Consider the following 109,410-nt stretch of genomic DNA (forward strand, 5'->3'; position numbering starts at 1 on the left):
TATGTTAATCTGTGAATACTAAAAGCGTTACAAGACTGCTAAGTGCTAAACTTTGCTTGTTTAGATCGCCTGTTTAAATTGCCGTTACATGTAAATTTTGCACCTAAAATCTTCAAGAGAATCTGTCTTTACACCACCAGCTGTCTATTTCCCATTCCTCTCACTTCCCTGATCTCCCCTCCCCCTTCAATCCTCCTCTCATCTCCTTCGCTCTTTCCGTACCTTTGCTTTCCTATACCCACTTTGTAGAAACAATATAAGCAGACGGTTTCTGTTACTTTGTTGTTTCCAGAAGAATCCCTGAATCACATCCTCAACATAACGTTTATGGCAAGCCATGTGGGACAAACACCGCATAATATATCCGCGTATTAATTCGAATATATACGCGTATTAATTCGAATATACACGTGTTGTAGCCTACATGTGTAAAGTTTCGCTTTTTGAAGCGATCTCGCGAGCCCGCCAAAACATTTATCGTTGGTATATGTACACAGCAAGAGCGGAAATGTTTTTTCATGTATATTCTAATTAATCCGTGCATATATTGGATTTAATCCCCATATGTATTTTATTTAATACATGTATATATTCGAATTAATACGTGCATATACTCGAATTAATACGTGTAAATATTCGAATAAATACGTGTATATATTCGAATTAATACGTGTATATATATTAGAATTAATACGCGGATATATTTAAGCCATATGATTGGCTAATAATATATACGCGTATATTTTCCAATTAATACGCGTATAAATTCCAATTAATACGCGGATATATTATGCAGTGTTTGTCCCACATGGCTTGCCATAAACGTTGCTCGAAGCATGTATGGTATTGTGACTATCTGGCGTGTCAAGAGGTCAGCCTGCTAAGCTGGTATAATTCGCTTCTCGTTATTATCCCAATGTCGTTTCTATGAGTACAATTGAGGTTTGCCGTGTAGTACAGTAACAACCGGTTCAGCTAGCAAAACCCGTGACTTGTAAATGGTTACGATAGTATGATACTCGACATTTTCCTCACGTTTAACATGCATTACAGACAAGAATAATATAACAGAGTATAGACAACAATATTTCATCATGCTAGACCTTTTCACAATTTTTAGCAAGGGTGGAATTGTTCTGTGGTATTTCCAGGGAACATATGAAGCCTTCGGACCACCCGTCAACTCACTTATTAAAAGTATTATCTTACAGGTAACCAAAAACCAAACAAAAGCCTTCATTTCATTATCATGATCAGTAACACTACGCAAAACTAGACCTAAGGCTAACACATAACACGTTAGGATAACGTCAGACGTGTACGGTCTTATTTATGCAATCACGTTCGCAATTCCCATATGGTAGTCTAGACCTGTACTTTTTGGGCTGTATACGCTGTACTGAGTGGAGGAGCTGGCCAAGGCAGATGTAGACGTTCTGTTATTCTTTTTAACCTGCACGTAGGCCTTAGTTTTATTTTAAATGTAAGGTAAAAAGGTTAAATTTGTGTTCAGGAGGAATTGACACAAAATGACTGGTGGGGCCTGACCCAAAAGTAGGTTAACAAAAAATGTCGGTAGGTTGCATCATTCCTTTCATATATTATACATTTTCCGCAGTTTTAATATTAGACCATGGTTTACTTTATTAAAGTTATTTCCTTGGTAAAAGCAATCACTAAAAAGAACTAAGTTAGAAGTAGGCCTAGTCTGTTGTTGACTTTATTTTAGCGCACATTTTAGGACTTTAATGTAACTTGAAGGTTTAGGGTATCATGCTAAGTAGCCAAGCACAGCTGGTTCAATTTCATTACGAAAATTACAGAATGATTATGCAATTCCCACTTGATTGTCTTTACTTACTATGTGATATTACTTGCTATGTGCTTGAATTCTATATTATAGGGAAGTTGCATTTGTTTTTTCTTTATTAGGAGAGAGGTGGAGACAACTCTTTTAACCATGGAGCTCTTACCTTGAAGTATAAATTAGATAATGAATTTGAACTGGTGTTTGTGGTAAGTGGTTTTTGTGGTAATTGTCTTGAGCAGAACCATCCTTATAACTTCCTTATTTTCAACATGAAACAATTTTTTATTAGCAAGACACTCTATTAGCAGTAACCATCTGTGAATGACTTTTTGTACAATTTTAGTTTCTAATAAAACCAGAAAGCACAATTAATATTCCAAGCAAAGCTCATTATTAGGAATTAAGACCTTGAATAATTTTACAATGCTCTTTGGAAGATAACTTATTGATATTTTTTAATTATTTTTTTGCTTTGAAAACTTACAGACAATCTATTAAATGTCTTCTTCTTTGTTATATCTGTAAACGCAAATTTCGACAAAACTAATGGAAAAGAGAAAAATTCAATTTGTTTCAGAGATGGCACTTAATCAAGTTTATCACAAGTTGCTTTACAAGTTGGTGCAATACCAGCACACTATCTGCATTTATTATATGAGCAAACAACTTTTTACACTAACTTACTATGTTCTTGTTTTGTTCTCATTTTTACATTTTAATTTTAGGTTGCTTACCAAAACATCATACGTTTGTCGTACATTGACAAATTTTTAGATGATATCCAGAGGGCATTCCGAGCTAAATACGAAGATGCCTTAAGGACCAGGAGTTACGGAGGAAACTTTGAGTTTACGAGTGAATTTCGTACCACTCTAAAAGATGCAGTGGCAAGCAGCGATGCACAGAAGAAAGTGGAGGTGAGCGTTAAAACAAGCGAACAAATTAAGGGAGAAAAAATGATCAAATGTTACCTCGTACTAGTGTTACAGGCCCCTAAGTAATCTCAATAATTTGTATGATTTTTGCAACAATTAGTTGTATTATAAATCAATATTACAGAATATTATAAATTAATCTAAGAATCATAGTATAGAACTGCCTGGTGTGTGTGCATATCTGGTGTGTGCAGAATATTTGGAAAAGTTGAGAAGCTTCTAGAAGAGTTAGAACATTTGAGAACAATTTAGAACATCTCAACACAGTACACATTGGAACATGCTAGAACATTGGAGTGCTGCCAAGGGGACATCCCCTGTGCTATTTTTAGAACACTAGGTGAGGATTTCCTGGAAAGGTGAAGTGACCTTTTGGATTGGTTGAACTGAGCTGGAGCTACTGTAAGATGCTTCTAGAATGGATGGACATTGCAAGATCTTTCTGGACTTGTGAAAATGCTATATAAGCACCTGATAATTTGAGATCAAGAGTTTTTAACCATCTTGGCTCCAGGAGTTTAATAACATCTCGCTCAAGTGAATCCTACAATTCCAGTGTGAGTAAATACTCACTTAGTTTGACAGTAGAGTTATAGCTGTCTTTTTATTAGTGGATTTGCTACAAGTTTACCAGCTTCGAAGTCGCCCATCGTTGTGTAGCCGTCTTCGTTTCTGTGCCAGTCAGCACTACTTATTGTGGCCTCTGAGTTACCCAAGGACAGGAATCCAAGGATAAACAAGCTGCAAGCACAACTTGGACATTCAATAGTAGTCGACCTCCGAAGTGGAAGTCATCAAGTTGGGAGCTGGATTTCTTCAATATTGGACATTCGTCCGTCTACAAGTTTCGCCGGAATATTCGCCAGGACTTTTTGTCACTGGACTTATGCTGCAGCTCGCGTCGCGGCACACACCAGGTCGTGAGTAAATTATAGTATAACTTATTAAATCTGTTTTAGTGTAAACTGCTTAGATATTGATAAATGATCTTTGTTTGATTTTAATTAACTTGAACACACAATTAAATAAATACTTATTGTTATATTTAAAGTTAAATTTTACAGTGTGCTGTTTAGTCATTTGAGTTGTGAACCCAAGGGGAGGTGTATTCTGGCCTTGATCGAGTTGATCGTAACACTAGTTTATTGGATTGGACCAAAAATCGCAACCTGGTAGCTATATTGATAAATTGTCTGCAAGTGAAGATGGTAAAACCATGACAGTGTGCAGTATTGTACAGTACAGTATTGAGTACATGTTGTCCAGAAAATCGTGCTGCAAACTTTTATGAACAAGATTTCTTTAAATAAGTATGTACGTGTTGTATACTTGTGGGTATTTAGGTGAGGCTTTATATTTCATGGCAATTTGACAAGTTTACAAAGATTTTTGTATGCCATTTTAGTCTAGTCATCATCCCAGAGAAGAACCTTGTCAAACAACTAACTGTACTGTAGAAGTGTCAAGAAATATTATATGAGGTTTGTAGGTTGTGATGTTACAAGTTTAGTTGCAATTTATGAAATGTAGCATGTGCTTATGCCAGCATATTTTGACCTTCAGTTGTCACCCCAAACAAAAGTATTATATATCCCAGGCTGTTTTATATTTTCATAATGTTCAAACTGCATGAAGTGTGTGGTCCATTGCTGTTTGGATTCTCAAACCTTATAGTTGCTGGTAGTTTGGTCAGGGCTTTGAACTGTGACATTAAGACTGATTATGACATAGTCACGAGAATGAGAGATCATCTACACAATTTGAATAAGAAGAATTTGTCGTGTTTGTTCTTTACAACATTTTGATGGATGCTTGATTGTGTTTTTGCGTTTCCTTTTCTTTACTTATTCTGCAGATGAAATCGTTTGAAGAATCTTCAAAGTCCAAGAAAACTATTAATTCCATGATAATGAATGCGGGTGATGATGAGAAGAAAAAGGGAGCAGGTATTTATCTCTTCTCACTACTTGTAATATATAGGGAGATGACATACTGTACTTTACCCCACATCAGAATTGTGAGGAAGTGTGTGAGTGGGCTTGTGGGTGAGTGTGAGTCAGCGAGGGAAAAAAGGTCCAGAACTTATCCTAGACCCTAGTTCCAATCAAGTTCAAACTTGGAGGGTAGGTACTGTACCTGACCATGTTAACTCATGCTTGCCATCAATAACATCATATGTCAAAGGTCAAGAAATCTAAAATTCATGTAGGTAAAGTCAGTAACCACATGATATTTAGAGACTGATTATGCAAATATTAAAATAAGACAGATTGAGGTTTTAGGGTCGGGGTCAATTGAGGTCAAAGGTCAAATTCACAACTCCTACCAGACCGTAAGTACGATCAAGTTCAAACTTGGTGGGGGCTTGTAAGCCAGGAGGTTACTGGTTCGAATTCCATGAAATTAATAGCCTAAAAAAACGTTTGTTTCTTTCAAATTCATGTATCACATTTTACAGTATTGAAAAGCTGCTTGCTGTGATGCTTCTAGGTGTTATTTCCTTCATGGTGTTACTTTAATCAGGTGCTGATGGGACTCCAAAGAAGAAGAAAAAGAAGAACAAAGGGGCAAGCAACAAAGGAACTACCAATGGTGTCCCTGCGCACGACACCACTAATGGTGTCAGTAATGGCACCATGGAAGACTACCAACCAAAAGTCACCAACGATGACGGAGGTCTGGACGAGGAAACCAGACAACAGAACTTAATGAAATTGATGAAGAAGGGATCAAAACCAAAGGAAAAGAAAGAAGTCAAGTAAATGAAACAATGCAGACAAATTAATTCATCCCTTATGTATGTAACGAATTGGAAGCCATGTTGACCCTTTTGCAAATCATGCTGGTATTAAACATGATTTGTTTTTAAATATATAAGCTTTGATGGTTAACCATCAAGGCCTTGTTTTTCCCCTCAGTTTAGTTTTGTTGGGTATCATGAGCTGGAGCTTTGGATAGGTTCTACTGTGACTTTTATACGCAGATGTACAGTGGAGAATGAACTTTTTTGACTATTGGAGATACGGAATTGTGAGCATTATCCTATCTTCCTTTTCTTTTCTTTTTCTTTTTTTGTAAATAATTAGCATGCTGAAAGTGTACATGATTTTATATGTTGGGTTTAATTTCTTTGCACGTTTTCCAACAGAAAGCCACCGACAAAGAAAGGGAAACAGAACCAAGACTGGGGACTGAATGGGAAACCCAGAGATTTTGCTGATCTGGACTTTTCTAAAAGTAAACAGCCAGTAGAGGCGACTGATCCAGATCTAGAAAACGAGGTATGAAGGAAAACTTGATATTTTGGAAATGTTAACTTCATGTTCATCTCACACTGATTCTGTGATTTATTGTTAGCTTTTAATCTGTGTCTCTTACATGTTCGTTGTATGACAGTTCGACCAAATGTATTATTTTCTTGTTGTTTTGTTTGGCTTTATTTTTATGTTGATTTTTTTACCTGTTTGAGATAACCTTCAAATCACATGTGTCCAGGAAGAAGGGGTGTACTTGATAAATCTTAAGATGAGAGAGTAGAGAGAATGGAGACTGGAAGTTTCAAAGAGAATTGATCATCAGTGTTGTAGAGTAAAATTTAACCTTTAAACCAAAGAAATATAACACAGAAAGTTTAGTTATAACGAGACAAAGGTCCTAATTTTGAATATATGTATGAAATATGACTGACATGACTTTGTACCTGTTTCACAACAGAGGAAGAATGTCGGCGAGAGTGCTACCATTCAGGATTTAGCAGAAGAGTCCAGTGATGGAGAAGAGGAAGAAGAAGATATTCGTCAGGATGCAGCTAAGTAAGATCATTTGGTTCTTAGATACAATTCAAGGCAACTGTATGCAGCATGATATCTAAATGAGCACAAAACTATGACGGTTATGTTCGTCCTAAAAGAGTCACGTCGTTGATGGATTTGGGTCGTATCTTCTGCGACCTGACGAAAAAAACCTTTGGCAAAGTCGACCTGTGATCATCTGTGAAACACAAAAGAAAGAACAAATATATATATATAGACATGTGTGGTAAGCCTGTGTCTTTGGGACAAATTGCACATATAAAACCACTTGCTTTGCTGTGTTTCATGTATGTCTAAAACATGTGTGAAAATGTGTGGAAACCCTGTGGATTCTGACACATGTTACAAAGTGTGATATTAATGTGTGTCTCTATTAACCTGTGGCAAACACAAGAACAGAGAAACATATATATATGTCTATGAAACTTCTGTGTCATACAAAATCATGTGTTTCTTAGGTCTAGTTCACACATTTTCATACATTGGATTTTTTGCCACAAGTTGTCACCGATTCCTGCGTTCTGCGGTTTTTCCACTCAATTTCCCATGAAAAAGCCTTTGGCAATGTGTGACAAAGGGTGAAAACGTACTAACGTGTGTTACAATCACAAATTTTCAGTGTAAAATCTGTTGGTTTCCAGAGATAAAATCACAAGTTTCCATCTGTGTTACAGATCCTTTTGCAATTGCTACCTAAAGTAACAGTCACTCCTGCTCTTTAAATGCTGTCTGAAATTTAGAGCATTCTGATTCGAAAGTGTCGATATGTATGCCTTGTCTCAACCTCACTTTTCAGTGATTTCTTTCTTTCTTTGTACTGATTTTTTTGTACCTTCTCTTATTTCAAGGACTAAGAAATCCAGTTACGGCCTATTTAGCATGTTCAGTGGCCTCGTCGGGTCAAAGAAACTGAGCAAGGAGGACATGGGCCCAGTCATGGCCAAAATGAGAGATCATCTCATTGGTGAGCAATTTAGGTTTCAATCATTACTGTGATAAAGATGTCATTCCCATTATGGACACAAATGTGGTTGTGTCTCATGGCCTTCGGGCAACAGCTCCTTCATTGTGAGACATCTTACAGTGTGCTGTTGGTTCTGCTATATGTCACCATGTATCTGTTAGTTAACATTGTTTCATCAAGCATTACTGTTACACACATCATGAAGTAATATACATGTAAGCTGTAAGATGCTTCAGTGTATCATAAGTTTTCCTTGCCGAATAGACAATGTTTTTTAACCCTAATCTGTAAAATGGCACACGATATGAAGAAACGTTTCAACTGAACTTGTGTCAGGATTTCTTATATTTATCAGTATGAGTAGGTATCCTTTGTGAAAATGTAGCTGTAATTATGTATGTACTCTAATTATCTAAATAATGATGGAAAGAAATTCAAAAACATTACTCTCAGAAGGATTTAGTCAATTACAGTTATTCTTATTGTAACAGCATTCGTCTGTTTCTGTCTCGTGTCGGTATAACGGACCGGTCATGATGTGTCTCTCAATGTCTCATTTAAATGGATTGTCCCATCCCCAGACTTTTAATTCAACCACTGTAGTTTTTACTCTACAGCCAAGAACGTTGCACAAGAAATTGCTGAAAAAGTCTGCGATTCAGTTGCCAAGAAACTGGAAGGAAAAGTAATGGGAACTTTTGACCGTAAGTTTTTCACTTGGAAAGTTTTGTCTACATCACTATTATTACAGACTAAAGAATTTTATTGCAACTGGGGGAAATGTTATACATTAACATCTAGACCATAAATGTTTCAGTTAATACCGACTTGTCAGCTGCAGTTTGCCTTTAATAAAGATGTCTAAGTGCATACATATATCTCCACACTAAGATAGCTTTCAGCACGTTTCCAAATATAAATCTTTGGCAGGTGTGGCCAATGTGGTACGAGCCGGGATGGAGGAGTCGTTGGTACAGATCCTGACACCTCAGCGCCGTGTTGACATCCTCCGGGATGCCGTGGAGGCAAGGTCCCAGGGGCGTCCCTATTCCGTCACCTTCTGTGGAGTTAATGGAGTTGGGAAATCAACCAACTTGGCCAAGGTAAATGAAGAAAAATCTTTGTCATAGGAAGACCATCCAATTGTGAATTTTGCGAGAACCGCATAATTAACAATAAATTCTCTTGGCAGTGGATTCAGCAATGCGGTCAGAGCTCCTACTCTATATTAAGAGGGCACTTGATATTCACAGGGTTACTTTGTCTCCCGTATCTTTGGGGTAGAAAAAACCCAAGTGTCAGGTTGTAGTTTTATTTGTCAGTGGGCTTGCGGCTGCCAAACTTTATGTTAACTTGTGTTTATTCACCCATTAAGTATTATTGTAGCTAAACAGAGATTTATTTCTCTTCAGTTGATTGCCAATTTTCCTCTCACTTTCAGATTTGTTTCTGGCTCGTAGAGAACAAGTTTCGCGTCTTGATCGCTGCCTGCGATACCTTTCGTTCTGGCGCCGTGGAACAGCTGAGGACCCACCATCGAAGGTTGAATGCACTCCACCCAGTCAAAGGGGGTTCTCCTAATGTGTTCTTGTTTGAAAAGGGGTATGGGAAGGACTCGGCTGGAGTCGCTATGGAAGCCATCAAATACGGTAAAAAAAATGAGATTGTTGTTTGTTGGGCATTGAATACATTTGACATACAGAAAAAGATAGTCCAGATTTTCTTGTTTAGACTCAGGGTTACATGTAAGATACAGAGGTGTCTGAACCTGCTATCATGACTAGTTTAACGCAAGGAGTGTAATGCCCACTTAAAAATTGACTTGTGTATCGGCCTGGCCTTTATCAATGTTAAGCCGGCAATTAGTAGTCTTCCAGGGTGACATTTCATGAAGGGGATCTTTCAACAGTAATGACTTTACTGAACATGACCATCATTCTTGCTACTGACAGTAATGACATAATACAATTTCAAGATGATGTAAATCTACGCCTAATGCCTCCCCCTAAAAATACTTATGGTTCATTTTAAATACACTTGAATGCTTACCATTTCACAACAAAAATGAAATGCTTTGAAAAAGTATCCACAAATCACACTCAAGAAATACTTTTGTTTTCACCATTCCATTGCACTGTGATATGGTTAGTCTGCTTTAGATGCCAGTGACAGTCACAAAGAAACAATGTTGGTTAGATTCTGCTGGCTAAGTTATTATTGTATGTTGTCTCTACATTCTTTTCAATGTAACCATCACATCACTAACATCAGGTCAACTTTATTGCTCCTTTAGCTAATGACTTTAATTACGACATCGTGCTGATTGACACGGCTGGGAGAATGCAGGATAACGAACCTCTCATGAGAGCCTTGACCAAGGTAAGTATTAAAGCAGCTTTTTGCGTCTTTTTCTATGATATTTCTCAACCTCACTGACTCCACTATGCCATAACGACATACGTAACTTGCATATCTAATTAAATCTTACTTCAAATGGTGGCATAAAAGTCTAAAAATTTGCAACTTTCAACTTTGTTTTTCTCCAAGATATTTTCCGTTGGAATCCCAATTAACCTCGCCCATAATATGAATATTTAAACACTACGAACGTCATTGACCAATGTGTAATCCAACACCAAGCTTGATTTGTGTACAGTCTATTTGGCAGTTGTACCAGGGAGTTCCATAACAACTCTCTGGTTGTGCCAACGCAAAGTCTTGAATCTATTTTTAGCAACGGCTCATAACTAAACCTGCATCTCTGATTGGTTGAATTCAAACTAGTGGGTTTGGCGTACTGTAAGAAATTAATTTTAAATGTGGAATTTTGTCGTGGATACTTTTCTCATTCTCTGCAAATATCCTTAATTACTCGCCAATTAACGATGTTGGCAGGGAAAAACTTGGCTGATATCTTAGTTTGCTGTTTTGTGATTGATATATGTAAAAAACTCGATGGACATGTCAAAAAAATAGAAAACGGCGACCAAACGCAAAATGCTGCTTTAAGAGATATCAAGCATTAAAAAATGGACCATAATAGACTACAGATGTAACCAGTTGGTCAACAGCTTATATTACTTGGTGAAGCAGTCTTTTCCTCTGGCATGCTTGTATTATTATGACTGCCAATCATCTGTGATAAAAGAGACAATCTTTGAGCAATTTGACAAAGAGGAGGGGAAGAGAAGGGATGAAGTGTTGTATAATTCAAGTGGTCCAACATATTTCGATATCTGGATTGCCACCTCCTGCAACTAAGGATCTTGTATAAGTGTATGTCCATCTACAGACATATATCTACGTTGTTTCATCTCAGTAAGTCTGCAACAATTTTCACGCCATCTTCCTTTCTTCATGAGGGAGGGTTACAGAGGCTTGGAGAGGAAAGAGAATTTTTGAGGGAGAGGGATAGTAGGTATTAAGATAGAATGTGTTGGTGGATGAGGGTTTTACTGTAGGAGTGGAATGTGGTTGATGGATGAGGGTTTGGGGTGGATTGTGTTTGGATGAGGGTTTTAGGTGTGGAATGTGTTTGATGGATGAGGGTTTGGGGTGGTTCGTGTTTGGATGAGAGTTTTGGGAGTGGAGTGTGTTTGATGGATGAGGGTTTGGCGTGGATCATGTTTGGTAGATGAGTGTTTTGGTGGTGGAATGTGTTTGATGGATGAGGGTTTTAGGGGGGTGGGACAACTGGGTAGAAAGTGTGTTGCTAGAGCTAGATAAACCATGGTATGGTGTTGTGAAATGAAATCTGGTTGAGGTAATTTGTGATTGTATTGGACTATCAGTTTGAAATAAATAACAGTCTCACTCAGTGTGCTGATGCCAGATAGTACACTTCTGTCCATTTGTTTGACCAACTTGGCATTCCATAGTGATTTTCTTAGTCGTTGCTCTCCCTGAAACTGGTATATTACCAGTGCTGTATTGTTGCTCTTTATTCTTTTTAAAGTTGATCAAAGTAAATCAACCGGACCTGGTTCTTTTCGTGGGGGAGGCTCTTGTGGGTAATGAAGCTGTGGACCAACTGACCAAGTTCAACCGAGCCCTGGCAGACTTCTCAGAATCCCAGCAACCTCGCCTCATCGATGGCATTGTGCTCACAAAGTTTGACACCATCGATGATAAGGTAAGTTCTACGAAATGACATGTTTCAGTTCTACGAACTGACATGTTTTTTTTATCTGAAAGTTAACTGTTGTTGAGAGTTTTAGAAAAAGAGCAAAGAAATTTTTGGCTAGAACGAGATTCAAACCAGTGAGCTTTCAGTCTTACTGGCACCCCTAGCAAAGAAAAGGCTATATAGGGATCACCACAATCTAAGGCTGGATACTTCATTCGGGAGAGGCTGGAGAGGGCTGTAACCCAGAGGTCACTGATTTTAAATCCCCTTCTAGCCATTAAAATTCCATTGTTTAAACATTTCCCAGTCACTTTTTTTTGTTTTTCATAGATTTACTTATATAATGATATTTAATAGAAATCACTGGTAGAAATATCCCGGACTCATTTTTTCAAACACTTTCAAAATGATAAAGTTTTATGAAAAATATGCAAGTAGATTGAGTATTGATGATATTTTGCTTTAGTTTAGAAACCTTTTTTTGTTAACCATTATTGTTATTGCTCTATTGGTCTAACTTTTTGAACCTCTGGACAGGGTTTTATTTCAATTAAAAATTGTGTAAACAGACAGTAGTTGATTGTCACTTTATACTTGTGGCCACATCCATGCCTGAAATGTACATCTTGTTGTAAGTTTAGCTTTGTAAGCAATAAAGAAATTCCTAGTTTTCCTGAAAATAGCCTGTAGAGGATATGACATACAGTGTACTCCTCTTGCTGTTTTTCATTCTGGGTATTCCTCGTCCTACCCACCCATCACTAAAGGCATTGAAGACTCGCCCCAAACCGCGTGCCGCGCTCTGAAAATGTTAACTTTCCGTTGCTTGCAAGTGAAGTTTCTGCTTGTCGCTACAAAATGCAGACAGTAATGAAACGTGATACCTTGTTATCTTTAGCTGGACCTGAGATGTCCATCGCTGTATCATTTGTACAGTGCTGTGGGTATTGACCGCAGCTGTATGTACTGACTGTACGCATAGTGTCTAATTACCAAAGGTAGCAAGCTGCATGCGTATTTTCTGGGATCGATGGTGGTGTGTAACACTTTCGTTACACCACATTCGAAACTAGGTCAGATAACCGGCATTAGACGTTTCCTTTTGCGCGAGTCTTCACACCCTTTAAGTCGGTGTTTAATGCTGACAGACAGTTCAATTCCTACCTGCTCCTTTCTTTATCCATGCACTCTCTCCCATCTCTTCATAGGTCGGAGCAGCCATTTCCATGACGTACACTACTGGTCAGCCAATTGTCTTTGTGGGAACCGGACAGACCTACAGCGATCTCCGAAACCTGAACGCCAAGGCTGTCATAAATACTCTCCTCAAAGCCTAAGGTGAGATAGTGTGATTAATGTTGAGGGTTGTGTAATTTGTTGGTGATGTGTTGTGTTAAGCATTTGCTGTGTTGCTATTCGTTGCCATGGTGTGGTAGATGTACTGTACTCAAGCATAAAGGGAGAGAAATTATTTGACAACTAGCCAAACATGTTGCCTGCAAGAAGGTTCTCAATATTCTATTAATGGGAGCCGGAACCTTACAGCAAAGAAAAAACATTGAAATAAGTATAGAATGGGGGAAGTTTGTGACCTAGTTGTGATAGGTTATTTCAACTTAACAGATGGACAATGGACATGATCACATATTTCAACAGAATTGTAATATTCTCACTTTTACCCGGGAGTAGGTACACCCTTTAATGATGCAAATTGGGTTCAGAAGTTCACTGTGGGACATAAGATTAGTTTCCTACCCTCTCCCACCTGTGTTACATGGACATGTGATGTGGAAATGTAGGTGTGAAGTAAGTGTGATATTAGTAGGAGTAAAATGGTCATATCCACATAGATCTCATAGTATATCTAATGGGTATCCAACAAATGTGGGAACAGAGTGGGGGGGGGGGGGGGGATCAAGTCTCTGATTGGTACCTTGAACAAAAAAAATTGTTTATTATTCAGCCATATTTTTTTCGTGGATCTTGGAAGTTCAAAACTCAAAACGCGTATCGCAGTACTTCTCCAGAGATCTGAATTGTATCTGGGACTCCCGATGGTATTTGATAGTTGTTCTGTGAAAAGCATATTGCTCACAGAGTAAAAACGTACAGCAAAATTGCACTTTGATGCCTAAAGAGCTGAACGTCTGTGACAACAAGACTGCCTGGAGATAAGTCCTGTGTCTTAAGCCAGTAAAAATGCTAGAAATAAAAGTCAAGCGAGTGAGGTTTTTGAAGTGTGAATACCGCCTGAACCATCAAGCTCAACTATCATTATCATGTTTTTTTGTTTTTATTCCCCAGGGTCAGATTGAAGATGTGTAAATGGCGGTTTATCCTGTTACCTATCATCAACTTTAAATCAGACACAAGTATAATGTTACAGCAGTTTCACTTGACCAACGGGGAGTGACCCTAGATTATTCAACAAAGATAACAAACAAAAGCATCATCAATGGAATGGGATCGTTGAGAGCGTTCCTGAGCGGTTACTTTTAATAATGCCAATATCTTAAGCCATTACATGTTTATTAAATTGAGTTCTTTCATATAGCTTATTGTGTGTGGAAGCTAACTTTTAAGGGGTGATAGAGAGGGGAAGGATGGTTTAACTTTGGAATAGCCTAGTTCTGTATTATGCACAGCATGAGAGGAAGGTTGCATATTATTTTTCCTCATGGACTGTTCATCTACTGGTAAAATTCATCCTCTAGTATTCTGTGAATTTGTAAGAATACCAACCATTTTTAGAGCTATTTTCCAACTCTCCTTTTATTGCTAGGTAAGAAGAAGAGTTGAAACCCTTTGTCCTTAACCAGCAGTGTGTACAGTGCAAATTATTTAAACCTTGAATTTTGAAATTTGAATACAAAATAGGGGGGAAAAAAGCACCAAAAGCATAAATGTATTGTTTCCACGATCCTCATGTATGATGTTACAGCAAATTAAAGTTGAATGTATTCAGGGAGTTTTGTCTTAATGGACAGGACAAGTTGGAGAGAGGTTACATAGTACTATTAAGACGTCTGCCATCTAAAGATAATTGTTTGAATTAATACATTTTCAAAGACCTCTCATAGAGATTGTCTTAACGTTCGGGGCAAATTTTTTTAATGGTCGTCCAGTCATCTGAGACGTCCAAATATCTGTTCAGGCAACCAAAACCAGCTTTGGAGGTCGTCCAGTGGACGCCTAGTTGTCTGCATCAAATTGCATTGTAACTATAAACCACCAAATAGTTAAAATGATACATTTGGTATCACCCTCCATCACTTGGAAATACTTAAATAAAATATAAATGGTGGGCCTATGATCCACCTAATGGGAAGTTATACTGGCTCAAAACTGCTGTTCTATTCACTAAACCTACACATTTCTCTTACAGTGTGGTATAATGGTCATTCTGTTAATTTACATTTTTTCAGACAACCAAACTTGCTGTCAGGACAAACAAAACCGACCTTGTTATCCGAGGGAAACCCAGAAAAGGTCCTTAAAAATCTGATTGCCTATTGGGGAGGGGAAGGGGGGTTCGGTGGGGTGAGAGTAATGGGAACATAGGGCTTAGATGTGATCTTGTTATATGAGTTTATAATTCTTTACAGTTGAAATCAGGAATTTTTGTCATTTTACATTCATCCATCGGATAAAGATGTGAGTGGTTCTCGATGTTTTATTATACATCGGTCACATTTATTCTTTTTCAGAGTTTTTCTTTTTTGTCTGGTATTAAGCTTAAGAAGTAATTGATGGTTCTAGTTTTTCTCATGTTTAGGACCAAGCACAACATGAACTTAAACATATATATATAACAGTGATAGGGCTTACATTCCTAAATAGTCATCAAACCATGTGCAATATTATGAATTAGCGAGATGGGGTAACTACCATAACAGAAAGGAGGATGTTTTGAAACTATCTGTTTGAAGCAGTAATTTTGTGGTGGCAGATTGCATTATAAAATACTTACATTCTTACTGTATGAATTTATTTGTGGGAGTAAGGAAGAAGCAGTGAAAAGAAACCTTACTGGTTCATCAAATAAAAACAAAATTGTTACCTTAATGCATGTGTTTTTGGATTGTGGCATTCGTGTAAGAAATGAAACTTTTCATAAGATTTCATAAGAGCTTTTGTAGCTCCTGAAATCTATAAAGGCCAAATATTCCACTTATTTAATAAATGTGGGAACTACAAGTTGTAGCACTTTGTCAGATTGCATTATAATTATACAGTATATTATATGAGAGAAATTAACAGTGTAGAGGAAAGTTGTTTCGAGGGTGTCAGTCTGATCCTGTGCGAGTGTACGCGCGTGTTTTTCTCTCCAATACATCTGGGGACAACATTGACAAAGTTTAAAGGAAGGCTATGGAGTTTGGGTATATCGTATTGCACTTATGACAAACAATTTATAATAATTAGTAACATACTTTTGTAGACGATTGACTAGAGTGTTCATTATCTTCATATACCTTGTGTGTTTACAGTTGTTTCAAAGTTCAAAAGTCACAGCGATTCATGTAGTCAGTTGTAATCTCTCATGACATGTCACTGGTTTACCAGAGCTCCTGTGATTGAAGTTTTAACTTGAGATCCCTAGTCGAAGTGGTGCTAGCAATAATAAAAAATAATAAAAAAAAGTTGTGGACAGTGAGATTAATATGCAAATTGTAAGGACAGTCTTTGTTTATTAACTGTCATTTTGTTGTGTAAAGAGTGGGAAATTGCACCCCAAAACCAATGTCCTCTTTATAAAATGTCCTATTAAGGACACGCTGAAATGAAGCCCATTAAGAAATATCACTCCACCAGGAGTTAGCAATCATACAACTCCAGTGTGATAAGGTTACCATTGTTCTTTGCGCAACTAGTTTAAGACAAAATTTGTAAAAGTCACTTATAAGGTCACTAGAATACTGACCATTTATAATATTAAAAGTCTTTTCAAATTCCCCCCATATTATCCCTCCTTCCCTTCTACAGACATGTATCTGCACATATGCTTTCTGTGGTACTAATTGTTACAGGTATATTATAGGTCATGAAAGCTATGTTTGCATTCTAATTGGAAAAGATTTAAAGTTGACTCTAGGTTTAATTAATCACTGTACCAATAACAGGAACCTTTTTTTTTTTGGTTATCAATACTAGATTCGTATCAATTGATAGCATGCCATGATTTTTAAAGCATTAACATTTATGAGAATTATCCTAAGTCATTATAAAAATAATTTAAAAAAAAAAAGTGTATGTATGGTTAATACTAGGTCAAGTGGAAAACAGGAGAGAAGAAATAAAAGATACATTTGTAAAACAAAAAATGGAATGGCTGTCTTTTCTCATAGTTTTGTTGTAATGAAAGCACTGACGAGTCTGCATGGCGAGCTAAATACTAATATGTTCAATAACTGGCAGTTCATCGGATTGCTCTAGTCTTAGTAGAAGTTATTAAAGATGGCATTCTTGAGCGGGGGCAGGGGGGGGGGGATTTTTTGTCTGTTTACTTGACTTTCAGCTCCTCTCACATGCATTTTCTTTCTGTGCTGTATCAGAGTGTATCACTTATGAGGAAACCTAAAAGACCTTTCTCCATATTTTCTGTTATGAATATCTCTTTCACATAGCCTGCTGACGATGGTTGGGCTTTCTTCCTCTTTCACTGGCCACAGGAAACATTCAAAGGCAATGTGCTGAGTAAATTTGTTCGTCAGCAGTTTAACGTACCAGTGTGGTATGAGGACCTCAGTTGACATGTTCCATTCACAGAACATGAGACAAATGCTAAGAGATGTGAAAGTGGAATCCACATTTTCCTATTAAAGACAATGAACAGTCTTAACTTCTTAGGTACAGTGGCGTGTACAAAAGTAGGGTAAGAGGGGAACCATGGCCACCATCTCCAGTTGGGGGAAAGCTGTTCAGTCAAGAAAAATTTCTTGACTATCAAATGTATTTATTAGCACAACCTTGCATTTAGACCCTAATTTTATGGTCTTAATATACCTCAGAAAAGATGTCTAAACATCCACTTGTTTTATGAGGAAGGTACAAGGGAGCCGAACACAAGAGTGACAAGACAAGTATTTCATCCACCTACAGCTCGTCCAAGGAAGGTTCAGTCTGGGAAATTGAAATCCTGTGCATGGCACTGATAGGGTACATATCTTGGTTACCGGAAAGGGGTCACGTCAGTATTGAGAAAGTTGTTAATTAATTTAAACACCAGAACACACAACACAAAGAGTTACTACCAAATGAGTTGATGTTATCTTGACTTTCCTTAAAATCTAAATACATAATAATACGTACAACAGTAAAAGGTGAACTTCTGAAACTGCAAATAAGTAAATAATTTAACCAAACATTCTCAGATGCACAAAAATACAGCAAATTGCCAATTATCATTACGACAAGCCTTCTTCCCCAAACTCATTCCTGTACAAGGAAACCGCTTAAATTTTCTGGATTTTGTTTTAACAATTGGCCAAAAAAGGTGAGAGGAGTCAGGAAGGGGGAAGGCCTGGGCAACTTAAAAACAGCACAACCCCTGCCAGTGAATACTGTAGTCCATATCATGGAATTATTAATGTCTGATTATGATATCTCCTAATATGAAATCAATCTTCAAGGTATAATTGTTGGGTCCTAGTCAGACACTTTGCAGTGTGTGTGTGATTATGAATGTCAACTGCTCTTCTCTGATAGGATGCCATGCAAATTTCCAAATAATCACTACAGTATATCAGTTTAAGACTTGTCAGGAAATAACACTGACAGTAGGATTTTCTAATCATTACAGAAAAATAATTTTAATCTTCACTGGTTATTTGGAGGAAACTTCTTTCCAGATTATAAACACAAAAAATTCAGATCAGAATGCAGCTGATTCATTTCCAGTGTTTTCATTCTTTGTCCGTATTAACCTTTATCAGTTCTTGTATCCAGCAAACAATACTAAAGCACAAAAACAAATATGTATTTATAAACGTCCCCAAAAGATGTGACGCAGCCCTCCCTCTCCCGACTAAATTTCAAACTTTTTAAATATTCGTTCATTCACAATATACATATGACATACACATGGTTTAAGGGACATTAAAGGTCCATCATCAAAGTTTACTTCTGGATCTTTCAATGGTAGTCAGAAATATGCACTAATAACATGATAGCACACGATACCAAACTTTGTAATCAGTCATCAATAATTATTTAATCAACAAAGCACAAAAACTTCAGTCTGCAAACCTCCTGAGAGTGATCAACCCCTCCCCCCCCCCCCCAAACAAAATAACTTTTGCCCATAACTTTGTCAAACTTGGAGAGTTATAACATTCCTCTTCCAAGTCACCACAGCTGGATGTTCACTGGATTTGCAGAAATCAAATCCAATCACCTTAGGCTGTGGTGTCCAGTTTCTACGTAAATATATATTAACTTTTTTGCTCTTTGCATAATAATGTTATTCCATAAAGTGGCTTACATGCATACATACTTATGAAAAGATTACTGAGTTGTAAGTTTGGGTTGTTGAGAGAAGAAGTTTAGGAGGTGAATTCTATTTAATGCTGCACTGCATATCAAGGTTTGAAGGAGACAAATCTGTTGAATCCAGTATGTTAAAGCGATTTATTCTCGCTGCAGATGTTGATAGTAGTGCAATGTAAACATTTTATCCTGGTATGAATTTTTAATATGTGTGATAGTGTATGATGACACCTGGCAACAGGGAATTGAGTGACAACACCCTTTGCAATGGAGATGAAATGTCTATTGGAAAATCCATTGACACATCGCTGGAATCACAGGGTCTACTTGTGAATGTCCCATTTAAAACATATTAGTACAGTAATCTAACACCAACCTGTGGAGATGCTACATAACAGTCACAATCATTAGGTCTCTAGCTGAGTTGGTTAAGTTGACTTTGTGAAAATGAGAGGGACAAGTATTGAGATCCAGTGACTAGCTATAGTTTCATTGTTTGATTGCACATTATCTCTTAACCACGACCGATGACCATCCAGCCTGTAAAACAGCACTACTAAGTCACTAATTGCAGGTTTTGCCAAACTTTGAACTATAAACAGAATGAGCAAGTTTTCTAAGACCAATTCTCCTTCATGGTTATTATTAGTCTTAGTTGTACAACAGGGTGCCATTTTGCCATCTGTTATCTGCCCCAAGTTGAATTTGCAAAAAGTACTGTAAAGTACTGTAAAATTTAGTTGCCTCAACTTGACGAGTAAATTTACCAATAAAGTGGGTAGACGAGCATAGTTTCCATACAAGGAGATATATGAAAAGACTATTGTACATGTACTATGCGAGCCAATTATTCTCACTTTATTTAGTTATTTTATTGAATAAAAGTACACAACAGTACAAAGTTGTCCATATAACAGAGATCACACACCATGATTTAATAACTGTTCCTCTCTCTTGAGATAAACAACTCTGTTTCTCATACTAATGACGATACTTGACATGTTCTTGCCAGGTACAGTATTTACACAGTACTAAGATTTTTTCGACAGTGGCAAAGCACACAATGAAGTCTTTGAAAGCTCAGACTTAAAAGCCGTCATTCTGTCTGTCGGTTTCCAATATTACTTTTTAGGTTTTTACGGGAAACAACACGCTCCATACTGGTCACGAGGGGTCTTGTCCTTGAAGATCTGTCCCTCATGTTAAAGCAGCCTGCGTGCCTAAGCGTTAATCTCCCGAGGTGTTACCGTGGTGATCATGTGAACAACCATCAGTGCCGTCTGGTTTTTTTTTCTGGTATCCCTTTCTCTGTTGCTTTCGACACATCTTGCAGTCATCGTCAGAATCTGACTCACTCGAGGACGAACTCTCCCCAAAGATCTTGGGTTTCTCGTAAATACAACAGCCTGAATGAGTGAGAAAGACCAAATAAATTTAAAACCTTAAACAAATCATCTTGTAAATAAAGGAAGTGTATCACAAAATCATACAGAATCTACATTAGGTTACGTTTGAGTCCAATACCCCATCCAGATTCTGGCCCAGTGTGGGTGGGTTTGTCTTTCCACAAGTAATGTGTCCACCTTGTTTGTCCTTGTTACACACAGTATCTATAGTACTGTACAATCTTTGTCTTTCATAAAAAGTAATTGAGATATTCAGCAGGGAGTTGATACTGTACTCTAAAATGATGTCAGTACTTGAAGTCTGTTGTGATGAAGTATTTACTGTGCCCTTAGATCTAAAATTTACTGCCGGTCTTACTGTCAGAAAACATCTTAAAACTAACAATTAAACAAAAAAATACTCAATATTGTGTGTCGGCAGCTTCTTACATTACGCAGATTCCCATTCATGTAATACATGCTGACACAGAGGTGATGGGGTCCTCTGAAAAGTCTCATTATATTAAAAAGAAACAAAATGGGGTTTGGAAATACCAGGAAGTTGCTCAATGGAAATTGATCTCATTTTAATTAATTCAGATTACTTGCCATCAGCAAATTGTGTTTCTCATATAATTCCCCAAGGTATGCTCAGGCGTAGAAGTTCAAAATTTTAAGCCCCTTAGTTTAAAAATTCATTGCTTAACAAAATCTACCATAGGTGAAAATATTGTTCTAGGTGTCATTTTCCTGAACTGAAGCACATTGAGCCCAATGATATTTGTAGGATGTTAATAAGCCTATCAAAGTGCACAGCAAACCATATCGCAAAAGAATCACTGCTCCACAGGAATGCTCTGCAAATTACCATACCACTCAGATTTGATTAAATACCATCAACTAACTATATGGAGGATTCAATTTGTTGAGCCCTCAATGTTTTCACTTTCCTTTCACTCTTAAAGTATAATTTGTACTTTTTATACTCTTAAAATCTTCAAACTCTACAAGGGATGAAACAAACAAATGAACAAACCAACCAACCAACCAACTACTTACATTTAGATTTCTTTTTATTCATGTGTTCATTATCTACAACTCCCTGCTTCCAGTTGACTTTTTTCTTCGGTTTTGGTTTCTTCAGTTTTAATTTCAATGATGGCTGCAAAAGAGTAAAAGAGAAAGGAAAAATAATTTCAGATGTGAACTTATATAGCTCTGTTGGTTCTCTATGGTTCACATTTTTTTTGTCAGAACTACAGTACAGGACATTACTCAATGAATGCAGCTTAAAGGGATAATGAAGTCTAAGATTAACAACAAAAATTTAACAAAAAAGTTTTTTCCACACGTTGCAAACTTGAAAGTTATTTTATTTTTATTTATTTTATGTGGAGAAAACTACAGTTGCAATTTGTGAAGTCACAACATTTAATTCTCAAAAAAGGCAGAAAGCTGGACAAATTTATGTTTCATAAGCACTGTAGTATATACTGTTTAAAATCTCAGACTTTGTTATTATTTATTTTGCAAGTATGTAATAAATTGGATTCCGAATTTGATTACATCCTTCACATTATGTGGCAAAGATACTATTCTATTAAATTTATAAGTGGAAACAAAATTTCAACATTTACTTCATGCTGTTTGAGAATACACTTAACTGGTCAACGGAACGACCTAAATTTCTATGGTATTTAGGGCCTAACAGCATCAGACCTATTACTAAAATTGACTTAAAATGCATTTAAAATGTTTATTGTCAGTGTCATGTTGCCCAAGTACATAGGCAATGAGACACAAAGAGTCTATTGTGTTAAGAAGTTATGCAGGCATATTGTTAAGCTTGAGGTCGATTTAAGATCGTGGCAGGTAGTTTACATAATCAAAAAACTTTTCTTGCTCTAGCATGCTATAATTGGAGCCAATAAAGCAGATCTTTAAGTGAAATTCCTATAGCCATTACCAATACCAGTGGAGCATATTTGTAACGATCAGCTACAATTTAACTTAAGGTTTAGTCAATTCGTTACCAGTGATTTTACTGACTTGACTTCAGTGTTGGAGTCATATCACTTTGAAATTTATTGAGTCATGTGTTATAATAACATTGCAGTTTAGAGTAACTAGGCCTAGCGTAACGCTAAAGTAAAGGTTATAGTATTGCCTATTGGCTCAATTCGAGTCACTCAGACAACTATTAAAAGTAGAATGCTACCTACACAACATTCTGCAACTTAGGGCCTGGCGTAGCCTACTAACAATAACACTAACAGAAAAATATATAAACTTAGGCTAGGTCTTAGTAACAGACGCCTAACGTTAACGTTGCATACCGATGTATTTTGTTCCGTAACTGTGGTAGTGGATATTGCGTAAGCTGTTGCCATTTAGACTTTAACTTGGATCACTAATGGACGGTACTGAAACTGTTACAATTTGCTAGACCTAGTTCCAGATTGCTATAGAATAAGCCCTTTCCTTTCATTGAGTTCCGTGTTAAGTAGTGGTCAGAGTTCGTGAAGTTTCAGAAATTAACGTTGAAAACTCCGCTGTTAACCAATATCGTAAGGGTAGCCTAAGTTACTGTGTAGTTGGTAATGCATGCTAGTGTCACAAGTACAACATTGCACTAGACCGTCGCACAGAAATTGTGGAGTATCTGTCAACAAGCCACAGCGACTGGAAGCTAGCAGTGATTACAACATAAACATTGTGTAAAAGTAAGTTGGCCTGACGATTCGATCCTAGCAGGATCTTCTTCAAAGGCTAAATCAAATGACATAAATACTGATTAGATGTCTTCACGTGTACAACTTCAAGACACGAATTTTGAACATGGCTGGCTTAATACGCCATTAAGGCCTTATGAAATCATTTTTACGATGATATAATTAATAAGATTCAATTTTCCGTTTCGAGAAATATTCCTGAAAATGGCCGGATTTGCTGAAAACATTTCCAAAGTGGCCAGGTACAAACGGAAAGAAACTTAGAGGATAGGCGAAACGGAAAGGGATTGCCGCAGCGGGTGTAGTTGGGGGGGGGGGGGGGGGGGGTATGAAATAAAGTGCACGGGCAAGGTATTGGAAGGGCGATAGAGCACGATAAATGGATTGAAGTGGAATAGAATATTGTAACTGATCTGTCCATCTATAAAATACTACGAAACGCTGCATTTGTTTATCGAATATAGATACCACGAACGTAAGTTAAAAGATAGCCTACGTTTTGTAATGACTCGGGAGATATAGACTGTTGTACCACTATACGTCAGAGCAGTGATTTAACAACTCCCTTGTCTACTGCGTTGTACTTCTTGTCTTTGCCTAGACGAAATAAATCTGTGATTTCATGTTAATATTGTGAACACACATGAACATAACCAGCTGCCGCAATCTAAGGCCACTACTGAGCATAAAGTTAGGTCGAACGTACGAATAGTAGGCAAATTGATTCACCGATAGCCTAGACTATAGCATTGTTAATTACTAAATTAAGCCAACATTTAGTTTATATACGGGCCGCGGTCTTGAACTAGCAACACTGAGGCCTAGGCAATGTAACATATTTCTGGTTTTGCCATCCTTATTTGTCTCCATGTGTATAGTCACTGCCGCCTACAGTGCGGTGCAGGAAATAGGAGGTTTGTAACGGGACAAACTAAAACGAATGACAGCGAATGACCGATTGACAATTGACTTTGTACAGGGTTAATTATCATTTGCGAATGACAGCGAATGAAGGCGAAGGACAGTATTGAGAAGAGATAGAATGATTAACGGAGTGGAGTAAATGCGGTTATTGGTTTTCTGCGCAAAAATGATTTGCGGAAAATCGCATATAACGTGGTTGCAGGGTTTTGGTGTAATTTACGGATAGAAACCACAGGGAAAGTTTTTGTGTGAGGATGCGCTTGAGTGCTGTGCTTTTTACCTCTGTAGATTTATATAGAAAGATAACTGCAGCCGTTTCAAGATTATAGTATTGTTAGTTTCTAACAATTAATATCGGAAAAATGACGTTAAAGTTACTTTTCAAAATCAGACTTACAATTTCGCGTACTATAAGGTGCGTTTTTATCTTGTCCGTACTTTTCTAGATCTAGATACCCACGAAGTCTGAACTGTGATATCCGGTTGAAGCAACTTGTCTAGCTGTGCTGTCATTACTGTCATTCGTTTTAGTCAACACATTTTTTTAGTGTGTACAACATATTGTCATTCGTTATGTGTAACGCAATTGTCATTCGTTTTAGTAACACCCGTTTGTAACTACTGTACGTTGTAAATAATTGATCGGACCTTTTCGAAATAGCGCCATTATTTTGCTCAGCGCGTAATTACGTCAACATAAGTTGGTTGAGAAGCGGGAGCTGCAGTATAAGTGAAAGATTAGAGGAACCGGAAGAAGAGGTGGAGAAGGGGGGAGGGGTTCAAGGTATATTTTTTGTGAGTTCATTAGGAGAGGTTCATGGTATATATCTCTAACTGTCTCCCCTTCTGGTGATTGTGGTAATTCTATCAGTATCTCATTTCCACAAGGTTTGACATGAGGATATATTTATATCGCTATTGAAATGAGAATTAAGATGAGTCGAGGGCGGGTGGGGGAGGGGGTGAGGGAGGTTGTTTCAAAAAGGTGTCCAAATGTCTTTGTGAATCGGGAGCCGTCTGGTTAAGTTGTATTAATACGGTACGTGTGGTATACTCATTAGACTTAAAGTACTTAAGAACACGTTTGTTGAGAACTATTATTCATGCATATTTTCTGGTCCCAAAAATTCTCTTCTGGTTTCTTCATCAGGCACAAAAGCAATACAAACTAAACTCGTTATCAGTTTTCTTAGAACTATGGGCAGCTCTAAAATTACAACTAAAGAGAAAATGTTACCAACGTTTCTTTAAAAAAAAAATTCCCTCTATATCCACAAATCGCAGAGTCAGAGTACCGTTTGTTCCATGCGAGAAAAGGCCTATATTATATATTTTTTTAAAGCTTAAAATAGTTATCATTTTTGAAACCACCTTCCTCAAACGATTTCATCAGTACTTTACGCTTTACGTCGTCGTTTACCCCAATCCCATTGAAAGTTAAATACCATATATCTCAGTGGTTCCCAAACTTTTCAAGGCGGGGACCCCATTTCATGTAGCGCCATCCGAGCGCGACCCCAAGTTTGTGTCTCCGGAATAATGAAGTTGTGCAGGCCCACATGTACCTGTAGTACAGTACTGTAGTTGTATGTGAAAACAATATAGTGAATATACAGAAGCAGGGTGGCCAGCGACAATTGAGCAAAAAACGCCAGATTCACTCAGGAAAACGCTAGAACGGCAGCTAATAAAACCCTAAATATGAGTTTTCAGGGTGAATTTTGTAGGATTTTGACTGCGAACGTTCAAATTCGGGTAAATTTTGGGTACCCTCAGATTTTTTTATATATTCTGAAACAAGCCTGCGACCCCACAAGAATTGCTTCGCGACCCCAGTTGGGGTCGCGACTCCAGGTTTGGGAAACCATGATATATACTGTTACGCTCTTTAAATGCATATACACCAGGAGGGTTAGGGAGAACCGAAAATCCGCGAAAAAAGAGTTAAACTTTCTCAATGGTAACTCAGCCATAAAGCATCGGGTAAGGGAAAAGACTATACACGAAGAACACGCTTCAAATTTCCATATGTTTTTCTCATCGTTTTTATTCAATTAATTATATGCAAATGGTAAGTAGTTCAATCCATAAACATCAATTAATAACGTGCATGAAATGTAAAAAAAACAGCAACAAAAAAAAACAATCGAAAAAAATATACGTATGCTTTTTTTTCATATCTAATGCAAAAGGAATCAATTATTTGTAAAGAAATATGACTTTTACTTATATATTGTTTCGCACGCAAGATTTTCGACTTTTGATAGAAATTACTACACGAACTCATCGATCGCTTAAAACTTTTTTTTGCTTCGAATTGAACTTGAAGTAATAATTGCATAACGGCCGTCCTTGTGACATTTTACTTCAACAATGTCATTAGAGAGAGGGTTTCATAAAATAAATACACATTTACTATACACCATTCATAACACCAAAACGTTTCGTCACCTGGGGTACTATGGCTTTCTTCTCCAAAAGTTGGTTATAAAAAGTAGGCCTAAGTGCATGTAAACACCTGTCTAGGTTTTGAAGCCCAACCCCTATAGCAATCTTTAGTTGATCTGAAGATGAAAATTGTTGGAAGCCATGAATAGCTTCACATGAAAGATCTAGACGGGCCGTAATGGACTAGCTATGGGATAGAAGTAACCAGCAGATTCACTATGCGAATGTGAAAATTATTTATCAGACTTGGAAATAATAGATCAAAAGCATATTCAAATTAAACTTGCATATATGCGGTACGTCTTAGTTGTATACTACATGTATGGTAATAGTCATAGTATTGTTACAATTACGAATAATTAGATAAGAAATATAATTAAATCAATTAACCAATCAACAAATATAAATGAATGAATAAATAAACAAGAATATAAGAATGTACACTGGCATGACTTACTCAATTGCCTCACCGCTATAAAAGAGTGGCATTAATGACAGCGAACATAATGAGCACTTAAAACGATGAGATTAATTAAGTGAAATCAGAGTGTGCACGTTATCACGAAAAACAATGCATGGATGGCATCTTTCACATTTGAATGTACGTGTTTGTGTATGAAGAAAATTATATGCGTATATATGTATATGTGTGTAAGAAAACGTGCACAAAAAGTCTGAAAAAGTTATCATTACAGTTAGAGTCAAGGTTTGAGAAGTGAAATAATTATTTGTATTGTAGTTTTACCATCCCCTCCCCCCCCCCCCCTCTTTGTTTTGTGTGTTTATGGTTTTGTTTTGTATTAAGTGACCAATGAGACTTCTCCAGCGTGGAAGCTATAGGAAATTGTAAAATTAATGGCATCAGTGAACTGCTTCATTAGTGCTATACTAATTTGTTAGACTGATGGGAGATCAGACCATAAATGTCACAAAGAAGTCTTAAATTTGCTTGCAAAGCCATAGGCATCTCATTATTTGTGAATTAATCATACATGAATGCAAATTTGAGCATTCAAAACAGATAAAGGTTATAATGAAATTCTCAATCATACGGCCTGAGCGGCCAAACAAGAAAAAAAAAACATAATAATAATTAGGTCTACAGATATTAGCCTATACGAAACAGATGGTTAATTAACGAAACAAGATGTCGTTCAAGAAAAAAATGTACAATTAAGGAAAGTTTGTGGCGGGCGATAATCTACACTGCATGCTTAAAACATAAATTCATGAGAAATTAATTATAAACACATTGACAATGAAAACTCACCAATTCCGTTCACGACACACAGCGAAAAATATTGATTTGACAGTTCCCTGAGAACTATATTGAAACAATCACAAACACGTGATTAAGTTAATTAAACATTAAACAATTTAATCACAAGACCAATTTATATAACCTCCACTTGGCGAGTATATATGGGTTATCTACACAGTATGAATTTGAACACGGGTAGAGAGAGAAAACACTTCGGTTGCCGTAGTGATATCCTTTGCACTATACATGCTTTCGGCATCCCATATTAGAGTGCAGGTTTCAACAGCATCGTTCCTCTCCTTTAGTATATAGAGACTATCGATTTTCTTGAAACAGATTTGGAGAGATTGAAAAGTCATCTTTCAGAAAACATTACAATGCTTTTAATTGGTTGAGATTGCCACCGGACAAGAAATTGGTAAATCAGGATTTCTTTTAGGTTTGCTTGAAGACAATCACTCCAATTCACATCAATGTAGCGGATTTATAACGATGCAGTATGTTATTCCACGGGTTTTACATGATGGACAGCAGCGAGTCATAGATCAACCACCGATAACTGTAACAAAGTTGTATTATTTAACTCTGCGAATCTGTGCCACAAGGAATAATTGGTGGGTAGGGCGGTACCAGTAGTTTCAAGGCCCTGGACTCGATGTGCCGCCGGTTGAATTACTCAGCCGGTATAGAAATTCACGCCCCAGTCCGCTCCTGATTCAGCAGCACCGGTCCATCCAAGGTATTACTGTATACCTGCTATTATTTCACGTGCGTAAAAAAAAACACAGAATAGAATGATTCAGCGATATAGCTAATTTCGAGATTTTGAACGCAACTGCATGCCATCTTGCCCTCACCACAAGTTGATATTAAACACCGTCACTTCTCTCCACTTCTTAATTCAGTTCACTTCAATTTAATTCACCGGGAACTGTGTAGTCTGATTCCTGTGCATCATGAACTTGATGGTGTTAGATCATGTTATCAGCTTTTTTATAAGCAGTGGTCTTAGAGCAATAGCTTTCAAGGTTTTCCCATGTGCATCTTCGAAAACAACATTCTTCGACTATCCCACGAGTTCTCCTGCGAGGAAAGGGACTCCATGCTTTCAAACATTCGAGAATCGATGTTCTTTCTGCACCCACCACCAAGGCGGTCATTTCTTCGTCGAGGCTTTCATCTTGAACTGTTTTAGGAAGAAGATCAAATAAGCACGATAGAAAAGTTCGATATATAGACTAAATAAATAAATATGTAAATAAAAAACACCAAATAAATTTAAACCGCAGAAGAGAGACAATTAATTAATGGATGCAAGTTTCAGTTGTGACTCGATGGATTTAGTCAGGTGTAATGTTATTAATTATTATTTCCTGGTCAGATACGCTATCCAATCGCGTCACCTCCGCAGTAAACCAGTTACCGACGCCACCTTACCCTTTTTAGTCAGCAATTATAAGTTAAAACCGAACACCACTAATATGACGAGCACGTCAGAGTAAGGCTTTTCGTTCACCGTGTATAAGTTTGCCATTTTGTAAAAGTTAGGTTTTGAAACCAGGCTCTCTAATTCTATACCCAGCCATTTGATTCCGACTCTCACAAAACGTTTCTTTTATCTCAGAGTGAGTCTGGTGATGAACATAATAATTTGACTTAAATCTATCGGTCACAATTGCCACATTGCACACATAAGTAAAGCTTAAAATATTGAACGACAGAAAATGCATCGCACTGTTTGGCAGCATGATGCATTCTGTGCAAATTGTTCGAATTTGTTCTCTATTTATGCAATCAATATTATGATGTAAATAACATACCAAAGAAGCCAAATACCCCAAATAATATTATGATGGAAGGGTTACGGTTCAAGAATAAAATACATGGAATAGAAACTTTGTCTGGGATTGTAATGAAAACAAAACATCTAAATGATAAATATTATTCATAGTTCAATTAAATCAAAACAAACTCCTTCAGTGTTTTTGTTGCCACTTTCAACCCGCCACGTAGACTGCTGTAACAACACAGCGTGTTTGAACTATATCAATCCGCCCAAGTATTTTTCAGGAAAAAGTACCGAAAACATCAAGATATAACCTTTCCCGATATGTTTTAAACAGGATCTTGAGCGTGTTTGTGTATTGTTTGGATGTTAAAGAGTGTAAATGAGAGTACATGTGGTGTAAATATTCGGGAAATGGAGACAATTTTCGATCACTTATGGCCTTCAGCAGCTTACGAAAATTGTTTCAAGATGAGTCAAGAGGCTTTTTTAGAAGTGACGTAAAAGCTTTGAGCTCTCATAGCTAAAAGTTTACATGGTCGTGATACGATATTAAACTGCCATAAGTGCCAACTTGACAGCTATCCAGGGGGGGGTGTATGGCTTAGCTAATGAGAACTAAGTACTATACAGACTTAGATACCAACCTACTTTGAGGGTATAGTGCGTAAGTCAATGGGGTACTTTATTAATCAATTATGCTACCTGACGGCAAAGGCATTACAATCCCTTTTGGCGTTCCAAAAACCGTCCGCAAACCCCGGCATTTTGCCACAGTAAATGACGTCACTAAATATTGCAGCCAATCAGAAACAACCTTTGGTCTGTCATTACGTATCTACCTGTCACCGTAGTTGCCACGGCACTCAGCGACGCTTTTGTACGTGACCTCCGCATACCTCAAACTGAGGTAGTATACATGATGTGCATGTACATATAATTAGTGTTACACACATTCAATATCCGATATGTATACTACTCTACGCATGTAATGATGTATGGTGCGTTCAGGTACGGTATCATTGCAATGAGTGACAAAGGTCTCAACTCCGTATAGTATACCAGATAGATATTACATTTATACCTGACTTAGTTTGAACTGTTGCTTGAGAGTTTCATTTTTAACAAGTTAAATTAGAGTCGATAATCTTCGCCTTACAAGTCGGTCGTTTTGGTTTCACAAACGTATGTGAGCATCGTGACTACTTGATATCTATTTTCATTTGTTGAGACCATGAAATAAGCCACTGTTATAGACAAGGGTAAGCAAATTGATTGAATTGTGTAACATAAATAGCCTTTTAGTATTACTGTTAGGCTAGTTAACAATTGTACGTTAGCCTAACCCAGCTGTTGTAGGCCTATGTCTAATCCATAGAGCAGAATATAAGTTCATATATCCTGCTCTGTGGTCAAATCTAACGCTGTATTTGTGTCTAGCTAGTTACAGTAACCTAGGCTAAGAGAAGGCCTATGCACGAGTCTTAGTCACAAGAGTATGATAAGTAGAGTAAGAATAAGAGGATGGATAGCCTGTGGGTTTTGTGGAGGCCGACCGGGACAAACTAAAACGAATGACAGCGAATGACAATTGACTTAGTACAGGGTTAATTATCATTCCCGAAGGACAACGAATGACAACGAAGGACAGTGTTGAGTGGAGATAGAATGATTAACGGAGTGGAGTAAATGCGGTTATTGGTTTTGTGGAAAATCGCATGTTACGTGGTTGCAGGGTTTTGGTGTAATTTACGGATAGAAACCACAGGGCCGCCCCATAACTGGCGCAAATTTTCTCCTTTTCAGTGCTTTTTGCACCCCCCTAAGATTTTTTTTTTTCATAGAAATGTCCAAAATAAGGACTCTTCCTGAAATTTTTAGCCATTTCAAGATGATAGTATTGTTAGTTTCTAACAATTAATATCGGAAAAATGATGTTAAATTTACTTTTTAAAATCAGACTTACAATTTCGCTTACTATAAGGTGCGTTTGTATCTTGTCCGTACTTTACTTGATCTGTAAGCCAAGCACTTCGCGTCCACTCAGTTTGCATGGCTTTAATGTTGACCCACAAAGTCTGAACTGTCATATCCGGTTGAAGCATATGTCTGTGCTGTGATTCACTGTCATTTGTTTTAGTCGACACAAATTTTTAGTGTGTACAACATATTGTCATTCGTTATGTTTAACGCAATTTTCATTCGTTTAAGTAACACCCAGGCCCACCTCTGTAAAGACATTGGTAACTGTTAGTATTATTAGTTTAATGTCTCATCAAACAGTACAGATGAATCAATATTGGCTGTATAAATATATTGGCTATTGCAAACAAGTGTTTTATTGTATATTTTACATTTTCACATTTGTTAATGTTATGCATCAATTGTCAAATCTGAAGCAAAAAACTGATTTCTACATTAATTAATAACCTTCTTTCTTAGACTTAGAGTAGGCCCATTTATGGATAGTTAGTCTTGAGCAAAGGACAATAAATGGACAGTTTTTAAATGGTGCGAAAAGGTACAAACATGGATGGTCTTCTTAGCTTTTGGTTTTAATTGCATACTGTACAGTAGCTTAAGATAGTATGGTGTTAGATGTGGTAAAGGTTTTATACATCGTCAGCTTAGTGAATCTGAATGTAGTTCAAATTGTTCATTCTTTACATTAATGGGATGGGAATTTTCAATGTGTCAAAGTTTTTCAGGAACTTTTCAGATAGAGTGTCACAGAGTCCCTGAGTTCCGAATCACTACCCAGTTCTGTTCAAAATTTCAAACCATAGACCACCTACTTTGTGACTGTCTAAAATTCTGAATGAAACAAGTTAAGAGTAGACACTATAGCATGTTGTGATGAGACTATAAAGAATAAATAAAATAAATTCATCTCATTTGTGCCTGTTTTCTGTGTCTTGATTCAACACCATCATTTAATTGGTTTTCCAAAGATAAGAAAAAGTTTTCGTGGGAAACTTAGTGGAAAAAAAAGAACTAAAAAGAACCAAAGCCTAAAAAGCGTTCGTATTTGTACCAGACGTATCACAATATAACTGCTGTCTGAGCTTGGCTTTTCTTGCTTTATCAGCACACAGTTATGCCTATCCAGATTGAAATAGACAGTTATTGAAGTGAACTTGAAGCAAGTCCAAATCACATTTTTGTTCAATGACCATTGTCGACAGGAGTTAACTGTGTGAAATGGCTCACTACTTTTTTGTACATTATTTGTGGCAATTTTTTAGATGCCATGATTGTTTGACGAAGTGTAGTGTTATGAACTGAACTATCAAGGGAACTCAAATAATAATTTTGTCAAAATAACATTACATATCACAAAATGAACTACAGGAACCTTTAGTCATGATTTCCCAATGAAAGCAGTAAGTTTGACAGTTTGTTATTGATTGATAATAACAATAATTGTCATGTACTTTGTCAGCACCAAGCACTATCTTAACTTTTTAACGATACTTACACATAGTCTGATGTCATGTCAAGTGAAAGTTATTTCGAAGTTTGAACATGATTGTGTACAGTAGTACGCAGGTGGTCAGCCAAGTCATTGTTGTTTTGTGGTCACATTTTACAGGTCAAGTTGTAAACATTTCTTACAATTTTATTTTTGTATAATTGTTGATGTTTTAAACACTTTTGACGAATTAACCCCAATTAAATAGATTGTTTTGCTGTAACCAACAAACAGTAAACACGGTGGTAGCGTAATGGATGCTACTTACACTTGCGATAAAAACTGGCGATTAAATTTAACGTTTTGGCGATTAGAATTTAAGCCTCAGTTGCCAGTTGGTGAGTTGTTTGAAAAAAAAAATCCAGGCCTGATAGGTAGTTACAGTATGATAAACTGGGGGCTAGTATCACCTACTATTTGCTACATGAAACTTGTCTATCATTAGGCTAATCATATTTTATGGCAGTATAGGATTTTGTCTTCTTCCCCCCAAAATATTTTAGCTGTAAATGCTATTAAAAAAAAGAGGACTTGCTGTTGGCTCTTGAATATTGTGCTGGAGATACAGGTATATCTTAGCAGCCTAATATAATTTTTTTTTTGTAACACTGGTACTCAGGCAGTCAGGGCAGGGTTCAAATGTTAATACTGTGCAGCTTCCACGTAGAGGGGTACGTGACTCAACAGGTAATGCATGTCGGGTACCCTGGTCCAAAATTTGTACCCAGTGTCGACACTAGTTTCAGAACAAGAAAACTTCTCTCATTTAAAAACTCAATGAAACCATTTGCAATTATGCTAGAAAGTCAAATAATGGCCACTCATGTTCCCAACTTTAACTCACATTTTCCAGGCTTAAAAGTTGTCACTGAGACATTGATTTAATGAGAGTTTCAATGTCAGAACCACTAGGAAAGTACTCTTTCAAACTTTTGGCATTTTTTTTTGTGTGCTAAAATTTAGAGAGCTCTGCTGTGATACTGGTGACATTTAAGGCTGTCCTATTATTACTGTTGTAATTTTGGCTTGAGGACTCTATAATACTGTAGGATTGAAGATTATTTGTTAACATGTGATGCTTGTTAAATTGATTTCATATCCATTTAAAACAAATATTGAACTTCAGTTTCTCATGATGAACTTGGCCTATGCTTTACAACTTGACATCAATGTTTGCAGAGGCCAAACAATCTTTGTAGTCATGACAATTGTATCTTTGTGAGGTGTGTCAAGTATTAAAATGATAACTATCGTAAAGTAAGAAAATTATGTGGAATAGCTTTGATCAGGCTGTAGGTAAGTGCCAGTTGCATAAACATGGAAAATGAAACTTACATACTGTACATGCAGGCAATTATATATATTGCATATATTGCAAAGCAAATTGCTATTTGATATGGTCAACATGTTACACTTGTGCAAAGATGCTCAGTTTCTTTTACACAGGAACCACAGTAACTTTATATAAGAGACAAAAATTCAGTGCCTTCCAAACTGTACAATGAATCTGGACACTAAATTGAAAGATTTCCCTGTATGTGTACTATACTGTTATATAAATATACTGTACTGTATACCGTACAAACAGTATTTACAGCTGCTGTATGGACCTAAAGTCACAGATAACTCCTCACCTGATGAAGTGCAAGCTTCTGGATGCAGAAATGCCGAGTGTATGGCATCCATTTTGCCCATTTTTCTACAATTGACTGTTCAAAGGAAACTTATTATTTGGTTAATTTTTCTCAGTTCTAGCTTAGGATGACCTCTCCCCACTTGTACCTTAAACTTTATATTCCTGAACAAGATTTCGATAAAAAAAGAAAGTGTGGATTTTGTCGCAAGCGCAAATGAAGAAAAGTAGAATCGAAGATATGAAAAATAAAAGTAAAGTTTCAACAACAAAAATTGAGAATACAGTCCTGTACAAAGTCTGTAATATTTAATAGTAGTAACATGTGAAGAAGAATCTATAAGCAAATATTGTATTATAAAATCTATTGTTGTGTTTGTCCTCGTTGGAAATATTGATTCTAACTTTATCTGATCCAGTTCCACGTAAGTGCAATCTGCTTCACAGCTATACTTATTGTATTTGATCAAGTCTGGCTTTCTATTTTTTAGTGACTACTGTAGACAAATACAGTATACAATTAAGGAAACTGTATAGTACATACATACTGTATGTACCATTGTGATAGAGAACTGTCAACTGTACATCACTGGTAAATTGGTTATTGGGATGTTTGCACTTGATTTATTTTATTTGGAAGAATATGTGAAGACACAAGAGATGTAATTATATGTCTGACGAGTACTTTACTATAGGGACAGTCTAGCTTTGACTGGACATTATTCTGGTATATATGCCAAGTTGCTATTTTTCATAGGAACAACAAAATCTCAGATGTACTGTACCTTACTGTTTACCAATTTATTTTCTCTCTTAATGTTTTAGAGTGAGAAGAGCCATGTTCTCAAGATGTCAGTTCACCAGCCAGTCCCGCCTCCTCGTTCTGTGTCCAGAGCATCTCAGCGAAGTGCTCACTCCTCGCGGACAATGTCCACCAACGTACGCCGTTTGCACGAGGCGTTAGGAAGCATTCTCACGGAGACGGAGAGAGGATTCTTCGTGAAGGCGCTCAATGATTACCATTCCAGGAGGAATGTACAGCAACTGGTGCAAAACTTAGCTCCGATCTTAGACACGGCGGAGAAAAGGCAACTCTACGTTCTGTTGAGGAAAGTCATTCCTAGTACGGACCAAGCGCTGTTCTGGCAGTGCGCGCAACATGGCAAACAGAGAGCTGACAGATCTTTTCAACAAGAACATGGTCCCAGACACCCTACAGAGACCATTCCCACTAGAACACAAATTTATGCCCCTGAAGCACATGCCAACCACCGTAACACATTCGATCAAAGGATAACTTCTAACAGAAGGACACCAGAACCTTTCAGTAAGACAGTCAAGGTTACCTCTGGCTACCAACAAACGCCCTCAGAGCAGAGGCAGGATGTCCATAAAGTAGTTTTGCAAAAGGACAGGGGGCTCAGTCTGGGGTTCAGCATCCGAGGGGGAGTGGAACATTCAGTGGGTATATTTGTCACCCAAGTGGAGCAAGGCGGATACGCAGAGAGTCAAGGATTATTAGCCGGGGATCAGATCGTGGCATGCAATGATATACCTTTTGAAGACATGAGTCACGCTGAGGCCGCCATGGTAAGTATACAGTAGGCATTTTCTGATCTTGTGTTCTTTGATCATGCTGATCATACGTAATATGTCACAGATTCAAAAACCAGTCGGCCAATCCTTATTTTAATGCCTGGGGTCTTACGGAACCAAGAGAAAAGAAATCCTTTAAAACATGTAGAAGAAAAATCTATTTTTACGTCTCAGGCTTACAGGCTACAGCACACAATGCAAAGTTGGTTAACAAAGTCCTGTAGATCTACTGTACTTAAAAACAAAATTTGTGATGAATTTGAGCTGAATAAAAAGTTTTTTTCTTCTAACAACCTACAATATAGTACTTAATTTGTATACAGTGTAGTGCAATGAGTGTATTTGATGACTGTAATTCTAAGGTCAAAATGAAAGAAAATTTTACTTTAAATTTTATGCAGGTGACTAAAATTTGGTTTGAGAATGGACTAATTATTTCCTTTTTTACTAAAAATTACAGTCAGTGTACCTTGTACAGCAAATCCTACCATACTTTACACGCCTGACGTTTTTAATCTAATAATTCTTTGAGTACACAGTATTAAGTACAATTGTACAATGAGGTTGGATAATTAACATATCTAGCAAAGATTCAATTTAATAGTTCTCTGGAGCTTACATGACTCAAAATCCAATCAAGTTCTTGTGCTTTCAACCGTTAATGATGACGCTGTGCCATTGATCAATTGATGCAGTTCTCTTTACAATAACTGTCACAACAAACATACAAAATTTAAGACACAGTCAAATTGAAGGATCTCAAGTGTACTATAGCTGTGGATGGTTAAAAGATCATAAAAAGGTGAAGTTTTGTAGGAACCACTGTACTGTAAGCTGTGTGCAGTGTAATATGGTATACAGTACTACCGAACATGCAGTGTTTACTGCTGTCATTTTACCTTGTTTATCTTACAGTGTTGGGCACTTGGGCATGATATAAATTTATATGAGTGTCAATGACTTGTGCTTGTGTGCGTGTGTGGGTACAGTAAGCATGTTTTAATGTCTGCATCATGTGATACCTTGGCTTGTGTAAAATATACACTAATTCAGCAATATATATTAATTTGTACAGTGTATGTACAACAGATGCCTATTGTTCTGTTCTGTTGTTATTGGAGAAGCTCACAGGTCATTGGGTTTCACAAGTGGCCAAAATGTGAAAGCCAATTTTAGGAGTAGGCCTACTGTACTCAAAGAATGCACTTCTTGGTAAACCTCATACAGTATTTGGTTGGTTAAATGCCCCTTAGTGAGTTATTCTGTACATGGATAGATGTTTGATAGCTTTGGTGGAGGTCACTTGAGGTCAAAAGTAGTGAAATTCTAGAGAACTTATTTACATAGACAACTACTGTACCTTATCTTCATCTGTGGTGAATTTCACATCAAATTACTGTATACGTCTACTGTACACTCCAGTACAGATGCCTCCCAATACGTTGTTGGTAAATGGCAATGACGAATGAAAGAGCATTATGTACTGTAACGATGGAAAGGTTCAGATAAAGGTTCACAAGTTATAGTGAGGGCTTTGTTCTGTATGCATTGTCAAACCGCTAACTTGTGATGTTCAGTATAGTAATCTACATAGAATGGAGCATCTATAGCAATGCTTCACGGCTGTTCTACAGTATCTCAATAGAGAGGTGAGTAGCCAATGCCCTATGGATGAAAAATGTTCAGTGAATTTAGAACAATAGGGACATTATTTGGAGTGGGGAGATCAATATAAGTTTATAAAGCAAATGATGATGTATTCATAGCAAAGTTTTCTGACATGTGTATCTTCAGAAAGATTATACTGACCTTTGACCCATTATATCTTCCCATACAGTATTTGGACTGATAAGAGTAGCTACTGTAACTCACATTATTTATAAATAATAATGTAAAACATTGAAGTTTATACCAATAAACTGCAGATGTCCTTTTGTCAAAATTCAGCAGGTGTGTGAGCTGCAGATTGCATGTCAACTTTGAGGAGTTTGTGTTGAAGGTTTTACTCAACACCCTTCCATGTCCTCCTTGGTCTGTGTTCTGTCATTAGACTCAGGGGGGGGGTCTGTGTTCCGTCATTAGACTCACGGAGGGGGGTCTGTGTTTATGCAGAAACGACAAGATCAAGTTAACAGAGATCTTGTGTTGTTTGATCCTCTGAACATCCACACTACAGTATCTAGATCACCCTTGTGAGGTCAGAGGTCAGATCCTCCTTGCATTCTAAACTGAAGAAGGCTTTCAGGTCTCCATGGATATTGGTGTATGTATAGGTCAAATGTATTTTGAATTTATTGTCAAATTGCCAAATTTACTGCCAAATGATCCATTCTTCCTCTCCATTAGATAAGTTTACTTTGTGTAGTGGCATAGCATACAGTAAAACTAAAATTTTGGAGATGTAATTTTTGCAAAACATGTATACATATACAGTATATGTATTTTAAATCACTGTGTTTAGATAAATTTGGCTTAAACCTGTTTAATGCTTCAAGTAGCTATTTATTTTCAAAGAGCCTACTGTATATAGTCATAGGTTTAAACCTGATGAATACATATTGCAAGTTGATACAGTAGTAATTAATTTAATGACCCTACATTATTGTACCATACATCATTCATTCATCATAATCATCATCTTTCTTAGTTTCACCGACTGTCAAATAAGTCATTACTATTTCATGGCCCTAATTTAACTTCCAAATGGTAATCCAGATTACTAATCATAATACCGAGCTTTACAGTAAAAATACTCAGTACAGTTACACAAGATGTAGAATAAAACCCACACAGTAAACAGTATATACTGCATACTCAACCATTGACAGAGAGCATTGTTCAACATCAGCTTGCGTATACATGTGAGGTGTATTTATTGATTTGATTTTGCTAGATTCTATACTTACAGTATTGTATATATGCTTAATAAGTACTGTACAGTAGCTGCCTTCAATTGCAGTAGGGGAATATATATTTACATGTATGTAGCATTTTGAATGTACAGTATTTATACAGTAATTTCACAATATAATAATAAAATATACTGAAAATGAATGCTTTTCTAAAATCTTCAGTACTTGCAATAATTACTGTGCATCTTTGCAACACCAATGGTACCAATTTGCATTCTATTTTCGATCATCTATAAATTCCCTGTTTGTGAATGCATACAGTGTAATGTTCAGTACATAAGCTGTGAAACTGGAAGAAATAAAGACTTACCATTCAAATCAATTTTAGTTTAAATTTGGCAGTACAGTAGGCCATACTGCACAATGCAAATATACTCTGTACAGCAAATTTGTCATATTGCAAAACAGCTGGTCTGAAAAATTTATTGCAAATGTTCAGTTTGTAAAATACAATACATTACAGTAAAATATTCACCAAATAGTGTACCAGGTCTCACTGATGTTACATATGGCTTTAATTACAGTATAAATTCAAATACAGAATATATAAATAAATATACAGTACATATGTGTCCGCATATAAAGCAGGAGGCCCCGGTACATGTGAATCCCAGTGGAGGTTGGAAATTTTTTCACTGTTATGGATTTTCCAACTCACTATGATTCCACGATATATATATCGTAGTGAGTTTGAAAATCTAGAACAGTGAAAAAAACCCAGCTCCCACCGGGATTGGAACCCCTGCCTCCCGCCCCACTGGTGGACACCCTTACCACCATGTATGACAACATACTGTACAACTCAATTGTCTGTGTCATTATTGCAAATCTGTTGCTACAATCTTCTTTGTCTGTCTTAAGCAAGATCAAATATGTCACAGAACTAAGAAGGATGTGTTCTTAATTTTCAACAACGTTAACCAACTCAAAATGTCAATTTTTATGTTGAAAGTTAGATAAGCAGAGGGTCTCTGAGAGAGAATGTTGGACTCTTTATTTGGAGCAAATATTTAGAATTAACATAGTACTGTATTGTACTGCATCATGCAATTTAACATATTCAGTATATACTGTAATATCTAGATTGACCAAACCCACCACCCTCTGCAGCACTCCCCATCCATCCCCTTCCTTCCCCCTCTTCTTTGGTGGTTCTATAGAAATTAGTTTGTACTGTATAGAAATAGCACGCTGCAGTAAATATGACAATTTTTTTTTTTAAATTGCATGCAGCAGCATAGTGCAGTATACTATTGTACTATGGTGATTATTTGATGTATAGGAGGTCCACCATACAATGTGTGTAAGAGTACTGTACTGTACATCCATACAGTACATGCATGTATTTTGTAAATTTAAATTTGCTAATGTGTAAATCTGTTGTCATTGTCAGTGTTTGTAGATTTAGCATATATTGACAATGATGATCTGCTCATTTTATTATGTACAATAAATTACTCTTCTTGAAACTTGAATTTGTCAAATTTATTTCAATTGTTTCTAAAGAACATTAATTAGGTGGAATGAATATACTCCTTCCTTTCCTCCAATTCAGGTACTTAAGGCAGCGAGGAGTCTGGTTCTCTATGTGCAGTCCGTCGGCAGAGTTCCAGGGTCGTTTCAAAGCCATCAGACATACACCTGGGTTGATCCCCAGGGTAGAAGTGTATCACCACCACCAGATGTGGACCCCATGAGACAGGTGCACCTGCAAAACGGACGCAAGAGTAACGCCACCTTACTGAGAAATGGCAACGAAAAAAGGGTAACTTTTTTACACTTTTGTCATTGTGCGAAGGATGCACAGTTTGCATGGAGGTGGGGCTTGGTGGGGGGGGTTGTTGGGTGAATCATTTTCACAGCAATGATTTCCATATATGGCTGGTGCTTCCACATACATATTCCACTTTCATCGCCACTGAACATTGGTCTGACATCTGCCCCATCACCCTTCCTCCATCTGTCCATCCGTCCCTCCCCTCTCTCCCCCACCCCCCACAGCAAAGCTGTGTGTAGTTCCCATATTAATTAAGACACTGACCCATAGCTTCTGTACTGTATTGCTATTCTTCATCAAATATTTTCTATAATGGTGAACCGTTGCAGTAGAAATTCCAACATGTTGCCCACACTGGAAAATTTCTCAGTTTTCAGTGAATCTACAATACAGTTGTATATTATTTACACACTTCACTGTACACACAATATTGATTCTGTGTGATGAGTCATTGCACGCGATTCCACAACAGTTTCTTTCTTGCCAAAGATTTTAAGTATTTGACAGAGATATTGATTGCATTGAGCAAATTTACTTGATTCTCTCCCCAAATCTGGTTATCTTGTCGAAGAAGCGTTAGCATTTCACGTATAATTTGTATCCCCCATTTTTCTAACATCTACAGGGAAATGTTATCTTTTGACAATAATTGACAGAGATTCCATTAGGGGGAAAAAGTTTAAAAAATTGCTGTACTGTAGAAGATGGCAGATTCTTATCAACTATCTCTCGTCATCCCTGCGGAATACCACAAAACAGCATATAGGTATGCTGTATGGAAAACAAAAATATAAATTGAGGTTGGCTTTGATTGCCTGACTGTTTGTTGTACAGATACAATAAGATACATACATGTTTACAACATTATTAAAATCTTTTCATGATTTTGTCTTTAACATCATAATTGTTGATATCATAAATGATGATACTACAGTAGCATCATGGTAGAAGATCTGCAATACACTGCACACATGATACCTTGTGAGTTCTGCATTTAAAATACAATAATTTCTCTGTGATTTAGTTCATATGAATTCACCATAAGTCACATAACTTGTGAAGATGATTGTACATGTAAAATTTAAATGCACTTCTTGAAGGAAGGAGATGTGCAAAAAGTACATTAGACCATTTGAAACTGTTCAAAGCAGTATGCAGTTTGCCATTCTCAAATAGGCCCCAAAAAAAAAAAAATTCTCAGGTTCCAGCTCAACTTTCTAGTTTTGGTGTTGTCAGAATAATACTGTATTCCTTTCAGTTAAATAGAAAGATGTGAAGTACAGTAAGTACTGTCAAATCCTTTAAATATTGCACAAAAATGTTCAATTTAATGAAAATAAAACCAAAACAGTAAAAACCATGAGAATTGCTTCAATTCATCCTTGTTTCTATGTTAAAAATAAAATAAAACTTTAAGCAAACTGCTTATCCACTAGAGAGCCTGTGTAAGAGAATGTTGTGTAAAAGTAAGTTGGCCTGATGTTTCGATTCTAGCAGGATCTTCTTCAAAGGCTAAATGACAAGTAACAGTAACAGAAGGGACAAAAACACACACAGAATACAGACAGGTAAATGAGCATGATGAACACAAAGAGATAGATGTAAGGGGATTAGTAGACAAGGGATGGAGAGAAGAAAGAAAGAAACCAACAGGGAAAGAGGAGAGGTGGGAATAAACAGTGGAGGGACAAAGATAGTATTAAGAGGGTAGGGAATAAACTGGAGAAGGACAAAGACAGAAAGGTGTGGATAACAAGATGTTTCTATGTTGTTATCTGTCAGGTAAATTTAGTCGTTGAGGATGGAGAGAGCCTTGGACTGATGATAAGAGGCGGCAGGGAATTTGGTCTCGGTATATATATCACAGGAGTTGATCCATATTCAGTGGCAGAGCATTGTGGATTAAAGGTTTGTGTAGCAGATCGTCATTTTGTCTTGAATTTTGTTTTCTTGAGGAATTGAAGTGAACCTTAAAAGAAATTTTTTAAATGAATGCATGAAACCCAAAATTACTACTGAAACAAGTCAGGCATATTTAAAGAGAATATCATCATTTGAACTTGAAACAACAAGCTTCATAATTTATTTCACTAAAGTAGGGAGCAGTCTTACCCCAAAATTGAAATGCTTGCCATATGTTAATATTTTTAAACGCAATATGAAACTTATATTTTTTTTTTAGATGTCTGATATTTGTTTGTCTATCTTTTTGCTGTCCTTTTTGTGCTTTTGGATGTTTACCATTTTCTACTGCATGATATTGTATTATTGTATTGAGGGCTCCTCTGGAAAACAGTGCTTCTGCACTGAGCAGGACTACCCTCATTAAAGATGACAATCATAAAAATTATATATAAAAAAATATTATCGTGTTGAAATTTTGTCATGTAGTTTACAGTTATCATCACCAAATGTCCAAGAAAAATATCAGGAGGAATATATTGTCTAAGTCATGAGAAATCAATGTCTAATGGGATATTCTTATATCTTGAACCCTTCCGATAGGTTGGAGATCAAATTATCGATGTCAACAGACGAACATTCCTGAGCATAGAGCACCAGGAAGCTGTGGCTATATTGAAATCTTCCAAAGAGATGACGATGACAATAAGAGATGTTAAGAAACTTCCATACGCTCGCACAACAGTGGACAGGACACAGTGGTTGACAGGTATGTTCCAAGAAAAGCTCTGAGAAGATTGTTATTACACAGTAGTATGTATCTGTGTATCACTGGGATTAAGGATAGGTATATGTTGCTATGGGAATCTCTGAAAGTTTGGTAACATTACTGATTTTCCAGGACCTGAGCCTGTGTGCTACTGCACATAGGAATAGTTATTTTCAATGGGAAAGCTCTCAAAATGTTGTACCACTTAAGCTAGTAATTATAGTTGGAATAAACAGCAGTTATCTGCAGTTATGGGCATAAAATACATACATGTTTAGCTTTAATGTGATGGACAGACACTACTATATATAAAAGCTCTGTAAAGCTTGTTTCAGGGTGGAGGGGTTGGTAGAGGGTGTAATGGGCCAGTGGCTGAGTGGTATGTCAACAGAGTGCCTAGAAAAAGTTTCAGAGTCATCCCATTGAGAAGTCGCAGATGTTACAGTAATTACATATTCAGCTTGAGGACAACGTAATTCTCATATCGATCAAAGAATTTTGAATATTTGTGCAATGTTGGCTATCAGTTTTCATGAAGTATCATTAAAAATTCTAGAAATGTTATTTTCCTCTGCACATGGATGTAACATTTAAATATTATTTACAGAAAAACACCCCAAAAATTTCAGTTCAATTGCCTTGATATTGCATTGACAAAACATTGATCACCAAAATTTGAGAAATTCATATGCTCACAGTACAAAATGCTATGAGGATGGGTTTGAGACCTAAACTCACTGTCAAAAACAAAACAACAAAAAATTACAAGAATTTTGTTTAAAGGCAATCAACTCTAGGCACTGGAATATCCCTTTAAAACTGCAGTGTTCAAGGTAGCTTACAGTACTATACAGTGTATAAACTCCAATTAATTAAAATACACAAAAGCATACATGTAGGTTCTTTCTTTGTTTTAGCAAGATTATTTAAGGCCACAGTGACAGACAACTGTAGCTAAGATATGCCACAGTACAATTTTGGGGGGGGGCTAATGGCTTCTGCTTTAATTATTACACTACGGTATGTTACAAGATCCTTTATTGTGCGACATGCTTGTCAGGGTCATAATACCGTTATTGATTATTATTGTAAATAAAGTTTTCTGCAATCATCCATGGCTATTGGTATTTAACCTCAATCTCATATAATGTTTGAACAGAGAAATAGAGATTTGTTTCTATGGTGATAAATGCGCAGATGTGGTCAAAAATGTATTGCAAAATTCAGTTAAAGATACAGTGCTCTGGCCATGGCTATATCATTTCAAGCAATGATTGATGACGAAAAAACCACCATCGGATAAAAGCAAACATTTTGCTTATTTTGAAAGAAACCTTTCTGTTATATGTAGAACTATTTCAAACATTTGCATCACTCATCTCTTTGTTAAGGCCTCTTAGTTGGGCTTTTCTAATGGCAAAATGCCAGTAGATTTTGTCATTTGCTTGATGAAAAACAAAAGACACTTGCATTTCTCTGCCAGTAGACATTTAGAGCGTGAATACAGGATACGTCTGTTTAAACGTAAGTCAGTCAAATAGCCTACAAGATTTCTGTATTATCAACTTAATCCCTGGATTATTGCTGATTTCCAGCAAGTATTGGGCTGCTCTTACAATCCTGTACAGAGCTGTCCATGGATGTTGTAATTTAGGAAAATGCCAGTTGGTGAGAGGACATGATTTTTGCCTGTGAATTTTATTTTGCAAAAGTTTGTATTTATTAGGAATTGGCTAAAATTGTGAGCAATGCTAGGCCTGTTACTTTGCTTATCTGTAGACCTGTCTACGTACTCGAATTTATCTAACTTACAAAACATGGGTTACTTTTCGTGAGTGCCCTCCTCCCCCTCCCCCTCCCAGTTCTGGGTCATCACCCCACTTACTGTACAGGGAATAAATTGATGTTAAAAGTAATTAAAGTTATTAACTATTGACCTCTAGGTCAAACCCCCAGTCAGTTTTTTCGTTGTTCATTTATTTGTATAAAGTTTTAACTGTCAGTTAATATCAGCCAACTCAATTGTATAGTGTGGATGTTGTGATAGACATGTTTCTATCTTTCTCATGTGGTTCTAGTGTAAACAAAAAATGATTTTTATATTTGATAATAATATAGGTGATGACGTTTGGAAAGGACAAGATGTTACACAAAGAAAACCTGACCCCCCTCGTGATCCTGATGAAGAGGATAGTGATGAGGAAAACGAAAGCCTGGATGAAAAGGTGACATTTTTTTGTGCTCATATTGAATGAACTTCATATGTCATATGTAGATCCACCTGGGGGAGTAAAAGAAACCTATTTGTTTGTTTATGGAGGTTAAAAGGTTATTTAAGGTCAAAGTCTGACAACAGGTAAACAAAGTAAGTTCAAAAATCAACCCTTGGAAGAAAAACTTCATACTGTACTTGATGTACTCTAGTAGAATACTGTAAGGTCCACAATTGAGCTATCCATTTGCTGCTTGTTACTGTATGCCAGTAGTCAATACTTGAAAATCATGTGTAAGGTCTAAAAATGTTCTCATAATGAAAGTGAAGGAAAGAACCACTTATAGTCAGTTGGTCTTCCTCTGTTTTATGACATTTTATCCTGGCAAGAAAAAATCCTATCCATACCAGACTCTCTTGGATGTTGAGAATTCCATTTCATAAATTTGTTAATAATAAATTGATAGAAGAATAATTATATCCCTCCCCAATGATTTCTGCTTTGTAATGAGAACATATCTGGCATTCCTTAGTTGAAGGGTTTCAAGGGTGACTACAAATGACTACAAGTTAATTAAGAAATAAACTGCTTAAATGTTGAAAAAAATTAGAGTACTTGGAGTGCAGAAATACAAGTTTTTTGGTCATTTAGCAAAATCTTTACTGACACATATCATTGACCCACAATATTTCAGGAATTTATGAAAAGCAGTAAACATTTTCAACTTTGAACATTCCTGTTTGCATAGAAGGAAAAACATAATTTCCTTATTGTAATGATAAAATGTGAAAAAGTCAATCATATGAAGTCAACAATATAGAGTATGATTACTTTATTTCCCCCCTCCCCCCCCCAAAAAAAAACACTTAAGAATGTGAAGTGATACAACAATCCCTTTCTTGTTTGTGTTACTCTTCTTCTCTTTTCCTTTTTTAAGTTTAATTTTGATATTTATTCAGCCCATTTTACAAGCACCGTTGCCAAGCATGTGTTATGGTATGTGCAGTTGAGGCAACATTTGTCACATCTCCTAAATATCTAACTTACTTTGACCTCAGTTTATCAAACATTTTGGGTGCTTTGTTGATTCCTGTGTTCCAGACACATCATTGGTTATTGTATGCTTCAATCATCATTTCCTCTCCTACTCTCTTACTATGTTGTTTTGATAGAGGTATTGAATAATATGTACTGTGGGTTCCTCTTAAAAGTAGTTGAATTACAGTAGCCAAGGCTGCTTGTTTTGATCGACAAATATTTTTGTCAGTAGATATGTTATAACTGTAGGAAGAAAACCCATGCATAAAAGAATTTAAATCAATTTAAACCCAAACGATGCACTTTGAGAGTTAGTATAGCTGAATATATGTTTAATACTTCTACTGTATGTACTTTCTGATAGATTTACAATTATTTTTACAAGATTTGTTCTGAAAAGATGTGTCCAAGGTAGGTAGGATGGAGGTAGAATAGAGGCTTAACAAGGAGAGAAGAACATGTACTCTGAAGTCTGGAAAATATTAAAAAATTTAAAGAAATTGCCAAAAATGTACTTATCAGGGAATATTTGAACTATTTTTTTTATATGGTTGAGGGGGGGGGGACAGGTTTAAGAATTTCTGTCATCTATAAATAATGAAACTGCTAAGACTTTATGAAAAACCACTTTTGACCCATCTTTGCATTTATGCAACCAGTTTTCCATTCAGCATCTTTAGTTTGTTATTTACACCTGTTACATTACATCTCAACAATGTACACATGGTACTGGTAGGATGACAGTGTAAGCATATATGCACAAGCTATCGGTAGCAGTCTTGTACTCTTACTGCCCCTACTAGAGGGGTGGGGGGGGAGCATCACTACCCTATTCCTTCTGGATCTACCATTTGGAAGCTTGAATCATGTGCTGGCTGGAATTAGCAACCATGTAACTTGTGTAACTCAGAGTCGAAATAGATTTTGTATTTCTTCAATTTTCTTCTTGTTCCCCCCCCCCCTCCATACAGCCTCTTTTTAGCAGAGGTATAGCAGGTTCACAGATGATGTACAGTTCCATGATGAAGACGCAAGGGTGGAGCGTGATCGAGGAGCAAGCTCGGTATTTCCTCAACGAAAACGAGAAGGGAACGATGATGTTTTACCTCAAAGAGTACCAGAATAAACATATTAACGTAGACTCTCTTGTATCCGGACTGTTTGAGATACTCAATACACATTCAAAGGTGAGGAAGTCATATGAGGATGCATTGAGAAGGAGGGGGTATAGTAAGGGTACAAAGAGAGGGTGAGAAATAAGACATTGGAACCTCCAGTCTCCAACCCCTTTCTGCCAGTTGGTTTTGATCTTATCTCCCTTCATGTAATATATAGGGAGATGAGATAATTGTACTTCACCCCACATCAGAAATGTGAGGAAATGTGTGTGTGAGTGGGAGTGTGTAAGTGAGCCTAAAAAACTGTGTCGAAATCTCCTCCTAGAGAGAAAGTCCTGCGTTATAGATGATGTCAATGTTTTTGCTTGAAAATCTTGTTATCACTATCTCTCTCTCTTGGTGTTCTTTCCTTTCCAGTTTTCTTTGTTGTCTGAGATTAGAAGTTTCATCAATGCCAGGGATATCGATAGATACGATACTCTAGTCATGAAGAAGGAAGTAGAAGCTATGAAGGTATGAATATTGTTTACGATTATTAATATTGTCACGATACCCTGACAAAGCGCTCAGTGTTTATTCACGTAGTATTTCATTGCAACATTATGATTTTGTTTTGAGAATCACATTTCCCAACTTTTGGACACATTCCAGTTATTTACACATAGACTTTAGTTGACACATACTTCAGTTCAACATCTCACAAGTCTTGCACAATCCACTCAAAACAAGGGAACTAAAAAGGTTTGTGTGTCTGAAGACTTAACATATTTCAGTAGATGACAACTCAATGAAGGAGAAACGGTGTTGGATTTCATCCATCGTTGTTTTATACCTTATGTTAAATTTCATATGTGTTTTGGTAAGAGTTGTGTCAATTTTGAGACTTTTAGTATTTAGAAGCTGTCAGACGTATCATTTGGTCTGTGTCATCTGTTTTGCATGATGAAAATTTGACACATATTTGCATTCAATTTTAAAGACTTAACCGAAAAGCAATTAGGTAGGAAAATCGAAGGACTTGCAGACTTCCATCCCTAAAGTTGTTTATACATGACTGATATGATGTAAACAGCTTGGGAGGAGGCACATTGTTGATAATAAACTGGTTGTCTTAACACTGTTGGCGGGTATTATCAAATATTGTTTGCTTTAAAGACTTAATACCAGACTGTTGTTGCTTTGGTTAACCACACCATCAACACACTGTGTTGTGTTGTGTTGTTTTCCATTCCTCAATAGGTCTGATAGTGCATGTTTTTGAAATTCCATGTAAACTTTTATAACATTTTGGTGTTTTTAATGCAGTTTTGTAGTAAACAATTAAACTAAAGAATTTAAAACTATCAATTAAAAACAGGACTCTGAGCCTGTTTCTGACACAAGATTAGTTTGTCAATTTGTCAGCTAGACTTGGTTTGCATCGCAGTTACTTTTAGAGATCTGTGGGAGATGGCACAAGTGTATGTCATGGCCCAGGTCAAAGGTTATTTATCTGTGGATTAATTAAGTCTTATATCATTTCCTATCAGTCTCCTAATGCATGTATTTACATCAACAGAAACTTTTCCCTTCGTCAGATTATGTTTGAACAGAAATCAGATTAATTTCTAGTTTGTATTAATGTCAGAAATAATGTTTAAAATCTGGAGAAGGTCAACTACCTTTCCAAACACAACAGACTTAAGAGAACTGCTACCCTTTCATAGCAGATGAACAAAGCCTCACTCTGTTTTTATCAGCCTATGGTCAGAAGACCCCTGTATGGGTTCTGTGAAAATCTTTTGGGGAGCCTGTGAGGGCAAGGAGGTGTGCAGGGAGTTAGGAAAAAACTTTGGGTCCGTAACACCCTGCATGGATCTATAAATTAGTTTACTGCCTTGTATGTATGCTATCAAGACAAAACGAGTAAGGGACTACCATCTCAGGCACAGGAAACCAAATATTCCTGACATTAGACCAAACCACGGCAGTGTTGAGGTCAATGTTGACACTCCCTCTGTCTGGGGGCCTGTAAACATATCTTCATTGCCCCTAGCCTGGTTCAATGGATTCCAAAGTGTTTGAAACCTATTGTTTACCCTATATAGGAGTATTTTTTTAGGCAATGTTATTTGCACACCTTCATCAACATCAATATGTTTACACAACTGCATAGAGCTAGAATGCTGAGTGCACATTGTAGGAAGTTGAACACAACTATTAAGAGCAGTCAGCACCTTCAGAGATGTGGTCACGTCTTAACAGTCGTTTTTGACATATTTTATAGCAAGGCATCTTTGAACGTTCGCTCACACAGGCAAGACAGAAGGGTTTACTCGACATCGAGAAAGATCTCTTCTTTGGGGAGACGATCTCCAACGATAGCCATCCATCTTCTGCCTCCGGTGATTCCAGACCAATTACGCCACCATATGTGCCTGAAGAACCTCCTCCCAATCTAGCCTTGGTAAGGAGTCCTCAGTACTCTTCTTAACCCTTATAGTTCCTACATGGCAACACATCAGAGTTCAATGCTACAGGACTTTTTTTTTTTCGGGGGCGGGGGAGCAAAAGAGAGCTAAACATGTAAGTGTCAGCTGAATTGCTTTGAAACTTTCAAATATGTTCTTGCTTAACTGGACAGACCCTCATTCTACATACTATAAAGGTTTTGCTCTAAAGTATAAAAATGTCAGACCAAGATAACCTACCATGCAAACTAGAAGGTTATGAATTCTGCTTGTTTTGAAATCATCCCATCTCATTTTAAGTTTATGGAACTTGGGTATACCCCTGCCTTTATTTTTGCTTTCCGGAAGCTATTAACTGGAGCTTCTGTATTCTTGTTTCTTTCTTTTGTGAAACAGAATTGCTGAGATTGTGATGTGCCCTTGGAAAGAGTCAAAATTTCTTTCAAATAGGAGCATTTCAAAAAACATATTTTCTGTGCATATATGATTTGGTTGCAGGGGGTAAGAGGATGAAATATTTGAAAGGATATGTAGCATCTTTTCTCTCGTGTTCTGTTTCCTCTAGATAGTCCTTGCATAATTCTATTTCTTACCTTTTTTTCTCCAGAATTTTACCTCATCGCCATCTGAGCATGACATGCAGCATAGCAGCAACGAGTTCCCTCCTCGCTTGTCTGCCGATAATTCCATCCTGAATCAATTCAACCTTCAGACCGTTACCGTGGATGTGCACCATCAGGGAGGACCTTCCAAGGGGGGCATAAGCAGCAGCGACGGTAGAGGTAGGACCTTTGCTGGTAGCAGTCTGTACGCTGATTCTAAGAGTCCCAGCGAGGACAGCGGAGTTGACATGGCCCTTGGTATCGGTAGCGCCAGAAGTGGAATTAGCAGGTATGTTATCATTTCAAAAAAATGTATTCCATTTGTCAATGGTTATCAATGTTGTCATTGAAGCCATGATCTGTAACAATCTGATACAAAATAGTTTGTAGCCATTAGTTGATTGACTTTCTTTTCTTGGATCAAGGAAAATGAAGAAGCAGTATATGGGTAAACCTGCTACGAATTTAACCATTGACCCTTCTCAGTAATGTCAATGTAACGTTGAATAGATTTCACCCAAGTTGGAAAGAATTTGCTTCATCTAAAAGTAAGATGCAGTATCAGCTATTGGGTACACTGTCAAATTTGTATTCAAAAGTATTGCAAGAAAGTCAGAAATTGCTGAAGAAAGTTCCTAAAGCCTAGTGTTGATTTAATCACAATGTATCTAGGCAAATCTCACTGCGTAAGTACAATGTATCTGTGTTGAATTTGTTTGTGGCAAATTGTGTCAGAGTACATTTTTAACAGTAGTGAAAGTTATGGAAATGCATGCTACGTGAGCAAATGCTTTCGGAAGATTTATCCGTAAAATTCTTTTATTCTCAGTTTGGTGCAGGTTTATGGATCTGTTTTGGGAACAGATTCAGTTTAGCTGTATAAATGTTTGTTCTTAAATGACCTTTGACAGCATATCCTTTATGACCTGAATTAATGAGAGGGTCTTTATCATTGTTATTAAACATCATACTACCACTGCCTATCCAGTTTTAAGGAAGATTCCTTTGGTGTGTTCTTTACAGTTCTGTCTCCCCTCGTATCAACACCAATCTGGTTAGGCCGCAGCCGACCCTCTCATCTCTGAGCCCCAAAGCACCCGGTATGCAAGGAAAGCAGGAGGGAAACAAGCTCCAAAGAAGGCTCAGTCTAGACAGTGTATCAACAGAAGGATCTTCTCCAACCAGTGTAAGCACATTACCAGTTAATTATTTGTAGGCAAACAGTATAACAAAACAATGTGACAGTATAACAAACCAATGTGACACTGTAACAAAACGATGTGACACCATAGTAAAACAATGTGACACCATAACAAAATGATGTGACACCATAACAAAACCATGTGACACCATAACAAAATGATGTGACACCATAGTAAGACAATGTGACACCATAACAAAATAATGTGACACCATAACAAAACCATGTGACACCATTGTAAAACAATGTGACACCATTACAAAACCATGTGACACCATAACAAAACGATGTGACACCATTGTAAAATGCTGTGACGCCATAACAAAATGATGTGACACCATAGCACAACGAAGTGAATTTTTAACAATACAATGTGACACTTTACACAAGGATGTGACAGTAACAATAAATGATGTAACACAAAAATATGTGGCACTGTTTAACAAGGAATTCAGAGATATTCTATATCACTTTGTGTGATACCAGTTGTCAATGTAAAGTTACTTCTTATCTACAGATGCTCTTGTGTTGTGTTAATGTACCAATGGGAGGTGAAAATGTGCATTGACTGTGTCCATGTTAGACTAATATTATCAATCTATAAGTTTTAACAATTATTGGAACCTCAACAGGTTGTGGGTTGAATATTGTAGGTTAATGTAGTTACATGCACCTCTAACCCATGTAAGACTAGCAGATGCTTCTTATACCGAAATGGTAGGTCGAGTACCTTAGTCTGGCAGGGGAACCTGTAGTAGCACCGTGACACGAATTATTGATATTTCTTGATTTACAGCCGTTAGAGTCCATGCAGAGACTCAGCATAGGCAGTGATCAGAGCATACCTCGTCGAATCAGTGACCCAACACATGTAAGTATTGAATGGATTCGCTCATTTGAAAAGTGAACATATCTGTCTCTTGTGCAATAACTTGAAGTAATATCACTAACCTGTCTCTCCTCTACTTATGCACTCTCGTAAATGGCATACCTTACTGAATACTATTCAGTGGCTTAACTAGCACGATCCTTAGCGAATCATTTCTCGTTCCATTTACTGCTTCGTTTAAAGGAACGTAAAAGATGTAAAATTATGAAGACTTGTATTGAGTCTGTATTTGTATTCCAGTATAGTTGCTTGTACTTGTCCTCTCTCCCTGTCCATTGTAACTCTTCCTCGGGGTATTTTGGAAATCTAGTAAATTTAGATTATTGTGCAAGACTTAGTATTTGTACTAGCGCTTCCAGACTTGTACTCATATCCTTTCACTCGTATGCAGGAGAAGTCTGCTTTCTGAAATCTTTGATCTAAAAATGAAAGCAAGTAATTTTCAAAGTGAAACCCATTAATATGGCCTCTGTTTTTGATTGCTCAGTTCGGTGTATCCATGGATGTGGAAATCAGGTCCTCATAGCATGTTACTGTGAACGTTGCAGTCCACTATTGCTTCGTGCAAGTTGTCACTCAGTTCTTTCATCTCCATTCTCGTCTCTTTTGAAGCATGTACCCAGAGACCAGAAGAAGAGTGTGTCTCATACCAAGAAGGCTAGCGAACAACTCTACCAGCTCAGGAGAAAATCGGACGATCTTGTGAGCTCTCCTAAAAGTAGCAGCAGTAAATATCTGGAACGATTGTCGTCTTCGAATCTGGAAGACGGGGACGACGATTACGATCTTGGGAAGTCGCCAAACCTGAACGGATCGATGGAAGCCAAAGAAGAGGAAGAAGAACCCAAGACCATCTTTGATTCAATCAAGATGAAGAACAAGAAGCTGCTATTGGACGATCTGCAGCACATGCCCGTCGATGAGAACGGCAATGATAGAAAGTCTTTGGGGAACAGGATCACTGCCAAGCCCAAGCGATCCAGAGGTGGTGTCGGGAGAGAACAGGACACAACGACAGACTTTAACCAGAGCTTGACGTCCCTGCGATCTAGTCGGTCTGCTTCGCCAGCATCCAACGAAAGTTTTACTACCAGGCTTCTCCAACAGGTGACGGTTTTGTACTAGAATATTAATTTCATAGTAATATATAGCGACGATATCCTCAACATTTGGGGCTTAAAGTTATTGATCGTCGATAAATTCATAAATGTTTGTACTGTTCACATTTCTGATGTAGGACAAGTATTTGAGGATGTGGCAATTTACTCACAGCGATCCAAGGACCTTAAGATGGCTGAAATAATCATCTGTGTATTACTGCTTTGTTATACAAGGCCTTCATCGCATATTGAGTCCTTTCTTTACCACTGAGGTCTCTTTGCATTATTGCAGTTACTATCATCGATCACAACTTTTTTTTTCTGACTTTATCGATGACTTGAATTGCACACATTTCTATTCTTACAAAGAATGTGTTTTCATGAAACTGTTGCTTCAGTACATTGAAATAAGGTTACAAACAGGATCTGGCTACAGCAAGGCTCATGGTTCTATATGTAAGTCTCAACTAGTCTTCAAAAGATATTCATTTTGCATTCCTTGACACGTCTTTCATTTTTGCATTCGCAGACGCCATCATCTACCGAGAGCCGAAAGTCTTGGGAGTTTGTCGATGTTAACATCAACCCTCCTGTCAGAAGCTTCGTTATTGAGATGAAGAAAAGTCGACCAAACCTGGGTATTGCGGTAGAGGGCGGTGCTGGCACTAGGCAGCCTCTTCCTAAGATTATTAAGATCCAGGTAAAAGGAAACTTCCTACATTCTGTTTTAAATTAAAAGCAAATAGGGATATTTTTAAGTTTCTGTAAGGAAGCATAACTGTTAACGACATTAGTTTTCGGACTATTCCTTTAAAGTGAATACTGTCACAGTCATCAATTTCCAAATTCCCAGCATGTGTTCAATGTCACAGCCAAATTAACATGTGGTATGAAACACCACATGTTTACACATGCTACCAATTTTTCACAGGCTTGTAATCTATGTGGTGTGGGTATATTCACTTGCTGCAAGCTTCCCATAGGCTCACATACTATGTGATGTGTGGTATATTACACACACTGCAGTTTACTTGCATACACAAATTTGTGTGAGGTGTGATTTTTCTCACATACTCCCACACTCCCAGAGTTTAACTATAAATCACATGTACACATTCTGGGATGTGTGGGAAGACTACCTTATATTCTGCAAACTAATCACACTATTTGTGTTCAAAATGATTTGTGGGAGTGGTAGTTTCAATCATGTTAAAGAAGTGCCCATAGGCTGTCAATGTTTTATGTCGTCTCTCTCTCTAAGTTCATTTATAGCCTTCTGCTATGTATGGGTATGATGTGCATACTGTAGGTCTGTACTTATGTCTTCTCTCTCTCTTAGTTCATATATATCCTTCTTCTATGTATTGGTAAGAGATGCATACTGTAGGTCTGTACTGACTGAGTCTCCGTTATGATTCTCTCCTACACAGCCAGGAGGATCTGCGCACACTAGCAGCAGTTTGATTGTCGGTCATGTGATCATCTCGGTGAACGGGAGAGACCTGCGTGGCCTGAATCACCAGCAGGCAACAAGGATCATTGCTGAAGAATTCAAAAATAAGAAAGTTCAAAGTTTGGCCTTCCTGGTGGTTGATAGTAATAAGTACAAGTTGTTGTACTGAATGAGACTGAATGAGAAGAGTTGGAAGGTAAAGTTAACGAGGATATGAGGGTACCTGGTCATTGAAAATCAACAAAGGAGTAAGGTATTGTGTCAATTAGGAAAGGATATGAGGGTACCTGGTCATTGAAAATCACAAAGGAGGAAGGTATTGTGTAAAATAGGAAAGCTTGCAGCAGCTGCAAACTCCACTGCAGCAATGCTGCGGCAACATGAAACAATAGAAATTACCTCAGCAGACCAGCTGCAGTGGTCAATACTGTGTGAAACTGCACACCACAAAGTGTTACATTCTATGCAGTCTGGCCACTGGATGCTTCAGTGCCCTTGGCATCCAATTTAGACACAGTGCTTCACATATCATCTCCCTTCAGTTTTTGAAAAGGATAGGATCTTTGCTTTTGATTAGGTCAACTCCCCCCCAGTCCATTTTTTTCTCATTTAGTAAACTGTTGAAAATTGTGAGTTCATAAGTTTATTCCAAAATATTTTGTGAAAAGTTGGATATATATACAGAATTGGGGTTTCACTCAGAAATAAAACAAAATACAATTGTATTGTTGGAGGAAGGGGGGGGGTAGGTTGTTTAAAGGTAGTTGAAATTGTCCGTTTAATGAAAATATATTTTATTTTAATTCCAAATAAATTGGAATGGATAAGTGATTATTTTTTGTTGTTTTTTTGTTCGCTGTACAGTTTAAGTCAAATTAAAAATTATTCAATATATAGTAGTTATTCAAAGCATTTACTCTTCATTAATAAATATCGTTAAATTTTAATCAAATATACCATTTTTGGCAGATACAATAAATACTAACAAGAGGGCTGATTGTTTGAGAGGCTGAAAACTATTTATCTCTTTTAAGTCATCTAGGAGCTACATAGACAGTATAGTTATGGAACGTGGCAATTATTATCATTGGAATATGCAGAGTTACTATTTTTGTATTTCAATTTTTTTTTCTCAAAACCTTGATAAACTTGACCATAACAGGATACATTGATCCTTGTGAGTCACATGCTAAGCCATTGGTCGACAAAAGGTGGGCTACGACCCGAAAGGGGGTTGTGATAGTTGCAAGAACTTTACGCAAAATTTTTAGAGAAGTAATAAAATATTCTGTGGAAATTTCAATGTGTAAAAGTAAGTTGGCCTGAAGTTTCGATCCTAGCAGGATCTTCTTCAGAGGCTAAATGACAAGTGATTTGTCATTTAGCCTCTGAAGAAGATCCTGCTAGGATCGAAACGTCAGGCCAACTTACTTTTGCACATTGTATTACACAGGCTCTCTAGTGGATAAGCAGTTTGTTAACAGTTTGATTTTATTTTGAAATTTCAATGTGTTACACATATACATGTCACAGACCAGGTTACATTTGGCAGTGATGTTACATGTTGCAAGACCAAATACATGTTAGGAACTAATAAACTGAGTTATTTAGGTAAGGGTCGTTTACTTTGTGTTTACACAGTAAAATTATTTATCATCACCTTGAGCCGTATCCTTGATACTTGACCCGTGTACTTTTTTTTTCTTCTCCATATCCATCGGTTTTCGGAACGTGTGCTTTGTGTATTGTAGTAGGAAATGTATTCATTTCATAAGAGTATAGTATATATAATTTAATATATAATTATATAATTTTTTTTTTTTTTTTTTTTTTTTTTTCAAACAACACACACTTAACAAAAATATGCTGTCGTGTTTTAACCATCAGAGTGGAGTTACACCAAACTGGGCATTTTCATATCCATCATATCATCTTTGGCTATACAGTGAACCTATCAAAAACCTTGTGCCTTTATTCTGTCACGACTGTCTTAACAGCTTTTCTAAATTTGTCATATTCAGTTCAGATACTTCTTTTAGATTTTTATCACAATTTGCCAATTGTTTCTATTCCTTTCTTATTCCGATTTGTGATGAACGTAACACAGACATTCCTTTCAAATTAAGTTTTTTTGTTTGTTTTTATAACAAAAATAAAAACGTTTTTAGCTGGTACTGATATTTCAAGTAATGGTGCCATCCAGATGTTTTTTTGTTTTTTTCTTAGAAAACTTTGTTAGCTGATAAAGCTAAAAATTCCTCAAGATTTTGGTTGATTTTCTATATGAGAATTTGTGTCTGAGATCAATGTCAAAATATTTAGTTTTTCTAAAAAAAAATTATATAAATATGTACAAATATACAATAAATTAAACCAAATTGATGTGATGATGAATGACCTTGGAACTATTCACCTTGAGTAATCACCTCCCTGTGCATTCGAAATTTTACCAATATTTACCTTGCTTTTATTCTATCTTTATTTCATGCCATTGTAAATAAAAAGTTACCGTATTAAGCTATTTTGTTTCTCTATTTAAATTGTGTAGAAATCTATCATTATGGATTCTAGTAGTCTTGTCTGTACCAATGCAGAAGCTTTTCTCTTTTTTCTCCTTTTTTTTTTTCTCGCAGCAAAAACTATTCACTGATTGGAGTATATCTAGATAAAATGGAGTATTTATGTGTTTACATTGAGAATTAGATGTAGGATTGTCACGTACTGGAATAAATTGCCGTGAAATGGATGGCTCAATTACTTTCTCCATCATAAAGCAGCCTACTTAGGCCTGATTAATATAACATCTTTAAACATGTACACCTTTTTGGAATCATATAAGTTGATTATTGTCTGCTATTCTCAAAATTGATTTTCAATAGAGATGTTATAATTGATTGGTTAAATAATTAGGGGTGCATTGCCTTTGAGGACTGTAAAACTGAAAGCTGGTGATGAAAGCTCATGGTATAGAGTTAACATAAAGACAAAAAGATTTTCCACAAATATCGTCATATTTTATGTCAAAGATCTGTCTAGTTTTCGACAAATTTTTACCATATGTAGTATATCAGTAGAATATTTTTCTTTCTTCATTTTTAAGATCGCTGTTCAGGTCGATGTAACCGACCAATTGCCCCCTCCCCAAAAAAAATCTAACTTTCAAGTTGACTATACAGATAGAATAGAGGATACATGCGTAGGGTACGGAGGAATGGTTTTATTTTTTGTTCAGTACATTCTTCTTGTTTTCTTGAAGTGTTATCATTCTGAATGCCCCCACATAGGCTAGAAAGTCTGTTAATGGTCACCTATTAGCTACTGAACTGAGGGTTGGATGTAAAAGAGAGGCTTTAATAACCTACAAACGAACTTTATTTGGACAACAGGTTTCTTTATTCTTCTTACTATTTCTCTGTACTAGATTTCTCAGTATATCTTCTACCTTTTTATTTGCAAAATGTCCTTAGAGTTTTTTGGGGGGGGGGGGGGGAATGGGCGGAATGGGGTGGGGGTGGGGGCATTTATTCACTCAGTGGGCAGCTAGCGATATGTAGATGAAATAATGCAAGAATCATTTCTTCTGTTGTTTTGTTAGTATAAAGTGTGCTGTAATTCTATCTACGGTAGTGCTTAATGACCATAATTCAGTGATACATAGCTGTGTAATATTACTCCATTTGCAACCAACGGATTTGCAACTTTAAATTTAACGTCAAAAGATCTGTTGTTTGAAGTGCTGTTTTCCAGCGAAGATATTTGAGAATTTTGTTTCTTATATTACCTTGTGCTGATTGTGTCTGGGGAGAATGGAATGGAGATGAAGGTTAGGGAGAAATTCAGCAAAGGTAATACCACAGACAGGTTAGTATATGTTACCTAACACGCTACTGGTCCTGATAATTCCTTATGATAAACGTTTCTTAATGTACAGTTATATATCATTGTTTGGACAAATTTCCTTCTTCATTTTCTTGCGCAATAAATCTTGAATGCTAAAACCTATGAGGCTGATGGATGAATAAAGCATTCCTTTACTTTGTGAAATATGAAAATGAATGTGTTTGCCTCTCTTTTTTTTTCTTTTCTTTTTTAAAGACAAAGTCATAGACAGTTGGATAATTTCCTCCCACTTAACCCCCTAGCTACCCAAAGGTGGTGAAATTTAGAAGCTAAGGCCTCTCGTGGTGTGGAACATCCTTCAAAGAGTGTATTAACCAACTATGACACTCAAGTATTACTCATGGACTTGTGTTTACTGGTGTCATTTCTTAAAGATATTTTTACGGAATGGCAAAGTTCGGCTTCCATCGCATAAGTTCAATACCCTCCGACGTCGTGTGGTTTATGTTGACTCGATAAAGTGTGTGGGTATATATATATATAAAATGCCTATATATTACCTGTTCAAATTGGTCCATTCTTCATATAACCATGTAGAAGTCGTACAGTGATATGGAAAAGCGGGGTATGTGTAGAAGAAAAGTCCATCTGCAAAATCCGTTCTAGTTTAGTAAGCATTATTTATGGTAAAGACGTGTATATACGGGAATTAATTAATGCTGAAATGAAAGTTAAAAATAAACCGAACGAAAAGAGAGAAATAAATAGGAATGTGTATGTATCTGCAAAGCGAAAATGTGTTGGGAGTGGGGAGGTGGAACCAACTAAAAAGTAAGAAACATATATTGCAATGATATTATAAGAAATTGCGTAACGTGACTTAAGCATGCAAAACAACACATCCCCACCGAAACCATACATGTTATTATGTATGGCCCTGCTCCTAACATAAGCGGTTTGATGTGGTAAACAAGCTTTGGTGACTAAAAAAAAAAATAACCTTAACTGTGCAATTTGACAGATTTGTGCTACAAACATTCATTCAGCACGAATATTACTGGAGTATTTCGTCATCATCAATCCTAAAGGATTTTCATGCCCCAACAAAAACGTATTGTGAGCTATTTAGGAAGTTCCCACCCTTTTCCCTTTCTCAAATCCTTTTAGTTATATTTCAATACGTTTGTTGCCTGCGATAATCCCTTTGAATTTACCCCGAACAGACAGGTCACGCACAGGTAAACTTTATGCCTATGGTCTGATAGTTCTTTTATAGTAGTTGCTTTGCAATTTCGCTTTACAAACTTCACTATAAATAAAATCTATGCTTTCGAAAAATATACCTCTTTTCTTTTCAAAATAGGTTGCGTAGACTGTACGGTCTTGTAAATGATAAGAAACTACACATAAATCAGTATTTGTTACATTTCGTTAGTAGTTTGTATATATGCTGCTATGTTGCAGTTTTCATAAATCTCTATTTGGTAGTCTCGTCAAGTAGTATAGCACTACACTTAATATATATACTTAATATATATACATACATATATGTACACACATATATATATATATATATATATATATATATATATATATATATATATATATATATATACGTAAACAGAATAAAATATGGAAGGAAAAGGGAAGGTGGGTTTATTGAGCATTTGTCGGAATCACTGTATTGGTCTCTTAGCAATAATATCAGTTGTTATACAGTCCCGGATCACTTCTGCTCAAACGGTATTTCCAACAGACGATTTGACAACGACAAAATTTCTTTTCACAACAACGGAGCAAGGTAAGACATTCAAATCATACGCGACAAATGGGATGAAAAACAATATATTCTCATCCTCATAATAAACACTAATAATATGATAATATATAGGCTAATAATATATATAATAATATATGTAATAGTCTCCGAGACCATCCCTTGATTGAATACTATTACTCCACGACCTAAGTTGAAGCTGTTTCGAATAATGCAGAAGTATATGGTTGAAATATACAAAAGGGTTCAGATTCTGTTCCGTAATATGGACAGTCAGGTAGTTTATGCCAAGTATTGGTCACATCTATAGTCAAAAGAGAGTTGAGTCAAGTTTTAAAACGAGTCAACTTAGAATTGAGTCAATTGAAGTAAATTAAGTTACGAAAAACTATGACTCGAGTCACAAATGTGTCACATAGGGCTAATATATGATTTTCATTTTTCTTGGAAGGACGCAGAATGACCAATGAATTAATACCTTTAATTGATATTATTTATTTTAACTGTGACGTCTTATGACGTATTAGAAACAGTGACAATGTGACTATACTAAAAGTATATGTTTATAGTCAAATGATGGAGTATATTCTCTTGACCAATTCTTTTGAATATTATTATAGAATATATAGTTGAAAATTTGCGTAACCGACTTAATGTTCGGTTCATCGTTGGGTTTGTTATACACATACTAATTTTAATTATATGTATTTTACTCGTACGCAGGTCTTAGTCTTAGGCCAATAATTGTCGACTGCCCAGAAAATGTATCCTGGCCGATTTTAATGGGTCAGTTAGGAGCAAATGTCAACTGGACTGAACCGACGGCTGTGCAACGAAATGAAAGTCTAGGATCTGATGGAATATTCGTGATTCGGCCAAAGGAAGGTCCAGGAACCTACTTTTCTGCAGCGGAGACACATGTGATCCGCTATTTGTTTCAATCTTCAGACGCTAACGTGATTGTTTGTGAGTTTCCTATACTTTTCAATGTTCTCGGTAAGTATATCAGTACATATCACATGGCGTATTTATCTATTCAAAACAACATATGAAATTGAACTACTTTCTTTTTTTTGGGGGGGGGGTGGGGGACTTCAGTGAACTTGAAGCATACAGGTACCATATTGCAGTGTACTATCTAGGACAGAATGTCATATAAGCACGTATGATTATTAGGATGCAACTGCATGACAATTTTTATTCATGGTTTTCTTCAAACTTTTCGTCGATTTTCCTACTCCCATCATTGTGATGAATCTCAATATGATAACGTGATAATCATAAGTATATGTTGTTAGGATTATATCACCTTCCTAGAACAGCCAAGTGTTAGTATTGGTAACCCGTTCTAACTTAACTTAGTCCTCAAACTTTTCTCAACCACGGACTTTTAGGGGACCACAAAGTGTTCGCAGACACCAGGCACTGGGGTATTTACGACTGATATCAGGGTATCGTGGACATGGGCGCAGATCCTGGTGGGGACAACGGGACTTTTTCAGTGGTGGACATGGGGACATGATATACCGTGTCTCCACCAATTTGTCTTAACCATTTCAAATTCCCCTGTATTGAACTTTGGCGCAGTTTGATTCAGCATTGTGCAAAAGGCATGCTATAAAAGACGAGAATTATTACTATTGACTCTGTTAGGCGTGACTTCTCCGATGAAGTATTAACACATTCAAATATATGAAACATAATCTATACACGAGACTGGCAGATTGTGGTCAGCAAAACGTACTGCGTGCGAACAAAACAACACTGTGTGTTGGCAATTTGAGCTAGCTTCACGTCCTGCGGTGTTTCCACTTTCAGTTGAAGTTTTGGTCAATTTCGGGAGATAATTTGAGGAGATAACAATTTGGAAAACGAAATCGTATGAAGCCGAAATACATTAAAATAGATAATATGCCTAGATATGAATAGTGGGTTATACAATAATCTAATGAATGCCAACACTCTATTGGGCTTGAAAGGAGCATAACCTATCCTTCGAATGATGGAGTCCTTCAATAAATCACGACAGGAAAAAAATCAAACTGTGCCAGGGGTGCTTATTGTGGTGGGCTCCTTGAAAAGAGAACTCCAGTCGTTACGATCAGAAGCTATCTTCCACCAAATATTTGAAGAGGCAGAAGAAATAGCTGAAAGTCTTGTTTTAGAGGAGTTGTCGATACCTCGCATACGCAAGATTCCAATTGCGAATTGAAGGCGGAATCACAATTTTGACAGTGTAGAAGAACTGCATCGACCTCAAGTTTCAATGTCTTGGACAGTGCACTCGCAAATTTGGAAATCGCATTTGCGGCAATCTATAATTATTTTCTGGGAGAGGACCCCAGACCCATCGTATACAAAAGTCTACTTTGATTATTTTGTCCCCTGATTTTTTTTCTGCAGACACCCATGTATTTCCCCAAACTAAATTTCTAAGCCATGAGATCTAAAACTTAAGGAGGTTTGGGAGCATCATTGGGTCTGGGAAGTGTTATTTCCGGCGATCTGGGAGGTATTTTTTCCCAAATAAAAATGCGTACGCTACACGTGAACCCATTGTCGCGCTTCGCTTAGATATATCAGAGAACAGACACGCGTCCCCACCATTATCCAATACTGATCTGCGCCAATGATCGTGGATAGGTCTGGGGCCAGGAATTTTTTCCATTTTGCTGTTGTTGTTGCCCGATATGGCATTTTCAGACTTGTTGGGACTGTCTTAACAGCGTATATAAATAATTATTTGCTTACGTTAGCACCTCTTTGGCTTACACAAATCCCATTATAATGCCGACCATGAGGAATATATGTAGCTTAAATATATTGTCACTTGTAACATGGGGGATGCAACCAAATTTCTGGTATAAAGACACCAAGCTTTCGCATTTATATTCATGAATCGAATTATCTATATATTCGAGTTAGGATGATGTCTTTCATATTATATATAGCTTTTTTTTTTCTTTTTCTTTTTGTAGAGGACACGGAAGAACCAGATGTAGATTGCCCTCCCGATGTAAACATCAATGTTCCATTCAATCAACCATTTGACTTCGTTTCTTGGAGTGAACCAACAGCCACAGATAACTCAGGCGTAGTTTACTTAGTTGGTTCTTCCCATTCACCGAATACGGCGTTCCCAGTAGGCGTTACTAACGTCACATATACGTACCAGGACCCGAGCGGATTGACCAATTCCTGCACATTCTCTGTGGCAGTAATATCAAACGGTGCGAAATTTTGGTCTTTCAGTACACGGAGGTATTATACCCCGACAGGGTAAAGCAGGTCCATGGTAAAAACAGCCCATAGTAGTGTAAAGACACAGTACTGTAACGGTACAGTCAGTAAAATCTATATATAATGCATTGTGAAATTCTCAGTTTGTCATGCGTAAATGAAGCCATTATGAAAATACAAAGCTCTAACCAGTGAACGGGGGTATGTGGGAGCGGCAATTCTCGACTGTTTTACAAGATAACAATGTAAAGTAGAGTTATTGACAATTTATAAAGCACTAATAACTGTTGCTGGAAATTCACCAAATTATAGCCCTACTATATTAAGTTAAACCAAGCGTGATTTTGAATTTCCCATCTAATATATCAAAATATCTGTTTGCTCTAATATATGTTGTTTTTGTAAAATATAGGAAGAAAAGTCCCCACACAGTCATAGTAATGATAACTACTGACAATTCATTTGCAATAACACTTGTAATTTACACTGAAATGTAACCGTAATGGGCCACGATGGAAAAGTGTAGTTGCAAATCATCCGTCGATTTGCAAAAGTACTTTAGTATAGAGTTTGATGTAAGTGCATTGACTTCAATAGGTATACACCATTCTGTAAGATATTGATTCTTTGTGGCTTTGATTTGAAACAATTTTGAGGATAATCATATCCTTATATAGGAGGGTAACAAATGTGTATTTCCGTCCAGTGAAAAATCTTGTAAAAGTTTCCACGCGTAAAATCTTGAAATCTAACAATGGGATTCCGTGTGATGTTGATATGAAAGATGGGGGTGGGGGGGGGGGGGGGGGTGGGTGGGGTGGATGAAGAGCGATGCTAGGGAGAGATGGGAAGGTTCTATATCAACGGATTGGGTGTGTAATAATGACATGTTGAAATTGAGCAGCATTATATAAACAAAACGTTTAAATAATGCGTTTATATGAATACACTGACTCGTTACCACTAACCCCCTCCCCCACCCCCTAATACTACTGCTGAAAATGTGTGTGATACCCTATGGCATATTAGTGGGAATACTCTGGGTACTATCAAGTTTAAAGTCCATCTAAACTGATTCTTCAATGTTCTGAACGGGTCAATAACGTAATAAAGCCTACATGTTTATATCAGTGGTTGATTTGCTTATACATACAGAATTAGATACTGTACCGCCGAACATTACCAACTGCCCGGACAGAGATATTACAGTGATAGCATTGTCCAGTGAAGGTGGAAAGAATGTCACCTGGCGACCCCCAGACGTCACAGATAACAGTGGAAATGTGACCCACTTTGTGGGTCACAGATAACAGTGGAAATGTGTAACAGTGGAAATGTGACGTCAGTTACCCCTACCCCAGGAAGTTTCTTTGAGTTTGGAGAAACGGCTATTGGATATGTTTTCACAGACCCTAGTGATAATTCTGCATTCTGTCCCATATTTACAATAACTGTAGTCGAGGGTAAGTTTGTTACCAGTAAAACGTTTCATGATATACATGTATTTGTATGTAAAACAATACAACAAGCAATACTAAGCAATGATAATAGTAAGCCTATATACCACATGAGTAAAATGTCATAATAGTTAGCCTATACTTGTTCAAGTCAGGTTTATATATGCTATTTTAAATCAATGTGTAAGAGTAAGTTGGCCTGATTCTTATACATTCTCTTACACGGGCTCTCCAGTGGATAAGCAGTTTGCTAACAGTTTTATTTTATTTTTATTCTATTTTAAATCAAATAGGATGTCAACTCTTGCCCCTACCAAACATTTAATATTTTGTTTTATTAGGCGCGATGTATTTAACTTAAATTTAATAAATATTTGTTGTCCTTCTCACAAATATAGCTCCAGATGAGCAGGATCCTTGCCGCAGTTCACCCTGTAAAGACGGGATTACATGCGAACTGGATGCTTCGGACAACGGATATCGTTGTTACTGTGGGCCCGGATTATCTGGAGATAACTGTGACGTGTGTCTGCAAGGTATATTGCACACAATCAGTTTTGGGGATTAACCGCTTATCATTGTCAATGAATTCGTTATATCACACCATCAGTGAGTATAAATAGGCCCAATGACTTACGGTGTAGTGTCTCCCAAACAACGGTCTTGATGAGAAAGATTCAGTACCGAATAGAAGCCAAAATAAACTTAACCCTTATGTGACAACGTCAAAGTATGTGACAATAGGGTGTCATGCAACAGAATAACACAAATTAGTCATTGCTGAATTTATGTCCCATTTCGCGTTACATATCTACTGCATGTAATCAGTATCACGTTAAGGTACCACACCACAATTAGAGAAGTGTACATCCACTCGAAAGGTTAACCATTGTAGGAGAAAAGAGGTATCAGTACCTAATGTAATGCTTGTTTAAGCATATTATCAGTTACCAGCTTTATTTGTTCTGCCTTTATAGAGCAGAATTTAAAGTACAGATGGTGTGTAAAAAGGGAGGATCGAAGGTAATATAAACCATTTAGAAAATCTTTGTTTAAATGTTGATATTACTCCGAGCGAGCAGATGGAAGGGTGGCGGTTCAGTATATGCTAAACTTACTCCTCTTCTAACTCAAAATCTAAACAGTCATGGTATGGAAGTTTGCAAGTGTCATGATAGGCCAATACATCAGCTATCATGTGGTGGGTAGGATATACCAGTCATAAAAGTTTATATATGTTTTGGTACTACTTGAAAGTGACGAGTTTAGTGTGTAAGTCAATTGGAACAATTAATTGTGGTGCGAGACCCTTATGGTGTTGCATTTCAATGATGGTACGTCAGCTGCATAAATAAATTTCTTTCAGTTGCGTCAATACATAACAATATGAGCGACTCTTTTTCATGAATCTATAGAAATCTTTTGTATCTTTTAAATGGAACTTGTGATGGATACGGTAAGCTATTAAAAAAATGGGAACAAAAAAAGTATACAACATTCTACCAATTCTCTGTGGTTTCTCTTATAAGGCAGGTTGACTGGTTGTCCTGTTCGAGCAATAATCGAAGTTGCAACTGATAACAGAACAGTTCTTACGTCATTCGAAGCACCTACTGCTTTATTTCAAGACTCTGGTGATATCACCGCCGCACCGATTACTAACACGGATGATGACACCGAGGAAGGCTTCCCTGTTGGAATGACCAAAGTCACCTACAGGGCAGGATGTCTGAAGTGTGTCGCTAGTATCATTATCATAGGTGGGTATATAAATATATATATATATATATATATATATATATATATATATATATATATATACATATATATATATATATATATATATATATATATATATACATATATATATATATATATATTATATATATATATATACACACATATATATATATATATATATATATATATATATATATATATATATATATATATATATATATATAGTTCACGAGTCTTGAATGAATATATGCAAAACATGGCAGCAACAATAGCTTGGATTGGTACAATTGTGAATTGCGCGACTAGATTAGGACTCTAGTTATAGTCTGAACTATCCTATCTTAAATTTGGAAAATGGTACGCGAATAATCAATTCTTGATTTACGCAGCCTTCTGTTGAATTATATGTAACTCCATTCGGCTAAATCATATGTAGAGGAAACCATTGAATTAACACCGTACATATACGACGAGTATATCTTCGTTGCAACAAATGGATTTTGGTCAACTTTAAGTGATGGTTAGTTTTGTGCTGACGTAACTTTTCCGACGATTCATGAGCGACTATTTACACATCTTTTGCAAACCTGTTTGGGGAAAAAATCGCCCTGACTTTGTATCACAGACCGAAATCCGCACCACTCGACCACGGTGATTCTACTGATGTGTGAGTGCGTATGAACTGGCTTTGTGTAACTGTTAAAGAGGGGCGTCTTACCCACGCTTTACCTACCAATAATTTCCATGGCTATCAAGCACTTTCTAAATACTTAGCAAAAAAAAAATGGAATTCATTCTTAGTCATTTGAATGAAATTAAAATAAAACTTCGTGGCTACGGTGAATTTAATATCATTGAAAACATGATGAAAATTATCAAATCGAATTTTAATAATGAAATAGATAGAAACGATGTTTCAATGTTGATAATTTTCTGTGTTTACAGATACAACGCCGCCCAACATCACGTTTTGTCCAGAAAACATTGAGGATGTACTTGAAGGTGAGACCACTAAATCCATTGAATGGGCGGAACCAGTAGTCAGAGATTACCAGGAAGGACCCCTTTTAAACACTTCCACACATGTTCCTGGAGATCTATTTGGACAGGGTATTACACGAGTGACTTACACGTATACCGACGAAGCTTGTAATCAGGCAATCTGCTCCTTCACCATTACGCTGAATGGTAGGTGCTTCCGTTAAGGCTTGATAATAATGAGTAAAAAGAAGAATAGACAAAACATTGTATTCCGAATTGATTGGTGGTTGCATAGATGGGTGATGAGGTGAAAGTGGAAAGGGAAAGTGGGGGTGGTGGGGGTTGGGGTTGAGGTCCGCTTTTGAGACACTTGCTAAAATATGCAGGCACACCAATTAACTGGACAATGAACAACACGAAATAGATGTAAGGGTATTCGCTGGAGAATTGAGTGGAAATGGGTGGTGAAGTAGAAACTGATGAGTGGAGGAGAAGGAGAGAGAAAGAAGTCCCTGTCTGCTCTCTGCACGATTTGGAAGAAATAATATTATTCATTACTTACTGTTTCTACATTTCTTGAAATCTAAAAATTTCTAGCAGAATTCTAATATCTTATCTCAAAATACCAAATGTTAGACTAGTCTAGATATACCACCATTTCCCCAGGGTGTCGAAATGGCCGACGACTCTTTATGCTCAAGAATGCAAAATAACAGTTTCATTGCTACTACTTTTAGTAAAATTTTCTTATGTTTTTCATCCTCGTTAAGTGGGTCAGACAAGAGATTCCATACCCACTAGTTCTGGCTCACAAATTCGTCCATATCCATCGTCATATAGCAACAAACAAAAAACGGTGAATAGCCAAAGAATAACTAAGAAGTGCGTTCATATAAAATACTCTGGCTCGCCACAACACCGCTGCTCTGGTCACATAGTATGCATAGGGAAAAAGACTATGGATTAGTATACATTGCAGTCTTTCGATTGAATATTATGGCGGAAATGTCTAATTTGAAACTATATACTAGTCAAATTTCAATATTTTGGAATTTCAGGCTTCTGGAAAGCAGGCCCGATTCCCCTAAGACTGCAAATTTGTTCTGAATAAACCTCTTTTATGCCATCGTTACATTTACCAGGAAACGTTGATCACGTGAGAATATGAAGGCCTTTTACGGGGCAACTGTTTTTACAGGGTCACTATTTATAAAAGCGATGCATGTGTTACCCTGTGTAAACATTAAATGAATAAATGAATGTATAAATGAATGAATGAATAAATAAATAAATAAATGAATGAATGAATGGATGAATGCATGAAAGAATGAATGAATGAATGCATGAATGCATGATTGAATGAATGAATTTATGAAGCGATCTATCGTATTTTAACAGCATTGAGAGAGCAAAACGCAAGGACAGAATGACATACGCGCATGTTCATATACACATATTTTAACAACTATTTATCTATATGTATTCGATATTTACACCTACTAACGTCTAAGTAGAAATATTCGTAGCTTACTACATTGATATCAATATCTGAATGTGAAGTAACTATCTTTCTTTTAGCCGACAATGACACTACCCCGCCAAGAATATTCAACTGTCCGGTTAATGGCATACAAGCGCTGGTACCAGCCGGTGTGGACGGCCGCATCGTTTCGTGGCGGGACCTTGTTATCTACGACATGTCAAATATTACGATCAGCCCATCTCATTCACCTGGGGACTTCTTTCTCGTGGGAGAAGAGGAAGTGAGTTATGTAATAATGGATGACAATGGTAACCGAGCTGAATGTAACTTCACAGTTACAGTGAACGAAACAGGTGAGTTATTATACAAATAATGAATGGTTATGAGTGCAATAGTGCAAATATTTCATGAGTTGAAAGATTTGCACTATTGCCCTCATAACCATTCATTATTTGTTTTATACAACACCTTCAAATTTGGATATAATTGGATGTAATAGCACTCATGCAACAGATTGTTTTGAACAGACAGGTTTCTCTGCTCTCTTACCATTGAAAAAAGTGCTATCAAAAAAGTATAACACATGGTTCTATTTCTTAGAGTGCAATAGAGCGGATTTTGCATGCAATCGACGAGCAATTGACCAATCAAATGGCCGGAATATAATTGTGTTGTATAACAGTGCATATTAAATGAAGGTGCATGGAGCTTTATTCAATGATCCCACATACTGCGACAGAAGCAGGGCTGGATTTACCAGCTGGTCAGAGAGGGCTCGCGATGTATTAGGACCCAAAAATTAGAATTTAAAAAATGAAGGAGGGGGCGGGCGGGGGAGGGTAATGTGCAATAGAAACAAAGACGGTGACTTTAGAAACAATTCACACATTACAAGAATGTTCACCGAAATCACTTAATAAATGAAATTGTTGTTACCTTTAAATATAACTTTTGCTATAGTTATGGATCTTAAGATGTTTACAATTTGGATGTGTATATTGACCACACGCCTGAACTCTCCTAGCTCGGATCCTTTTAACACCATTTGGGTCCCTACATCTATCTTTGGCTGAAGTCCCAGAGGAAGGTCTATACCAAATCTGGGCAAAAAAACAAAAATAATCTCAGATACATTTAACAGAAGTAATTCAATGTAAAGCTAACATCCATGTACTGCACGAACATCACAAGCGCATATATTTTGTCACCAAACTATCGTTCTCCTATAAGTCTAGTGCAGATGTAATATTTGTTCTCAGGTTAGGGACTTGGAGATCATTGGAGGTGGATTAAGGGGGGGGGGGGGTGCAGTTGGACGTGCAGTACTTCAGTCTTGTGAGAAAAAAAATATTATAAAAATGCCTTTCCGTCGAAAAACAATTCAAATACTGGGATTTGTGCTACGGAAAGCATAGCAGATTTGTGACAACTAGTAGTTTGTGCTCCCTGAAATCAAAGTTTCGTATCCTTCTATTTATGTGCCTCTTTCGCCATCCTAGCTTCAGAGGACACACTCAACATCAAGTTTAGGAGTCCGCATAATTTTGTTTACCAATTACTGATCCAAAATAAGATGCAATATATATCATTAGCATTCGGGTAAGACTGAGTGTATATGAGAATTGAAATGATTTTTGGGTAATACCATATCATAAACTGTCTTTAAATAAAAAGAAAATATAAAAAAAAATGAAATGGAAAGGTCCTCTTTCCCCAGTCCCACCTCACCCCGAATCCCCAATAATATCTTAAAATTCATTTTATTTCAGATCAGATGATCGACGATACAGCGACATTCACGGATTGTCCCAAATTGCAGAGAATCTCTGTCCCTGAACACAATAACTTGGTTAATGTTTTTTGGCAAGAACCGAAAGTGAGCAGTAGTAATAACATATCGCAATTTCAAGTTATCCAAACACACCATCCTGGGGATCCGATACAGATTGGCGAGACTACTGTCAGGTACACTGCAGTGAATGTACAATCAGGATCGACCGCAGAATGTTCTTTTACTATTGCAGTTATAGGTGATTATTTTCCCCTTCTTACTTTACCGCTTTAGATTTTCCAAATCTTTGCCTTCTAAATGCGTATATATAGTCCTATCCGTCATTTTGCCCCGTCGTTTCATTTCTCTTTCAGTATATATCTCCGTGGAGATCCCACAATGTCATCATTATATGATATCGGGTTAGAATGAAGCAACCAATGATCTATAGAGCAAAACAACACGTCACATTATTCGAGAATGGTAGTTTATAGGCATGCAATAACGACATCACTGGTTTCTAACCAATATTCACATAACATCCTCAAAGTTCTTACGACGTCCTAGCAGAGATAGAGAGTGTGTGTGGGGGGGGGGGGGAAGGGGTGGCATATGTTCATTGTTGTAGCTTTTCCTAGATTTTACTTTGCCTTCATATATAGTAATTCGTTATACACAGTCGTTTAAATATCAACGATGCTTTAATATTTCTATTTTTATTTAGTATTTATATATCATTTCACAGATATGCATGTGCCTGTTATTCATCCCTGTCCTGACTTTGTTCGTGTAAGATCGTGTCGTGGGTCTGTGATAGCAAACTGGCAGATTCCGATGGCCACTGATAATTCCATGAAAGAGATTACAGTTCGCGAAGACAGTGGAGCTGTTCCTGGTCGAACTCGGTTCCCCCAAGGCAGGGGAGTGGTTTCATATACCGCTATGGATGAAGCATTCAACTTGGCCGTTTGCAGGTTTGCCGTAGAGGTGCACATGGATGATTGTTCCCCCATACCCTCCATTATATTCACTTTCGTAGGTGGTTTGATCATCCTACTACTGTGCATGTATCTGATTGGATCGACTATCCACTGTTGTCGTAGAAGGAAAATTGACCAAAGCTCTCCAGATACCGATCGAATTCAGGAAGAACAAGACTCAAGTGAAACTGAGGCAGATGGGAGCGCGACACTCGGTGATGTTGATAGTTCCTTGCAACGTATCCCTATCCAAGACGAAACTCTGGAAGAAGTGCCGTAGTAGGCAAATCTAGCTATGCCGCAAAGGTCATATCTTTCACAGTCACCTAGTCTGTTCAAACTATCTCTTTCTAGATCCGGCTTTAGAATCGCATATGATTTCGAGTTGGTTAGCATCATGTTAGATCTCTAGAGTAAGGCAAAATATGTCACCAAAAACTGAACTAGTATTGTTCGATACAGGTGACAAACGCCTACAGTGGAATTACGACCTTCCTTACCGGTTTAGAACCTCTGGACATACAATCAGCGTCCATAGCCTAGTGGTTAGGGTGTCTGCATATAAAGCGGGAGGCCCGGATTCGAAAACCCTTGGCGGCTGGAAGTTTTCTTACTGTTTTGGATTTTCCAACTTACTAATTTCAATTATATATATATATTTATATATATATATATATATTTATATATATATATATATATATATTTATATATATATGTATATATAAATAAATATATATATATGTATGTATATATATATATGTATATATATATATATACAGGGTTGTTCATTAATTGGAAATCCTGGTGTCCCAAAAGTATAAAATTGCGGTTATTAAGGCTTTACATGAACGTGCACGTAGATTGTGTTCGTCGGATTCCTTGTTCGTTCATGAATTGCAATTTATTAGACGTATTTTGAATTTAAATGGTTACCCTAGGAAGTTGTTACAGGAAGTGGAAAACTATACTTATAAATTAAGAAAACAACTGGGCATGGGTCCTGTAATTAAATTAGATCATGGGGAGACCCAAGTAAATACTGTTTATGTTAAATTACCATATTGTGGCCCCAGCAGTGATAAACTCGCTAAGACTTTAGGTAGTTAAATTAAGGGGTTGTGTGTTTTGACAATATACATATCAAAATAATTTTTCTGCAAAAGAAAATCTCTGCTCTGTTCAATTTCAAGGATGCTTATAAGTTAGATTATGCCAACAATGTTGTTTATAGGATTAACTGTCCAGACTGTGATTCCTTTTATGTCGGAGAAACCAATGGCCGGCTTAAGGATAGGTTCAACGAACATCTGATGAGCTCCTTTGGTGGTCAGAAAGGCGCTATTAACCTTCATTGTACTGCGCATAAACATCATCTGCCTACTTTTGTTGACCATTGTGCCACTATTGGTAATGAACCCCAGTGGTTCAGGAGGAAGATTAAAGAGAGTCTCCTAATAAACGACTTAAATGCTGACCTATTATAGAAATGTAGCGAGCTACGGGTTGGAGCTATTCTAATCCCTAGTTACTTTTTATTGCTGGTTGTTCTATTCATCCCTAAGTTAAAAATATTCACTAAAATATTTGCTGGTTGTTCTAATCATTCCTAGTTTAAAAATCACTCATGCTTATCACTATTGTCGTCCTTGGATGTATATTAGCCCTTGTATTTAATTGATCTTGTACTTTTGCCTGACGATGGAGTGGTGACCACTCCGAAATATAGCAGTATATCGTTGTTAAAAATATTCGCTTGTTTATCTTTTATATTATCAGTTTGGACCACTACTATTTTTGTATGTATATATATATATATATATATATTTATATATATATATATTTATTTATTTATATATATATGTATATATATATATTAATATACATATATATATATATATACATAATATAATATAATATATATATAAACTGCCTTTTTAATATTTTCACCTAACGGTCTCTAATATCAATACGATTAAACCTCCAAAATGTAAATCAACTTTAATCGCTATCATTTATTTGTTATAGATCTTCTTTAAAAAATCAACTTCTATTCTTCCCTTTTTCTTTAATGAAGCCTGCGACTCAAATTGACACACGATGATAAAATCTTCCAAGTCATTAGAAGTTTATGTCTTTTCCCCTGCTTGTTAATCAATTGATCTGCAAAGTATTTTTATTTGTCCTGCACTTAGCAAGTTAAAATTAAATATTAAAACTGATCATCACCATCGCCGCCATTATAGAACGTTTCAAGGTTTCATGGATTGTATCTGAGCCTCTGTTCATAAATGGCGGAATAAAATGGACTGATTAATTCACAACTGGTTTTTAACGACTATATTAATGAGCCCTCAGCTCTGATTGCTATGCCCGAGCTCGACTAATAATAATTTACATCACAGGCCGCGTAAAGTTCATGTATGTCATATTGTTGTTATTCCAAAATAGATCATGTACATTAGCACTAATGGTTTGGACATCTTTTCTTTTTTCTTTGTTGTTTTGTACTTGTTTTGTGGGGTTCTCTTGGTCGTATCAAATATGAAACGCTCGGTTATTTCTCTTGTGCGAAATCATTCCCATGGTTTGCACTTACATTTGGTCCACTTTACAAAAGTTCGTCTTAAAGGGAGCAGTGACTCGCTGAGTCATTTAAATTGATTCAATCATACAAGATGATGGCATTTCTCCTTGACTTAAAGGGAGTGAAGACTCGCGCACAAAGTAACGTCTGATGCCGGTAATCTGACCTAGTTTCAAATGAGGTGTCACAGAAGTGTTAGACACCACCATCAATCCCAGAAAGTTCACATACAGCTTGCTACCTCGGTAATTAGACACTAACAATAGTATAATAATATGTGCTTTTTATAAAGCGCTTTCCAATGAAATCTCAAAGCGCTGTACCGAAATAAATACCTAAAAGATAGCAAACCATACAAAAAAAAAGTTTAGAGTACAGTTCATACATTCAGCTACGGTTAATACCCACAACACAGTGTCCATAGCAGCGATGGATATCTCAGATCCAGATAAAATATTAAAAGTTATCACGTTTCATTACTGTTTGCATTTTTCTAGCGACGAGAAAAAAATTCACTTGCAAGCAACGGAAAGTTAACTTTTCAGAGGGCGGCACGCGGTTTGGGGCGAGTCTTCAATGCCTTTAACTTTAAGGTTACCAATGCATAAGTGATTGATTTGATTTAAAGAAGAAGTTGTCGCTAAGACACATACATATTAGTACTAATTACAAAGCGAATGTTGCTTTGTTTTTTCAATCATTACAGGCAGTGAACAACATGGTTACGTAACATGAGTACATAGAATCAAAAGTAAAGCAGAATCTATTAAAGATCCATTTATTCCTGGCACCTGTTTCAAGCAAGTAATTTGTTTTTTCTCCTTTTCATCGCTTCGGAATATATCATCAAGAAATAATTGTGTTATGCCTTTGAAGCACTATTGTAATATAAAAGTTAAACTTGTTCTGACTACATCATTTCTTCGCCGGTCAGTAACCATCCATCATAGCTACTAAGGGTCCTAAACTATTTAACACACGTTGCATTCAAAACAATGCAAATTAGCTCTTTGAAAATGTCCAAGATAATAAATGATTTAAGGAGTGAATTGTTCTGCTTCCCAGAGGATAAAACTCGTTACCTTTCGTTCCAACTATAGAGAGCGAAAATATCTTCTGGTTATTAAGTCACTTTTTGCTTAAACCCAATCTTCGACCACAGTGAAATTTATATTTCAACAAAATGAAATAGCACCTTCTATTTTCTCCGAAAGCTTTCGCAAACCTATACTGAACTAACAAAACAAAGACGAAACTTTGTCGAATCACAGGTTGCTTCTCATAATGACTTACAGAATTAGCCGAAGTTCTGAATTATAGTGCATTTATAGATTGATCCACGGAGTTGCCATTTAACTCACTAACTCACTACTTATTATGTTATATTGACCATATGTTTTGCCAAGCATTACAAAACATGTGTAATTAAGTCACATTCCTGGTACATTATGTTATATATAGCTTAGTTATAGTGAAGATTCAACAAGGATCCATCAGTACATACACTCTAGAGCTGAGACGTATTATACTGTGATTTGACAAAGAGCAAACCTATCTTCGAAGTTCGTCATGACGTAATAAAAGGAACTGTCTCTCTAATATATGCAGTTAATTTGCAAACGTATATAAAGAAATGAAAGAAAGAAAGAACGAACGAATTAATATTGTAATTAATAGATACGGTAAATACATAAATCACTGAAGTTAAGAAAGTAGCATAATACAAAGTACATAAATTGTAAGTAAATACATGAATGAATAAATAAATTAATAGAACATATACCATTTAGCATGTATTACGTGATTTTGATACATATCGCAATATGTTTCAATATTCAGGAAAAGTATATACAGAACCGATAATAATTGAATGAGCTATTCCCTCCTATTGCCTTTCTTGAATATTCGAGGAATAGGAAACATTCTTCTGTGACATCCTTGAAAGACTTCGTACATTAACGGGTTGGTTAGTGCATTCAATGACAATACCATTGCAATATTGGCAGACTTGAAATCATTCATAAGGCGTCCGACATATATAACTTAGACGGGAACACAGGCAGTCAACTTAATAGCGATCCAGCGCAGTTTAGCCATATCTTCGGATTGTTGTTTTCGACGAATAACGAGAACTAGATGACGATGTACCTGTTCCCTTTGTAAAGGTATCACTATTTGTTTTGGATATGATGGCCAGTTGGTGTGGTACTTTAGTTTTCGTTTGCTAAAACGTTTTCATATTCGCAGTAAATAGTTTCGCGTAATGTGTCTGTCCTAAACGGTGTGGTCGTTGCTGTCACAATGACTCCCAAAACTCCATTTAGTCTCGAAAATGTATTGACAATTGCAATTCGGACTCTGCTTGACTACCTCCAGACACATCGTGGACATCACTTTTATGGTTCTTCGTTATCCAGTTTCTACGGTAAGAGCATTTTCATAATGCTGACTGTTACCCTTGTATAGACTGGTCAGCTGGGATTGTTAGATCTTTGACATAAATTATAATCTGCCACATAACTTGGAAAAAATCAAAATGAACCCAACTTAATATTAAGCAAGGTAATACAACGTTCTTAGGAGTACATGACGGAATATTACAATGGCGGACAAGTAAACATATATTGAAAGGAAACTATTCCACATTGTTCGTTGAAAATCCTGATTTCAAGATCACGTTCCTATTTTAAAATATGATTTATTTGGGTACAATCTACTTGAACAGCTAAACCTTTCATAACAGCCCTGTAATTCAATAAATGTTTAGTTGGTGAACCAAATTTTCACGTTTATCATCCTCAAGCGGTAAATGTTGTGGAGTGAGGAACACGAGCAGGAGGTACGCTACATCCTTAGACAAATTGTTATTTGATAAAGGGAACTGCATAATGGTGTTTTATATTTTGCAACTTTTGAAGTAAGCTTTTTCGAAGATAATTCCATTGTTTCTTCCAAATTTTCAGCGACTCTCCAAAACTGTTTGAGAACCCTAAGAACGGTCGCGATCCCAACTTTGAATACCACTGCCTTGCATTTTTTTACTCTTGAAACCAAATAAGAAAGTTATTTAAATCTTTCGGGAATAAACCAGCACTAGACCTACTTTTTTAAGACTTCTATCGGCTTCATTTTTGTTTTGAAGTTGGAGCATCTCTAACTCTTCGGGGAGTTTTTCTTCATGTAGTGTCTCTTGAAGATTCGTGGGAATAGATACGTCTTTCTGTATCTTCCTTGAAAGACTTGGTACATTAACGGGTTGATTAGGGAATTCAATGACAATATAAGTGCCACGGCATTGAAAAGCTGACCTGAGACTGACACACCACATATACGTAGACATGAAAACACTTCAAACGGTGTCCAACATATAATAAAGACGGAAACATAGGCTGTCAACTTAATCGCTATTCTGCGAAGCTTAGCCATGTCTTCGGAACGTTGTTTCGACAAATAACGAGAACTAGAAAACGGTTCACATATTCCTTTGTCATCGGTACCACCTTCACCTTGGATACGACGTTCAGTTTTTGTAGTATTGTAGGCTTCGTTGGTTGTAACATTTCTAGATTCGCAGTTAATAGTTTGGCGTTCTGTGTCTGCCATAAATGATTTGTTCCTGAATGATACAATTATTCTACTTTCATCAGCATTACTCTCCGAGGTTTGCAACTGAATTTCGGACATGCCAGGAGATGGGTGTGATCCAGTAAGCTCAGAGTGTTTCTTGTGTAAAATAAATTGCATTCTCTTAAATAATTTCCATGAAAAAGCAACATTAACAACAAGTAAAGTTAAGGAAGGCAAACAGAAATTGACCGTCGAAAAGATGAAAAAGGAGATAGGATTTAAAGTAACGTCGTTGGCACAATCTAGGAAATTCCCATCGTTTAATCCTGGTTGTAACTGAGGAATAAGTAACGAAAAATCCAAGACTCTGTAAAGAACACAGTAAACGAAGCAAAGACCGAATGACACTATGTTAATTTTATGTACTCTGTGCACAGTTTGCGTACGATGATATTTAAGAGGATCGACCACAAGGCGATATCTATCGTAACTAAGTAACAATACTACCAATGCAGATAACAAAATGGGATACAACTTTAAAATGAACCACATATGACATATTGAACGTGGTAGCTCTGGAAAGTCCAATATTCCCCAAACGAATGTTGCAAGCAATATGAGGCAACCAACCATGAGATCAGAGATTGCCAGATAGAATAAATAAACATTTACAATGACTTGTCGGACACGTTTCCTCCGTAGGAAAATGTAAATGACATTAGTATTAGCAGCAATGACTAGAATTCCCAGTAAGCCAAATATATACAAGGAAATAGTGTTTGGTGGTTCTAGCTTAGTCTCCACTGAAGAATGAGAGATGAAACTATACGTAAGCATGTTACTTTCGTTGAAATCCATATAATTAAGAGATAAATTCATGTTGCTATCCAATGAATAAATGGTTACTCTTTAAAATGAGACACATACACTACTTGTTGCAAGAAGCTAAGAAGGTTCAATTGAGACAGTCAACATTAGGTAATATTTGACTCTGTTAACACCATAATGTTCTCTGGTTTGCCTTTGCTTGTAACCTTGTATCCTTTCCTATCGTGTTTAACTGAAACATACAATGGTGTAGCGTCTCTTCGACTCTAAATTCATCATTCTGGATGAACGTTATAATACAATTCGCAAGGATAAAGTGACTGAACAGCGTGAATTGATTCCTATTAGCAAATTTCACGTTATCAACCGAATCCATAAATTCTTCACACTGAAAAATGCTTGCGTGCTTTCAGGAGGCCTAAGTGCAACAAAGAGAAATATCCCTAAAGTTTAGGATAATATTGAAACGTGTAAACCGAAATAATTTACATCGATGTATCACAAGGTTAATAAAACAAAAATTCGCATTTATCATTTAACTATTTTAGATGAAAAACCAGAAATAAATCTGGTTTGATATTTACGCATTACATCTAAGCAGAAAATTAATAAATCAGCAGATTCCATTACCACTTATTACTTGCAGAGTGGAACTTCACGGCCCTTTCAACGATACTTTCGTTAAGTGTTTCCTGTTTTTCATAGCAATAAACGGTTTTATTAGCAGTTATTATGACGATTTGTTCAATAGAGTTTTATAGCGATAAACATATAGGGAGAAACAATTCCAATCAAGAACCACGTGAAAAATAATAATTTGCAATTCCTAACTTGCAATTCCTAAAATAATATAAAACACATTGATTTCCATGGACATATTTTGATAGCAAAACTGACTGATTCAAATCTTGCTAATCTTTAACAACATTTTTAGAACAGATGTTGTTATGAACAATAAGAATTTCCCTACTACCATTGCATTTTTTTTCCAACCTGTTGCAATGACCTCTAAATTGTTTCAAGTATTTGGCAAGCTGATTTTTTTTTATCACGTAGCGAACATTAAAGGGTGTGAAGACTCGCGCAAAAGGAACTCTAATACCGGTAATCTGACCTAGTTTCGAATGAGGTGTAACAGAAGTGTTAGACACCACCATCGATCCCAGAAAATACACACACAGCTTGCTACCGTCGGTAATTAGACACTAGTGTACAGTCAGTACATACAGTTGCGGTCAATACCCACATCACAGTGTATAAACGATACAGCGATGGACATCGCAGGTCCAGCTAAAGATAACATGGTATCACGTTTCATTACTGTCTGCATTTTGTAGCGACACGAACAAAACGTCACTTGCAAGCAACAGAAAGTTAACTTTTACAGATGGCCGCACGCGGTTTGGGGCGAGTCTTCAATGCCTTTAAGCAGTTATCAAAACCATTGGTGGTTGTGCAAACATGAATTAAAGTGCATGAATTTGAACTATACCAAGTTTGTCAACTCTAACCAGAACTTTCTTTTCTCAATTATTCCAACCCCAAATATCATATTCAAGATGAAGTCTTACCAACTGACTATAACATATTACAACACTTAAGGAGATTGTTTAATTTATTACGATGTCTCCTTATACCAAGAACTCTGTTGCCATTTTTGCCGCTTCAATATACTGTCTAGAAGTTGACTGAATTGCCGAATGAATATAACATCATGAACTTTCAGATGAACATCTTACAGTATAGATATAGGGTCACATAAATTATTCATTGTCATATTTATTGTGTGAATAATTCATATTGTGATGAGCCCATTAGGAACCAAATCCCCACATCCACCCAAGCTAAACATCAACTTTTCCTCCTTGTAGACTTGTGATAAACTTTTGTGTTCAATTACTACCAGTGTAACACAATATCCCTCTTCTCAACGTTGCAATACCCAATTAACTTAGCTATTTGAAATGGCACGTAATCCAAAGTTTCTAGTTGGATGGGATCCAGACTTGATTTGATCCTTACAGCACCGGAAACACGTCACAAACGGGACTAAAAATGTAGAAGACTGAAAGAGCGGTAAATTTGCTTGACATTATTCTCTTTTCTTTCTTTCCTCTTACGTTTGTTTGCCACGAGAAGGGCTTTTTCAATGAATTTCCCTTGAATACATATATCACTCATTTGACACAGTCGTTTCGCAATACTGCCCATTGCAGTGATTCCTCGTGAATAGTTACAGTTTATACATCACTTACACATGGTATACATAGATGCGTGCTAATGTGCATGTATGTGAGGCTTAGCATTCTACGTGCACTCTGTGTGTGTTTAAGAACAGAATCATGGACAATAACAATGGCAGTATGTTTCTGTAAGTGCACTATGCACAATTACTCAGAACAACAGCATGATTAGGGTTTTCTGTTATGAAATTGTTATATCTATTGCTGTATCATGATGGATTTTCAGGCATCAATATTGATAACAGCTCCATTTTTGAGGTCACAGTTAATACAATCACGAAAATAAAACATCGTCTTGATTTTCTTCTTCTACAAAGCTGTAATAAACGGTTTCTATATATCATTGGAAGTAGTAAACGTGTGTCCAACGCATTATTCCCTCACACTACAGTCTTTCGTGAAGATTCGAAGAAGAGGTCATGCCCTTTTGTGCCTTTCTTGAAAGACTTGGTACATTAACGGGTTGATTAGTGAATTCAAGGACAATATTATTGCTGCTGCATTGTACAACTGACCCGGGGCTGACACACCAAGTAATGACAGGCATGAAATCACTTCCAAAGGCGTCCAACATATAATAAAGACGGAAACATATGTGGCCAACTTAATCGCTATCTTGCGCAATTTAGCCATCTCTTCACAACGCTGTTCCGACAAATAACGAGAACTAGATGAAGGCATGACTATACCTTTCTCATTTGTATCACTATTGCCGTTACCGTTACTGTCAGTTTGTTGAGCATGGCAGATTTCGCTTGTTTTAGTATTTTCAGATTCGCGGTAAACGGTTTGGTGTTTCGTGTCCGTCATCAATGATTTGTTCCTTGGTATCATTTCTAATCTAATTTGTTCAACTTTTCTTTCCAAATGTTTGCCTTGAAAATGCAATGGCAATTCCAAGACTGTTTCTACTTGGGCACACCCAGACTTATCCTGGACATCACTTTGATGGACGCTCTCTATTATTCGATGTTCTTTATCTTCAGTCAGATCCTTATCATACTGCTGACAGTCACATTTGTATGATCCGGCCATCTCCGATCGTTGAATCTTTGACATAAAATCCATCTTCTCAAATAACCCCCAGAAAAAAGCAATATTAACTAGAACTAGGATTAAGGAAGGTGAAAAAACATTGATGGAAGTGAGGATAAAGATATAAATAGGATGACCAGTAACACTACTATCGCAATCTTGGAAATTCCCTTCATTTGATCTCGAGTCTGAAGGTACAAGAAGTAAAATATCCAAGACTTGAGTAAGAACGCAATAAATGAAGCAAAGGCCAAATGACACTAGGTTAATCTTATGTACTCTGTGCACAGTTTGCGTACGATGATATTTAAGAGGATCGACCACAAGGCGATATCTATCGTAACTAAGTAACACTACTACCAAGGCAGATAACAAAATGGGATACAACTTTAAAATGAACCACATATAACATATTGAACGTGGTAGCTCTGGAAAGTCCAATATTCCCCAAACGAATGCTGCAAGCAATATGAGGTAACCAACCATGAGATCAGAGATTGCCAGATAGAATAAATAAACATTTACAATGACTTGTCGGACACGTTTCCTCCATAGGAAAATATAAATGATATTTGTATTAGCAGCAATGGTTAGAATTCCTAGTAAGCCGTAAATATACAAGACAAAGGTGTTGCTTAGAATTCCCGATTGCTCCGGCTCAGTCGCCAACGAAGTATTATATACAGAATTTGAAGCTACCATTGTATTGTCGATGAAATTTTCATAATCCGTTAAATAAATGGTGTCAGTCTAAATTCAGTCATATGAAGGCGTACACTCTGTGTATAGTTCGTTACGTTTCAGCGGTGAAAAAACTCCAAAAGTCTTCTATTGGGATGTAACTGTTTCAGTTTGCCCCAAATGTTTCGAGTTTTCTCCTAACTGCACATCATTTCTTGTCGGTAAAATGGGAATATTAAATAACTTAGCTTCTTCTCGACAATGAATTCATCATCAGAACGTAATAACATGTTCGCAAAGGTAGATTGAAAGTAATAAAATACAAACCGATGCAGCGAAACAAAGCAGGATCCGAAATGTAGAATGTTCATCGGGAACTGACTGCATTAACATACCGCAGGATCCAAACTGTAGAATCTTCCTCGAGAACTGACTGCACTTAAATGCTGCAGGATCCGTACTGTGGAATCTTCCTCGAGAATTGTATGCAATTTAATACGGCAGGATCCAAACTGTAGAATCTTCCCCGAGAAATGACTGTACTTTAAAAATGCAGGATCCGTACTGCATAATCTTCCTCGAGAATTGTATGCACTTAAATACCACAGGATTCGAATTGTAGAATCTTCCTCGAGAACTGACTGCACTTAAATACCGCAGGATCCGAACTGTAGAATCTTCCACGAGAACTGACTGCACTGAAATACTGCAGGATCCGTACTGTATAATCTTCTTCGAGAATTGTATGCACTTAAATACCACAGGATCCAAACTGTAGAATCTTCCTCGAGAACTGACTGCACCTAAATGTCGCAGGATCCGAACTGTAGAATTTTCCTTGAGAATATATTAAAAAAAGATTAATAAATGACGTTTCGCATTTAAAACTGCAAAACCTTTAATTACGAACTAACATCCATGGAGAAGTCTAACTATCCATAACCAATCAATAGCGTTCATTAGCACTTACCAGCCGTAGCGCAAAACTCTTTCCCAGATAATTGTTGTTAAGTGCTTCATTGAAATTGTTAAAACTGATCGAAAAGGTATGCCGCAATTATCGATATAGATAAACACTTTAGTTCTATTATATCGCAAAAAAAATTTTATCTGTAGTCAGTAAAGTACACCTTCTTTTGGGTTGTTACTGAACTCTATGATCTAACTATGCTTATTTATATAAAGAAAAAACATACCAAAGCTTACGGCAAAGGAGAGAGCTGTATGTAGGAATTATAAAATCGATGATCTGTGATACGTTTAGTAGCATTCATGAATCATAGGAATCGTAGGATATTACCTTGCTTCATAAATATTATAAACATGTTACAGTTAAACACGAATGTCGACATATTGTTAACCCTACAACCGTCTGCTTCTATATGAAAATCTCAGTTTTGATTCCACAAGCTTCAACTCAAATTAAGTTTTTCAATAGTAAAGTAAGGATTAATTACTAGGTAAGAAAATAGTAACACTTTTAATGTGACATAAATGTCTGCTAATTTGTCGGAAGCTCAGCGAAACGCTGAAAACCCCAAAGTAATAAACTTTTAATGGGGATATTAACACAAACAAAACATTACCCTTCTAGGAGTCAGTGTTCGGATTAAAACATTATTTAGCAGCCTTCTGAGGATCAGAATTCTTAAACAATCAGCGTGTATATCAATCTGAACGGAATATTATTAGTAGACGCGAGAAAAACGTAACAACCATGAAGGTCATGTGACGTGCTCCCTTGCAGCACTCAACTCTTATAGTAAACCTTGAATTTGTATTCTACAAAAAAATGTCATGATACCATCATAGTTACCACATTCCTTGTGAAGCTATGCGAATAATGGAATCTTGCTTAGTAGTTTCATTTCCCATGTGTACCTCAATTTTCAATTCCAAAGTTGCCATATTTGAGTATTTTCTGTCGAACGTACTGCAGCTGGGATGCACTTAGCTTATCATGACTTTACACAATGGATATATACCCGAGAAGCAGACATCAGGATTCGTTGTTCATTAGCAACACAAGTTTCCTTGTCGTTTTTGCAGGTAACAATATATATATATATATATATATATATATATATATATATATATATATATATATATATATATATATATATATATATATATATATATACTGTAAAGTAAATGAATTCATTTCAAATAGTTAAAATAATAATTTCAAACTGCATTATCAATATTTTTACTTATGGTCTCATATATATATCAATACGAGCTATCCTTTATTTGTAATAGAACTTCATTAAAAAAGATCATCTTCTTTTCTTCCTTTTCCTTTAATGGAGCTGTTGACTCAAACCGAACACGATCATAAAATCTTCCAAGTCATTATAAGTTTATGTTTCTTCCCCTGCCTGTTAATAATTTTATCTGCAAAGTGATTTTTAGTTTGTCCTGCAACATCAACATCGCCGTTATATAACGTTTCAAGTTTTCATGGTTTGTCTCTGAAATCTTTTCATAAATGTCGGACTCTAAATGGACTGATTAATTCACGACTGCTCTTTATCGTCTACTAAAAAGCGTTGTATTTATTAACCTTCAGCAATAATTGCTATGTCTGAGTTCGAATACTACTAATTTAAAACACAGGGGTAAAATCAATGTACGTTATATTGTTGTTATACCGAAATAGATCATTTACATTAGCAATAATAGTTTGGACATCTTTACTTTTTCTTTGTTGTTTTTTCTTTGTTTTGTGGGGTTCTCTAAGACCGAGCTCTTAATCGTACCGAATGAGAAACGCATGCACGTTTATTTCTCTTGTACAAATCATCTCCACGGTTTGCACTTACATTTGGTCCAGTTCACAAAAGTTACTAAATCTTTATACGTGATTGATTTAATTTCAAGCTTGATCCAGGGAATTGCCATTTACCTCACTACTTAGTATATTATATTGACCATATGTTTTGCCAAGCATTACAAAACATGTGTAATTCAGTCACATTCCTGGTACATTATATATGTTATATATAGCTTAGTTATAGTGACGATTCAACAAGGATCCATCAGTAAATACACTCTAGAGCTGAGACGTATTATACTGTGATTTGACAAAGAGCAAACCTACCTTCGAAGTTCGTCATTACGTAAGAAAAGGAACTGTCTCTCTAATATATGCAGTTAATTTGCAAACGTATATAAAGAAATGAAAGAAAGAAAAAACGAACGAACGAATGAATAATGTAATTAACAAATACGGTAAATACATAAATCACTGAAGTTAAGAAAGTAACATAATACAAACCTTATACCATATAGCACAAAGTACATAAATTGTAAGTAAATACATGAATGAATAAATAAATTAATAGAACATATACCATTTAGCATGTATTACGTGATTTTGATACATATTGCAATATGTTTCAATATTCAGGAAAAGTATACAGAACCGATAATAATTGAATGAGCTATTCCCTCCTATTGCCTTTCTTAAATATTCGCGGAATATGAAACATTCTTCTGTGACATCCATGAAAGACTTCGTACATTAACGGGTTGGTTAGTGCATTCAATGACAATACCATTGCAATATTGGCAGACTTGAAATCATTCATAAGGCGTCCGACATATATAACTAAGACGGGAACATAGGCAGTCAACTTAATAGCGATACAGCGCAGTTTAGCCATTCTTTTCGGATCGTTGTTTTCGACGAATAACGAGAACTAGATGACGATGTACCTGTTCCCTTTTTAAAGGTATCACTATTTGTTTTGGATATGATGGCCAGTTGGTGTGGTACTTTAGTTTTCGTTTGCTGAAACGTTTTCATATTCGCAGTAAATAGTTTCGCGTAATGTGTATGTCCTAAACGGTGTGGTCGTTGCTGTCACAATGACTCCCAAAACTCCAAGTTTTTTTGTCTCGAAAATGTATTGACAATTGCAATTCGGACTCTGCTTGACTACCTCCAGACACATAGTGGACATCACTTTGATGGTTCTTCGTTATCCAGTTTTCTACGGTAAGAGCATTTTCATAATGCTGACTGTTACCCTTGTTTAGACTGGTCAGCTGGGATTGTTCGATCTTTGACATAAATTATAATCTGCCACAAAACTTGGAAAAAAGCAATATAAACTCAACGTAATATTAAGCAAGGTAATACAACGTTCTTAGGAGTACATGACGGAATATTACAATGGCGGACAAGTAAACATATATTGAAAGGAAACTATTCCACATTGTTCGTTGAAAATCCTGATTTCAAGATCACGTTCCTATTTTAAAATATGATTTATTTGGGTACAATCTACTTGAACAGCTAAACCTTTCATAACAGCCCTGTAATTCAATAAATGTTTAGTTGGTGAACCAAATTTTCACGTTTATCATCCTCAAGCGGTAAATGTTGTGGAGTGAGGAACACGAGCAGGAGGTACGCTACATCCTTTAGACAAATTTTTATTTGATAAAGGGAATTGCATAATGGTGTTTTATATTTTGCAACTTTTAAAGTAAGCTTTGTCGAAGATAATTCCATTGTTTCTTCCAAATTTTCAGCGACTCTTCAAAACTGTTTGAGAACCCTAAGAACGGTCGCGATCCCAACTTTGAATACCATTGCCTTGCATTTTTTTACTTTTGAAACCAAATAAGAAAGTTATTTAAATCTTTCGGGAATAAACCAGCACTAGACCTACTTTTTTAAGACTTCTAACGACTTCATTTTTGTTTTGAAGTTGGAGCATCTCTAACTCTTCGGGGAGTTTTTCTTCATGTAGTGTCTCTTGAAGATTCGTGGGAAAAGACACGTCTTTCTGTAACTTCCTTGAAAGACTTGGTACATTAACGGGTTGATTAGGGAATTCAATGACAATATAAGTGCCACGGCATTGAAAAGCTGACCTGAGACTGACACACCACATATACGTAGACAAGAAATCACTTCATACGGTGTCCAACATATAATAAAGACGGAAACATAGGCTGTCAACTTAATCGCTATTCTGCGAAGCTTGGCCATCTCTTCGGAACGTTGTTTCGAAAAATATCGAGAACTAGATAACGGTTCACATATTCCTTTCTCATCGGTACCACCTTCACCTTGGATACGACGGTCAGTTTGTGAAGTATTGTAGGCTTCGTTGGTTGTAACATTTCCAGATTCGCAGTTAACAGTTTGGCGTTCTGTGTCTGCCATAAATGATTTGTTCCTGAATGATACAATTATTCTACTTTCATCATCATTACTATCCGAAGTTTGCAACTGAATTTCGGACATGCCAGGAGATGGGTGTGATCCAGAAAGCTCAGAGTGTTTCTTGTGTGAAATAAATTGCATTCTCTTAAATAATTTCTATGAAAAAGCAACATTAACAACAAGTAAAGTTAAGGAAGGCAAACAGAAATTGACCGTCGAAAAGATGAAAAAGGAGATAGGATTTAAAGTAACGCTGTAGGCACAATCTAGGAAATTTCCATCGTTTAATCCTGGTTGTAACTGAGGAATAAGTAACGAAAAATCCAAGACTTTGTAAAGAACACAGTAAACGAAGCAAAGACCGAATGACACTATGTTAATTTTATGTACTCTGCGCACAGTTTGCGTACGATGATATTTAAGAGGATCGACCACAAGACGATATCTATCGTAACTAAGTAACACTACTACCAATGCAGATAACAAAATGGGATACAACTTTAAAATGAACCACATATAACATATTGAACGTGGTAGCTCTGGAAAGTCCAATATTCCCCAAACGAATGTTGCAAGCAGTATGAGGCAACCAACCATGAGATCAGAGATTGCCAGATAGAATAAATAAACATTTACAAAGACTTGTCGGACACGTTTCCTCCGTAGGAAAATGTAAATGACATTAGTATTAGCAGCAATGACTAGAATTCCCAGTAAGCCAAATATATACAAGGAAATAGTGTTTGGTGGTTCTAGCTTAGTCTCCACTGAAGAATGAGAGATGAAACTATACGTAAGCATGTTACTTTCGTTGAAATCCATATAATTAAGAGATAAATTCATGTTGCTATCCAATGAATAAATGGTTACACTTTAAAATGAGACACATACACTACTTGTTGCAAGAAGCTAAGAAGGTTCAATTGAGACAGTCCACATTAGGTAATATTTGACTCTGTTAACACCATAATGTTCTCAGGTTTGCCTTTGCTTGTAACCTTGTATTCTTTCCTATCGTGTTTAACTGAAACATACAATGGTGTAGCGTCTCTTCGGCTCTAAATTCATCATTCTGGATGAACGTTATAATACAATTCGCAAGGATAATGTGACTGAACAGCGTGAATTGATTCCTATTAGCAAATTTCACGTTATCAACCGAATCCATAAATTCTTCACACTGAAAAATGCTTGCGTGCTTTCAGGAGGCCTAAGTGCAACAAAGAGAAATATCCCTAAAGTTTAGGATAATATTGAAACTTGTAAACCGAAATAATTTACATCGATGCATCACAAGGTTAATAAAACAAAAATTCGCATTTATCATTTAACTATTTTAGATGAAAAACCAGAAATAAATCCGGTTTGATATTTACGCATTACATATAAGCAGACAATTAATAAATCAGCAGATTCCATTACCACTTATTACTTGCAGGGTGGAACTTCACGGCCCTTTCAACGATACTTTCGTTAAGTGTTTCCTGTTTTTCCTAGCAATAAACGGTTTTATTAGCAGTTATTATGACGATTTGTTCAATAGAGTTTTATAGCAATAAACATATAGGGAGAAACAATTCCAATCAAGAACCATGTGAAAAATAATAATTTGCAATTCCTAACTTGCAATTCCTAAAATAATATAAAACACATTGATTTCCATGGACATATTTTGATAGCAAAACTGACTGATTCAAATCTTGCTAATCTTTAACAACAATTTAAGAACAGATGTTGTTATGAAAAATAAGACTTCCCTACTACCATTGCAATTTTTTTCAACTTGATGCAATGACCTCTAAATTGTTTCAAGTATTTGGCAAGCTGATTTTTTTTTTATCACGTAGCGAACATTAAAGGGTGTGAAGACTCGCGCAGAAAGGAACTCTAATGCCGGTAATCTGACCTAGTTTCGAATGAGGTGTAACAGAAGTGTTAGACACCACCATCGATCCCAGAAAATACACACACAGCTTGCTACCGTCGGTAATTAGACACTAGTGTACAGTCAGTACATACAGTTGCGGTCAATACCCACATCACAGTGTATAAACGATACAGCGATGGACATCGCAGGTCCAGCTAAAGATAACATGGTATCACGTTTCATTACTGTCTGCATTTTGTAGCGACACGAACAAAACGTCACTTGCAAGCAACAGAAGTTAAATTTTACAGATGGCCGCACGCGGTTTGGGGCGAGTCTTCAATGCCTTTAAGCAGTTATCAAAACCATTGGTGGTTGTGCAAACATTAATTAAAATGCATGAATTTGAACTATACCATGTTTGTCAACTCTAACTAGAACTTTCTTTTCTTAATTATTCCAACCCCAAATATCATATTCAAGATGAGGTCTTACCAACTGACTATAACATATTACAACACTTAAGGAGATTGTTTAATTTATTACGATGTCTCCTTATACCAAGAACTCTGTTGCCATTTTTGCCGCTTCAATATACTGTCTAGAAGACGACTGAATTGCCGAATTAATATAACATCATGAACTTTCAGATGAACATCTTAGAGTATAGATATAGGGTCACATAAATTATTCATTGTCATATTTATTGTGTGAATAAATCACATTGTGACGAGCCCATTAGGAACCAAATCCCCACATCCACCCAAGCTAAACATCAACTTTTCCTCCTTGTAGATTTGTGATAAACTTTTGTGTCCAATTACTACCAGTGTAACACAATATCCCTCTTCTCAACGTTGCAATACCCAATTAACTTAGCTATTTGAAGTGACACGTAATCCAAAGTTTCTAGTTGGATGGGATCCAGACTTGATTTGATCCTTACAGCACCGGAAACACGTCACAAACGGGAGTAATAATGTAGAAGACTGAAAGAGCGGTAAATTTGCTTGACATTATTCTCTTTTCTTTCTTTCCTCTTACGTTTGTTTGCCACGAGAAGGGCTTTTTCAATGAATTTCCCTTGAAAACATATATCACTCATTTGACACAGTCGTTTCGCAATACTGCCCATTGCAGTGATTCCTCGTGGATAGTTACATTTTATACATCACTTACAAATGGTATACATAGATGCATGTAAATGTGCATGTATGTGAGGTTTAGCATTCTACGTGAACTCTGTGTGTGTTTAAGAACAGAATCATGGACAACAACAATGGCAGTATGTTTCTGTAAGTGCACTATGCACAATTACTCAGAACAACAGCATGATTAGGGTTTTCTGTTATGAAATTGTTATATCTATTACTGTATTATGATGGATTTTCAGGCATCAATATTGATAACGGCTCCATTTTTGAAGTCACAGCTAATATAATCACGAAAAGAAAACAGCGTATTGATTTTCTTTCTTCTACAAACTGGAATAACCTGTTTCTATATATCATTGGGAGTAGGAAACGTGTGTCCAACGCATTATTTCCTCACACTACAGTCTTTCGTGAAGATTCGAAGAAGAGGACATGCCCCTTTGTGCCTTTTTTGAAAGACTTTGTACATTAACGGGTTGATTAGTGAATTCAAGGACAATATCATTGCCGCTGCATTGTACAAATGACCTGGGGCTGACACACCAAGTAATGACAGGCATGAAATCACTTCCAAAGGCGTCCAACATATAATAAAGACGGAAACATAGGTGACCAACTTAATCGCTATCTTGCGCAATTTAGCCATCTCTTCACAACGCTGTTCCGACAAATAACGAGAACTAGATGAAGGCATGCCTATACCTTTCTCATTTGTATCACTATTGCCGTTACCGTTACTGTAAGTTTGTTTAGCATGGCAGATTTCGCTTGTTTTAGTATTTTCAGATTCGCGGTAATCGATTTGGTGTTTCGTGTCCATCATAAATGATTTGTTCCTTGGTATCATTTGTACTGTAATTTGTTCAACTTTTCTTTCCAAATGTTTGCCTTGCAAATGCAATGGCAATTCCAAGATTGTTTCTACTTGGGCACACCCAGGCTTATCCTGGACATCACTTTGATGGGCGCTCTCTATTATTCGGTGTTCTTTATCTTCAGTGAGATCCTTATCATACTGCTGACTGTTACATTTGTATGATCCGGCCATCTCGGATCGTTGAATCTTTGACATATAATCCATCCTCTCAAATAACCCCCAGAAAAAAGCAATATTAACTAGAACTAGGATTAAGGAAGGTGAAAACACATTGATGGAAGTCAGGATAAAGAAATAAATAGGATGACCAGTAACACTGCTATCGCAATCTTGGAAATTCACTTCATTTGATCTCGACTCTGAAGGTACAAGAAGTAAAATATCCAAGACTTGGGTAAGAACGCAATAAATGAAGCAAAGGCCGAATGACACTAGGTTAATCTTATGTACTCTGTGCACAGTTTGCGTACGATGATATTTAAGAGGATCGACCACAAGGCGATATCTATCGTAACTAAGTAACACTACTACCAAGGCTGATAACAAAATGGGATAAAACTTTAAAATGAACCACATATAACATATTGAACGTGGTAGCTCTGGAAAGTCCAATATTCCCCAAACGAATGTTGCAAGCAATATGAGGTAACCAACCATGAGATCAGAGATTGCCAGATAGAATAAATAAACATTTACTATGACTTGTCGGACACGTTTCCTCCATAGGAAAATGTAAATGATATTTGTATTAGCAGCAATGGTTAGAATTCCTAATAAGCCGTAAATATACAAGACAAAGGTGTTGCTTTGAATTCCCGATGGCTCCGGCTCAGTCGCCAATGAAGTATTATTTACAGAATTTGAAGCTTCCATTGTATTGTCGATGAAATTTTCAAAATCCGTTAAATAAATTGTGTCAGTCTAACTTCAGTAATATAAAGGCCTACACTCTGTGTAGTTCGTTACGTTTCAGCGGTGAAAAAAATCTCCAAAAGTCTATTATTGTAACTGTTTCAGTTTGCCATTAATGTTTCGAGTTTTCTCCTAACTGCACATCAATTCTTGTCGGTAAAATGGGAATATGAAATAACTTAGCTTCTTCTCGACAGTGAATTCATCATCAGAACGTAATAACATGTTCGCAAAGGTAGATTGAAAGTAATAAAATACAATGACTGCATTAATATATACCACAGGATCCGAACTGTATAGAATCTTCCTCGAGAACTGACTGCAATTAAATACCGCAGGATCCGAACTGTGGAATCTTCATCGATATTTGTATGCACTCAAATACAACACGATCCAAACTGTAGAATCTTCCTCGAGAACTGACTGCACACTTAAATACTGCGTGATCCGTACTGTGGAATCTTCCTCTAGAATTGTGTGCAATTAAATTCAGCAGGATCCGAACTGTAGAATCTTCCTCGAGAACTGACTGCACTTAAATACCGAAGGATCCGAATTGTGGAATCTTCCTTGAGAATATATTTTAAAAATTAATAAAAGACGTTTTGCATTTAAACTGCAAAACCTTTAATTACGAACTAACATCCATGGAGAGGTCTAACTATCCATAACCAATCAATAGCGTTCATTAGCACTTACCAGCCGTAGCGCAATACTCTTTCCCGGAAAATTGTTGTCAAGTGCTTCGTTGAAGTTTTTAAAACTGATTGAAAAGGAATGCCGCAATTATCGATATGCATAAACACTTAAGTTCTATTATATCGCAAAAAAAAATTTTATCCGTCGTCAGTAAAGTACACCTTCTTTTTGGTTGTTACTTAACCCTATGATATAACTATGCTTATTTATACATAGGAAAAAAACATACCAAAGTTTACGGCAAAGGAGAGAGCTGTATGTAGGAATTATAAAATCGATGATCTGTGATACGTTTAGTAGCATTCATGAATCATAGGAATCGTAGGATATTACCTTGCTTCATAAATATTATAAACATGTTACAGTTAAACACGAATGTCGACATATTGTTAACCCTACAACCGTCTGCTTCTATATGAAAATCTCAGTTTTGATTCCAGAAGCTTCAACTCAAATTAAGTTTTTCAATAGTAAAGTAAGGATTAATTACTAGGTAAGAAAATAGTATCACTTTTAATGTGACATAAATGTCTGCTAATTTGTCGGAAGCTCAGCGAAACGCTGAAAACCCCAAAGTAATAAACTTTTAATGGGGATATTAACACAAACAAAACATTACCCTTCTAGGAGTCAGTGTTCGGATTAAAACATTATTTAGCAGCCTTCTGAGGATCAGAATTCTTAAACAATCAGCGTGTATATCAATCTGAACGGAATATTATTAGTAGACGCGAGAAAAAACGTAACAACCATGAAGGTCATGTGACGTGCTCCCTTGCAGCACTCAACTCTTATAGTAAACCTTGAATTTGTATTCTACAAAAAAATATGTCATGATACCATCATAGTTACCACATTCCTTGTGAAGCTATGCGAATAATGGAATCTTGCTTAGTAGTTTCATTTCCCATGTGTACCTCAATTTTCAATTCCAAAGTTGCCATATTTGAGTATTTTCTGTCGAACGTACTGCAGCTGGGATGCACTTAGCTTATCATGACTTTACACAATGGATATATACCCGAGAAGCAGACATCAGGATTCGTTGTTCATTAGCAACACAAGTTTCCTTGTCGTTTTTGCAGGTAACAATATATATATATATATATATACATATATATATATATATATATATATATATATATATATATATATATACTGTAAAGTAAATGAATTCATTTCAAATAGTTAAAATAATAATTTCAAACTGCATTATCAATATTTTCACTTATGGTCTCATATATATATATATCAATACGAGCTATCATTTATTTGTAATAGAACTTCATTAAAAAAGATCATCTTCTTTTCTTCCTTTTCCTTTAATGGAGCTGTTGACTCAAACCGAACACGATCATAAAATTGTCATTATAAGTTTATGTTTCTTCCCCTGCCTGTTCATAATTTTATCTGCAAAGTGTTTTTTTGTTTGTCCTGCACTTAACGAGGTAAACTAAAATATTAATACTGAGCATCAACATCGCCGTTATATAACGTTTCAAGGTTTCATGGTTTGTCTCTGAAATCTTTTCATAAATGTCGGACTCTAAATGGACTGATTAATTCACGACTGCTCTTTATCGTCTACTAAAAAGTGTGTTTTTATTAACCTTCAGCAATAATTGCTATGTCTGAGTTCGAATACAACTAATTTAAAACACATGGGTAAATTCAATGTACGTGATATTGTCGTTATAGCAAAATAGATCATTTACATTAGCAATAATAGTTTGGACATCTTTACTTTTTCTTTGTTGTTTTTTCTTTGTTTTGTGGGTTTCTCTAAGACCGAGCTCTTAATCGTACCGAATGAGAAACGCATGCACGTTCATTTCTCTTGTACAAATCATCTCCACGGTTTGCACTTACATTTGGTCCAGTTCACAAAAGTTACTAAATCTTTATATGTGATTGATTTAATTTCAAGCTTGATCCAGGGAATTGCCATTTACCTCACTACTTAGTATATTATATTGACCATATGTTTTGCCAAGCATTACAAAACATGTGTAATTCAGTCACATTCCTGGTACATTATATATGTTATATATAGCTTAGTTATAGTGACTATTCAACAAGGATCCATCAGTGCATACACTCTTGAGCTGAGACGTATTATACTGTGATTTGACAAAGAGCAGACCTATCTTCGAAGTTCGTCATGACGTAAAAAAAAAAGGAACTGTCTCTCTAATATATGCGGTTAACTTGCAAACGTATATAAAGAAATGAAAGAAAAAACGAACGAACGAATGAATGGATAATGTAATTAACAAATACGGTTAATACCTAAATCACTGAAGTTAAGTACATAGGTTATAAGTAAATACATTCATGGATAAATTAATTAATAGAACATATACCATGTACCATGAATTACGTGATTTTGATACATATCGCAATATGTTTCAATATTCAGGAAGAGTATACAGAACCGATAATAATTGAATGAGCTATTCCCTCATATTGCCTTTCTTGAATATTCGAGGAATATGAAACATTCTTCTGTGACTTCCTTGAAATATTTGGGTATACATTAACGGGTTGGTTAGTGCATTCAATGACAATAACATTGCAATATTGGCAGACTTGAAATCATTCATAAGGCGTCCAACATATAATTAAGACGGAAATTAATCGTGATCCAGCGCAGTTTAGCCATTTTTCCGATCGTTGCTTTCGACGAATAACGAGAACTAGATGACGATGTACCTGTTCCCTTTGTAAAGGTATCACTATTTGTTTTGGATATGATGGCCAGTTGGTGTGGTACTTAAGTTTTCGTTTGCTGCAACGTTTTCATATTCGCAGTAAATAGTTTCGCGTAATGTGTATGTCCTAAACGGTGTGGTCGTTGCTGTCACAATGACTCCCAAAACTCCACGTTTTTGTCTTGAAAATGTATTGACAATTGCAATTCGGACTCTGCTTGACTACCTCCAGACACAACGTTGACATCACTTTGATGGTTCTTCGTTATCCAGTTTCTACGGTTAGAACATTTTCATAATGCTGACTGTCACCTTGTATAGACTGGTCAGCTGGGCTTTTTAGATCTTTGAAATAAATTATAATCTGCCACATAACTTCAGGAAAAAGGCAAAAATGAACTTAACTTAATATTAAGCAAGATAATACAACGTTCTTATGAGTACATGAGTTCATATGAGGACAAGTAAACATATATTGAAAGGAAACTATTCCACATATTTCGTTGAAATCCTGACTTCGAGATCCTTTTCCTATTTTAAAATATGATAAACTTTGGTACAATCTACTTAAACAGCTAAACCTTTTATAACAGCCCTGTAATTCAATTAAATGTTTAGTTGGTAGCTTATTAGCTTATTTTTTACTCTTGAAGCCAAATAAGAAAGTTATTTAAATCTTTTGGGAATAAACCGGCACTAGACTTACTTTTCTTAAGACTTCTGACAATTTCATTTTTGTATTGAAGTTGGAGAATCACTCACTCTTTTGGGAGTTTTTCTTCATGTAGTGTCTCTTGAAGATTCGTGGGAAAAGACACGTCTTTCTGTACCTTCCTTGAAAGATCTTGTTCATTAAAGGGTTGATTAGGAATTCAGCGACAATATAAGAACCATGGCATTGAAAAGCTGACCTGAGACTGACACACCACATATATGTAGGAATGAAATCACTTCATACGGTGTCCAACATATAATAAAGACGGAAATATAGGTTAATAACTTAATCGCTATTCTGCGAAGCTTGGCCATCTCTTCGGAACGTTGTTTCGACAAATATCGAGAACTAGATAACGGTTCACATATTCATATATATATATATATATATATATATATATATATATATATATATATATATATATACATTTACAACGACTTGTCGGACACGTTTCCTCCATGGGAAAATGTTAATAACATTTGTATTAGCAGCAATGACTAGAATTCCCAGTAAGCCAAATATATACAAGGAAATGATGTTTGGTGGTTCTAGCTTAGTCTCCACTGAAAAATGAGAGATGAAACTATACGTAAGCATGTTAGTTTCGTTGAAATCCATATTATTAAGAGATAAATTCATGCATGCTATCCAATGAACAAATGGTTACACTTTAAAATGAGACACATACACCGCTTGTTGCAAGAAGCTAAGAAGGTTCAATTGAGACAGTCAACATTAGGTAATATTTGACTCTGTGAACACCATAATGTTCTCTGTTTGCCTTTGCTTTAACCTATATATCCTTTCCTATCGTGTTTTACTGAAACATACAATGGTGTAGCGTCTCTTCGACTCTAAATTCGTCATTCTGGATGAACGTTATTATACAATTCGCAAGAATAAAGTGACTGAACAGCGTGAAATGATTCCTATTAGCAAATTTCACGTTATCAACCGAATCCATCAATTCTTCACACTGAAAAATGCTTCCGTGCTTTCAGGAGGCCTAAGTGCAACAAAAAGAAATATCCCCAAAGTTTAGGGTAATATTGAAACTTGTAAACCGAAATAATTTACATCGATGTGTCACAAGGTTAATAAAACAAAAATTCGCATTTATCTTTTAACTATTTTCGATGAGAAACCAGACAAAATCCGGTTTGATATTTACTCATTACATCTAAGCAGACAATTAATAAATCAGCATATTCCATTACCACTTATTACCCGCAAGATGAAACTTCACGTCCCTTTCAAAGATACTTTTGTTAAGTGTTTCCTTTTGGTTCAGTAGAGTTATATAGAGATAAACATATAGGGAGAAAAAATCCTCATCAAGAACCACGTGAAAAATAATCCCTCTACTTTCAATTCCTAAAATAGTTATAAACGCATTTCATGGACATATTTTGATAGCAAAACTATCTGATTCAAATGTTGCTGATCTTTACTATTGTAATGCTCTTCTGAACGGTCTTTCTAAAACTGCACTTCATCCTCTACAGACTATCCAAAACGCAGCCGCTCGCATGATCACTCGTTCACGTCGACGTCAAGAACATATCACTCCTATCCTCTACGATCTACATTGGCTACCTATACACCAACGCATAACATTCCAAATTTTAATTACTGCATTTAAATGCATACACGGAATGGCACCGTCTTACCTGTCTGAGCTGATCACACCTCGGGTACCCAAACGCGCCCTTCGCTCTAAGCCATTCACTCTCGTTCCGCGCAACACAAATAACAATAAGCACTATGGCCCTACAGCATTCTCGGTCGCTGATCTTTGGAACGAGCTGCCTCCCGGAATTCGGATGATCACGAACTTCACCTCCTTTAAGTCACATCTTAAAACGCATCTCTTTCAAGAGCACTACAAATGATGGTTTCTAGGATTTTTTAGATTTTTTGTTGTTTTGTCGTCTTGGTTTTTAGGTTCTAACTTAAATTGGAATTTTTACTTTTTAGCATTCAAATTTTAGATTTTGTAGTCATTCTGTTATATCGCTTTACGCTTCACCAGTGCTTTTAATAGTTTTTCGATCTCATATTCCTGTTTATATCTGCTTTATATTGTTCTGTCGTGTTGGTTTTTAGGTTCTAACTTCAATTGGATTTTTCACTTTTTAGCATTCAAATTGTAGATTTTGTAGTCAATCTGTTGTATAGCTTTTCGCTTCACCAGTACTTTTAATAGTTTTTCGATCTCATTTTCCTGTATATTTCTGTAGATGGTATTATGTATTTTCTGTGTTTTTTTTCTTTTTATTGTTTTATGGCATTGTATTTTCTAGATTGTAAAGCGCACAAATGCATCGCGCGTAGTGCGCTATATAAGATTTTATTTACATTTACATTTAACAACGATTCAAGAACAGGTATTCTTATAAACAATAAGACCTCTCTGCTACAAACTATGTTCAATTTGATACAATGATCTCTATAGTGTTACCAAGCATTGTGCAAGCTGAGAACAAAAATCACATAGCAAACATTAAGCAGTTATCAAAACCATTGATGAGTGTGCAAACATGGATTAAAATATATGAATTTGAACTATACCAGGTTTGTCAACTCTAACTAGAACTTTCTTTTCTTAAATAATCCAACCCCAAATAGCATATTCAAGATGAGGTCTTACCAACAGACTATGACTTCTTACAACACTTAAGGAGTTTGTTTAATTTATCACGATGTCTCCTTACATCGAGAACTCTATTGCCATTTTTGCCGCTTCAATATACTGTCTAGAAGACGACTGAATTGCCGAATGAATATAACATCATGAACTTTTAGATGAACATCTTAGAGTTTAGATATAGGGTCACATGAATTATTCATTGTCATAATTATTGTGTGAATAAATCACATTGTGATGAGCCCATTAGGAACCAAATCCCACATCCACCTAAGCAAAACATCAACTTTTCCTCCAAGTAACTTGTGGTAAACTTTTGTGTCCAATTACTACCAGTGCAATACAATATCCCTCTTCTCGACATTGCAATACCCAATTAACTTACTAGTGGCACGTAATTCAACAGTTTCTAGTTGGATTGAATCAAAACTTGATTTGATCCTTACAACAACGGAAACACGTCACAAACGGGACTAATAATGTAGAAGACTGAAAGAGCGGTAACTTTGCTTGACATTATTCTCTTTTCTTTCGTTCCTCTCACGTTTGTTTGCCACTGGAAGGGCTTTTTCAATGAACTTCCATTGAAAACATATATCACTCATTTGACACATGGCAGTTGTTTCGCAATACTGCCCATTGCAGTGATTCCTCGTGGATAGTTACAGTTTATACATCACTTACAAATGGTATACATAGATGCGTGCTAATGTGCATGTATGTGAGGTTTAGCATTCTACGTGCACTCTGTATGTGTTTAAGAACAGAATCATGGACAACAACAATGGCAGTATGTTTCTGTAAGTGCACTATGCACAATTACTTAGAACAACAGCATGATTGGGGTTTTCTGTTATGGAATTGTTATATCTATTACTGTATCATGATGGATTTTCAGGCATCAATATTGATAACAGCTCCATTTTTGAGGTCACAGTTAATACATTCACGAAAATAAAACATCGTCTTTATTTTCTTTCTTCTACAAAGCTGTAATAACCTGTTTCTATATATCATTGGGAGTAGAAAACGTGTGTCCAACGCATTATTTCCTCACACTACAGTCTTTCGTGAAGATTCGAAGAAGAGGACATGCCCTTTTGTGCCTTTTTTGAAAGACTTGGTACATTAAAGGGTTGATTAGTGAATTCAAGGACAATATTATTGCTGCTGCATTGTACAACTGACCCGGGGCTGACACACCAAGTAATGACAGGCATGAAATCACTTCCAAAGGCGTCCAACATATAATAAAGACGGAAACATATGTGGCCAACTTAATCGCTATCTTGCGCAATTTAGCCATCTCTTCACAACGCTGTTCCGACAAATAACGAGAACTAGATGAAGGCATGACTATACCTTTCTCATTTGTATCACTATTGCCGTTACCGTTACTGTCAGTTTGTTGAGCATGGCAGATTTCGCTTGTTTTAGTATTTTCAGATTCGTGGTAAACAGTTTGTCGTTTCGTGTCCGTCATAAATGTTTTGTTCCTTGGTATCATTTCTACTCGAATTTGTTCAACTTTTCTTTCCAAATGTTTGCATTGAAAATGCAATGGCAATTCCAAGATTGTTTCTACTTGGGCACACCCAGGCTTATGCTGGACATCACTTTGATGGACGCTCTCTATTATTCGGTGTTCTTTATCTTCAGTGAGATCCTTATCATACTGCTGACTGTCACATTTGTATGATCCGGCCAACTCGGATCGTTTAATCTTTGACATAAAATCCATCCTCTCAAATAACCTCCAGAAAAAAGCAATATTAACTAGAACTAGGATTAAGGAAGGTGAAAAGCCATTGATGAAAGTAAGGATAAAGAAATAAATAGGATCACCAGTAACACTACTATCGCAATCTTGGAAATTCACTACATTTGATCTCGACTCTGAAGGTACAAGAAGTAAAATATCTATGACTTGAGTAAGAACGCAATAAATGAAGCAAAGGCCAAATGACACTAGGTTAATCTTATGTACTCTGTGCACAGTTTGCGTACGATGATATTTAAGAGGATCGACCACAAGGCGATATCTATCGTAACTAAGTAACACTATTACCAATGCAGATAACAAAATGGGATACAACTTTAAATTGAACCACATATAACATATTGAACGTGGTATCTCTGGATAGTCCAAAATTCCCCAAACGAATGTTGCAAGCAATATGAAGTAACCCACCATGAGATCAGAGATTGCCAGATAGAATAAATAAACATTTACTATGACTTGTCGGACACGTTTCCTCCATAGGAAAATAAAAATGATATTTGTATTAGCAGCAATGGTTAGAATTCCTAATAAGCCGTAGATATACAAGACAAAGGTGTTGCTTAGAATTCCCGATGGCTCCAGCTCAGTCGCCAATGAATAATTATTTATAGAATTTGAAGCAACCATTGTAATGTTGTTGAATTTGTCATAATCCGTTAAATAAATGGTGTCAGTTTAACTTCTGTCATATATCGGCCTATACACTCTGTGCAGTTCGATATAAGTCAAGGTTGAAACGTTTGAGCGGTTTATAAAAGCCTCCAAAAGTCTTCTGTTGGGCTTAAACTGTTTAAATTTGCCCTATATATTTTCCTCCTATATGTACAATGAACATCATTTCATGTCGGTTCAAGTTAATATTAACTAGTTTAGCTGCTTCTCGACAGTTGATTTTATCATCAGAACGTAATGACATGTTCGCCAAGGTAGATTGAAAGTAATAAAATACAAACCGATGCAGCGAAACACCACAGGATCCAAATTGTAGAATGTTCATCGATAATTGTATGCATTGATCATCCCATAAGAAATTACACGCGAATTCATAAAACTCAGATAATTTTGATATTTATTTAATTTTCGACAATCTTCTCATCGTATTCTTAACCCACGTAAGCTATAGCCATAAACGTTTTTTATACGTATATGACAATTATGGAGGCGCCACACGTAAGAGTTTCTACTCTCGCAATGTTTGACAAATGATACAGAACTGTTATATCCGAGTCGATAAGCTGTTAGGAATTGAAATAAAATATGACGAACATTAATGTGATGATAAATATAATAAAAAAAAGTTTGGCATTTAAACTACGATACCTTTGGTTACGAACGAAACTTTAATCTAATGGTCTAATGGTCATAACCATTCAGTAGCTTCCATTAGCACTTACCAACCGTAGTGCAAAACTCCCTTCCAGATTTTGTTAAGTGCTTCGTTTTCCGAACAAAGCTATTGAAAAGGTACGTGTCAATTATCGAGATGCAGACAAAGTTTAGTTTCATTATATCGCAAAACTGGATTTAACTGTAGTCAGTAAATAGCACTTTCTTTGGGGTGTTACTTGAGCCTGTATTATAATTATGTTTATTTATGTAAAGAAAAAACATACAAAAGCTTACGGCAAAGGAGAGAGCTGTATGTAGGAATTATAAAAAATGGATGATCTGTGACACGTTTAGTAGCATTCATTAGTCCTTATCTTTTGCAAGTTGAAGAATATAACCTTGCCTTCATGAATATAATAAACATGTTACAGTTTAACATGAATATGGACATTTTGTTCACACTATACAACCTTTTTACTTCGATATCAAAATGTCAGTTTAAATTCCAAAAGTTACAGCTCGAATACAGTTTCTCAAAAGTAAAGTGAGGTTTTACTGCGAGATAAGAACGTTATCACATTAGGATTTATCATTTAATGTGACATAAATTTCAGTGACAATACTATCAGGATCAAAGACTGGGGTGTTGTTTTCCTTTGATTCAGAGGGGTAAGATGAAGGCTCCCAGCTCGTACACACGCTCTTCGTCTACATTATAAAGCAGCACTTTCATATTTTGCAGTAAAATTACTCCAAAGATTACATTGCTGGTTAAGCTGTTCAGTCATTGATAAAAAAAAACTGAATTAATAAACATGATTAGAAATCAAGTGTGCTCTTAACAATTGGCAATTTATGCGACATTTTATAAGGTTGGCTCGACAAAACTGATTATTGTGCCATGATAGGTTCTTTTCGATATTAGCACTTTCATACTTTGCAGTAAAATTACTCCAAAGATTAAATCGCTGGTTAAGATATTCAATCAATGACAAAAACTAGATTCAATAAACATGATTAGAAATCAAGTGTGCTCTTAAAACTTGGCAATTTATGAGACATTTTATAAGGTTAGCTCAACAAAACTGATTATTTTGCCATGCTTGGTTCTTTTCGATATTACGTCATGTAACATACAAATCAAATTGCTTCCGTCAATCCCGAACAGCTCGAGAATAGAGCAGCCTGTATTGTCACGTGACATATTTCAGATATTATGAACCGCCCCCCCCCCCAAAAAAACTAACTTATTAAGAAAAACGGTGTCAGAACAAATACCCTATATTGGATTATTTTTATTAAGTTATTATTTGTTTTCACTGTAATTATTTCGTTTTTTTCGTTTTAGCTTTTTGTGAAGCACTTTGATACTTTTTTGTGATTTAGCTCTATGTAAATGACGTATTTGTTTATTTATGTAGGGATCTCCAGGAACCTTGTCAAAATAACTTATTTGGCATAGATACATTGTAGAACACCTTCATCTTCAACCCTCCCAAAAAGACAGGGACGACTATCCAATTCGTGTTATTAAATAGTTCAAATTAAAGAGAATATTGCAGTATTGGTGCTATAACCCTTTCAATCCATAAAATGCATGGAATAAAACATTAATTAAGATTCCTTGTTATCTTCTATTACATATAAATTAACTTGAACAGCAAAAAAAAAACGCTCTCACGATCATTTGACTAAATTGACCGAGAATGTTGTTTACTTCTCAGTTATTTTGCCGTATTTATTTTTCTAAAACATCCATCTTTAAAGTATTTTCGTAGTTGGCAGTAAGGACTCCTTTCAGCATGGGCGCAGATCCTGGTAGGGACAGCGGGACGCGTCCCCACCAACGTTTTCGGTGGTGGGCACATAATATACCTTTTCCCCACCAATTTGTCTTGACCAAACGCTGTACTTCAAATTCCCCTGTATTGAACTTTGGCGCAGTTTGATCCAGCATTGTGCAAATGACATGCAGCAGTTCTCATTTTATTATACTTATCCACAGTTGTTAAATATTTGACGGAAATCGCTTTTGCGGCAGTCTATAATTGTTTTCTGGGAGAGGACCCCAGACCCATCGTATACAAATGTCTACTTGCAGTATTTGTCCCCTGATTTTTTTTCTGCAGACGCCCATGTATAACACCCCAAACTAAATGTCTAAGCCATGAGATATAAAGCTTTAAGGAGGTTTGTGAGCATCATTGGGTCTGGGAAGTGTTATTTCCGGCGATCTGGTGGGTATATTTGCCAAAACAAATCTTCTATGCTACGCGAACCCATGGTTGCGCTCCACTTAGTATCAGAGAACAGACACGCGTCCCCACCAATATCCAAGACTGATTTGCGCCCATGCCTTTCAGGTTGAATCAAGGATGGCGTGGACCCACTCAGTCTATAGATGTAAATTTGAAACGTTAATCCTGAATTGTTTCATACATCCCTGAAAACTGTTCTTAATACATATTCTTTCAAATTTAAATGAGCATCCGTAACGGACACTCAACGAAATATTTACTCGGCAACATTGCGGTGCACAGTAAATAGATAATGAACAGGCTAGATATGTCGTGGTTCTATCGGCTGAAGAAGTTGTGGTATGTGTGGTAGTCGTGGTAGTTCAGCCACTTTCATTACTGAGCCGTATATGTTCGACGGGTCATGTTTTTAAGAGTGCTAGAGAAGTAGATCCTCGACTGATAACAATGGATTTTTTTTTGTGCCATCGGCTATCCTGTTCGACTGGGTTGTTTAAACTTAGTTGCATTCAAAACGACGCAATATTGTGTGGTGAATAATATAGCCATAGAACCAACGCATAAAGTTCATGGTTTCCACACAATGAAAATAGTCGACCTTTTACCTAAATTAAGATAAAATATCCTACACTTGTCAGAATTAATAAACGAGCTTTACCTAAACTTTGTGCTCATCAATAGTAGAGATTTCATATATAGTATGATTCTATACCTGCATGGTAAAGTATTATTTTCTTGTATCATGGCAGAGATGTATACCTTACAAGAGAATCGCTGATAATCTGGAAACGATCCAACGAAAGACATGCAGTGACTCACTCAGTGAGAAATATAAAACGAACGTGTCACCTCTAGCTTAGTATAAGCTTTCTCATATCAATATCGGAACCACATGGGGTATTGAACTTATTATCAAGGCCGTCTACGTGAAATCAATATCATTATAACTTGGTTCTAATTTGCTTCATTGTTGTATGGATGGAGTTCGATTCCTTGTTGCATATGCTCCACTCTTATCACTTAAAAACAGTTCATTAACACATCTTGTGTATAGAGGAGCTTTATCCTACTTATAACACCCATCCCCAACCCCCGCCCCCACCCCTCCTCCAGACTGACTCACAGAATATTATAACAACACAAATCCTGATGTACAGTACACATACATTCATAACATGTAACAGCAGTGCAATTTCTTCAACATTGTTTCAAATGTTGCAACTATATAACTACACTTTGCATCTAAGCAGCCCAATTTTTACCGGAATTTATATTTATATATTTTTTTAACGGAAAGCGGAGATCTCCCTTCTTCAGACCTCTCCCATCTCCATAACAAACATGGTGGTTGCGCGCCTGCTCTTTCTTTTAAAATATTTTAAATCCGGAAATATTGCTTTGTCTTTGGGCTTGTATAGTTAATATTACAATGTTGCCAGACAATGATCAATCAAAGTTTGGCAGAGTCATTTTTTGAAGATGAGGAGGTGGGTGGTATGGGGGTAGTTATACACAAAAAAGGGTTATTTACATCAGCTAATTCACCCAATCGATGGAATATTAGCTTCCAAAACATTACTCGGAATAATACAATTACTTACCGTGGTCTTAGATACGGTCTATATCATTTGCCTATACATCGTATGCCTTCTCTATATAATAGAAATATTCATCATATTTTATTATATTTAATATTGTCAATAATCATGATTTTCGAGGCAAACTTAAGAGACGGTAGTGAGTGCAGGTTGGCTTTACGTTTGTTTTTTTGTTCTAGACATCATATTTTAAGAAATAGAGACAAATCCAAGAACGAGACACTATCATGTTATTTTCCGTAGAACATGAATATTTATAATTAATAATTAGCCTTGACCCAACCAATCAAATTACTAAAACAAATGATTGACCACTATCCAAACTAAACGACCGTTAAAAGCGTTTGAACTTGGATATGAACTTTTTGTATATTCTAACCATCATCGAAATTGAAAGTTTTCGGGGTTGTCAGTGTATGAAATGGATATTACATGGGTAATCCGATACTGAAGGTCACAACCCGCTTCATCTTGCATATTACCCTGTTCCCAAGTATCAAATTTGTTTTTATGATTTAGTTACATCCGTCCTGTCCATATCATATTTGTCTACAATAATCATCACGCGGTGAGATCACGGTATGAACTGGCAACGTTAGAAATGATCTCTGTGATTGTTAAGTCACCTTCCTCAACTTTCCCACTTTCTACCCCATTCAACCCCCATGCCCCTCTGCGTCCGTCCAAAGAGCATACTTTCCAATAAAATGATGAGCAAGAGGGCAATCCACCGAGTTGCATATCAAAAACGCCAGCATATACATTGATTTCAAACGAACAAATTTATTATTAGCTATGCAATCTGGCAATACCGTTTTTTTAAGGTAACATGACTACCTTCCTTTATGAACCCTATACTGAACAAAACTAGGCTGGGAGTCCTGACTCCAGAATCATACTTTTAACAGTAATAAATTGATTGTGAAATTTTCCTCTTTTTTTAAAAAATAAAATTGGTCCATCTTATACTAAGTTTTATCACTAGGAAGATTACCACTCAATATCAATCAGTGGAATTCTAAAATCGCGTGAAAGTAATAATACAAAGACTAGGCCGACTTTCTCCTAACGTGTACAAGTTATAGGTTAGACCCGGAAGCGAGGGTGAACCTCGTCACAAAACTGCGACTTTTCCATTTCTATTTTTAAGCGCCTCAAGTATAGCGCGTCACGGGTGGCACGTAGACATTTAGGAAACAACAAAGCCCGTCAGTTAAGCCAAGTTTTCACACATAACTGGACCAGGCCAGGCACAATATTGTACTTTGTAGCCTGGTTGCATTCATCATTTGCCCAGGCTTTACATAATAGTCAGGCTAGTGCAGCTTGAGCTAGATCTAGGTTTAGTATAGGCTAGGTTTATGATCCTCATTTTCACTAGGCATGTAACTAACAACTGGTCACTGGTATGAAATATACATTTGACCATTTGACCTCTGACCTTTGGTCCCGGTGGTCTGCGAGACACAAGGGTTCATCCTGGAGTACCCTCCAACCAAGTGTGAAGAAAATCGGTCACCCTGAGGTTCCCCACTATGGGTAACCCCTGAGAGTAGCTACTCTGGAAAATTAACCATTAACATGGCAACTGTTGCTATGGCAACTGAAATAGCTGTATACGGCCCAACCAGCAAAGGAACTACAACATCTCCTCGATGTGATAAATAAAGACGTTGGG

The 109,410-nt window shown here is 36.4% G+C and overlaps 5 protein-coding genes across 7 annotated transcripts; 4 read left to right on the forward strand and 1 right to left on the reverse strand.

Annotated features, from left to right (window-relative positions):
* The first annotated feature begins 1,043 nt into the window (after positions 1-1,043).
* On the forward strand, positions 1,044-14,081 carry LOC139963580 (signal recognition particle receptor subunit alpha-like). The gene is made up of 15 exons (XM_071964458.1): positions 1,044-1,211; positions 1,933-2,016; positions 2,536-2,727; positions 4,601-4,691; positions 5,269-5,503; positions 5,894-6,026; positions 6,460-6,557; positions 7,406-7,521; positions 8,139-8,225; positions 8,452-8,624; positions 8,963-9,170; positions 9,815-9,900; positions 11,477-11,653; positions 12,856-12,985; positions 13,952-14,081. Exons 1-14 carry the CDS (start codon positions 1,095-1,097, stop codon positions 12,982-12,984), a joined length of 1,926 nt encoding a protein of 641 aa, XP_071820559.1. The 5' UTR covers positions 1,044-1,094; the 3' UTR covers position 12,985; positions 13,952-14,081.
* Positions 14,082-18,114: 4,033 nt separating this feature from the next.
* On the reverse strand, positions 18,115-23,249 carry LOC139963884 (E3 ubiquitin-protein ligase PPP1R11-like). Its single transcript, XM_071965091.1, has 3 exons — positions 22,857-23,249; positions 21,580-21,682; positions 18,115-20,541 (listed from the first exon to the last, which is right to left on the reverse strand). Exons 1-3 carry the CDS (start codon positions 22,908-22,910, stop codon positions 20,363-20,365), a joined length of 336 nt encoding a protein of 111 aa, XP_071821192.1. The 5' UTR covers positions 22,911-23,249; the 3' UTR covers positions 18,115-20,362.
* Positions 23,250-30,541: 7,292 nt separating this feature from the next.
* On the forward strand, positions 30,542-57,628 carry LOC139963820 (whirlin-like). Of its 3 annotated transcripts, none has more exons than XM_071965004.1 (15): positions 30,542-30,682; positions 35,602-36,366; positions 40,840-41,049; positions 42,844-42,969; positions 43,567-43,732; positions 45,851-45,957; positions 47,955-48,170; positions 48,519-48,614; positions 50,398-50,547; positions 51,159-51,442; positions 52,177-52,339; positions 53,151-53,225; positions 53,856-54,350; positions 54,873-55,043; positions 55,774-57,628. In XM_071965004.1, exons 2-15 carry the CDS (start codon positions 35,626-35,628, stop codon positions 55,963-55,965), a joined length of 3,192 nt encoding a protein of 1,063 aa, XP_071821105.1. In that variant the 5' UTR covers positions 30,542-30,682; positions 35,602-35,625; the 3' UTR covers positions 55,966-57,628. The 3 variants fall into 3 exon arrangements, with proteins under 3 accessions (XP_071821105.1, XP_071821106.1, XP_071821104.1); XM_071965005.1 differs by having other exon boundaries at positions 30,558-30,581; XM_071965003.1 differs by lacking the exon at positions 30,542-30,682 and adding an exon at positions 30,689-30,933.
* A 3,615-nt stretch (positions 57,629-61,243) lies between these two features.
* Positions 61,244-65,963, forward strand: LOC139964080 (hyalin-like). The gene is made up of 4 exons (XM_071965431.1): positions 61,244-61,437; positions 62,137-62,409; positions 64,392-64,643; positions 65,809-65,963. Exons 1-4 carry the CDS (start codon positions 61,269-61,271, stop codon positions 65,961-65,963), a joined length of 849 nt encoding a protein of 282 aa, XP_071821532.1. The 5' UTR covers positions 61,244-61,268.
* Positions 65,964-66,503: 540 nt separating this feature from the next.
* On the forward strand, positions 66,504-73,749 carry LOC139964224 (hyalin-like). Its single transcript, XM_071965667.1, has 6 exons — positions 66,504-66,646; positions 67,640-67,870; positions 68,796-69,038; positions 70,410-70,667; positions 72,084-72,344; positions 72,831-73,749. Exons 2-6 carry the CDS (start codon positions 67,810-67,812, stop codon positions 73,343-73,345), a joined length of 1,338 nt encoding a protein of 445 aa, XP_071821768.1. The 5' UTR covers positions 66,504-66,646; positions 67,640-67,809; the 3' UTR covers positions 73,346-73,749.
* Positions 73,750-109,410: the final 35,661 nt, after the last annotated feature.

This window comes from Apostichopus japonicus, chromosome 22, assembly GCF_037975245.1.
Source record: "Apostichopus japonicus isolate 1M-3 chromosome 22, ASM3797524v1, whole genome shotgun sequence".
Lineage (NCBI taxonomy): Eukaryota > Metazoa > Echinodermata > Holothuroidea > Aspidochirotida > Stichopodidae > Apostichopus > Apostichopus japonicus.

Bases quoted from the DNA above. Each gene is read 5' to 3' on its own strand.
- LOC139963580 (XM_071964458.1), top strand. From the start codon at position 1,095: ATGCTAGACCTTTTCACAATTTTTAGCAAGGGTGGAATTGTTCTGTGG. The intron at 1,212-1,932 runs GTAACCAAAAAC...TTTCTTTATTAG, and splicing joins TTAAAAGTATTATCTTACAG to GAGAGAGGTGGAGACAACTC. The intron at 8,226-8,451 runs GTAAGTTTTTCA...AATCTTTGGCAG, and splicing joins AGTAATGGGAACTTTTGACC to GTGTGGCCAATGTGGTACGA.
- LOC139963884 (XM_071965091.1), bottom strand. From the start codon at position 22,910: ATGGCAACAGCTTACGCAATATCCACTACCACAGTTACGGAACAAAAT. The intron at 21,683-22,856 runs GTATGCAACGTT...ACTCTTTTGCAG, and splicing joins TTACGGAACAAAATACATCG to CCATCATTGAAATTAAAACT. The intron at 20,542-21,579 runs GTAAGTAGTTGG...TCACTCATTCAG, and splicing joins GAATAAAAAGAAATCTAAAT to GCTGTTGTATTTACGAGAAA.
- LOC139963820 (XM_071965004.1), top strand. From the start codon at position 35,626: ATGTCAGTTCACCAGCCAGTCCCGCCTCCTCGTTCTGTGTCCAGAGCA. The intron at 42,970-43,566 runs GTTTGTGTAGCA...CCCTTCCGATAG, and splicing joins CAGAGCATTGTGGATTAAAG to GTTGGAGATCAAATTATCGA. The intron at 48,615-50,397 runs GTATGAATATTG...TCGCTCACACAG, and splicing joins AGGAAGTAGAAGCTATGAAG to GCAAGACAGAAGGGTTTACT.
- LOC139964080 (XM_071965431.1), top strand. From the start codon at position 61,269: ATGGAAGGAAAAGGGAAGGTGGGTTTATTGAGCATTTGTCGGAATCAC. The intron at 62,410-64,391 runs GTAAGTATATCA...TTCTTTTTGTAG, and splicing joins TATACTTTTCAATGTTCTCG to AGGACACGGAAGAACCAGAT. The intron at 64,644-65,808 runs GTGCGAAATTTT...TTATACATACAG, and splicing joins TGTGGCAGTAATATCAAACG to AATTAGATACTGTACCGCCG.
- LOC139964224 (XM_071965667.1), top strand. From the start codon at position 67,810: ATGACCAAAGTCACCTACAGGGCAGGATGTCTGAAGTGTGTCGCTAGT. The intron at 67,871-68,795 runs GTGGGTATATAA...CTGTGTTTACAG, and splicing joins CGCTAGTATCATTATCATAG to ATACAACGCCGCCCAACATC. The intron at 72,345-72,830 runs GTGATTATTTTC...ATCATTTCACAG, and splicing joins TTTTACTATTGCAGTTATAG to ATATGCATGTGCCTGTTATT.